General features: G+C 40.4%; 1 long non-coding RNA gene and 1 pseudogene across 1 annotated transcript; both read right to left on the bottom strand.

Moving 5' to 3' along the window:
- Positions 1-68700: 68700 nt before the first annotated feature.
- Gm13497 (predicted gene 13497) lies at positions 68701-122815 on the bottom strand. The gene is made up of 3 exons (NR_040636.1): positions 122427-122815; positions 70727-70877; positions 68701-70198 (listed from the first exon to the last, which is right to left on the bottom strand). It is a non-coding gene; the product is annotated as a predicted gene 13497 (long non-coding RNA).
- Positions 122816-131635: 8820 nt separating this feature from the next.
- Positions 131636-132715, bottom strand: Gm13500 (predicted gene 13500; annotated as a pseudogene).

The raw sequence follows: 144179 nt of genomic DNA, 5'->3' as shown, positions 1-144179 counted from the left end.
AGTCACATTGTTTTCCAAAGAAATGAAGAGCAGTTTTCCTTTTAAGCAGTCTGTGATACTGAGTGAGACACAGTGTTTCCACTTGGCTGACTTGCATGACTGGAGAGCAGAGGCAGAAGTTTAGTGGGCAAAGATGCCAGTAGCCACACCTCTGTTGTAAACCCACACATTAAGCCACTGTTACACCTGTTTTTACACATCTTGTGATTGTCTTCCTCCCATTTGGCCCATGTCTCAAGGACAGGAGGCAGCCCGTCAAGGGGTGGACTGAGAACCTTCACTTTCATGAGAGTCAGATTCGCTTGTTTATTTACGTCACACAGATTGGGAGATATTGATGAATGGATTCACAGATGGGGGAGGACTAAGAAGGGGCTTGCAGGGAGCTCAAGTCTAGTTTAGCAGACAAGGATGAGAGCGGTGAAACTGGACCTAAAATACTTGGTGCCTTGCTCCCCAGGGCCCCAGCCTGCCAACTCAAACACTTGAACCTGATTGTTTTACAGATACAGCGTGGCTGCATCATTTTTCAATTAAGCAAATGGTTTTGGAGAGCTGGGAGTGTGGTCGGATGTTAGTTCACTTGCTAACGCGTGCAAGACCCTGGATTGAAGCTTCATCAGCACAACAAACAAACAAACACTAGGATAATTTTAAATGTGAATATCTATTAACATATGGATATAAATAGACGAGTCGTTTGTATGTGCAGAGTGTATGTTTTTTGTTATGCCTGTTTGTGTTTCTTCTCTCAGGGATACATTTTGCTAAGGCAAAGCTGGATAACCGGAAGCGGAAGAAGATGCCGCAGGTGAGAAACAGCGGACCCTCTGAGGATCAGGAGGAAGCAACGGCCCCAGCTTTTCCAGTTTGACTGTGATTGCCCATTTTTGTGAACGCCGTCTCACATTAATGCTGCACTTTGTCCAGCTTTCTAAAAGCCACACATTGGCAGGAAGTATAAAACATGCTTTGGACCAAAAACTGAAAATAGTTGTCCTCCTGTAACTACAGAAATGCTGAGACCATAAGGTGACTGCAAGCAGATGTCTCTGCAGAAGTATAAAACCCACCAAAAAAAAAAAAATCCTAGTTTCCGGCTCTCACTGGAACGCTCCTTTGGCTTTCAGAGCAGAGATTTTTAGCTTTTGAAGGCAGATGTACTTGGAGAGCGAGTCGATTGCTGTATTGCTGTGTTACTTGCAGACATGTGCGAGTGAATTCTGTCTTCTCTCTCATGCAAACACGGAGGGTGAAGGGAAGTCTGGATCATCTCTCAACTGACTTTCCCACAAGTCTTCAAGCAAGCAAGCAAGTCTGTGTGTCTCTGTGTGTGTGTGTGTGTGTGTGTGTGTAGTTGCGTCAATGACAGCACTTTGAATTTATGGTTATTATTTTTAGCCCCGGGATTTTAATAAGCCATGTGGGTCATTTTCAGTTGTGGCACTGGCTTACTGTCATCTTCCTCTCTTCTTTCATTCAGTCTCTATTGAACAGGAGCAACTAACTCCCATCAGTTACAGTCACACTCTTAGGTGACTGGCCTGACGAGAAAGAATTGCAGAGAGATATTTTTGGCTAATAAAGTCAGCTGGAGCTGTTGTGTTTGAAAGGCTCAAAATCTTTGTGTACCATGCCAACACATGTCAGACTATTTGGGCTGAGATGGGGGACAGCTGGGAATGGACTTTGGGTAAATTTAATTTTTTTGAAAGATTTTGTTTTTCAGCCTTGGAGGTTAAATCCAGGACCTGTTTCAAGCCAGTAAGCACTCTACCAGTGAGCTGTAACCCTCCCTCTTTACACATTTACTTTTAGTTTTAGTTTTGGAGGCACTGTCTCACATAGGCCAGGCTGGTCTTACATCCCACATGTAGCTGAAGCTGTTCTTGAAGTCTGAGATGGCCAGCAGTGTCATGACACTCTATACCTTTTAAAAACTTTATTTAAAGCTCTGGGCAGGTAGGCTAGGGTAATCTTCTATGAGATAGCTCTGTGCTGGTTTTGAGTGTACAACTAATGGCTGAACTGACCAGGAGTAAATGAGAATGTGACCAGTAGTGTCTGGTGGTGTTTCCAGTTCTGAGGGTCTTCAGTCTTTTTTTTTGGGGGGGGGTCTTCTTGCTACTCAAATGCTACAAGATTAATATTCTCAGAAGCACAATGTCCAGTGTGACTTCCTGTGGTGTACAAAATTTGCTGAGATGGTTTGACCACACGTAGCTAATGAATCAACTGCCTTTGTATATGTAATGCTCAGGTACTGTGGTCCAGCTGGCATCATTAAGATGCTCATCAAACAGACCCCACAGGTGCTTCCTACCCAGCACTTTAGCCACCAGCCTGTGCCAGATGCCTGTGTTCCCCCTCACTGGGAACAGACACAGAAAGCCAACCCTACGTCCAGCTCAGAGTAACAAGCGGTGGTGACAGAGTCTCAGGCTGTGCCTTGAACAGTGACTGAAATGGCACAGTCCTGGGGTGCTCAGTGACACAGTGACACAACAGAAGAATTCAGCCAACACAGTGAGAAATTTGACCTCACACTGAGACACTATCTTTAGACATTACCTTTTAGGGAGGAAGAAGGTGAGTGCTAATGTGTCTAACACTTCTGAGACATGAAAATTTCTGTTTTCTTCTCTTCCTGGTGCCTCTTAAAACTTCCTCCCAGAACTGTCTTCTGGTCCATAAGGGCAGAGGGGCTCTGTGACACTCAGTATGGCATGGAGAAAGCTGTGACAGTGGTGACGGCCCACTTTTCAGGGGTAACTAGACAAACCTGGGAAGGAACAGTTTGATAATGTGATTTTGAGATTCTGAAGACAAAAACAAAAACAAAAACAAAAAACAATAACAACAAAGAAAAAAGCCAGTGGTTTAAAAAAACCAGAAAAATAAAATAAGAAACCTCTGTATAGGGGAACATACTTAATTCCAACACTCAGAGAAAGAGGCTGGCAGATCTCTGTGATTTCAAGGTCTATCATGTCTGCATAGTTAAGTTCCAGGCCTGCCAGGGTTAGGTATTGAGAACCTATGGAACACACACACACACACACACACACACACACACACACACGCCAATTGTCCCAGTGAATCCATTTTCCTAATATTTAACTACATCCTCTAATTACCAACACTCAGTGAGGTTAGAAAGCATCTCATCTTCCAGTTTTGAGGGTCATAAAAAATGTAAAATATAAAACTAGCTGTTTTTGAAAGGAGCTCAAACAGGAGTTACCCTCTCCCTTCTCCCTCCTCTTCCTCTTCATCCCCCCCCAACCCCTTAACACTTTCATATCTCATTGCGTGCCCTGACTCCTGCCTGAGGCTAGCTGGTATGAGTGGCACTGCTGAAGGCTGGAGAACACGTGGAGAGGCTTTGTGCTGCTGGTGATGCCACTGAGCTGACAAATTCATCAACTCCAGTCTCGCTCTGTCTCAAGATTGATTTCTCGGTGGGATGCTGAAAATTCCAGGTAACCCATCAACTGAGACATCATTCATTTACATTTATAAATTCTATATAACAGGCCAAACTGCAAGGGTACAATATAGAAACATTCCAAGAAGCCTGGCACTCTTTACAAAATAAAACTGCTATTCCAGAATCTATGGAGGTGAGCTATCCTTTTTAAATAAATGAGAAAAAAATTAAAAAGCCATACTTCTAGATGACAAAATACAGTATAGGCAAAAGAAAGACACGGTAAGAAAGGTGGCATCTGAGATGGAGTCCTAGCCTGAGCTCACAGTACCAAGCATTGGACACCATACCCTGGAAAGCAAAGGTTAAATGTGTTTAGCTGCAAGTTGCATAAGATCCTTGAGAGTGTGGTTTTCCAGGGCCTTGCACATCTTATAAACAGAATCCTTTGCTGTCAGTATCCGGAGCACATTCCTGTTTGATTTGGTAATTTCTTATATAGCTTAGCTGTATTAACTATGTTCAGTAACATTAATACCGAACTTGCAGGTTTTAACCTTCCATCTGTCAGGGAATCAGCCTGTTGTGGTTTGTCTCTCATTAGCTGTGAATCTGTGGTGAGACAATATGACATGGTACTGAGTGGAGTCAGAAACATAGAGGATCTGTTCTTAGGGTGGTCAGGAACGGAGAGGAAGAGACTGTTCTTAGAGCCTTCAAAGGCATGTTTCCAAAGACTTAACAGCCCACTTAAACATTGTGGCTCGTTTTGTTTTGTTCTTTGAAACAAGTTCTCATGTAGCTCAGGCTGCCATTAATCTCAATGTGCAGGAAACGGTGCTGCCAAATTGTTGTGTCTCTGGAGAGCTGGGAGCTCAGTCATATGTCTGCATGCCCAGCCCAAAGGGCAAGTCTGTGAAGATCAGTGGTCTAGGAAATGCACCAGGCATGTGAATTGCTCGGACTTTTGTTTCGTTTTGCTTTTTTTGTATGTAAATAGTTTTTAATTAAAATTAATTTTTTTCATATAATATATTCTTGTTATGACTTCCCCTTCCCATATCCTTCCTGTGTCCCCAAATCAACACCCTTCCTTCCTTCCTTCCTTCCTTCCTTCCTTCCTTCCTTCCTTCCTTCCTTCCTTCCTTCCTTCTTTCCTTCTCTCTCTCTCTCTCTCTCTCTTTCTCTCTCTCTCTCATTAGATACAAAACAGGTATCTAAGACAACAATAGCACCAGGAAAGAAAGAGAGAAAAAAAGTAGTAATAAAATGAGATAAAATAAAAACAAACAAATCTGAATAGGATAACAATAAAACAAAACCAAAGAAATAAACAAACAATAACAACAAAATTGCCAATGAACAGGAAAAAATAAGAGCAAAAGAAAACACAGGAGAAACACACACATAGAAGCCCCAGAAAGACACAAAATCAGAAACGACAATACATAAACAAGTCTTGTAGGGAGCAAAATACCCAGACAAAGAGTTATGAGGGCAAACAAAACTCCAAAAATACCATTCAGTTCATTTCGTTTGGCCATCTACTGCGGCTGGGCATGGAGCCTGCCCTTAAGTGCAGCTTAAGCCTGCCCTTAAACACAGAGCTTGTTTGTATCCCCAGTGAGATTTAAACCCACTGGCACAGGAAAAGATGTCCTGAGCGGAACATGGGTAGCACAGGCAATTTCACATGCCACTACAGAGACTCTTACTCAACCTTGGAAATAGCTGCTCTGCTCATAAAAACCAGAAACTGGAAAAAGAGCCAGAGGACTTGGATGATACCAAAGAATCAAGACTTCTGAATTCATCAGGGCTGATGCATACATGAACTCATAGAGATTGTGCCAACATGCACAGGTCTAAGCTGGAAGGCATTCCAGTGCTGAGAGAAGTGAACAGGGTCTCCCATTCCTAACCAAGAAGCTATCTCCAGTTGATGACCACGCACAAAGAGAAAATTAGTTTCCTCAGGTAATTTTTTATGCTCATCTCTTTAGACTTACTAGAAAGGCAGTAAAATGGCAGAAAAGACTCATCAGTACCCACAAATGTGCCTACATGACATAAACTAACACAACATGCTTCTGTATATTTATGTCTCATAAGTCTGGGAAGAATTTATGTCTCGTAAGTCTCAACTGACTTCAATTTTCTAATGTTTAATTTATTTTGTGAATGAAATAGAAATAAGATATTCTTAAACATTAAACGTATTCACTGATGTATTTCAATTACAATTTGGTATAATGAAAATAGTACTACTTAGCATAATGCCTGCATAATGGAAAGATGGGGGGTATCTCAGGTGAAGAACTTATAGCTAAAATGGTTTGTAGTCAAGAATTATTTTGAATAATTTGATTCTGCCAGTGTATTAATATACATCAATATCCTAGATTATAGACATTCCAGAGTCCATTAGTCTTAATCAATGATTGAAAACAAGTTCAATAGCTTTTTATTTTTTTAAAAAAGAAGATTTATTTATTTTATGTATATGAGTACATGTGTTATCTTCAGGCACACCAGAAGAGGGCAACAGATCCCATTACAGATGGTTATGAACCATCATTGGTTGCTGGGAATTGAACTCAGAAACTCTGGAAGTGCAGCCATGCTCTTAACCGCTGAGCCATCTCTCCAGCCCTCAAGAAGTTTCTTAATGATAGGACTGTACTCTGTTCTCTCACTTTAAAAATATAAATATTGAGGAGAGCCGGCCTCTAGGGTGGGCTCTGACCCTGGGACTCAGGTGAGATCGTCATCTTGAATCCCGAGTCTCTCAGAGGCCAGTCCATGAAGGAGAGTGTGTGGGCCTTGGAAGCAACAGAGCTTCTTGGACAGGGTCACTTCAGGCCTTCATCGTCAGCCAGGAGGTAGAGCTAAGCTCCAGACCCGAAAAGCAAGATTTGGATTTAAAATGATATCTCATGATTCTGGTAGAGGATTTTAAGAAGGGAATTAATAACCCGCTTAGAGAAATAAAGGAGAACACTGCTAAACAGGTAGAAGTCCTTAAAGAGGAAGCACAAAAATCCCTTAAAGAATTACAGGAAAACACTGCTAAACAGATAGAAGTCCTTAAAGAAGAAACACAAAAATCCCTTAAAGAACTACAGGAAAACACAACCAAACAGGTGATGGAATTGAACAAAACTATCCAAGATCTAAAAATGGAAGTAGAAACAATAAAGAAAACCCAAAGGGAGACAACTCTGGAGATAGAAATCCTAGGAAAGAAATCAGGAACCACAGATTCGAACCTCAATAACTGAATACAAGAGATGGAAGAGAGAATCTCAGGTGCAGAAGATTCCATAAAAAACATGGACAAACAATCAAAGAAAATGCAAAATGCAAAAAGATCCTAGCTCAAAACATCCAGGAAATCCAGGACACAATGAGAAGACTAAACCTAAGAATAATAGGCATAGATGAGAATGAAGACTGTCAACTTAAAGGGCCAGTAAATATCTTCAACAAAATTATAGAAGAAAACTTTCCTAACCTAAAGAACGAGATGCCCATGAACATACTAGAAGCCTACAGAACTCCAAATAGACTGGACCAGAAAAGAAATTCCTCCCAACACATAATAATCAGAACAACAAATGCACTAAATAAAGATAGAATATTAAAAGCAGTAAGGGAAAAGGGTCAAGTAACATGTAAAGGCAGGCCTATCAGAATTACACCAGACTTTTCACCATAGGTTATGAAAGCCAGAAGATCCTGGACAGATATGATATAGACCCTTAGAGAACACAAATGCCAGCCCAAGCTACTACACCCAGCAAAACTCTCAATTACCATAGATGTAGAAACCAAAGCATTCCACGACAAAACCAAATTCACACAATATCTTTCCACGAATCCAACCCTTCAAAGGATAATAAAGGGAAAACTCCAACACAAGGATGGAAATTATGCCTTAGAAAAAGCAAGAAAGTAATCCTTTAACAAGCCTAAAAGAAGATAGCTGCAAGAACAGAATCCCAACTCCAAAACCAAAAATAACAGGAAGCAACAATTACTTTTCCTTAATACAAAGAACTCAAGAAGCTGGACTCCAGAAAATCAAATAACCCTATTAAAAATGGGGTAGAGAGCTAAACAAAGAATTCTCAACTGAGGAATACCGAATGGCTGAGAAGCACCTGAAAAAAATGTCCAACATCCTTAATCATCAGGGAAATGCCAATCAAAACAACCCTGAGATTCCACCTCACACCAGTCAGAATGGCTAAGATCAAAAATTCAGGTGACACTAGATGCTGGTGAGGATGTGGAGAAAGAGGAACACTCCTCCACTGCTGTTGGGATTGCAAGTTGGTACAACGACTCTGGAAATCAGTCTGGTGGTTCCTCAGAAAATTGGATACAGTACTACTGGAAGATCCAGCAATACCTCTCCAGGGCATATACTCAGAAGACGTTTCAACTTGTTATAAGGACTCATACTCCATTATGTTCATAGCAGCCTTGCTTATAATAGACAGAAGCTGGAAAGAATCCAGATGTCCCTCAGCAGAGGAATGGATACAGAAAATGTGGTACATTTACACAATGGAGTACTACTCAGATATTTAAAAAAAACATGAAAAGTTTTATGAAATTCTTAGGCAAATGGATGGACCTGGAGGGCATCATCCTGAGTGAGGTAACCCAATCACAAAAGAACACACATGATATGTACTCCCTGATAAGTGGATATTAGCCCAGAAACTTAGAACACCCAAGATACAATTTGCAAAACACATGAAACTCAAGATGAAGGAAGACCAAAGTGGGGATACTTTGTTCCTTCTTAGAATGGGGACAAAATACCTATGGAAGGAGTTAGACAGTTTGGAGCTGAGATGGAAGGAAAGACCATCCAGAGACTGCCTCATCTGGGGGTCTACCTGATAAACAACCACCAAACCCAGACACTATTGCATATGCCAGCAGGATTTTGCTGAAAGTACCCTGATATAGCTATCTCTCGTGAAGCTATGCCAGTGCCTGGCAAATACAGAAGTGGATGCTCACAGTCATCCAATGGATGGAACACAGGGCCCCCAATGAAGGAGCTAGAGAAAGTACTCAAGGAGCTAAAGGGTCTGTAACCCTATAGGTGGAACAATATGAACTAACCAGTACCCCCCCACCCCCCAGAGCTTGTGTCTCTAGTTGCATATGTAGAATAGGATGGCCTAGTCAGCCATCAATGGGATGAGAGGCCCTTGGTTCTGCAAAGATTATATGCCCCAGTACAGGGGAATGCCAGGGCCAGGAAGTGGGAGTGGGTGGGTTGGGGAACAGGGAGGGGGAGCGTATAGGGGACTTTCGTAAAATCATTTGAAATGTAAGTGAAAAAATATCTAATAAACAATCTAAATATTTTATAAAATATTATTGAAAAAACAAATCTGTTTGCTCTACTACCTGAAAGGGAGATTTTCGTGGCATTGCACGTGTACCCAATGAGCGAGGACGGCAAATAGAGCAACCTACTTCCTGCCCATTTTCTCCTCTGGGCTACCTATTAATAAAGACAGCTTCTCGGTAAAAGATGTTCATGGCGTACGTAGAGGGGGAATTACAATGGAATTTGGGGAAGTCCAGGCTCAGATAAAAAGGAAAGACCAGAGTCTAACTGGCTTCAACTTAATTGGAAACAGAACTTGGGAGAACGTTGTAACATTCTGGAATGCAGTATTTTCCTCATGTTCTTATTGTTTGTTTTCTTAAGCTGGAAAGGGTTGTTTGCTTGTGTTCAAAGTCAGTGTTGAAATGGAGAGTACTGAGATTCTGGGATGGAGCTCATGGCCAACTGTGGGAAATCAGGGGCCGTGTAATAGCAAGTCTCGGATCCGTGTGGAGGAAAGAACAGAGAAAGTCTAGGCAAATAGGCTGACTCAGCCTTACAGGTTTCCAGAAGCACAGCGTGGGGTTTTTGAAGAGAAGGCCCTGAAGAGTTGAGGAGGAGAGGAGGAGGATAATAGGTGTTGTTGCAGTTTAGATATAAAATTATCCTTAGGCTCTTGTGTTTGAACATACCCCAGTTGGTGGCTCTTGTCTTGGACAAGTGTGAAACCTTTAGGAGGTAAAACCTCATCGAACGAAATAAGTCCCTGGGTGAAGAAGGCATCAGTGGTTTGTTGCCCAGCCTCAGTCCTGTTCATTCCTGCTTCCTGAGTGTGCGCAAAATGTGGCCAGCCAGCCAGCCAGCCAGCCTCATGCTCCTGGCTCCACTCCTTCATTCCCTGCAGTGTTACTGTGTCGTCCTACTATGGTGACCTGCACTCCTCTGGACTGGAAAGCCAAACCTTATTTCTCCAACTCACATCCCAAAAAACTACAGCAACCTAACAGCAACCAAGGAGAGACATGGCTGATTCTGTTGTCCATCAAATGCTGCCACTAGAGGCTGGAGAGATGGCTCAGTGATTAAGGGCACTGGCCACTCTTCCAGAGGATCTCAGTACCATTCTTACTGCCCACATGGCAGCTTACAACCATCTGCAACTCCAGATCTAGGGTCGAATGCCCTTTTCTGGCCTCCATTGGCACCTGGCACAGATGTGGTGAACAGGTAAAGAGGCACCACACCTATACACATTAAAGCATTGATGTAGGAACATTGATGACGCTGTGTTAGCAAGGAAAAGAGCGATTTTGTCCTCAGTGCCCCAAAGAAGTGATGATCTGGAGCCAAGAGTCCCACCATGTGCTTTTTTGATTAGTGGTTTAGTCCCCAGGAGCTCTTGGGTTACTGGTTAGTTCATATTGTTGTTTCTCCTTTGGGGTTGCAAACCCCTTCAGCTCCTTGGGTACTTTCTCTAGCTCCTTCATTGGGGACCCTGTGCTTCGTCCAATGGATAGCTGTGAGCATCCACTTCTGTATTTGCCAGGCACTGGCAGAGCCTCTCAGAGACAGCTATATCAGGCTCCTGTCAGCAAGCTCTTCTTGGCATCTGAAATAATGTCTGGGTTTGGTAGTTGTTTATGGGATTGATCCCCAGGTGGGGCAGTCTCTGGATGGTCATTCCTTCAGTCTCTGATCCAAACTTTGTTTCTGTAACTCCTTCCATGGGCGTTGTGTTCCCCCTTCTAAGAATGATCAAAGTATCCACACTTTTGCAAATTGTATCTTGGGTATTCTGATCTTCTGGGCTAATATCTAGGTATCAGTGAGTGTATATCATGTGTGTTCTGAAAACACATGGTAGGACTCATGGCTCTAGCTGCATATGCAGCAGAGTATGGCCTAGTCAGTCATCAGTGGGAGGAGAGGCCCTTTGTCCTGTGAAGGTTCTATGCCCCAGTAGAGGGGAATTTCAGACCCAGGAAGCAGGAGTAGGTAGGTTGGGGAGCAGGGGGAGGGGATAGGGGATTTTTGGAGGGGAAACTAGGAAAGGGGATAACATTTGGAATGTAAATAAAGAAAATATCTAATAAAGAAAAAAAGAAAGAAAAAAAGAGAAGTGATGATCTGAATGAAGCAGTGGACCCAAGCCCATCTTGGCTGCATACTTCCATTCTCCTTCTGACTAGCCCATGCCAAAGTCATTCTGCAGAGCATAGTTGCCCATTGATGGCAAGTCACAGAACTTAAACTTGCTCCTGAGTGTAATGAGTATAATACTTCATTCTAAGTCCATGATAGATTGAAAATATTTTACGAGAGTTTTATGCTTAATTTTCCAAGAAAGAAAATCCACCTGAAATTAATTTTTTAAAAAATCTAATTTTTCAGCCCCAATTTTGTCTCAGTTCAGCTAATAAGGTCTGGACATCATTCTAACCACTAAATAGCAAAATCCGAGGTTTACCTATTGCAAGAAGCTCCAGATTGGAGTCAAGACTGATTTGATAGACACAGGACCTTTTGGACGACTCTGTGAGTGTTTTGGATGTCTCTGTATAAAAGCCTAGCCACACTCAAAACCATTTCATCTATTTTGCCACTGATCCTTAACTGTGCAGTTTCTGGAAGTACATCCTTAATGGCAGGAACAAATTACAGTTCTGTTGGCCAAGAGAATTAACCGAATAGCAACAGCTCAATTCACATTGTTCCAGGAACAAACAGGGTTGAAGCCAGATGCAGGCAATTTTCAACTTAATTGAAAGAAGCATATTCTAACACTAGATCTCTATGGAGATAAACAGACCCTGATGCTGTTGTCCGTTCCAAAGTTGCATGGTTAAGCTAGTTTTCTACTTATAAAAGTATAAAGATGGAATAAAACAGAGAGGGTGATGGAATTCAGCTGAGGCACATAGGAAGTGTTTATATAGCTTGTTAAACATCAGAAACTTGAATCTGATATGCAGTTTGTGTTTACTAGGTATTTCATGTATCAATGGATGCAATTTTATAGAGATTTAGTCATTATGACATCATTAACATTCTATTGATAGACAGGCTCACAGGCACACAATAATGCAGAGCTTTGTCTGACTCCTGCAGCCTTGTTCTTATAAAAAAAAATATCCTGTGTAGCAGAATCATGTGTGAGCATCCTGTATTTTTCTCCCACAGTCCCCTGTGCTGCTTAGTTTTTTTTGTCAGCTTGACACAAACTGATGACATCTGGGCAGAGGGACTGTCAGGTGAGGACCTGCCTCCATCAGACTAATCTATAGGCAAGCCTGTGGCGGCATCGTCTTGATTCGAAATTGGTGTGGGAGGGGCCAACACACCGTGGTTGGTGTTATACCTGGGCAGGTAGTCCTGGGTTGTGTAAGAAAGCAGGGTGACCAAGCCAAGGGGAGTGAGCCAGTAAGCAGCATCTCTCCACACTCTCTTCATCAGTTCTTTCTACAAGGTTCCTGCCTTGAGTTCTGTCTTTGACTTCCATCAATGAATGTTTGTAATATGAAAGTGTAAGCCAAATAAACCCTTCCTTCCTTAAGTTGATTTTGGTCAGTGTTTTACTACGTCAGTGTAAAAACACACTAGGAGATCTCTGACAGCCTGAAAAAAAGCAAGTTTAAATCTTATATTTGATTATAGATAAAGGGACTTAAGTTAACAGGTTAATCAAATTGACCAATGAAAACATTTTGCTATTAGTAAAAGGGGCATTTGAACCAAGGCACTTTAGCTTCTGCTATCAGCATGCATTGCCTGGCTTCTATACTGAATGTCTTAGCTACTTTTTTATTGCTTGCTAAAACATCATGGCCAAAGCAATTTATAAAGGAAAGTGTTTAATTTGACTTATGATTCCAGAGGTTTAGAATCCATAATTACAGAACAAAGGCACGATGGCTGGAACTTCTGAGAGCTCACATCCTCTATTGCAAATAGGAGTCCGACAGAACAAACCTGAAATGGTTCCAGTCCTGTGAAACCTCAAAGCTCTCCACAGTGATGTGCTTCCTCCAGCAAGGCCAAATGTCTTAATCTTTTACAAACCATTCCCTGGACTAGGGACTGAGTGTTTAACCATATGAGTCTCATTCAAATCAGCACACGGAGCTAACTGAGTTACCCACTGAATTCTACTAGAGCAATGATTTTTTAGTGTAATTTTTTTTTCCTAGCAAGGAATATATAATACCTTTAAATGGACATTTTTAGAAATAAATCTGAGTTTATTCACACATTTTTAAAAAGTGTAAAATCACAACCCGTAAGTTCAAAATCATGTCTAACAGCCAGAGATGTCATCCAAATATGGCAACAATGGTACCGTGATTTGCAGCATAAAGATAGCAGTGCTGAAGTGGAAGATTCTGAGTTGCAGCTTCTAATTCCTTCTTTTCCAACAAACAAAAGAAGTGGGACTCTCAGCAAGTATAAGATTGTTAACAACTTCAAAAGAAGTAACTCATTCCAACTAGGTCCCATAGACTCATAAACATGTAGGCTATTGCTATTAATCTTAATATCGATTGGACTTGAGTCTCATTCCACAAGATGAAACCCACATCTTACTGGTATAGGGCGAAGAACCTCTGGAAAAACAGATCATAGACCCTGAGCAGCAACCTATTGCTACTATTCTCTTAAAGCAAAATAGTATTAAACTGATTCTAATGATCTATCATTATATCCATAGATCAAGTCCTTTTTCAGCCCTAATCTGAAAAGCTTTATTTGCAATAAGTAGTGACACAGAGACAGAAACACAGACACAGAAACCCACAACTAGCCAGATTGCAGAGAATAAGAAGCTGTGGCACATTCAACACTAAAGCACTAAAGGGGACATATAAGCCACACACACACACACACACACACACACACACACACACACACACACGCTTGCACACATACACACACACACATAGGCATGCTCTCACATGCGCACACACACATACACACACACACTTGCACACTTGCACACACACACACACACACATAGGCATGCTCTCACATGCACACACACATACACACACACACACACACACATACACATAGGCATGCTCACACATGCACACACACACACACCCTCCAAAGACTTAGGGATCATAGCAGAAGATGGGGCATAAAAGATGGAAGAGCCAGAGAAGGTGAACAATGAAAAGGAGCCATCTTCTAGAGATGACAGGGCAGGGGTGCATATGAACCCAAAGAAATTGTAACAGCATGCATAAAACATGTGCAAGCCCAAGCCAGAACAAATCTCAGCACAGAGGCAGAGTTAGGCACACAATACCACCCCTAGGCATGGAAAAATTAACAACTGTTAGCTAATAGAAAAAGAGGGATCAGTTTACTCTTAAAAATCATAGACCACTATAAGGCCTCACATCAAGAATATTTAGACAGCTCAAATTGATCTTGAATTGTTTCACACACTCACTCGCACACACACACAAATGCACATGCACACAGAGAAGGGGGGACAGAGAAAGAGAGACAGTAAGAGACAGAGGAAGAGAGACACAGAGACAGAAACACAGACACAGAGACAGAGACAAAGTTGAGTGGATAGGAGAGGGGTGGATCTGGGAGGAACTTGAGAAGTAAGTATAATCAAAACAGATTACATGAAACTTGAAAATGTTAAAGAATGAATAAAATGTAAAAAAAAAAACTTGTATCACAGAAGCAATTTGCTTTTTAAGCAAATAACTTTGGATAGTGACTAACAAAGTTTGGCATTTTAGGAATGATAACAAAGTGTATTTCTTTCTCTCCCCACCCCCCTTCCCCTCCCTCTCTCGTGTGTGCACTCACACATGTGTGTGTCTGTGTGTGTGCATGTAGTACGACATATGCAACTAACCAAGACATGACAGGTTACTAAATATTTCAAGGACTCTTTCTTCCACAGTTCTGAGCATGGATAGTCAAGAAAGTTGAATACCTTCCAAGATCCTCCTGGCTCTCATTTTTACAACATTTGTTACATGTTGGGAACTGCGTATGGACTCCTGGAGCCCTCTTATCCAGGGATGTGAGCCAGAAGCACTGGGTACTAACACCCTCCACAGATGTCCATAATCAGTGACTACAGATGTGGCAGTGTTACAGCATCCCCAAGTCCCTGAGTTGTGGGGATTATTCTGGCAGAACTCACAGTCTGCAGTTTCTTCAGCATCAGGCTGAGGCTACCTTCTGGAAGAGTCTACCTTCTGGAAGAGTCTACCTGAGATCACTGCTTCCTTGGCTTCTTTTCCTTCTCTGTCTTCTTCTTTATTCCACACAGCCCCCACTCCCGAGATTCCTTTGGGATAAGTTATTTAATAAATCAGTTCAATTAAAATTATTCTCTGGGATCTTTACGTGGGTAACAAACCCCAGACAGTACGTGCCTCTCGATTCTACAGGCTTTGGGTCTCAACATGGAAATTTCATGGAAATATGTGAAGTGAGAACTTATGAACAGATCTATGAAAAGATAACAGTATAGGAGTAGGAAGGAAAGGAGGAAAGAAACAGTGAACAAATACTGGCAAAAAAATATTTTTAAAAAAAGTGAGGAAGCAAGGTAAACAGTATGAGTGACTGAACTTGGTTAAATAGGACATACATCCAAGGCTCCTCCAATTTTTGAAACCAGGGCTTTGAACTTGGCTTTGTCAAACCTCTAGTTCCCCTTTTAAAAGTATCACAGTTGTAAACAATCTAGTGTGAAAAAAGTCTCAATCCTGGTTTAAATTACATTTCTTTCAAAAAATGAAAACCTTAAGAACAGGCTTCAACTAGTGTAGTGCCTGCCTGGGGAGTATGCCTGGGCACCCCTGCACATTTCTCCAAACTGTAGCTGTATTTGTGGGCTAACACTATTGATGCAGGGTTCAACGAAAGAGGAAGTATTGTATCTATTAGGCCAGGCTGCCACAGCAAAATGCCATAGACTGGCTTAAATGGCAAAGTTGTTTATTGAAGCTCTAGAAGCTGGAAGGTGGACATCAGGGTTGGGAGCTCTGTTCCTGGCTGACAGATGGGCACTTTCTTCGCTGTTCTTACATGGCCTCACATCTTCAGCATGTGATTCTGATCCCTACTAGAGATAGTTCTTTTAACTGAGGGGTAACATACATTATTTTGTCTGCGTTCCTGCAGAATACATAAATTATGGTCCAAGATAAAAATATGATCTGAGTGTTCATTTCATATGTCCTGTGAAATGAGGTTAGATTTTGGATTTTTTAAAGCCTGTAAAATACAAAATGTAAATAGGTGTGGAAAATTCTAAAATATTTATTTTCTGAAACTTAGGGAAAACAATTTCTTCTGTAAAGAAATCTTCAATGCAACATAAAAGGTTATTTTAAAACATATTTTCACACATATTTCTCCCAGATTTTTCCAAAAGAGGAGAAAAGATCTTTGGGTAGGGATCCCTTTGTATAGTTAAAACCATTTAATAGCTAATTACTAAAATATTATGATGAATTTAGGGTGGTGAGAAGGAGGTACCAAAATGTGCCACAGGAGTTGACACCAGGGAGCTTCAAACTCAGGAAGTCCTATGTATACCTCCATGATGATTCATGGTACCCCAAAAGCAATCTATGGGTTAGTATACAAAGAAATGCACCCCATGATGGCTATGTTATTAAGATCACCAAATTTACACAAAGAAATAACCATGGGCTAGTTAACCTTGATGGAGATGCCAAGACATGCTGAAACATATAAAGACCCAAGGAATTAAAAGGCCAAGGTAGAAAAGCTCACAAATTTCCATTTACACTAAGGATCAATTGCAGATAGCTGCTGATGGGACACTGTGTACACTTCAGCTCTCAGTGCAAGGATCTTGTCTGCTTTGAACCTGTGCAGGCTTTGTGAATGCTGGCCCACCTTCATATATACACCAGTCCTGTTGTGTTTAGAAGACACTGCTTCCCTAATATCTATCACCTCTGGCTCTTATAATCTTCCCATCTCCTTCTCCCATAACTTCCTGAAGAGAGGAGTTTGATGAAAACATCCCACACAGGACTGAGGGCTCCAAAGCCTCTCACTCTCTGCATATTATTCCTTTGTGAGTCTATGCATTAATTTCCATCTATTGCAAGCAGACACTTTTCTATTGAGGGCTGAGCAAGACACTGGGCATAATAATAATGTTGTCAGGAGTCATTTTATTGCTAGGTTACTTTAGTAGAATAATAATAGATTGTTCCCTAGACCTATGACCTATTTGATCTATCTGGTCTCTGGTTCTTGATCACTTCAGCAGTGTCTGATATGGGTTCCACTTCACAGAGCAGGCCTAAATTCAATCAGAAAGTGATTAGTTACTCCTATAACTTTTGTGCTACTGTTGTTCCAGTGTGTTTCACAGTCAGGTCACTGTTATAGGTCACAGCATTTGTAGCTGGGTGATATTGATCCCTTTGTCTTATGGAAGAGTAAAGAGTACCTTCTAGTACCATAAATGCTAGTCAATAGGGGTAAAGCTTCTAGTTTGGCACCGGTTCAACTTCTCCATGTCCAATGACATAAGTAAATGCTGTCTTCAGGCATTGGGCCAAAGGGTGAGGAGAATAACCAACAGACTTGGCATTAGCTCCTGATGCTTGGGATTTTCCATGGAAAACTTTGGTCAATGACTCAATGAGATGTAACCCATTCCTAGCACTTGGGGTTTGGCTTGGTGACATAGGTATCTAGTTGGGGCACTGTTACCTCTATTATTTGGTAACTCCATTTACATATATACTTTGTACATATGTATATATTTATATTATTACATATACATACTATATGCAAATAGTATATTTCTACTATATACATATATGTATTATTACCCATATGTGTAATTTAAGAAGTTTCTACAATAGTGGGTTTCCATACAGGTTTTCGAATGACCCTTAGTATTAGCTGTCCTTCCTTTATCCTTTATTACCATTCCCCTGTCCTATTAGCCTCCTATTCTAGTTACCTTTTTGTGTCTCTGTAACATCATATTCTAATTAAACTTCTTTGGGAGATTGCCCTCACTGTACCATGCTACCTCCCTGCATTCTCTTATAAGGTACCTAATCTCTGGTGACTCAGATTGTGTAGCACATGTATGGAAAGCTTTAAAGCTATTGTCCATTTACAATATTTATCTTTGGGATCTAGAATGTCCTACTCAGAGTGGTGTATTGTTCTGTTTTGTTGTCTTGCTCTATTCATTTACCTGATAATTGCATTGTTTCATTTTTCTAAACTGCTAAATAATATTCCACTGAGTAACTGTGCAATGTTTTCATTATCCATTCATCAGTTGATGGACATCTAGGCTATTTCAAATTTCTGGCTATTCTGGGTAGAGTGGCAATGAACATGGATGAGCAAATATCTCTGATATGTGATATAGAGAGCTTTGGGTACAAGCCCATGAGTGGTATAGATGTAGCTTGAGGTAGATCTATTCTTGACTTTCTAAGGAATTACCACACTGGTTTCCATAGCGGCTGTACCATTTTTCATCCCCACCTGCCGTGAATCATTGCTTTCCTTTACCTGAATCCTCACCAACATGTTTTATCATTTGTCTTACTGAATGATGATCATTCTGACTGGGGTAAGATGAAAGTTGTTTCAGTGTGGAGTTCCATGGTGGCTAAATATGTTGAATAATTTTCTAAGTGTTCTCAGTTGTTTGTGCTTCATTTTTGAGAACTTTTGGCTTAATTCTGTATCCCATTTTGGGAGTTATATGTTATATGTTGGTCAACTACTGCTGAATATGAGGTCTACTCTAGAATGGTTGGTATACCCAGTGTCACTCCACTGGAGAAAACTAACTTTCCCTCTCCCAAGATCTAAGAGACAGTTCAATTGTTAATCTTTACTGTACTACTGTTTTCTTTATTTCTTTAGATCAGTATTATTTGGTTCTACCCTAGCTTACCTCGTCCCTGGGTCTTGGTTACCTATTTGGTGGAGTGTACCCCATTTTTTAATTGAGTTGTTTTCTTGACTTTGTGCTTTTGTTGTTTTGTTTGTTTCTTATCCTATATATTAACCCCTATCAGATCTATAAAGGGAAAGACCTTTCCAATCCTATATAGCTTGCTGCTTTGCCCAAGTAAATGTGGCCTTTGCTAGACAGAAGCTTTTCAGCTTTGTGAAGTTCTGTTTATTAATTGTTGATCTTAGTGCCTGTGCTCTTGGTGGTCACTGCCAATTAGTTTAAATGTATCCCCCACTTTCTCTTCTGTAAGATTCAGACTATCTGACCTTATGTTGATATTCTTGATCCAGCTGGATTTGAGTGTTGTACAGGATGATCAGCATTGATCTGCTGTCGTTCCCCTAAATGCTTCCATGCAGTTTGACTATCATTTGTTGAAGATGTTGTCTTTTCCTCTAACGTGTATTTTTGGCTCACTTGTCAAAAATTGGATATCCATAGTTATGTAGGCTTATGTCAGTGTCTATAATTCAATCTTATTGATCAGTGTGTCTGTTTTTATGCAAATACTACACTATTTGTATTACTATAGCTCTGTAGTACTACTTAAAATCCAGGGTGATAGTTCTAAGCATTCTGTTTTTATTCAGGATTCTTTAAGCTATCCTGGGTTATTTTGTGTTTCCATATGAAGCTGAAGATCATTTTTTTTTTCAGTTTCTGTGAATAATTGTGATGGAATTTAGATAGGAGTTACATTGAATCTGTAGATGATTTTTGATAGGATAATACATTACATGGTATTAATCCAATCCAGAAGCCCAGAAAAATCTTTCCACCCTCTGATTCTTTCTTCAGTCTCTTAAATTTTGTTATTATAAAAGTCTTTTACTTGCCTAGTTAGAATTACCCCAAGAAATTTCTCTTGAGGCTATTGTGAAAGATACTATTTCTATCGTTTCTTTCTTAGTCTATTTGTCATTTGTATATAGGAAGGCTACTGATTTTTGTGTATCAATTTTATATTCGGATACTTTGCTGAATGTGTTTATCTGCTGTTGGTGTTTTCTGGTCAAGTTTCTACAGCCCTTTATGTATAAAATCATATCATCTGCAAGTAAAAATACTTTGACTTCCTCCTTTCCTCTTTGTATTCCCTTGATCTCCTTCAGTTGTCATATTGCTGTAGCTAAGCTTTCAAGTACCACATTGAATAGGTATGAGGAGTAGACATTCTTGTCTTGTTCCTGGTTTTAATGGAAATGCTTTGCATTTTTTTACATTTTGATTAATGTTGGGCTTGTTGTAAATTGCCTTTATTATTCAGAAGTGTGTCCATCGTAGCCCTGGTCTCCACAGGACGTTTTATCACAAAGAGCTGTTGGATTTTTGTCAAAGCTCTTTTCTGTGTCTATTGAGATAATCATGTGGCTTTTGTGTTTCATTTCGTTTATGTGACAGATTACATTTGTTGATTTGTGTATGGTGTACTATCCTTGTATATCTGAGATGAAGCCAATTTGATTGTGGAGAAAAAAATCTTTTCAGTGTCCTTGTAGATTTGGTTTGCAAGGATTTTACCAAGAGTTTTTGCATCTATGTTTATAAGGGATGTACTCTGTAACTTCCTGGTTTGTTGTGTAGTTTTGGTAACAGGTCAATAGTGGCATTGAGAAGAGAAATAGGAAATATTTCTTCAGTTTCTATTTTGTGGAACCACTGTAGGAGCGTTGAAGTTAATTTTCCTTTGAAGATTTGACAGAATGTTGGGCTGAATCTACTTTTTATATATATATAAAACCAATTTATATATATATAAAACCAAGATATATATATATATATATATATATATATATATATATATATATATATATATATATTCTTGGTGGATTCTTCCTTTGATGTGTATGTTGTATCCTTCCTTATCTTTTCTTATTAGTTTTGTTTTGAAATCTATTTTGTTAGATGTTAAAAGGACTATATCTGCTTCTTTCTTGGGTCATTTGCTTTGAATGCCTTTTCCCATTCTTTTTCCTTGCAGTTTATCTGTTCTGGGTGGTGTGGGTACGGCACTTGTTTTCCATCTTTGCACTGGGGCAACACTGAGCAGTGCCTACTGGTTCCTGTTATTTTGTTGTTTTGCCTTGAATTTCCTCCTCCCTTTTGACTTATTGTTCTGGAACTTTTTATTTCTTCTATCTTATGTTCCCTGGCAGAATGTTCCTGAGTATCACAGGTGACATAAAGAAATGGAAATGGACTGCCCGGAAAGGCTGAGAAAGTCAGTGGGAAAGAGCTAAAAGAGCTAAAGGGATCCTGTGTCTGCACCAAGAGACAGACTCGCCAAGGAATGGAGTTAGGTTGGGAGGAGGGACTTCTGCAAGCAGGCTGTGCTAGGATGAAAAGTAAGTTTGGAGAGATTTGAATGATAGCAGGTCCTGAGTTTTCTGTTATCATCTGTGTGTACATCTCCTTTGTCTACCACATCGTCTGCTGTATCTGACTTCTTCCTCTTTCTGCACAGACACATGGAGCCATGTGCATGAAGTCCCACTCTTTCTGCATGGACACATGGAGCCATGTGCATAAAGTACCACTCTTTCTGCATGGACACATGGAGCCATGTGCATGAAGTCCCACTCTTTCTGCACGGACACATGGAGCCATGTGCATGAAGTCCCACTCTTTCTGCACGGACACATGGAGCCATGTGCATGAAGTCCCACTCTTTCTGCATGGACACATGGAGCCATGTGCATGAAGTCCCACTCTTTCTGCATGGACACATGGAGCCATGTGCATGAAGTCCCACTCTTTCTGCACGGACACATGGAGCCGTGTGCATGAAGTCCCACTCTTTCTGCACGGACACATGGAGCCATGTGCATGAAGTCCCACTCTTTCTGCATGGACACATGGAGCCATGTGCATGAAGTCCCACTCTTTCTGCATGGACACATGGAGCCATGTGCATGAAGTCCCACTCTTTCTGCATGGACACATGGAGCCATGTGCATGAAGTCCCACTCTTTCTGCATGGACACATGGAGCCATGTGCATGAAGTCCCACTCTTTCTGCATGGACACGTGGAGCCATGTGCATGAAGTCCCACTCTTGCTGCATGGACACATGGAGCCATGTGCATGAAGTCCCAGTATTCTGTCAGAAGTGTTTCAGAGTTTCTATACAAAGTTGCTGTGGTTTATTACCACTTAAGGTAACTTGGGAGAATTTTTTCTTTTGGCCAAATGTGCATTTTTCTGAGACTGTCAGAGAGTAGAACATTACAACCACAGCCAGGCTCTGAGAAATACTATCACATCTGTGTTTCATAATGATTTTGAGCTGGATTCCAGTTATAAGGATTTTTGTTTGTTCTGCCAGGGGCATTAACATACTAACTTACTGGGGAAAAAAGCTAAAGCAAAAAGATGGAAAACTATCAGGCAAAAATAAGCAGACTGGATTCCCTTAATTTTTGACTTCCACAACCTCTTCTTTGGTACATAATCGCACACAAATGGTTGTACTGTTGTGTCCTATTAACCCACCTTTAAAAAACAAAACACAAAAGCCATAGACATCAAGAAGCAGTTCGTAGGAGAGGTGCAATTTTTGTTGGCTGTTAAGCAAATCACAGCACTTGCACTTAAGGAAAAACATCTCCACATGTGTACTCTAAACATAGACATGATACCTATGACACAGGGTTTTAAAATCAATCTTACATGGAATGCTGAGAAAATAGGTTTAATCCAAGGGGTTTGTATAATGTGAGGTATATGGGTTTTGAAATGACATAGAGCTGAGGCTGAATCTTGTATGTTTTTTCCTTTTTTCTCTTTTTATTGTTCTTTCATGAGCACTCTGATTTTTATACCCCTTAGTAAAATGAGGATAAACCTACCAAATGGGATATTTCAAAGTAAAATCATATGTAACGCACGTGTGTGTGTGTGTGTCCGTATGTGTGTGTGTCTGTCTATCTGTCTGTGTCTGTATGTGCATATATGTGTGCCTCTGTGTGTATGATTCTTTTGGCATATTGATAAAAATAATTAACCACACTCCTTGTTTCAAAAAACTCAGTGCTAAGAGTATATCAGAATTTATCCAATGGATTCAAATAAAATTTGCAGACATATACATTTCAAAGTAATGTGTGATTCTACTTTTCCATACCTACATAAATTTATCTTTTTTTTTAGCCTATGTTGTAATAGAAGACTGACAGACATTATAGCTTTTGACTCAGAGAATACTTTTGTTGTTGTTGTTGTTTTAAAGTGCATCTTAATTTCAAAGCTGGTTACATCAGAAGTCAATTTAGAGCTTTGTTGAACTTTCTCTGGCTAAATGTCCACTGAGATTAAGGTATCCCAGAATGCTGCCTATTTCCTTGTCTTTCATGTGCTGTCACTGGTGCACCATAGTGTGTATATCTTTTCTACATTGCTAAATTTCCAAAGATTCTCTTCAATGAGGTATACAGGCGTTGGAGTTAAAATGAGTTAATTTTTTGGTAACCCTGACAAGCCCTCTTTCTTTAAAATTTAATCAGACTGGTAAGTATGAAGCAGTTATGTATGTTTGGGGTCAGTATTGCTCTCATAAATGCTGGGTAGCACACTCCTCCTGAGCCCACAAGGCAGTGTATTCCTGTTGATTTAATTTGATTTTTCTCTACATATTGTTCAGCTGTAGCAATTTTTGTTTTGGGCATTCTCTTTGAACTATTTCAAACTCTGTCTGTTTATATTTTCTTTTTCTTTTTTGCTCATGAATTATTAATCTACAAGAGGACTTAAATGGATCTGAAAAATCAAAATACCAATAAGCAGGTTGAATATTACTGATTTATTGTCAGTTTCTCATGTCTTTCAAAGATGGTTATAAAAACAAAGTTGAGAGACATAGCTCTGCTGCCATTTAACATATGTTAAAGATAATAGGTCTGGTTGCCAGTGTGTATCCTTTAAGTGAGTACTTAGTTCTCATTCTACGTGCTAAAAGATCTTTGATTTTTACCTTTTAAAACTTGTCTCAGGGTCATGGAATGATCTTTTACACCATCTGCTGAAAGAAATGTACCATTTAGACTGATTTATGTTGTTGTATTAAATGCATTAAAATTGACTTGAATTTATGCCTGGTGGTTTTTAAATTCTGTCCATTATATGCTTGTGCAAATTAATACCTCATCTGACTGTAGAGGAGACAGGTCTGTGCAGTCCTTGGCAGCTGCTTGCTGCATCAGTCAGTATCTTTAAAGAGCAGTCCTCTTGCCATCAATCATCTGGTTTTCCTACAAATGATTGCTTTTCTCTTTTATTTTCCTTTGGAATTATATAAGGAAACTTGTGCATGATCTACAACCATCTTTCTCAACTGTATTCTGCATTTTTACAAAGCTTCTTAGCATCAGAAATCCTGAACCACATCAAGGTGTTTTCCTGATAAAATTTTGAGTGACAAGTACACACCTTCCGTTCTTCACTGCTCTGTTCTTCACTGATCATAGAGCATCATGGTGTGCTTTAAGTATGTACGTAGTGACTAGCTTTGAGGTATTTGATTGTTTACAAGTACAGTTTGAGACAGGGTGTCTACAAAGACCTTGATGGTAGAGCTTCAGTGAGCATCTCTATGAACACTTCCATATTTTTTTTTTTTGTGAACAACAAGAACACCCCAAGGTAACCATGATCAAACGTAGAGAGGTAGTTCAAAAGATTTTGAAAATGTGAAAAGACAATAGTCCATTTTGGACAAAGGGAAAAAAACACTAAAATCATTTTCTGATAGAACATAGGAAAGGGCAACTAATACGGCAGAATCATAAGAATAATCCCCTGACCAGGAATCATAAGAGTATTGCTACCTTGAAAACAGAGAAAGATTCCTCTGATCTAAAAGTATCTGGTATGAAATCACCATGATTAAACTGTCTGTTGTGGTTTGACTATGCTTGGCTCAGGGAGTGGTATTATTAAGAGGTGTGTCCTTTGGAGAGAGGTGTGGTCTTAATGTGTCATTGTGGGGGTGGGCTTTGAGACCCTCCTCATTGCTGCATGAGAAGTCAGTCTTCTGGTTTGCTTGAGAAGAAGATGTAGAACTCCCAACTCTGTCTCCCACAGCACCATTCCTGTCTGCACGCTGCCAGGATTTCTGCCTTGACTATAATGGACTGAACCTCTGAATCTGTAAGCCAGCCCAATTAAATGCTGTCCTTTATAAGAGTTGCCTTGGTCATGATGTCTTTTCACAACAGTAAAACCCTAACTAATACACCATCTAAGTCAAAATGACAAATGAGAAATTGCAACCAGTGTGCCTTTTCAAGAACAAAGAAAGAATTCCATAATGAATTTCCTAAATGAATCTAGCTACTTGCTCAGAGATAGAGAGGAAGATAGGCAGTCCTGAGGCATGTTTTGCATAGGTGTATCAGAGGAATGCTCCTGTTGGGAATTTTGTATAACACATTGAAATGACAGAGCAAAGAAATGTTCAGAAAATATCAGAGGATCAATATGGAAACACATCTCCTAGAGGGAGTATGTAACCATCAGAATTTGAGAGGTAATTGGGGAATTATCCTTCAATCTAGATAGAAACATATATTTTTTTAAAAATCAGTCCTAAATAGGGGACACTAACTCAGGAGGCTTGAGGAAGCATGCCATTGATGCCAAATTTTATGAGACGCTGACCAGCCCTTTAATGCATATCCTATTGAATAAGAAGCCTCTGAGGTTTTGTGTTAGGTGTCTGCAAAGGTGTGTTCACATGCTTCCTGTATATCACCTTTTGCTCTTTGGAGATATTAATAAAAATGCTCCTTAGAAATCTCCCAGTGCTAATCATCCTTCAGATAGGAACAAGCATTTGTGCACTATGCAAGCAGCCTCTCTACTTTCCTTTCCCAGCACAGTTAGCATGCTCTGTGGCAGACTCAACATAGATTCTCAGGAAAACGTAGAGAGGAAGGTACTTGCAGAAGACCTTTTAATCTTGACATTTATATGAACTTTGCTGGGATTTGTTTGTTACCATAGACATATTTATTTCATTATATTTAGCATTGCAGTATGCTATAGGCTATTTATAATCGAGTAAACTCAATGCTCTTGTGAAATCCCTATCTTTATCTCATGTTTACATATAGCTCCTAGGACATGGGGCAGTCCATAGTGTGTTGCCTGCACCAGTTTGAGAAGCTTCAGAGAAAAGGACTACTCATATCCTTTTACCAATCCTTAAAGAGGGACAATGGCGTACACTGCACTGTGAGGGAAAAGAAATATAACTGTGCACAAGACTTAGAGTTTAGAAGTCAGTTTGTATTATAAGCAAAGAAACCAAGAATCATCAAGAAGAAAAGTGGCTTCCTAAAAACACTTTCTAGAAGACAAAGCATGCATAATTGTAGCTAACCCAACTAAGGCACATTTTTAGGAAGCCTCAGAACCTCCAACGATCAATAGTAAGAATAGTATTTCTACTTTCTGGAGAATACAAAAGAGTATAAATATCCTAGAGTGTAAATATCCATCCAGGAAACTTGACTCGGAGTCGGAAGAGTTTGGAGGTTGAAGAAGCTTGTTGGAAAAAATATAATGTAGTGTTGTTTTCTATGAGAAAGGCAACTAGAAACCAACCACGGAAACGCATTCTGACCTCAAATGTCTACAGGCTATACTGTGAGAAAACAAATATCTGTTACTCAAATTACCCAGCCTGCTGCATTATTTTATAGCAGCCTGAGTTAGTACGGCACCAATTGCTAAATGGTTGACTCCGTCATTCAGGCAGATGGATTGAGTATCACCATCTCTATATCTAAAACTAGAATTAAACACAGTATGCTAGACAGTTCTTTGGTTTTGTAACAAAATACTGGTGGTAAAAAAGAAGTGTTTATCTTGGGTTACTGCTTTCAGAAACCTCGGTCCATGGGTGATTGGCTCCATTGAAGGTAGAACATCATAATACAGAGTATACAGTCAGTTAGAGTTGATTATCTCATAGTGGCTAGAAAGTAGTAGTGTGATGTCTTAGTATTCCCTTCAAGTTTATGTCCCTGTCTTTCTGCCATCTGTATCCCACCTCTAAGTTTCTGTCACATCCCCTTAACAGGATCAGCTGAGGACCAAGTCTTCAGGAAACACTTAAGATCCAAATTGTAACAAATAAAATCCTGAAATGTGTCAGACAATCACACAACTAATATGCATAGCCGGGAAGTGGTGGCGCACACCTTTAATGCCAGCACTTGGGAGGCAGAAGCAGGCAGATTTCTGAGTTCAAGGCCAACCTGGTCTACAGAGTGAGTTCCAGGACATCCAGGGTTATACAGAGAAACTCTGTCTTGAAAAATCAAAAACAAAACAAAACAAAACAAAAAGACAAAAAGCAAAATCAATAAACCCTGATATGCATAATGTACAGTATATGCACCTGAATGTTAGTATATATGGTGGAAAAAGAGAGGCAGATGCTCCAGGAAGAGAATCGGGATTTTGAGAATAAAGACAGCATGAGTTCTGTCTTCAATAGGATCTTGCTATTTTTTGTGTGGTACTATTTAAAATGAGCAGTTAAAAGTCATCTGTAACACAGATATACTTGCCTAAACATGTTCAATGCTTCTTTACTCATAAAGCAGGCAGGCAGAAATATTTTCACTGATAAAATAGCCAGAAACTGGAAAGAACCTAATGTCCCCCTGGAGATGAGTAGATAAAGAAAATATGGTGCATCTACAGATTGGAATATTACTTAGCCACTAAAAGTGAAATCATGAAATTCACAGGTAAATGGATAGAACTAGAAAAAGTCATCCTGAGTGGTGTTACCCAGACTCAGAAAGACAAATATGGTATGCATTAGCTTATATGTAGACATTAGATGGGAAGACAATGAGAACCAATCCATAGAACCACAGAAGTTAGGGTTAGAGTAACAGATGAGGTTGGGATATGGTGGGCAAATAGATCTCCCTAGGAAAGGGAAATAGAATAGATAGCTATAGATGGATGAATATGTAACTGGAATTGGTGGTTCAAGTAGGGAGGGGGAAAGAAGAGAGGATGATAGAGAACATATGTGGAGACGGATAAAGTCAAGGGCAATTTGAGAAAATCTAATACAGTAGAAAGTTCCTAAAATATATACGTATGTGGAGGAAATCTAAATGAAATCTCAAAACAATGGAGGAAACAGAGCCCAACTGGACATCTCTTGTTACTAAATGAAGCTCCCAGCAACAGAAATGCATTACATCTAGATGAGATGTTAGCCAAAGGGGTACCACAGGAATCCCTAAATACCCAGATCAAGACTATTCAGTGTTCTTCACAAACTGACAGCAAGGTTTTATTGTTGAAGACAACACACACACAACTCATCCAACTTGGAAAAGACGGTCTGGTGCCTGTGTAGAGGCTTTACCCCTTTGTGTTAGCATCTTTGGTACAGGAAGTTACTCTGTAAGCTCCCAAAGGATAAAGAGCAAGGTATTTACTAACCTTTGATCTACAATAGTCCTGCCTAAAACGTATACTGATGATGGCACAAAGCTTGTAGGGGTAAGCGACCAACTTATCTGACTTAGCATATGGCCTACTCCACAAGGTGGAACCCAGACCCCATACTCCTTGCATGACCAAGAACCTGAGACTAGATAGATCAGAGACCTAGGATAAAACCAAATACTGCTGATCTACCAAAAGAATGCAGCAACAAAGTGGCTCCTGATGGCATTCTGCTATAGTCATAGATCCGTGTGTGTCAGTCCTCATCCAACACCAAAAAAGTTTCCTCCTGCAGCAGGTGGGAACAAATACAGAGACCCATGGTCATACAATAGGCAGAGAGTGAGGCACCTTGGGACACTTAGCCTTAAATGAAAATTATACTGAAATGTTCTGGTTTTGTTTTGTTTTGTTTTGTTTTGTTTTGTTTTTACCTATTGGAGTCATTGTGCATGTTAGTGTGAATTTCTGAGTGTGACACTCCAACCAAATCTGCAAGTGATTCTCCAAACATGCAACTTGAAAAGGAGACTTCAACTCACATAGGTTCACCTGCCTATGCATCTTGCATGCTGGGATTGCAGGTGTGCACCATCACAATAGCACAAGCAGGCTGACTGTGAAGGAGAATGCCCTTTTCCAAGGAGGGGACAACTCCTCTGGAAGCAAGCAACCTGCTGCTTACAGCAGTTAATAAACTCCAGGCTTCTCATGCTCCTAATTGATTCCAGGCCCTAGGGCTCCACTCTCCACCCAAACAGAAAAGGACAGGAGATATTAAACCATTATCTTCACAGACAATATGAACAGACCATAATTTGCCATATATTAATTATGCCTACCTAATCTGTTTTTGGAAAGCAGTTATGATAAGAGGACAAAATGTACAATCAGGCTATGAAAACTAATAGAAATTAAAATTAGGTATAGGAAAAAAACATATGCTAATTATGCAGGCTAAGGCACTCTCTCAATAAATAGTACATTTATTTCTGAGTCTCCTGGAAAAGAAAAATGGATGGCTTTTGAGCCTGCCCAGTGGGTGACAGGAGGAATAATAATTCTTTTATTGTCTATATGTACCTTTGTCGTATGTGATGAACATCTTGCACCCCATCAGGTTAGTCCCACATTTAGTGGCTGACAGCTTTCTTTGCCTTTGTGATCCTATCATGTCTTCTTATTCTGTGTATCTATATCTTATTTCCCTTTTCTCTCTCTTATCTGATACTTGTGGTGACATTTGGGGTCACCTGGACATATATAACCCTTCAGACGGCTCTACTCTCAAAACCCTTCACTTAAACACATCTTTAGCACACCAAAATATGCTCTACACTTTCTGGGACTGAAAGAAGGCATATTTACAACCTTCCACTCTCTCAGAGAAAGGAGCTTTTTGTAAGATAGCGCCACAAGAATAGGTTCTGTCCACACAGTCGGTTAGCTCTTAATTGGAGGATGTAGTTTATGTTAAGTATTCTGCAGGCGTTTCCATAACAGGAAAAAAGGGGAAGGTATCTTTATTATTTCATGATGAAGATCATGCTCGTTTATACGGGAGATCTATGAAGAGTTGAGTGTTGAGGGCTAATGTATGAAAGGAAAGAAGCAGAGACAGAAGGAGACAGCCTGTTGCTATGGAGATGCAATCAGTATTTCCTTTGACTTCTCTGAGAAGCCCTGCAGCAAACCCTTCTACATACAGACATCTATCACAGTTTGAAATCCTCTTCAGTTTCCCTTGATCAAACAAGCCTTGTTCCCTGCTCAGCAGAGCCCCGCACTGATTTGTTTGTTCAGCAAAGGTCTCCCTGTTGCTCACCTTCCTCCCCAGAGTGTCAGCATGAATCCATCCATCTGTCCATGTGCACATGCGCACCCTGCTTGCCTTTGTCTATCCGTTCTTGTAACCTAGCAATTGGCGATCTTGGATGCACATCATAATTCCATAATGTTTAAATGCTTAGGTCAAGTCACCAAACCAATGATTCAGAATCTTTGGGAATGAAGGCCAGGCCCACTCATGTTGATAGACTTTCCAGGAGACTGACATGACCATAAAGAAAGCTTTGCCTATTTACATGGTGTTTTTATTGTTGTTGTTACTGTTTTTCTTGTTGAAGCAACAAATTGCTGTGTAGTCTATACCTAAGCTCCTGAAAATTCTCCTGCCTCAGCTGACCAAATTTTGGTATTAGAGTTATGCGCCAACACTCCTGGGTACCTAAAGTATGCTGATGCCTGTCATCAACATGAGGTCACTATCTTAAGCCATTGCATAATAGCCCCAACTTTCCCTCCTATGTCTTTTGAACCTGGTTTTCAACCTCCCTAATTGGTACTCCAAAATATGATCCCTAGCATTGGACTCCATTGAGGCCAAATGTTTGCTTAGAATAATATTGGCTACCAAATTGCTCTGGTAATAGCAGGAGATTACCTGGAGAGACATCCACTGGTTGGCTGGTCTGCACCTTGTAGGCTGCTGAAAACTAAGTAATGAAATTCCTTCTTTTGCCTAACAGTTCCCTTCCCCCTGATCATCTTTGAAACCTTGAGAAATATGTCTGACTTCTGATAGTTGGAGACACTGGATCCTTTGCTGACTTCCTCCTTTATGTTGCTGAACTTCCATTCCAGGGCTCAAGGGTGCATCTGCTTGATTGTATCTGTTTTGAGGTCACTGATCATTTTTATGGCTGACTTATAAAGTCCTCAAACAGAATTTTGTCTATTTCTGTAGGACCATTTCGTAATGGTAATAATGATAGTAAATTCTTCTATACTCTTATATCTTTAAATGTTATTTATGTGTCTTTCTTATATATACATAGACTCCAAAAGCCAAATTATAAATAATAGAGTATATTTGCACCATTTTTAATTGTTTTATTTTTCATGAAAAGTGTACACTTCAGTACAGGCATCGTAACTCACAGCTGTAATAACATATGGAAGGATGAAGCCACTGGATTGCTGTAGGTTGGAGGCTGGCCTTAGCTATATACTGAGATCCTGTTATGAAACAAATAGTATATAGTATAGGTGTACATTCTCTCTCTCTCTCTCTCTCTCTCTCTCTCTCTCTCTCTCTCTCTCTCTCTCTCTCTCAGGGAGTTATGAACTATTTTCGTAAATGAGGACCTATATTCAGCTGCTGCTTTGATTTTTTGAAGGCTACATTTTTATTTTTTTGGATTTAATTTATTATATACTATTTACCACATTCTCACAGGATGACACTGCTTTTTCTTGAAATTTGGAGGATTAAGCAGTGCTTCATACATGACTACGTACACATGTGAAGAGCTGTGTTACCCAAACTCCCCAGATTGTCTTGAACAGGGATCTACAGTGCGGTGCATAGTCTATCAAGCACACAATAGCTATAAGACGACATACTAAATGTGGAGTTCTAATTTTATAGTGAGAATATTTAAAACATTAATGTGTATGTGTGTATGTACACATACATATATTCGTTTGTTGTGTTTTTAAAAGGCTGCTTTTCTTCAGACATCTATACTTTCCAATACATAGCCTATGTGAATGGTGCTTCAAATCACAGTGGTCCTGATTCAGTTGCTTATTTACATACAGCTTCATGTATATGTACCTTGATCTCTCTCTCTCTCTCTTTCACACACACACACACACACACACACACACACACACACACAATCTTTTACATCACTCTCCTCCCACTCCTGAATACTTTCTTCTCAACAGATCTCCTTCCTGCTTCTGTGTCCTCTGCTGTGTGGCTCACAGCTAGGCGAGACTGCTAATGGCTTTTCCTCTCCAGCAGCTTTCATAGCAACTTGTAGAACTATAAACGCTGGCTGCCAGCAGGGATCTCTCTCAGTTACAGTGCATTTCCCTCTATCCTGAAACTGAAGTGTGTGACGCCTTCAGCAATGGAGTCTTATCATCTAATCCTTTGAGTAGCCAAGTCCAGTGGCTGTAGACTGTGCTATGTGTGGGTCTATGGCTGCCTCCCTGACCAACAACAGAAGGATGTATTCTGTATTTGGTACCCTGATTTTTGTTTCATAACCTATGGCTTTTGGGAGCAGTTTCAAATATATATAGGTTCAGTCCTTTAAATTCCTTTTTTGGAAGTTTTTTGGAAGGAGTTACAGAGACAAGTTTGGAGCTGAGATGAAAGGATGGACCATCTAGAGACTGCCATATCCGGGGATCCATCCCATAATCAGCTTCCAAACGCTGACACCATTGCATACACTAGCAAGATTTTGCTGAAAGGACCCTGATATAGCTGTCTCTTGTGAGACTATGCCAGGGCCTAGCAAACACAGAAGTGGATGCTCACAGTCAGCTATTGGATGGATCACAGGGCCCCCAGTGGAGGAGTTATAGAAAAGTACCCAAGGAGATAAAGGGATCTGCAATCCTATAGATGGAACAACAATATGAACTAACCAGTACCCCCCCTACCCCCCCGGAGCTCGTGCCTCTAGCTGAATATGAATCAGTAGATGGCCTAGTCGGCCATCAGTGGAAAGAGAGGCCCATTGGTCATGCAAACTTTATTTGTCTCAGTACAAGGGAATGCCAGGGCCAAGAAGTGGGAGTGGGTGGGTGTGTTTGTGTGTGTGTGGGGCGTGTGGGGGACTTTTGGGATAGCATTGGAAATGTAAATGAAATAAATACTAAAAAAAAAAAAATAGCTTTCAAAATAGCAGTTTTCCATGTAGCCTCTTCATATGCCCTTTGTTTTGGTTCAGCCTCTACCCTACTCCTTCATCTATCTCATCTTCCAAACACCAGTTTCACTAAAAAACTGGTTTTTTTCCTTCCATTTACTTGCAAATTACATATGTTCTGCTATCGCCCCTCCTGTATGGCCACTCTTTCACCAGAATCACCCTTTCTAGCTTCCTGGATCTACAGACACTACCAATTAACCAGATAATGTAACGATGTAAAGCAAATATCTACATATGAGAAAGAACATGTGGAATTTGTCTTTCAGCAGCTGAATTGTCTCACTTGGTATAATATTTTCCAGTTCTGGAAATTTACCTAATTTTTTAATAATTTCATTTTTCTCTACAGATGAGTAAAATATCATTGTATATAGGTACCACAGTGCTACTGTCCATTTGCCAGGTGATTGACACTTAAGCTGCCTCCTCTTCCAGCCTATTGTGACTAGTGCGCCACTGAACATGGATGCACAACTATCACTGCAGTAGGAAACAGAATCCTTTGGGTCCACAGCAAGGCGTGGTGTGGCTGGATCATAGAGTAGTTGTTGAAGTTATGCCTGGTTCTATCTTCCAGCCCCATGCTCCCAGAATTAAGACTCAGACTCAAAATATTTTCATAAATACCTTGGTCATATAGCTAGGCTCCTCTCTGACTAGAATCATAATGTAAGGAAACCCATTTATTTTAACCTCTGTTCTGCCACATGACTGGTTACCTCAGGTACCATGCATCCCTCTCATTACATCTTCCCAGTAAATCTCCCACCTGGCTCTATCCCACAATCGTTTCTCTCTGCCAGATGTCCCACCTCTATTTCCTGCTTAAGCCATAGGCCATATGCTTTTTAATTTACAGTTGATGCATGCGTACAGTACAGAAGATATTCTCTCTACAAGTGCTTGTATCTTTAGCTCTTTGAGAAACTGCCACACTGATTTCCACTTTAAGTGTCCATGACTTCTAAACACTCTATAATCATAAAGGCTTTGTAGACTACCAGGTAAAATATAACTCTAATACAACTATATTATATAAAACCATAATTAATATGTATCTGTGTACTTTGAAGTACTTTTCTAATAAGTACTCATGTTTGAAGAGTGAATACTTCATTCATTCTATTTGATTATTTTGTTTCATAATAAATTGTGGTACAAATTTCTTTATACACCGAAGACTATAAATAACAACTTGCTAATGTTGCTAACAACATTACATCAAATGTGATGGGTATATTTTTTATTTGCTCATTTTTCTATTAATCATGAAAAAGTAAATGTGATTTGAAAAAGGGCATCATAGCATGTACTATCGCAGCAGTCAGAACGTTAAGGCAGCAGAAGACCAGCCAATCAACAGAACAAGGCTCCGTTTGTGAGTATATGTGCATATTCATACGCATACATATATATGCATACATATATTGTACACTCTTTCTCACAAGGACCTTTTATAGTAGTGCTGCCTTTCTAAATAAGTCACATTCACTTTTCAATATATTTCAGCCTTAACAATCACTTAAGAAATAGGGTAAAATACTCAAATTCATTTCCTTCCACCCCCTAAGTATTTTACTATTTTTAAAGACTTCATTTGTTGAATAGCCCATCCTTTCTTACTGGCTAGAAGGAATATGCTAGGATGTGCCGCCCCTGTATACTTAAAATAGCACTTGCTTGTGACCAAGCCAAGCTGAACCAGGAGAGTAGAGCTGCACAAACTACAGTGTGCAGCAGGTGACCCACCCACCCTGATACCTATTGGTTGTCGATTTGTCTTGTTTTGGTTACTTTGAGAACAAATGGGAAGGGCTCCCATGAACAGGACATTTATGGATTTGGCTTCATCTGAAACCTAGCTTTCATAGGAATTTGGCTGGTCAGCCATATTGCACCAGATATTTTGCCATTAGTCTTGCTGTGGTTTGGTTTTTATGTCAGAGATTTTTGGTCTTGGCATTATCAGAATTTGCAAAAAATTAAATGATTTTAAGTCTAACTGACTTGGCAGAGACTTTATCTAGAATTGTGTATTTTTTATTTTATGTAAAGGAAAGTATTTGGAAAACTGGCCTTTTATGAATAAATAATTCCTGTATTTTTGTTAACAATGTGCACTTACTTGATCATAAAATGACAGAGCTGGTTTTGAAATATTGATAAATTCTATTCAACCCTTATTGAGGAGGTAGCTATTTATGGAGACTACCTAACATAAACCCCATCCCTATTGCTGAAGACATCACACACTTTGGCCAGAAGATTGAAAGATTCGAGCTGATGTGATCTAAAACCTTTCTTCCTGAGATTTCATTTTCTTACTTCCAGAAGGTGCTATGTAAGCTCCCAAGAGATGGACACAATCAACAGTCATAACCCAGTTGTGACCCCCATGAACCAAAATGACCAGCGTGGCAAGATATTCCTAAAGGTCTAATATTGGCACTCATAGCTTAGTGAGAACCGAGAGATTCTAATTGGATTTAAAACCCACTCAACATTAGAGACAAACGTGGTCCTGAAAACTGATTGCCTAGGGTTAGAGAAGTCAGAGCCCATACAGCTGCCACTTTTCTAGACCAGCACAGTTCTAACTGTGTTCTAAAACTCATCAGTACAGCATAAATGTGGCTCTGACTCCTTATCAAAGAAGCCTCTTTTTGCAGTAGTACCCTGTAGAAGACCAGAATATATTAAAATTTGGAGATCTATTGCTCATGCTTTATTTACATAGTTCCAATGAATGCATCTCCTGTGGATTGCCCTGCTGCTGTTTGTATGTCGATATTAATTCTGCTTCCTCACTAGGAGCTGCCACGACCAAGGAATGGATCACATACTTAGGTGACTCATGTGAACCTTCTCCTCATTTTAACTGGTCAAATAAAGGCCAGAGCCTATGATCGGGCAGTGGAAGGGAGAGGTGGGACTGGAGGTTTTGGGAAGGGGGAAGAGAGGAGGAGGAGACGCAGAGGAGACAAGGGAGAGAAGAAGAGGAGGTAGAAGGAAGATGGAGCAGAACCATGTGGTTGGAAGAGGCTGCAAGCAACAAGGAATCTCATAGCTGGGGAATAGAGTAATGTAGTGATAAATCTGCCCAATCCAGGCGTGCAGCTTATAAATATTGTATCTGAGTGTACTGGCTAGTTTTGTGTCAACTTGGCACACCTGGAGTTATCACAGAGAAAGGAGCTTCAATTGAGGAAATGCCTCCATGAGCTACAACTGTAAGGCATTTTCTCAATTAGTGATCAAGAGGGAAAGGCCCCTTGTGGGTGGTGCCATCTCTGGGCTGGTAGTCTTGGGTTCTATAAGAGAGCAGGCTGAGTAAGCCAGGGGAAGCAAGCCAGTAAAGAACATCTCTCCATGGCCTCTGCATCAGCTCCTGCGTTCTGACCTGCTTGAGTTCCAGTCCTGACTTCCATTGGTGATGAACAGCAGTATAAGCCGAATAAACCCTTCCATCCCCAATTTGCTTCTTGGTCATGATGTTTGTGCAGGAATAGAAACCCTGACTAAGGCACTGAGTCATGTATTTTTTGCACGGGCTTATTGGGATTGGAGATTTACTACAACATACATGTACCACATAACCATACCTAAGACTCATGTAACATCTCAGAAAAGGACAGAAGAATTATATGAGCTGTGAGATTGTATGTCCTAGAAATGAAGCTATGCCCAGGGTAGCTTAATAATATGGCTGCCTAGACAAGACACTGACAATGACACCAGCAATTCACATGCTGATAAGGAAATGAGAATTCTCATGGGAATCCACCCCTAGATAAATATTATAGGCAACTGAGGGAGAATTAGTCTTCCCCAGAAATGAGCCTCCTAACTGGTTAGCCAATACCAAATGGACATTTCTGAAATCATATATACACACACACACACACACACACACACACATACACACACACACACACACACACACAAGCAATACTAAATGGACTAGACTGGTTTTATTTATATATTTATACATCTTTCATCTTTTGTGTATAACAATAATAATCAAAGAGAAAGGGGCTGTAAGTTTGAAATGACATGACTCATCATGGGAAGGGGTGAAGGGAGGGGACATAGAGAGATTGGAGATAGGAAAGGGGAAATGGTGTACTTAAATTTTAATTAAAAGTTTAAAACATTTAAAAATCATTATTTTTCTGAATCTAAATGTTTGCTTTTTACAAATGTATTTTTTATAAGGCTAAGAGTAACACCAGCTTTAACAGAAGAAAGAACTTTGTTTTAGTCAAGAACCCGATAGATGGAAGCATTCTCTGAGGAAAACAAACAGAAGCTTGTGACGGCCTGTGATCCGTTTTCATCGTTCGCTGAGCGAGAACACCACTGGGCTGTGATTCTCCGCAGCCTCTCCAAGTTTAGCTCCCTCCTTGCTAAGCTTCTTCTGTGTTCTCCCTGCCCGTTATGAGGTACAATGTAACATACAGCCAATTTATTCCCAAACTCTAGTGAGATTAGCTCCTATCCTTTCATACTTATTAAATTCTTTTGAGAGTGCACAATACAATGGTTCTAACAGCCTCAATTCGTATGGGTGTCAGGTTATAGTTCTCCCTTCTATTCAAATTGCCCAGGCATTTAGCTTTTAAAGAGAGATTGTAGCCTCACTCAAGAGGGATCCCAATGTGTGAAACTATTTGAACTTAAGTAAATAATAGGATATGATTGGATAAGCTGTTCATAGAATGCTTATCAAATGGCCAGAAGGCTGTTCTCCTGTCAGACTCTGAGAAGGTCATGAAGAAGCTCACAATATCATTAAAGTCACTTCTTCAATAAACTTACCCAGGAAATATTTTAAACAGAAAATGACTTTGGGGATTCAGATTAGAATTATTACAAAGAAGAAGAATACTAAACGTGGCACAGACATTCTTGAGCAGCATTGGGTTTATGAAATTTTAATTTATTCTGTCTCTTCTACCTTGGACATATTTTATACATGGCCCCACAATGCTAGCTTGATACCTACCATTAACAGAAGCATGTATGAAATCCTTGACAAATAACATTAAATTATGTAGCCTGGACTCCTGACACTAGAATGCCATTAAAGGCAAGAGCAGTCCGGCAGGCAGCAGCACACTTTAAGGACTGTAATTTCAAATTTAATTTCATAATCTCAGGAAACAAGATAGTTTTTTAGGCAAACTGTCTGCAGACCTGATGGATGAAACTCTCAACTTCCAAACAATGGATTCTAAAAGTTGTGCTGGCCAAGGATTCAGAACCCTCAATTCCTTGATGAGAATCTCCATGTTTGTGGATGTATGAGGCAATTCTGAGAGATAGCATTGATCAACATGTGTATTGGATGCCTTTTTTGTTATGCCCATCAGATTTTGTCCCTTGGTGGGCTCCATCAGGACCTCAAAGGTTCTGCTACTTTAGTGCTTAACCCTACTCCATCTCGGGCTCTCAGATCTACTATTCACTTGATTGGGAAAATCTCACTAAGTCAATGCAAGGACCAGACCAATAGAACATGTGTATTAATTAAGTATGTGCAGGGTGTTTAAGCAAACCCAGTACCATCTGAGGAGTCTCAGTTTTCTCTTTCTCCACAGCTCCACTCCATTCTGCTGGAGAGGGAGATGCAAGATGACACTGGGGACGCTTTCTGTCCCTTTCAAGGAGCCATTGCTGAGAGGGGAACCTGGGCTAGCACAGACCTGGGGAGGCGGTGGGCAAAGGTTTAATTACATTTCTAAGAAGATACTCTCTAAGTAAACACAATCCCACAAGCCCACTGCCAGCTCCAGCTTTGGCCAAAGATGTAAGATTTTGAGAATTTGAAACTATGCATAAACAAGACAAAGTAGTGGTATAATGAGAGAATGAGAGGAGAGAGGGACAGAGAGACAGAGAGAGAGACAGACAAACATAGAGACAGACACACACAGAAAGAGAGATACATAGAGACAGAGAGACAGAGAGAGACAGAGACAGGTGGTGAAGGAGGGAGAGAGAAAAATGAAAAGGAAGTTGTTTGGCTTTGAGCATCTACAGTTCATCTTTATTGGTTGCTTCGGTTTGTGGGGAGATCAGACTTATTTAAAAACTATATGGCAGTGCAGAACATTGCTGTATTGTGCGTGACAATAAAAAAAAAAAACAGCTGTTTTCCCAATCATGACAATTATAGCTACACTAGGTTGCAGTTTACTGTGTGAACAACACCCTCTTGCTCACTTATTGTGGGCACACTATTTAGCCTTCACAGCAAGTCTCTGATGACGCTATTATCCGTGTCTTCATCTCACATGTGTGAAGACTAAGGCAGTGCAGGCATGTGTGAAAGCTGGGATCCACCGGAAGGTAGTCTGGTCCCTGTGTCTACACTCCTGGTCATGTGTTATACACCTCTGTCATAGTGTACGTTGCAGCTTCTTGAAACCAGTGTCATGAACCAGTTGTGGACAACTGTGATAGCTTGACAACACCAGACGTTTCTGATGTGCAATGACCAATAATTAATTAAAAACCAAATGCACAATGAAGGCAAGGTGTTCCTGGAATCACTCACCTGCCTCGCAGCCTTGGTTCTGAGCACACAAGTGCACATTTTATCATACGTGTCATCACAACACTTGATGCCAGCAAACACTCCTCTGTCAGCTTTGAACTATCATATGCAATGAATTGCAGTGACTTCACTGTGTGAGCAGAGGTTTCTGCTTTCACAAAAGCATGCTAATTTAAATATAAAAATTAGATAATTTAATGCTTTCCTTCCATCACTTATTGTAAAATTCTGAATGTTTAGAAATTGCTATTTGAACTGCCTACCAGAGTTTTAATAATAATAATAAAATAATAATAATAATAATAAATAAATTTTGGCTTGAGACTAGGGTAGAAGTTTCAAGAATTTCTGAAATAGCCCCTAATCATACTTTGGCCACTTTGTACTATGTTTTAGGCTAAGTAGCATTTCCAACACTGTCAAGTACAAAGAAATATTGGGTAATTCTGAAAATGTTGAAAATGGTTTACCTACTGAAGATTTAGTTCTTTACGTGAAAATGAACAAACCCATTCATCTGATTCTGCAAATCTCTCATCTTTACTAAATGGCAAACTTATATGTACATCAAACAATGATTCTTCAAATAAATTTTATTGTAAGTTTTAATCTGTAAATACAATAAGTCTATTTTGTATAACTATTATCTTAGTATTCTATTGCAGCAAAGAGACACCATGACCAAGGCAACTTTTATAAAGGAAAGTATTTAGTTGGGAAATTGCTTAGAATTTTAGTGGGTTAGTCTTTTACTATCATGTTGGGAGCAGCAACCAGGCAGGCATGATGCTGGAGAAGTAGATGCGAGCTGGATCCTGATCCACAGGAAGTGACCAGAGACAGAGATAGAGAGACAGAGACTGACATAGACAGAAATGGGCAGAGAAAGATAGAAAGTGAGAGAGCCACTGAGCTGAAACCTCAAAGCCCACCCTGAGTGATAATCCTCCTCCAACAGGGCCATGCCTACTCATTCTTCCCAAACATCCACCAACTTGGAAACAAGTATTCAAATATATGAGCCTATGGGAGCCATTTTTATTTAAACCACCACACATCTACAGTTAGGGTCAGATAAAAATGTCTCCAGTAGAAGGAAAGTATAGGCGAAAAAGTTCAAGAAGCCTTTATCTAAGTCATGAGAAGCAACAGACAGTTGAAGAACACTTATGATTTAAGGTTTGCGGTCAGGTATAGGTGACTGGACATATTGATACCTCCTCAACATTCTCTCTCTCTCTCTCTCTCTCTCTCTCTCTCTCTCTCTCTCACACACACACACACACACACACACACATACATACACACACACACACACACACACACACACACACACACACACACACACACACACACACGGCATCTAAGTAGCTAGGACAAGTCTGTCAGTCATCCATAAAATATTCCTTCTAGTTTGTAAGGGTTCTGAGCAGAGCAAAGGGACTTGCCTAAAAACACTTTGAAAAAAATTACCTTGTGTACCCAACTCAGGACTTTAAAACCTCAGTGGTCTATACGTACTGAACTGCTCTTTTGTTCCTCAGGAGAGCCTGTTTATGCCACATTTCTGCCCTCACCTTTCATGTGTATAGTGAGTCCCGTCCTATACAAGGGACATCCAAGATGCAGAGGTTTAAAACTGTAAAGGCATGATCTTTGCTATCATATAACTCCAGACAGACTGATTCCTTTGAAGGGTTCCCATGAACTCACTAGGAAAGAGGTAGAGATGGCTGCCTGGGAAAGGCAAGGGAGCCTTCTTACTAGAGGTAGCATTGGAGCATGTGTGTCAAACATGAACGGACATGCCTGACACACAAGTACAGAGCTGGCTGCAGGAAGAGCTGTACAAGGCAGAGAGAGGGGGCTGCTCAGAGTATGCCAAGCAGCTCAGCACTGCTGGCCCCCAAGGAGCAAGGCAGGAAGTATGAGATCAGACTTAATATTTAGCCAGTGGCCATTATCTTGAAGCCCTGTGTATACCAAGTAAGAGATCATAATTTTTTTATTTTTGGCATTTTAGAGACTTGGCCAGGACTTCATGGTTAGAGTTTCATTTGAGACTAATACTTTGGCCTCCAATATAAAAGATGTGTGTGAAGGAGCTGATAGAATACCCAGGGCTATATTATTAGGATACTCTACTCTGAGGAATTTCTTGCCAGTAGAATAGCGATAGTGTTGACCTTTATCTCATAGGTCTGGGTCAAAATTATGGGCCTGGAGAGGACAGTGCTGAGTGACTAGGAATGCACAATGAGGAAAAGGGAGTTTTATGCCTCAGTCTGAACAGTCAGGGTACAGTGGACAGGATTTGAAGTTTGAGCCAAGTGTATTTGTCATACAATAACTCTCAGCCGTGTCCACAGATGAAAACAAGAGCAAGACCATCCTCAGCACATCAGCTAGTTAGGGGGCAGACCCATTCCTAATTCAGCTATGTGTTTTTTAATTTCTTCAACTGACCCCTTTTAAGAGTGTGTCCAAGTAGAATTTATAAATAGCATCCATATCCAAGGGAATATGTTCATATCGAGGATGTCATCGTGAAATGGTGTCATTTCAAAGGATTATTGATCAGATTTGCTTAGTTTTGCAGTATCTGTGGTGTAAAGTTCCCGAGCTGAGGGAAGTTTATTCCTCTCCTTCCTTTAAAAGCCTAGTCATATCTACCTACATCTGTCTAGAAGTGCCGCAGATAGAATGTTGCTTCTGGAACTGCTTACCCTTCTAGAAAGCAAAGCCTTCTTTCTCTCAGCTTAAGATTTCTTTTATTCAGTAGGTTTTAAAATATCTTTAAGACAATGAGCTTGTCCCCAGGCTGGCTTCAGTATGACTTCATTTCTTCAATTGTTTCTTTTCTTCCTTTCTTCCTTTCTTCCTTTCTTCCTTTCTTCCTTTCTTCCTCCCTCCCTCCCTCCCTCCCTCCCTCCTTCTCTCTCTCTCTCTCTCTCTCTCTCTCTCTCTCTCTCTCTCTCTTTCTTTCTTTCTTTTTTTCTTCATCTTAAAACAGTGCTTTTTCCAGGAAAATCCAAGTCAGACCTCAAGTGAACACTGTTGACATGCCTATTTGAAAGGTACTGAGGCCCTGGGTGGGTTTTGTGCATGAGTCATTCCATCAGCATTCCAACTAAATGCAGCTAAGTCTGAACTGGCGCCCAACTTGCTGGAGACGTAGTATGGTTAATTGGAGTATGGTTAATTGGCAGGTTCCTTCCACATGGATTGCACTGTCTTGATATCTTTGAAGTGCATTCCACGTGTCTGTGTGTGTGTCCACCGGCCACAGAAGTTCTGTGATCTCCTAGACAGCACCACACACACTCTCACTCGCTCTCTCTCTGCTTGTTATGGATTCCACTCATGTTTTTCCCCTGATGATACAAGTCCATCTGAAACAAGTTGGGCAAAATGGAAAACACACAGCATGGCCAGGTGCCAGGAGAAGACACATGCACTCCACTGATCTAATGCTGCACAGACGTGTTGCCTGTGAGAATCTGTGAACCTGAGCTCAAGCCACTCTGTGCTGGTTTGTCCTGAATGTTCTACCTCATTAGGGGTCTCAGCAGCTAATCAGAATGGATGATCTTACAATGTAATCTCAGAAGACCAAGACACCTACACCAATAGAAGGCAGAAGAATTATTTCTCCCCTGTGTAATAGAAGAATCACTCTTCTGAGATCTAATATTGGATAACTGTAAGAGATTTTGGAGTTAAACCGCCTCAGAGGTTCAGGCGCCAGCTATTTAACTGTGATCTTGAGTAAATTGCTTAACCTTTCTTGAACCCTGTTGGCTCATCTGTTAGACAACAGACATGGAATGAATCTTTGTTAGTGTGAGGAACAAGTTAGAAAATGCACAGAAAATGTTACGTACATCATGCTTAATAACTATTTTATTTCTCATTGCACAGCTCTCCATGTTTGATTATAAGTGTCCCCCAGTCCATCCAGGTTTATCTAGATTGAATTAATTATCTGGATTTTCACAGATTATGCAAGTAGAGATGCTGCCTTACAGACAACGTGAAGCCCACCAAGGTGTCCCTTTCTTCACACAAGTGACTTCCAAATCCTTATCTGAAGTGATGCTACTTATTTCTTGTCAAAACTAATAAGTAACAATGAAAAGAATGCAAAAGTTTAAGACTGTGGGCCAAGTCTTTGTATGACCTCAGGGAATCGATCTGACTGGGGCTGATGAAATGACAAGCAGGTGAACACACAGGCACAGGGGAAAACTGGGTTCAGGTGGATTGAGCTCTCAGAGAAACTGCAGCACCCTTAAAATTCAGCATGTTTATTTTTATTCAGTTGGACAGAGAGGTGGAGCTGTTGCATACAGGTAAACAAGGAGGTGGAGTTACTGCATATAAATAAACAAGGAGGTGGAGTTACTGCATATAGGAAAGCAAGGAGATGGAGTTTATGGTGCACAGCTGGATCAAGGAGAAAGGTTTGGCTAAGCTCAGTAGGAGCAGTCTCTATAGAGAACAGTCCTCAGGCTGCAGTCATGGGAGTTGGGGGTGGTGGCATGTGTGGGGCAAGTGGACTGTGCCACTATTGAGAACTGGTAAGGTTGAGTGAGCTCAGAACTCCCTCAGGAGTCTCAGAAACTTGAGATTGGTGCCTGCTGAGGCATTTTCTACCCATATCTATACCTGCTCTGGAACATACAACCATGACACCACACTAACAGGACCATGGGCAGTTTGTCAGGTACGGTAAACTCCTGGAGTCCCTGCCCCATGCAAATAGAGCATCACTAACATCTCAAAATGAGCCAATAGGAAACACCTACCCTTAAATCCTACCCCACTCAGTGTTTATAAAGTCCTTGGATCTTTCACCAAGGATCATCTTAGAGTGGTTGTTTTTACTTGGGAAAGAGTTTCCTCTCTTTAAGTATTCATTGCTGGACTTTGGACCTGGCTGGCTGGCCACCAGGTTGCCAGCACCTCTGCCCCTGCCTCTGGCACTGTCCCTGCCAGTAGCAGACAAGAGACCCAGGACCTCAGTTAAGTGCCCTGTGGAACCTGTTCATCCATGTTCCACTTTATCTTCAGGCAGGCAGACAGAGGACTATAGCCATGCACTATAGACACTTTTTGCATATACTCTCAATATTTGCATGTAGACCTAAGGAAGGGTTTGCATTCCCCTGAACTTAGCCTAGGGAAGACTTGGTCATATTTCCAAGGGTCTGAGGCTTTCAGGTCTTTGACACACTGCCTGTGACAACAGTACACATACACTCAGGACTGCATGCACTCAGGGATTCTGTCCCCACAACTATGAAAACAGAAGAGAAAAGAAAGATCCAGAGCACCAGCCTCCACACAACTAAACTGTGGTTATAGAGGGTTCAGGCAGGGACTCAGGACATCCCTTGAATATGCCTTGTAAAGATACAGCTAAATGTTTTTATTTTACAAAATAATCACAGCCTATCTTTTGAAAAGGTAAGACTAAGGTAGAAAAACACTTAAGTAAGTGTTCCCAGGACAGAGTGATTTTGTTATCCCAATGGTCCAAATACCAGCAGATATTGAGAAATTTATCCATTTACTGAAAAATGTTTTAATGTGTATTGCTCTTCATTTTCAATTAGAGTGCCTTGTAAAATTTGAGTAGCTGTTCTGGAAGCTCGCTGAGACTAAAATGTAAGATGACAATGTTATCTGTTTGCCTATCTATCAATCTATATGTCATGTATGGAATATAGACATAAATGTTTTAAAAAGGAATTTTGTTATCAGAATAAGAAGCCTATATTAGGCTTCCCAGAATCCAAGTGCTATGGACACCGAGTGGAGTGTGGTGGACCTTTGCCTTTCTCACCACCCACTCTCCTGCCCAGAGCAGGGATGTCTGAGGCATGTTGATAGACCAACAAATGTGACCTGAGTATAATCAGGTACTTTTGTGAAAATTATGGAAATCAACTGAAAATTATTGTACCAGTCTGATTGGTATGAAGTTGAACAGTCCTCTGGGGGGTGGGGGGCGGGGAGCGGGGGCGGTGAGGATGATTACAGGAAAGATAGAAAAAAGATGGAAGAGACAGATGTGAGAGGGCTGCAGGTCATTACCATATTAGCTGCAATTGTATTTGTCATAGCTTTTTTTATACTACAGTATTGTGGGAAGCAAAGCCACAAGCTAACAGAAACAATCTAATGAAATATACCCATAAGACATTTGTTCTTATCCAAAACCCTCCCCATTCCTTCCACCAAAGTCAATAGTCCCTTCACCTCATGACCTTGAGCCTCAAGTGCACCTCCTGATGTATTTTATAAAAAGAGCCAAGGATATGCTTTGTAGAAGCACAGTATGGTGAGGTGGAAGGGGTACCTTGGCAGGCCCATGCTGAGGCGTCCTTTACCCCTGAGGTACCATCCATACGGCAGGTATAGTGAAGAATAGTTTATTTAGGCAGTGGGAAGAGGAATTGAGACAGGAGTAGAGAAAGAGAAAGACAGATAGAGGTAGAAGAAAGGAGAGGGGTAGAAGGAGGGAGAAGGAGAGGGAGGAAGGAGGAGAGAGAGAGAGAGAGGGAGATGGAGATGGAGAGGAGGGGATTCAGAGAGAGATTGAGAGAAAGGGAGAGGTAAGGCTGACCAGGAACACATGGAGAGATATGGGGAGGGAGAAAAGGGAGAGAGGGAGAAAGGGGTCAGGGAGAAAAGAGAGTCAGACAGAGAGAATGGACAGAAAGAACAAGAGAAGGCCAAAGAGTCCCTTTTATAGCAATAGATGCCTACCTGGCTGTTGCCAGGTAACTGCACAAATGTCTCCCAATACATTATAAGGATGAGGTGTCTAAAATTAAATGAGAAAGTGTATAGAGCAGGCCATGTGCACTTAACAATCAGTGAAGTTTGTATCTCATTCTTATGAATCCCACTTACAGTTGGACATTTTTTGTTGAAACAGAATGAAGAGTAGGTGGGTCCTTTTAATATTTATTGACATTATAGCTTTCAGAAGAGGAAAGTTATCTGATTGTTTTATCAGCCCAAAGAAATTATCGTAAAGTGACTTTGACAACAGGATTTTTGCCAGAAAAAAAATTATTATTTCATTATATATGTCTTGGTCTGTTCAAGACAATGCAACAGAAGCTTATAAACAAGTGACTGTCTACAAAATTATATTTTAAAAAATAACTTTTATTAGCCAGATGTAATTGTTGTCCTTGAAGCTTACTGCTAAAATGTTCACCATTTCTAGTTGTTTTCGGACTCTGGGTGGCTGGTTCAACTCAGCTGTTATGACTCAAAACTCCTCTCCATGCTGACTGATTCAAACTGGCGTCTCTTAGCTTCTCACTGAATTGCTCTGCTTGGGAAAATTGCCTTTGAATTTCACTGAACTTCAGACTGTACTGACTGACTGCAAGAATGTCATTGTGTTTCCTGAACTCAACAGAACTGCATCTATTAAACTGCCCTTCACTTCTGACTCCCTTTGCACTGCTCTATAGCAGCCTCTCCTTCCTGGGCTGTTCTTGTGAGAGCTGAGTGTATTCTATCTCTGACTCATTCTGTCAAATCGTCCTCTGATTCAACACTTCCTCTGAGTCTGCCCCTCAATTAGATGTCACTTTCAAACATAGCTGCTTTCTTCTACAAACTAACAGACATTGTTAGAGATTAAGGAGTATAATAATGGCATGTCTATATTACAACCAGACCATACTGTACTCCAGCTGGATCATATCTTTGGATGTGATCCCTTATCTGAGCAGCCATGTTGCTGGATTAAAATTCCTCTACAGTTATTTTTTTAGTTTTGGGGGTCAAGAAAGCCGACAATCAAGATGGTGGCAGGCTTGGTGTCTGGATAAGACCTGCTTCTGGTTTGTGGACAGCATAGTTTTGCTGTGTTTTCACAGGGTCAAAAGGGGACAGGGGTATTCCTAGGGCCATTTGTGCAAGGGACCAACCTGTAGCCATAAAGGCTGTCATTCCATAATTTAGTCACCTTCCAAAATCCCCACCTATTGAGCTAGTATCTCAGTGGCTCAAATTTTCAGTTACGAATTTGCAGGGGGACCTGAGGCATTCTCATGAGCCACAGGAGGTACAAACTGACAGGAACACAATATGCAGTGGCACTCCCCACAGCAACATTAGACCTGGCAAAGAAGAAAAAGAAACCGTGGACTAAGTAGGAGAGGTTCAGGGGGCATATATACTGAAATTATGTGAAGTCATTTAAAAGCCCATGGTGCATTTCGATTTTATTTCAATTAGCACAGAGATAAGGACAATAAGTTTAGTGGGGAAATGGCTTAGTGGTGTTGAGATGTCTTCTGTTTATGGGCACTGTTGAATAGATGGGAGCTGTCTGTCTGCTTGGGGGGTTCTGAGAGTTAAAGGACCTCCTGTCCAGTAGAGGGCGGTAGAGGGAGTAAACTCGGGAAATGCTGACTTAGGAAACAGAATGAAACGTCTTGCTTCATTCTCTGTGATTTCTAATTGTTTCCCTTTCACTCCAGTTAATCTTATTACGTGTTTGAGGCTCTGACAAACGCTGTGATGATTATTCACTAAAGAGTGCACAGACACATACGGCATTGCCTCAGATTTTTGCAGAAAGGCCGTGAAATTGAGTCTCTAATCCCAGACTCGGAAACACTGTCTCGGAAAAAGATGTCTTTAAAAATAACATCTTTTTTAAGAGGTCTGAGACTAATTTTTTTCCTATGAAAGTGCCCAAGTACTGCCTGCCTTGTAAATAGATCTCTTACATACAATCTCTCCATCCATACATGAAGGAGTATTGGGATTACAAGTTCATATACATAATTAAGTTTTCTCAAAAATATTTCAGCTGGGCATCAACAAGTAAAGAGTCCTGCAAACTATTTTGATCTGATCTCATCTGTGCCTAGCATAAGTTTGCCAGATAATGGGCAGAATACCCATCTAAGTTTGATTTCTAGATAAATATTTTTTACTTTAACTAGTCCTTTGTAATGGGAAATTCTAGAAAATATAAACTGACTGGATATATGCTCTATGCTTTAGCAGAAAATATTAAATTAATATTGAAATGTTAGACATAGCTGGGCTTTCTGAATTCTTTTATGATCTGAACTCTATCCAGCAAAGTTTGGTCAGCTCAAGCTTCATTTCCTTCTGCTCCCATCATGCCTATCGAGAATCCTGGGGCACAGGACATGGTCTTCCCATTTGCCAAGTAGGAAAAGAAGTTACCCCACTTCCAGGCACTAAGGGTTTATGATTTATCTAAGTATTTAAGAGAGTTTTAAGGGAGTAAGACTCTAACATAAACTTAAACATCAAATTAGTCTTCATTTTAAACAGTCTGTTCAAATTACAGGCTAAAATTGAAACCTTCATTTTCTTATCCCCAACGTCTGTGTTTTTAATCTCCATTTTCAATTCTAAAAGGAGAAGTACTCTGCTTTAGTTAATAAGGGCTTTCGCTAATGAGGGAGACGCCAAGCAGAAGGTGAGAGCACTGCTACACTGCTGGAATTTAGTTTGTAGAAGATGATACACATTCAGAAGGGTGAGCACCGACCCTCACATCCAAGAACTGTTCTGGGTCCTATGAGATTTGTAATATTGTGATAAATCCTCACATGTGGAATAAACTTTTTAAAATTGTTTGGGGGCTGAGGAGAAGAGATGTTAAAGCGGTGTCTGTTTAAGCACGAGGAACTGAGCCTAGATCCCCAACCCATGTAAAAATCTGACATGGAGGAGGCAAGCACTGGTGAGTCCAGCAGTGAGAGGGAAGAGGGCAGTGACACGAGGATCCCTGGAGCTCCGTGGCCAGTATATACATGCACATAAATATGTATGTGTATAGTGTTTACATTTATACTACATTTTCTAATAATGAAACTTGTGTGCAAATCAAAAGAAAGTTACATAGAAATCCCATCATTTAATATGTAGGGCCAAAAAGTACCTAGCAGTGTGCAAAGTGAGAGGCGCGGTTTCTACAGATTACTGAAATGACTAGAGAAAACCCTGAAACTGGAGAAAACTATCAGCAGGGACATGATAGTCCCAGTACCTCAAATGCAAAGATGTCCAGGTCCCAGGTATGGGGTGACAGTACTTACAGGACTTTGTCTGCCCTAGATTATTGTTGCTGTGGACAACTATTATTACCTAGCATGTCTCATGGCTTCCTGAAACATCCAGAACTGCAGCAGCAATTCTGAGTCTGCTTATTAGATAGTCACTGGCTCATGGTCCCAGCAGAACGTTAGCATCATTTCTTCTCTCCCTGCCTGGCTTTGCTCTGACATCTAGCATTCAACTTACAAAAATAAGAACTTCAGTCACTTATTAGGATGGCAGAAATTATCCATATTTCCTCTCTATTATCTTACTGTTGTTTGCTTATTCTGAACATTATTAATACTATTTCACCGTGTTAGAATATTCCATGGCTCATGCAACCTCTTGTGATAATTCCACATTTTTATGTCTATAATAATAATAGCTCTTGACTCTAGCTGCATATGTATCAAAAGATGGCCTAGTCGGCCATCACTGGAAAGAGAGGCCCATTGGACACACAAACTGTATATGCCCCAGTACAGGGGAACGCCAGGGCCAAAAAAAATGGGAATGACTGGGTAGGGAAGTGGGGGGTAGGGTATGGGGGACTTTTGGGATAGCATTGGAAATGTAATTGAGGAAAATATGTAATAAAAAATAATAATAGTTATCATCATCATTATTGTTATTTGGATACATACATGCCATAATACCTGTTGTATATGGAAATCAAAGGACAAGTTGTGGGAGTTGGTTCTCCCCTTCTACCATGTGGGTCCTGGGGATTAAACTTTGATCTATAGGTTTGGCAGTAGGCACTGTTACCTAGCAATCCATTTCCTGGACCCCAAATCAACATAACTACCCCAGTCTGTATAGAGGGAAAAATACCAGTGTCAGTTGGTTTTCTATCTAAACCACATGGAAATATCAATCATATTATCACTTATTTTTTGAAACTTTATTGTGATACAGTCAGGAGATTGTTTTAAAAATCACACACACATACATGTGTGTATTGCCTACTGAAATCATTTTGGAACGTTTATTGACAGATGCTTTTGTAAGTTATCTGATAGGAATTGACCATCTGAGCAATGTCCGTCATTCACCTGAGATTCATTATCTGCAGTGACAAGTCAGAGGAGATATATTCCAAATGCCAGGAACATTTCCTGGTGAATATTTCCTAGGGAAATCTCTGAACACATACATAGAAGCCCTTTGCAATTCTACTGTTTTTACACATCTCTTAAAGCATTGTTAAGTTAGAAAGAAAATTCCTTATTGCCTCCAGGAGTACTTTTCAAGTGCATTATATCTGGATGGAGAGCCAGAAGAGAAGCAAGTATCTCAGAGGGAAATGTGTAGGGTTACGCCTGTCCAAGGCCAGACCAGTTTTTTTTAAAGGCCAGCAGACACATATGGTGCAAATTATTATGGAGAAGAGGAGATTTTCTCTGCGCTACACAGGACACTCAATTTCATTAGTTTTCAGAGGCGAAGTGGCACAGTGATGGAGAGCCTCGTCAATTCTTGGACAGTACTCAGCACAAGCCCCAGGTGTGCTACTTCATGGGCTTTAAACATCTTATTTAATCTCTCTGAGGTTCAATTTTCTCCTCTATAAATGAGGATAATTGTAGGCCCGACATCTTATCCTTATATAAAATAACAAATTTAGTGCCGCATTTCTCTTCTTCGGCTGCTGTAGCAAAATGCCACAAACCAGGTGACTTCATAAATATTTTTTTTCTTAGCTAGAGTCTGAGAAAGATCTGGGGACTCAGTTTCTGATGAAAATTTTTGTGGCTTGTAAATGACAACATTCTAGAATTGTCATATGTGAATATTTTGGTGGGGGTGTGTATTTCAAATAGCCATTTTTGATCCAAGTGATGCCTTGAATTTAGTAGATGTGTATTGTAGCTGTGTCCACATATGACTTCTTCCTTGTGCTAATGAGAAAGATGGGAGGTCAAGGAGGTGGACAACAAATAATGTCCCTTCTTATGAGGACACTAATACTAACATATCAGGGCTCTGCCATTACGGCCTCCTTTAACCTGAACCTCCTCTTTAAGGATCCTGTTCGACACTCTCACATATTAGTGCCAGTATCCAGGCATGAAGCTATCAGCATCTTGAATTAGTGTAAGCTAACAGTAACACACATGCTCATTTTATTTCACACTACATTGCTTTTCAGAATAGTGACATTTTAATTAATTATTAATAATGAACATTCTTCCAATACTTGGCAATTTGTAAAATGTTTCCCAGCCTGTAATTGTTCTCATGAAAGATGCCATAAGCCTTGTTAAGAGAGAAGGAAAGGGAAGACTGGGGAAAGGGAGGGAACAAATAGCTACAAAAGGGCCACAATGAGATCTTGCCATCTGAGTACAGGAGGGGAAGTAAAGCAGACATATCTCTTCCAGACCAGAGAAGCAGGCAAGTGATGCAAGGAAAGGTTAAAGGCAAAGTGCTACTAGGAAGAACAACAAAGCCACTGAGGAAAGCAGGGCTGGCATGAGCCTCCAGGAACTACAGGGCCTCACAGTCAGCAAGATGCTGACTAAATGATGTTAAGCTCAGCTAACACCAGCATGCCGGTCAGTGTAATCAGCGGTTCCCAACGTCTATTAGAAGTGGGAAACGAGCCGGATAGTTGTTCTGTGTGGACAAGAAGTCCATTGTCACAAAGATCATGATGGTCTGAAGTGCTATGGCTGAGTCACATGGTCTGAAGTCTTATTGTTTTCCCAGCCGTTGTGCAAGGAGGAAGTGTATTACATAGTGGTGTCATATGATGAGCACTGTACTTACTCATAGGAAAACAGTATGTTTAAAGTGCTGATAGTGGTGATGAAAATGATGGTTCGTTTACCCCTAGGACAAGTAGATTGTAGATAGCTAGGATGCACTGGGATGGAGACCGTGACTCTTGCGGTTAGCAGTGGGGCAGAAGATGCAGTATTCCTGTAAAACACCACCTTCTGCATTCCATCGTCACTAGAAGCCCATAGGGAAATAGCACAGAGCCGGAGGCTCAAAAGAGAGTTGTTTTAGAGATTTGTGAAATTAAAAAGCTTCTTGCAGCAAAGGAACCAGCTTCCTGAATGACGAGAGAAAGCCTCCAGAATGGGAGAAACCCATCACTAAGTGTACATCTGACAAAGGAATACAAATAAGTAAAATTTACTAAACAAGAAAATAACGGCCCAGAAAGCAAAGAGGGGTCTAAGGACCTGAATGAAGAAACCCTACAACAAAGAATACAAATGGTGAATAAATATTTTTAAAGTATTTAGCATCATTAGGTATCAAAGAAATGTAAATTAAAACTAATTTGAGATTCCTTCTCACTCATCAGAATGGTATCATTGAGAAAATAAATCAAAGCCACTGGAGGAAGAAGAATCCCCATTGGAGGGAGTGAAAACCACTGTGGATCCTGTGGAAATTAATGTCAAGGATGCTCAAAAAGCTAAAAATAGAAATATCATATGATTACAATTGCACTCCTGGGCATAAACTCAAAGGACTATGTCATACTAAAGAGTTACATATAGATCCATTTTTATTGCTGCTCTATTTGAAATAGAGCCAACCTAGCTGTCTGTCACCTGAAGAATGAATAAGGAAAATGCAGCACATATATCAAATGGAATTTTATTCAGCCATAAAGAAAAATAAAATTATGTGATCTGCTGGAAAATAAAGACAACTAGAAAATTGGAAGGTACCAAAGGTTTTAGAAAGACAACATCATGTGCTCTTTCTCATATGTGGACCCTAGGTTTATATGTATGGATTTACATGATATTAAGTTTGTGTAGATGTTGCAAAACTAGAAAGAGCTCCATAGGGGGCATGGAAAGAAGTTTTAAATGAGACAGGTAGTGAACATATCAGAACACATATGAGACGAGAATGGAAGTGGGAACCCTAGGGCAGAGGATGATGGGAGATCTTGGGCAGAGAAATGGGGGAGAAGAGGAGGTGGAGGAGAGACAATGAAAATCTAGCATGTGAAAAATGTTTTTTAATATCATGAATGAGGAAGGGTGTGTGAAGATGTACTATTGATATCACTCATTCTGTCTTTGAAGCAGTGTAGACCCAGAAAGCCTCACTTGGTCTGCAGAGCACTGTGTCTACATCATAAGAGTTGGATGTGAGGGTCACTATGTCCCTTTCCACTCATTTTTTTGAAGTTTTTTTTTAAGGATTCTAAGTTAGCAGAGTGGTGAAGCACATGTGGTGTTGCTTAGCTGAAAGCCAGGTGTGTGGGCTCAAGAGCTATAGCAGCAGGGCTCTCTGACCCAATATCTCTTTCTCTCTCATCATTTCTTGCCACCCAAATATCTTTCTCCTTGCTTACTTTTCCATAGACTCCTAGAAATCCCTTTTCTAGATTGCAGAATAATGTCTGTGTGTGATCTTGTTTCCCTGGGAAAATCCGGCTATACTGCTGGTAGATTTCCCATGCTCTGGTGGGTACATACATCTGTGCATACATAGGCAGGATTAACCAGACATAGTGGTTATCACAGAAGGAAGAGGTGAAGAAGAGGAGGATGAGGGCAAGAAGTTGAAAGAAGTAGGAGGGGAGAAATGGGGGGTGGGGTATATTTCACTGTACACATGTGTTGTGATTTGAATGTGTTTAGCCCACTAAGTAGAGCTATTAGGAGGTCTGTCCTTGTTGGAGTAGGTATGGCCCTGTTAGAGGAAATGTGTCACTGTGGGGGTGGGCTTTGAGACCCTTCTTCCTGCCTAGAAGACAGTCTTCTCCTGTTTGTCTTTGGAACAAGATGTAGAACTCTCAGCTTCTTCTCCAGTACCATGCCTGCCTGTAGGCTGCCATGGTTCCTGCTTGATGATAATTTACTGAGGCTAGCCCTACCTAGGACAATGTGTATGACATTCTCAAGAATAAAATAATTACTTAAAATAACAAAGGTAGATATTTTGGCCCGAATATGAATGAAACCAAGAAGAAAGTGGATGCTGATCAATATTTAGAAAAAAAAATAACTATGATTCTCACAGCTGCTAATGTTGCTTTAAGATCTCACAGCTGTGAATGGCAGAGATGGATCATCAATAGAGATTGGCTAACTCAGAACTGCCATGTTTTTTAGCTACCATATTCAGTTTCACTTTGTTTCCTACAAAGAATGGCCACATGTGAAATGTCAGCTGAATGATGAATCCATTTCAGCAACCATCTCTTTACAGAGAAGAAAGGCTATGCGGTTGATGTTTTGTGGTGCTTTCAGGTTACTGCATATCATGACTTTATATGCGGTCAAATAATAAAATGAATGAGCCATGAGAACCTTGGCAAAGGTAAAATACTTCTGGATGTGCAACAGCTAAACGCTAGCTTAAAGGATCCAAAGCAAAACAAAACAAAACAAAAAATTATGGTATAATCTTTCTGGCAGTCTTTACCCACAATGCATTGTGTAACTTCACTAAAGCCCTGTTCTGCATACCCAAGACTTAACACTCTGCCTTCCCTGAAGTAATGTCACCTGACACCACTGCATGTGCGGTGAGACCCCTCAGCTCAGGTTCAGCACGACTTTTCTGTAATGCTTTTACTACACATATGATATTATTTTGCTCTTGTAGAAACATAATGCTTTAATTATAGAAAACGAAGACTCTTAATATTTTCTTAACACCATCCCTTCAAACATCAAATCAGTATACTTTTGGATAATATTGTATGTTTGATTTTTTTTTCTTGAAATTTATTTCTTTCACATTTTGAGATTATAATATAATTTCATCATTTTTTCCATTTCTGCCCTTCAAAACCTCCCACATTCTCTATCTTGTTCTCATTCAACATAACCTCTTTTTTTTTAACTGTTGATATATTCCTAAATATGTGAGTATGGCCTGCGTGTGCATAGTGTTACTTGTATGTATATGTTTTCATGGATGGCCGTTTGGCATTGGATAACCAGTTAATGTACACTTCTCTGGGGAAGTTTGTCAAAGATTGGTCAGGAAGATTGTAAGTGCCAGAGGAACGAAGAGTTTGCTGTGATACTAGTGTCCTAAAAATGTCAGAAGCTACACTCAGAAAATCTCACCCGTGTGAGAGTCTAAACATGAGCCAAACAAGGATCCCACCAACAGATAGACTAACAGGGACTGGGAAAAGGTTAGGAGGCTTCCACCCTACACAATAAACCAAGGATTGCTGAGAGCAGACAACATAGCCTCTCCCAGGGAGGACCAACCTCCACTTAAGATCAAGACCCATTCTCATCAACCTGCCAGACGATAGTTCTGAAAAGAGAAGATTCAAAGCTAGCATCCACGTTGTAAGGAATGGAAGAAACATTTATTTTTCTCTGTCTGCTTACCTCATTCAGAATGATTACTTCCAGATCCATCCGTTTACCTGGAAATTTATTTCCTGCAGGTTTTAGCTGGTTTGAATTTAATTTTAAAAAATGGTAAATGAATTTTGGCTTGGGAATAGGACTGAATTTCCAAGAATTTCTGAATTAACATTTCTGCCATTTTCGACTCCACATTTATGTGAAGTAGTGTTTCCAGCACTGATAAATCTTAAAATAAAATTGTTGGTCACATATGGGCAATGTTGAAGGTGGTCTATACCGCGTAGTATAATATATCCAGTTGTTTAATTCTTTTAGTAAATATAAACCCATCTCATTAGGATGCAATCTGCTTCATCTTTAATCATGGGTAAGATCTATGTGTTTCAAGTGATTTCTTTAAGATACATCTTCATGTTTTGTTACAAGTAAATGTTTGATTGGTACATCTAGTTCATATTTCATATATTTTACCTTATTTCATATGCACTTACATCTGGAGCCGAATAAAACTTTCTCAGGCAGAAAGGGGTAGTAAATGGCAAGTATTTGGAACCCCTGACTTCCAGAACTAAAGGGTTTATTTGTAAAAACAAAAACAAACAAACAAAGTAGTTATAGATTGATGAAACGTCATCTCACAAGTAAAAAATTCTTTCTTGATTATGAAAACTGGGCAGATGACTAAATGCACTTGAAAACTGACTTTGAAATCAGAAAATAAACTTAGTCTTTTCTGCCTTTGTTTCATATCTGTCTATCACATTTCTAGACATATTTTTTCCAGTTATGTATCGTGGAAACTGCAGACTGTTGCCCTCTTCCTGACTGAGATCAGCTTCTGCAAAGAACAGGGACATCTCAATTGAATGATCTCAGCTGAATCCACGTCAAGATTATTTATGTCTTCATTCTCATTCTATATTGCCCATGTCTAAAATAAGAAACATCACAAGCACCGGTCCTGTGTGAACTTTGATGATTTGTAGTTTTAATTAAGGAATTTTAAAGTATCGATGCAGAGTAGCACAGATGATTCCAAACAAAACGTAATTACAGAGGAGGGGACAAGCCACAAATCTGATGTGAGACTGCCTGACTTAGAAAACGATTACATCCTGTATCCTCCAGGAAGTTTGCTTTCCATTCAAATGGTCAAGAAGCCTGAGCATCCTTTGTTTCCCGGAGGGAAGTATATATCTGAAATCTGGCATAACCCACTGGATGTCGGTGCATCACTCATGGAAGGAGAACAATGAAGAAAAAGAAAATACATGAAAATAGACATATGAATTTGGGGAGCTTACTTGCCTTGAGGGGAAAGATCCGTGGAATAACTATTAGCACCCTTGAAAATATTGCTCCCATGCCTCATTATGCCACCTAGATTTCCATCCTGTCACATTCGATGAGGTTTGTGCAAGCCAGTGATGCTAGGCCTGTCAGCCTGATAGTCTAATTTAGAATGACTCTCATGGCACCATTTGTAAAGCTTCCTGCAAAGCAATGAAGGGAGCCTTGGCAGGTGTTCTTTCTAACTCCATTTGTTGAGGATATTTTACGATTTTGGTGTGAACAGTGCTGTGCTCATGATGTGAAGGTCCATCTAGGCATCCTTGCTGCTATTCATGATTTTAAAACAACAGCCACGGAAACATCAAAAAGCCCAAGCTGAGCACAAGAAGTTGCATCTAACTCAGCTGGTAGAAAGTCGTGTTGTTTACCATGCATTCAAGTTCATTACCTTAGTTGTGATTTGCTGCAATCAGCTAAATCCACTCTGTTAATTCTCTTACTTTTCAGTAAGATTCTAATTGCATATAGCAGGCTGTCTTTTGAGCCCTGGGTGAGCTGGCCATCTTAGTTAGAGAAAGTGTGTATTGTTCAGAGATCAAACAGCAACTACCTTGTTACATCTGCATACTTGGTTGTTTTCCAAGGAGTTCCTGGAACTCCCAGTATCTTTCTGGTACCAGAGTGTGCAGACCTTAGAAATCATCCCTAGGTTTGTTTCACCCTTGGTTTGAGGGCACAATCAGTGATAGTCAAAGAAGGAAGACACAGGCATTGAAGCTTCTAAGTGAATAAAAGACTACAGCACAGTGATGCTGTTCTAGGAGACATTATCAGGCAGTAGCAATCCTCAACTATGGGAATCCTTGCAGCCCAAGGGGACACAGAGGATAATTTCCATATAAAGGAAGCAGATGAGTCACTACCCTTCCTTCTGCCTCCAGAAAATGCCTATGTTCTTCCATAGCTCCAAGCCATTCTTTCCCAGAAAGCTTTAGGGATGGCACAGCTGAACTTCTTGTGTTTAGTGGGCTAATTTCCCCCCACTCTCGGGCAGGTGTAATGTTTATTGTCCATAGACATTGTGCATCTTTGTAGAGAGCCTGATGGGATCCCAGTAGAATGACGCGAGAGGAAGAACAAAGATAACAGAGAGCCTCGGTATAGCCTCTGGTCCTACTTCCAAATTATTTCGGGAATGATCTCTTCCTCTTCCTGTAGCTCTCAATGTGCGTCCTTGTATTCCCACTGCACACCAACATTTCAGGCTCTGTGTGTCCCCTCCCCATGCATTTCTCTCCCTAGACAGACAAGAATAATTATTTCTCTTCTCATTTTCCTCTTCCTATGGCCTCTCTGTGAGCATCATTAGGTTACACTATTACATTCCAAGAGCTATGCACTTGATTTAGGTGAATTTGCTAGAAACAGCGCTAACCCTGCTTGATTGAAGAGAAACCTCACATTTGCTCTCTTGCTTTCCCTCCCTGGATTTCTCCCTCTAGTTGAGTACAAAGAATCTGCAATCTGCTTTCAGTCAACACTGCTGACACATCAAAGAAATATGACTTTAATTTTTTTTTCTAAGAAAAAATGAATCATGTAGTGTTCCCCGTACAGACAGTACCCTCCTCTGTTAGATGGCTGTGTAATCTAAAATCCTGGGTCCCATTTTTTTATGCCAGCAATGGTCAAATGATTGAGACTGCAGTGCAGAGCGCCACCACACCAGGACATGACCTCATCTGCTCTGAGAAACGGAGTGGGGTTGAGCTGGGTCAGTGTTTGCGGGAGCATGTTTCCGGTGAGAGCTGAGAAAATCTCAGGAAGGGACAACAATTTCTCATTCTGTTCAACAGCCGTCTTTGATGAGAACACTTGAGTTGAAAATTCAAACTAATGATAAGCTTATTATTATCACAGGAAAACCACTCAGTAGAAAACAGTTCCATCTTTTTATGAATAAGCAACAAGACACAACAACTATTTTTTTAAAAAAGAAGAAGAAGGTTCATTCATAGTTCATTTTAATGTCAGGAAGTGAAAATAAGTGAATCCATTTTTTTTTCTCCCCAAATGAATAATTACTAAGGATGGGTGGTTACAAGCAGAACATTTTCAGCTTTTTTTTTTGTACTGCTCTAGTCGTCTTTTCTATGATTCATCTGTCATTTTTTTAAAGACCTTCAATAGTCTTGTGAATCATCTACATACCTGTTTCCAAAGACTACCAGAGAAATGCAGAGCACTTGCTGATCAAGGTTCACAAACCAGAGAGCCAGCCGCACTTAGGATCCAGAATATCTCACCAAACAAAGCAGCACGTTCTCCAGTCACTCAGATGAGCCAGGGCCTTTTGTCACGTTGTGCTGAGGCAGAGGAGGCAGTTTGGAAGATAAATAATGAGAAATAGCACTTAGGGCTGGATTTTGTAATTATGTTCTGCCCACTAAAGGTTCCTATAAGCATCACCAGGCCTTGACTCTTTCAGCTTCTCATGACTCATGGCTGCGATACAGCCCACTGTGAGGGAGCTGTAATCCGAAAGCCAGGAGAACAATCTCCCTTGAGTGTATGTGCAGGTGGACGAGCCAGGGGTGGGTGTCTGAGTCTGTTTCTGTGACAGCAGGACTTCTGCAGGTTTGTTTCAGCTGCCAAAGAAACGACTCTGCTGAATATGAATTAGGCTGTGCTTTACCTCTTGTCCTTGGAGGTATCTCTATCAACACCACACACACACACACACACACACACACACACACACACACACAGAGAGAGAGAGAGAGAGAGAGAGAGAGAGAGAGAGAGAGAGAGAGAGAGAGAGAGAGAGAGCCCACCCAGCTATGCTCTCAAATAAGGCAGGTAGTTGCATTTTCTGGAATCAACACTGAGCAAAGAAACATTCTAGAGCATGTATGCTGTGTGTGGAGGATAGCAGAGAAAATAAGGAACAAAGAATGTGTATTATAAACCCAAGGAAATAGATGGAATAGGTGACTTAATGAGAAAAAATAAAATAAAAAGAAAAGCAACTAATACAAGCTACTAAAATGGACAGTGAATTATACCTGTAAAAATATGAATTGAGTAAGTGACCCTGGACATTCTCATGCAAAGAAAAAGGACGTGAAAGAAGAAATAAAGTTGACAACTGGGAAAACTGCAGGTAAAATATTAGGTCCCTGGCACATCTTAGGAGAGATGCACAAAAAGCTAATATATTTCTAAACTTTCCAGATATACCTGAATTTTTTGTATGCAAGGTAAATTGGTATCTTTGGGCTGTGTCTCCCAAACTGACATTCTTCAAAACTATGCAATGTCCACTTATATTCCTATACTTTTAAGGGGTGTTCTGGTTTTAGAAACGACTCATTTATGCCCTGTCTTTGAGGTTAACAAAGAGTACTAGCACTGAAAGGACCACAGAATGCCTCTATAACACAGCTACCTGTAGGACTTGGCTCCCATTTTCTCCAAGTGTACTTGAATAAGACTTTTTTTCTTTGTTTGTGTGTCATGTTGTATTTTGTCCAAGGACCATTGGTTTAGGAGTCCTCTGTGGGTCCTAGGCAGAGAAGCCCCCCCCCAAGAGAACAAGGTTGAGCCCTGCATCCTTCCTCAATTGCTAGTAGAAATGGCATCCTGCATCTTTCCTCAATTGCTAGTGGAAATGCCTTTATCAATGCTCCAAAAGAACTTTCAGGTTTCCCCCTAATTCTTCAATCAACCATCTTCTTTTGAATCTTTTCATAATTTAACTGTTAACTGTTTTATTTTTATTATTTATTTGTTATTATTACTATTTTATTTTATTATTACTTCAAAATATTAATGTCTTGCCATTGCCAAACAGGCTCCTATAATCTTGAATACATTTTCTGTGTTCACTGGCTTATTTATCAAAGACAATATGATAAGTAAATGAAGATGTCCTGATGTCCTGTAGATACAACTTATCCTGAGCAGTGGAGGCAGGGGCACAAGGGTCGATCGGTGCTTCCAAGAACTCCTGTCATACCAATACAGCAAAGGGCTGGCTACTCTTTTGGCGTTTCAGTTAGTGACAAGTAGTTTTGGTAATCACAGTTTAACTAAAAACTTAGTGGATTCTTATTTGTTTCAGATATAGCAATATGTGCTCAGTGGTTGCTAGAGTTTGGATCTGGAAGCCCCACCCCTACCCCACAAGGCTCTGACCTTGCTTCCAGATCCATGGTACCATTAGAGATGACAGGTTCCTTAAGAGGTATGAGATAATGGAAGGGTTTCCAGTCACTAAAAGCATGGCCTTGGAAGGGTTGTAATATTTAGGACTTCCTATCAGTTGCTTACCATGTTTTTTTGTTACAGTGCTAGGCATCTCACTGACACATTTGTTTCTCAGGTTGATGTGTAAAGGGTCTTTTTTGTTGTTGTTGTTGTTGTTGTTGTTTTGGTTTTTTTGAGACAAGATTTCTCTGTGTAGCTCTGGCTGTCCTGAAACTCAATTTGTAGACCAGGCTAGCCTCGAACTCAGAAATCTGCCTGCCTCTGCCTCCCAAGTGCTGGGATTAAAGGAGTGTGCCACCAACGCCCAGCTAAGGGTCTTGATATTAATGTAATGATTAATTATTAGCTTAAATGAACAATGTAAAAGTCACAGAAGACATTTATTAATAATTTTTGTTTGCTTTAAATAAAGACTAATATGTGTCCATACCTCATTCACTTCCGTGGAGAAGAATAAACTCATACTGTTAAGTATAATCAAGCTCAGCCTTGTGAATTAAAGTCCAAGTATTTGAAGAGCTTCGAACAACACAGCCTAAAATATTTTTAGGATGCAGGTAGTATTCAATGACAACTGGGTACATGGGGAAAAAAAATCACATCACTGGTGACAATTAATTCCAAGTTCATGACATAGAGTAGTGTTATCCTCCACCTTGGCCAGAAAAGGTCTTCTCTGCAGTGCTCAGTGGTTAGTGCAGAGATCAATGACTTGTCTAATGGTAAGACTGAGTGACTATTGAATGCTTAACCTTAAATGGGACATTTATATCAACACTCCCAAGCCTTTCGAAGCAGCTTATTCTGAGGAACAGGAGCAGTGATATAAAGGGCCATGCTTCAAAAACAAGCACCTGTGACACAGCTAGACCTAAACTGTGCCAGAGCATCAATACAGAGCAGGCAGAAAGAGTATCAAGAGGTGGAGGGTAGGGAGGAGCTCTAGGAAGTGCTGCTGTCTTCTAGATGGGCTGTGGCTCTTATAGTCATGGACTCTCAGATGCTATGATCAACTGCCTATGTCCTGCTCAAGAGCAAGCCAACAAGATCAATCCACACTTTAACAGGCAGCACTAAAGGACCTCAGTGGGTAAAGAATGAGGAGTAGAGACATGAAGCATGAAGGAGGGCATCATGCTGGGATGCCAGGGTAGAGTAGGGGGTTGAGGATAGAATATAATCAAGACATGTTGCTTACATGTATGAAATTGTTAAAGAATAAATAAAGGAGGGTGGATCAGGAGAGGGATAAAATCTGGACTGTAGAAAACAGATTAAATAAAACTTAAAAAAAGAATAAATAAAGGATTTTTCCATTTTTAAAAAATGAATTTGCAAGAAACCGAATAGACAGTGTGTATGCTGTGTTTGTATGCCATGATTAGTAAGCTCAATCTCACTGCTTTAGGACAACCAACAGCTCATTATGAAGCATTTAGTGCTGGGTGGTAGATCGGTGGAGAGTGAGTTTTATATGAAACCTCGATGTCAAAATATTTATGAACAGGGGAAAGTTTGATTTAAATATGAAATGAAGATATTTGCACTGCAGAAACAGCTCACGGTGCACGTGAACAGAGAACATCAAAGCGAGCGGGTAGGTGGTGGTCCACAAAGCATTCTTACCCTGCTACAATGAGTAGCTTTGGGAGAAGAAGTAAGAAATAACAGGAAAAAGAAAATAAGGTGCAACAAAACTCAATCCCCAAATATCAGGAATTCACCAAGTAATTGTAAGTGAAATAAGCAACGGGCTACCACTTTTGCTTACCAGATTCGTATAAAGTCCATGCATTCAGAGATCAAGCAAAACTGTCAAGATTATATTCACAGACAGTGTTTTCTAATAAAGCATCTTAGAAGTTAGCTTGAAAGCGTGCAGGCATTGAAAATGACCGTGTGCTGAAATAAAATAGTAAAAATTTAAAATAATTTCAATCAATACATTATCAAATGAATTGTGTTTGGTCCATACAGCAAGGAAGATGAACACACGATTAGAAAGAATGAGGATTTTCAAATCTTTTCAAGGAGTCACGACCTAGTGTCTTAGTTAGGGTTTCTATTACTGTGATATAACACCATGACAAAAAACAAGTTGGAGAGAAAAGAGTTTATTTGTTTTATACTTCCCGTATTGCTGGTCGTTACACCTGGATCTCATGGAAACATTTCCTCAGCCGAGGCTCCTTCCTCTCTGATCACTTAGCCTATGTCAAGTTGACACAAAATCAGTCAGTAGACTCTGACTTGTTACTAAGTGTAAACACATCTCACAAATATATCTTTATATAGTATGATTGCACTCTTGGGTGAGCATGCACGTATATATGTGTGTTTGTGCATGTATGAGTGTCCTTTGGTCTCCCACGTGCCTCATGGCTATCTAAAGTCCCCAAGTGAAGTAGAAGACTGGCTATAGAGGCTGCGCCCCTTCCCCATCCTGTATTACCCAGACACTGTGCTCTGCTGAGAGCCCCTTCCCTGGAACTGCCTAAACTTTCACTCTGGACTCCTTGCTTCTTCTGTAACAAGTTGTACCAGCCTAGTCTCAACTCAGTGGGCTAAGTGGCCTGCACAGCACTTCAGTGATTTTGATATCATCACCTCTCTCCAATGGCTTCCTATTGCACTCTAAGTGAAGTTTAAATTCTTAGTCTGACCCACAGGGACCTGTGCTATCTCAGCATCCCCAGTTTCCCACGTGTCTGCTGGGGTTCACCATCCTTGCCTCACTAGGCTCTAGTCTCTTTGTCCTCGGTTACACAGGAACACAATTTGTTAATGACAAAGTTCTTGTTCATGACTTCCAGTTATTCCAGAAGAGTTCAGAAAGACTCAGCTATTCTTTCAGATTTTACAGGACATTCTCAGAGAGAATTTCCCTAGACTTCTTCGATAAGTAAACTATGATTAGTTTTTCAGCTGGGACAGTCTTCTTTATTCTGTGGACTTTCCAGAGTTGGAGGTGCTGTGTGGTTCTGTGCTCAATGCTTGCCTCTCTACCAGAGCAACAATTATGGAAGGGCCATACTTTTAAAACAAAACAAACAAACAAACAAAAATAATAATATCATTTCTTAGCATAGTGCCTGGTGGGATAGGTATTTTTTAATGAAGGAACAAATGAAGAAATACTCCTAACTTCACATGCCTGGCTTGTGCTTTTGAAAAGCTTCCTTAGCACAATGCTGTAACTCAGAATGTATTGCAAAGGAAACTGGAACGCAAGCTCATGCAGCCATGATGTAAAAGCCTTTAATTTCATGATATGAACTTGTACTATGAGGACATGGGAACATCCCTTGATGCCATGCACAAAAATAGTCTTTTTCTTTCTCATTTTCTTTCCATCCATAGGAGACAGGGTGTTTCAACCCTGCTGAGCATTTGTGCTGCTAGAATCCCAGTTACCAGGGGAACCAGCATCCCCTTTTGCTAAATGATCCTGCCTTGACTCATATTTTATATCTGGTAAATTAGCATGCATACCCTTTTACCTTTATAAATAGGACCCCAGATGATCTGTTCTTACACCCTCCAAGTTTAGAGGTTCCCTTTAGATGAAGAAGGTGGTGAGACTCAGAAATGTAGGAGAACCCTCACCAAAAATAATCTGGGAGAGAAAGAAACAGAAATCTAATCCTGTGCTCATGAGTCAAGTGCTCTTTGAATCTCACAAAAGGTTTTATTAATGTGCACGCTGACCTCCCAAGCTCCAAAGCTACATTCATCCTGACCTCATTTCTCATTTCCACTAGAAACATCTGCGTGTTCATTAGACATCAGTTCCAAAAGGTTTCATATGTCTACGTATTAATTAAATTACTTTGATCATGTACAATCAAAACTGGGTGATTACAAAAGAAAGAGAAATGCATTAGATTCTAAGATACTAAAGATTTGAAATAGGAAATCGTGAGAAAGGATGGAGAAAGCACAGACCTTTTCTTAAGAGTAATGAGATGAAAGTGTTATTTTCTAAAGGTTATAATTTTCTGTAGGTTATAATTCTTGACCGTCTTTTACTCAGGTTTCCATGTCACTGTCTCTAGTGAGTATCACCAACAAGACCCAGCCAGCTTTTTGAATGTAGTAGGCTAAGATAGGAGCCTAGCACAACTCTCTCCTGAGAGGCTTCATCAGTAGCTGATGGAAACAGATGCAGAGACCCACAGCCAGACATCATGTGGAGCTCAGAGAGTCTTGTTGAAGAGTGAGGAGAAGGATTCCACAAGAAGACCTACAGAGTTATCTAACCTGGGCCAACAATCTACCAAGAATCATTCATTCAAGGGCTGAACCTAAGGCCCCTACACATATTTGTAGCAGATATGCAACTTGATCTTCATGTGGATTCCCCTAACAATTGGAGCAGGGGCTGTCTCTGACTCTGTTACCTGACATTAGATCCCCTTTCCCTGGCTAGATGGCCTTGTTGGACCTCAATGGGAGGGGAGGTGCTTAGTCCTGTTGTGACTTGGTGCCAGCAGGCTGGGTTGGTATGCAAGGGGGGAGGGGCTTCCTCTACTCTGAGAAGGGGAGAGGTAATGAGTGGGAGTGAGAGGAGAGGAGGGAGTGGGGTCTGCAATTGGGGTGTATAATGTGAATAAATAAATTAGTGAAAAAAAGTGAAGTTTTTGGAAAATACCTTAGTGGAAGCTCTCTCATCCACATAGCCTGTGGCTATTCAAAGACTTTATTTATTGAAAGAGAAACCTAAAAGTATCAGGGGATACAAACCAACATGTTAAAATATTTGTATTCATTATTTAAAGACTTTAATTTTAGAATAAAATTCTGCAGTGACATATTCTTAACATTGTGCGAATACTGAGATAGCTATAGGAAATAGAGGCACACACATGAGCCCAGACATTTGAAGGTGGATTGTTTCCCTTAGATGAATACAGCTCATTATTTCTCTGGTTACCTGCTAAACAGAAGAAAGAACATTTTCTACTGCACACACTAACTTCATGGATTTGACTACTTTAACTCCATACACACACACACACACACACACACACACACACAGAGGGGGAGAGAGAGAGGGGGGGGGGGAGAGGGAGAGGGAGAGAGAGAGAGAAAGAGAGAGAGAGATTCTCACACCATTAAAGACAATGTCTTGATCTGAAACCAAAGGTGACCTTCCTGCCTCAGGATCCCGGGTACAGGACATAGGCACATAGCATTGTAGCTGACTTTACTGTCAATTACATTTGCCCCCTTTTCTTTGTCTCATGCCCAATTACCCTGTACACTGTGGCTCTTATGTTGCCCCATTCTCAGAGATGGACACTGGCTATTCATTCTTGTCTAGAGTCAGTTTCTTCCTGTTTTACATCATGCATGCTCTGCATGGTGACTCTCTCGAAATTAGAACTTCTGCAGTAAGTACAATGTCCTAACAAACACTTCATTTATTTTTCTACTTCATCAACTCTAGTCTCCTCCCGATGACATCAAGTCTTCGGTTTTCCATCTTTATCCAGACTTTGTTTCTTCTTTTCCTTGGTGGGCACACTCAGATCCATCACTGTGGCCTCCCTACTGTGCTCCTCTGATCATATCTGCCCACTCCTGGATTATATCTGTTTGATTACTGCTCCAGAAGCCTGTATTTATCCCCCAGACCCACCAATTAAAATTCATCTTATAACTAAACTCATCTTAAGTGTTAACTTTTTATGACATCTGCCCCAGGCCTAAACATGTATTTACTTTTGTAACCTTACAAAAACTATCCTGCTCTTTAATGTGTATATAAAATATGAGAATCTGCTATAGCACTATATAAAGGATGCACTATTCACTCAGCATTTTGAATAGTTATGTATTATATATTAAACTAATATATTAATATCATGACTGATGTTATGTAACACAAAGCAGATACAAAAAGTAAGGCAGATAAGGACAACTACTCTCATGGCCGTTAGTTATGGTGGGAAAAGACAGATTGCATCCTGGGAAAGGTGAGAAGTGTAAGAAAATGAGGTCATAGAGATACCAAACTTCAGAACTTGAAACCCAAGTGGTAGGGAAAATAACCTGATGATTACATAAGTTCCTCTCAGCCTTCTCCTCCTTCCGCACTACCAGCATAGGTGAGTGGATTTGACTGCAAGTACACTGGGCCATCTTAACCTTATAGTGCAGAAGGTTTGCAGGGACAAAGGAAAGCAGAAAAGATAGGCAGAACCTTGGGATGAAGTGATGGCATGTTGGGCCAGGGGGATAGAGATGGAGATGGAGCAATTATTTCCTGTCCTTGCACACGACTTTTCCCACTGTGTTAAAAGCATCATCTACAGATGCCCTGTTTTTACCCTTGAGCAATTCCATATGGAAAAGCACACAACAGCTATTCCACACACATCTGCCAACATGATTGGACTGACTGTTACCTCTGATTAATTTTTAAACCAGGGGTGTATGTAATGTACTAAGCTGACCATTGTTTTTGTTAAATATTTCTCCATAATCACGATGGAAACTTGAGCAATTTATTTATTTATTTTTGATTATTCCTGGCAAAGGTATTCAGTGAACATAAACCAGAGATACTAAATTGAGCCTTGCTAACATTTTTCAGTGTTTAAATGTGTCCTCAGTGTGTTACTGTGTTTAAGGACTTTTAATTAAATAAAAAAATTCATGGCAATGTAAGAAAGTAGAACATTTTTCTTCACGCAAATATATTTCCTTTTAGCCCGGCATGAGTGCTTGTTTCTATATGGATAGTACAGTAATGCTTCAGATGATTATTTATTCCCGATGTATAGTTTTTGAGTGGGATGTGCCAATGATTAAAAACCTGCTAAATCTCAAGACTGTGCTTGCGTACGTAATTCACTTGTCTTTTTATAACTTTAACTCGACTGCTTGAGAACCAAGTTTTCACAAGTAACTTTTGAAAGAAAAAAAAAAAAGAATGAAATGGTTATAAGAGACTGGCCCACAGAAATGAGCTGAACAGAGAAAGCACTGGTGTGTTCTTCTCAGGTTAATTGGGCAATGGTTGGGAAACTAGGGGTGCTCGGTTACCAGTGTAGAGCTCTTAAAAATCCATCAAGACAGAGAAAATGAAAGAATAAACATGGAAAAATAATGACCATAAGAGCAATTTTGAATGGCTACATATTTGAGTTTTTCTTTAATACATCACAATAGATTTATTTTATCATTTATTCAAAGCAATGCAAAGCTCTGTAGGGTTTTTTTGTTGCTGTTTTGTATTGTTTAGGGATATTATTTAGAATACATGACTAAAGGTCAAAATTTGTTTTCTCAGCATCAGAGTCTACCACTATGAGTGTCAATTTCCAGAAGAAGCTCTGTGTGAGGAATCTTCTGCAGCAAGATCCACTCCTGTAATACTAGTTAAAAACAATGCATTTCTAATCAAATAGATGGGTGACAAAAATAAATAAATAAACAGATAGATAAATAAATAAATAAATAAATAAATAAATAAATAAATAAATAAAAGCTATGCCTTCAATTATGGATATATCAGAATCACATCATGATCTGGCAGAATTGTTGTGGTAGAAACGGTCTAAAACCCACAAAGTTCAATTTTACAGAGAGAATTTCTATGACAAGGGAGGAAAGAACAACCCAGAAAGGACCCTGTGCCCTGTGGCTGTGATTCCCTGCTTAGCTGACCTCTTCTGAGGCAACAATAGGAGTCAGACTCAGTCTTCCCAAGGCTGAGGCTAATTCCTATTGCTTGTGTCCTGCTGGCCAGTCTAATTTTTACCATTTGCGTGGGGCTACTCCATTAACTGAGCTGTAGGAAAATCAAATACCACATTTCTAGAAATTAACTAAATTTCAGTAAGTATTCTAAGCAGGTCACAATACCCATAGTTCTATCAGGTCCACCCTGTCATGGTAAGTGGGGCACAGGGCAGTTTACTAACAAATAAGTACCACAGAGCTACGAAATATAATGCTACCAGTTCATGCAGAAATGCGAAGATGCTTTCCAAATTGCTTTGCTTGTGACTACAACTACAATGTAATGAACATAACATCGTAACAAGGTTTAAAAGCCAAATTGTGTTCTTAAAGATCAGTGGTCAATAAAATTCTGATGATCATTTCTTGTCTCTTGGAATAATAATTACTTACGTTTCAGCATTAGGTACAGTTTGCTAATTTGGAGAGGTGTGTGCTTTTGTGTGTGTGTGTGTGTGTGTGTGTGTGTGTGTGTGTGTGTGTGTGTGCGCGCGCGCACGTGCCTGCATATATGTGCACACATGTGCACAGAGGGTAGATGCTGAGAGTCATTCTCAATCTCTACCTTAGGTTTTGAGGCTGGGAGTGTCACTGAACCTGGAGTCCACTGATGGTCTGGACTGCCTGGCCAACAAGCCCAGAGACCTCCCTTCCCCAGTGCTGAGATTACAGGGGTACATGCCATGCTTAGCTTTTATACACAAGCCAGGGATCGGAGCTCCGGCCAGTACACTTGCAGGGTGAGCACGCTGTCCACTGAGCCTGGCCCCTGACCTGGAACCATACCGTGTCGTATGAAAGACTTTGCAGTTATCTTGACCTTATTTCTATTCCTAGTGTCATCAATGCAGGGCTTGTGATAGCTGACAGGAGCTTGATAATATCTGCAGAATGAAGGAAGAGTTTGTTACTTGAGATGAAATAAAGTTTGTGTCCTGGAAATGCTGAAGGCTTTTTTAGTAGGGTCATCAAGTAGGTCTGAAATATTTTCTAATGTTCCCCCCAAAGATACATTACATAAGATGAAGCATCGTGGACACTCATGAGTGGTCAGCTTCTAGATGAACTTACTGTCTGTATAGGTGTTGTAGGCACTGAATTGCAGTTTTTAAACCTGAAACCCCAGAAATACTTAATATAAGATATAAACTTTTTGTCTGGCAATAAATCAGTTTCCTACTTTTGAGTTCAGACAGGTGTAACAATCGAAGATCGATGTAATCATCAAAAGTATAAATATTTGTCAAGCAAAATATAAATAAAACTTGATTTAGCTTTCTCATATCTCAGTTATTTAGTTCTCTTCTATGGTCTAAGTGCCTTTTCAACTGAGAAATACTCAAGCTAAGGAATTTATATGTGCTGCTGATCAGTAAATTAGCAGTTTGATCCCAGCGCAAATATTAACTTACCTCCATTACTGCATTTATCGGTTTCACGGAATAGTATCGGATCCTGAGCAGCTGCACTGACTGTTCAAATCACGGGTTTCCTTACAAGCCCTTAAATGTTGATGGAGCGGTACTGATAGTCATCCATTTCTAATCTCCATTATAGAAGACCCTATTCAGAGAACCAAATTTAATAAATGTTCAAAGAGAAATATTCAGTGTTACATAATTCTTTTATTGATTATTGGCATTTTCTTCTATAATGTGAACAGTGTTTAGTTCATGTATGCAGGCAACCTGAACAAAAAAAAAAAGAAAAAAAACTTGCCCCTGCCTCCAATTCATCTCAGGTTATGTTTCAGTAATACTGCTCTAAATCAAACAATAATCTATAATTCTATCATAGTTAGCTTACACCCTCAACATGGCATACCTAGGAAGAGGGACCCGTGACCAGCAAATTAGTTTTATCAGATTGGCCTGTAGACATGTTTGGGGAGACATTTCTTCATTTATAATTAATGTAGGAAGGTTCACTTTCCTACATTAATTAAGGGTGGTGCCACCCTTGGGTAGGTGATCCTGTGGTTTAGAAGAAAGCAGACCAAGTCCTTCACCGTGGGAGTAAGTCAGTAAGCAGTGTTCCTACATGGTCTCTGCTTCAGTGACAGCTAGCTCCAGTTTCTTGCACTGAGAGTTTGCCTTGACTTTTCTTGATGAAAGAATCTAAAAGTAAACCAAATACATTCTTTTGTCTCCAAGGAGCTTTGGGGGATGGTGTTTATCACAATCCCAGAGAGCAGCCTAGGGTGACCTCACCATCTGTCTCACCGGTGCATCTTTTGCATTTCCTTTCCTCTACCAACGCTGAAAATTATGGCAGCCATGACAGAGCTGGTCTCCAAGAGCTCACGGTTATAAAACCCCGAGAAGTATGTAAATCTTCCTGATGACGTAGCACAAATCAGGATTGTTAAAATACCTACCATAGAACTTAATGATTAGTTGGAAACAGTCTTGTCTTGCTTTCCCTGGCCCGGGTATCAGGGAGAGTACTGGGACAGTACTGGGACAGTACTATGTAGTAGTGTAATCTGTATGTGTGCTTTCACAGGTTACCATTTGGAATTGGTGTGCTCCACTGAGGAAGACTGCTTCTCCCACTGCCAGCATTAGTTGTTTATTGTTCTTTGTGTAAGGTTGACTTCTTTGGGTCTTTACACCTTTCCACTTTGGCATGTCAATTGCTGTTCTTGTTCAACTCGTGTTTGTAATGGCTGCCATGTTGGTGGGACTTGATGGGTATAGCTTCTGACATTCCTAGGAAACACAATCTCACAGCAAATTCCCTGATCCTCTGGCTCCTACAACATTTTCACCCTCTCTTCCACAATGTTTCTTGAGTCTTAGGTGCAGGAGGAGTTGTGTTGTGACATAACCTTTTGGACTTGACTCCATTCCTTTGTATTTTAATTAGCTATGGCTTTCTGTAATAGTCTCAGTCTGTGGCAAAGAGAAGTTCACTTGATGAGGCACAAGGGATAGACTTAATGTCTTCTATTAGGAGAAATGTTTAGAGTATAGTTAGGGATTGTGCTGGCTTAGTAAATTAGTGGTTGAAGATAAACCTTCAGTAATGATGACTTTACTAGCACTGAGTTATTAGCTTGGATTCCAGTGCCAGGCATGTTTTACCTATTGTTGAGCTGGTCTTAAGTCCAATTAGAGAGCAATTGGTTACTGCCAAGGTATGTGTGCCACTACTGCACACTTACAGTTATTTTTCCATGTTGTTTATTGTTGTGGTTCTTAGACATAGCTGGGTAGAACTGTTGTTTGCTTCCTTTCTTTGGAAGAATGCAGGGTACCCTCTGATATCATGAAAACTGGTTCTTGGGGAGGAGACACTCAGGTTAGTTCCAGCTCAGGATCCTCTGGGCTGTGTGCATGAAGTACATGGGTTTTGCAACAATAGGAACTTACTGTCCACCTCTAGCAGTCAACCAAGGGAACTAACAATAACATGTAGTGTTTGAGGGAGTTTCTTGGATAACTCTGACCAAAACTCAAACGAGCTTCTCATGCCTGGTGTTGGGGTTTTATTAGATGGTCTTTGGCTCATGGAAGAAGCTTTGTCAGGGCAGATGAATGACAAAAATCTCATTTAAAGCATATATGTATATTAATGCACAGACTTAAACATATTATAAGGTTTTAATATTTAGATAGATAACAGTATGATTTAGTATGACTTTCTCAGATGTGTGCTCTCCATCTGTATTTATTTCCCATCTCCTCTCTAATTAGAGGCCCCTGACATTTCACCAGCTAGATCATGTGTGCTTGCTATTCCTCTCTCTATTGCTGCCCCACCCAAAAACCACAATCTGTGCCTGTCTTCTTTGCTTTCCAATAGTCCACTCTCTCTCTCTCTCTCTCTCTCTCTCCCTCCCTCCCTCCCTCCTCCCTCTCTTCCTCCCTCCCTATCCTCCCTCCCTCCCTTCCTTTCTTCCTTCTTGTTTTCTTCTCTATAAGTGGAAATAACTATGTGTTTGGTTTTTTTATTGTTTATTTATCTGGCCTGGGGAAAATGTAAGCTAAGTAGATGCTGGGGGGGCGGGGCTTTAAATTCAATGTAAATGAGTGTTGTAAGCATTGGAGGGGGTATTAAATGAGATAGCCTATCACTAGATTGTCTCAGATACTCTCGGTAGGAAAGTGGGCATGTGCAGGTTTCAGGAGGACTGTAGTAGCTGCCTTTTTGTGGATTGCAGGATTGCAAGAGCTCACAGAAGATTTCTGCTGGCCAGTTCACCAGTGTCTGGGTGTGCTCCATTAGCTCTGCTGTAAGGAATGCCACTTGCTCTCTGTGTGTGCTGTGAGGCAGAACAATAGGGCACTCTCCTCGGGAATAGCTTCCGATTCCCCCAAAGTTCACTCAAAGCCCACATTTTTTCCTCTCTGAATAATGTATGAGCTTGATTCACCCATGTGCTGCTAATCTAGCATGGAGGAAACTTCCAGCAGTTTCTGCCTTGTCTGATGTCACTGAAAAACCTCACCAGTTCAAACAGGAAGACTGTTTGGGCAGATTTTGACAGAGAGTTTGATGAAAAGGCAGGTGAGGAAGAGGCCCAGAGGGGTGTGTGTGGGCAGGGAAAGGGAATAGCGTTGAGTTTGAAAGTCTTCTTATAGCAGGGGCTCCTGATAGAGGTAAACCTGGCTCATTGGGCACCGTAGTAAGCCAGGATTTTGTTAAGGAAACCCCTCCTACATTATTCCCTTTTATAGCATAAGGCCCAAATAGGTATCAGCTCTTAAGCCCTGTATTATTAGTAATAACCTGTATGCTACTCCTGAGGCCACAGTAAGAATCATATTCTCTCACATTTCTGAAAGTAAACCCTAAAATAAAAGGCACAACACCCATTGTGCCTGCTTGAGATGCTGGAGGCTGGACTCTACGTCAGTCTTCATCATCTACGTCAGTCTTTATGTCCTTCTTTTAATGTCATCACTCCTTGGATTCATGGCCCACTTGAATCCTGAATGACCTCATCTTAACTAATTAGACTTATTTCTAAATAAGGTCACCTTCTGAGACTCCGGGATGACTTGAATTTGGAGAAATGTTATTCAATCCAGTACAACCTAAAAGAGTAGAACATGACCCTTGCTTTATAGATGTCTAGGCAGGCTTCTGGACCTGAGAAGTAGGCTTCGTGCCTATTGCTCATGAGAAGGACAAAATGGAAGCCTCAGAGGAACACCTTCCACTCACTCAGGTGAGGGATGAGGTTACCATGGCTACACAATTGCAGGCATGCTACGGAGGATGGCATCCCTCCAGATCATCCTTCAAAACACTCTTCAACACTCTTCGCTTAACTTTTCCCCCAGAGATGCATTGTTCAGAGGAGAAACCCTGTCATTCAACATAGATTTTTTTTTTATGGATTTGGTCCATCTTCAAACTCTGTAAGGTCACTGTCTCAGGATCTGTAGGTCAGGAAACAGAATCAGACATTGGAGAATCATTAAAATCTCAGGTATTAGAACGAAATTCAGGGGCAAATTAGGCACTGCAGTTTGAAAATAGTATTTTCAGTTTAGTGCTTAGCTTCACTACTCCATAGGTAAGAATGTCTAAGAACAAAACCCTGAATATTTGCCTAGTGGACTTCAGCAAGCTAGAAAAGGATGCAACAGTTGGTAAAAGTGCTTTCTGCTCTCCTGTGGGATTAGGAAATCCAACACCCTCTCCTGCCTGTGTGGGTATGGTCTCTCTCTTTCCCTCCACCCCCAACCACACACACACACACACACACACACACACACGGGTTCGGGGGGGGGGGCAGGCACATGTAAATAAAAATGAGATGAATGTTTATGAAGGACATTATTGGAGAAGCTTCAAACAAGTCTCACTCACTGTAGTTTCCTTATACAGTTCTAACAGAATACAAATTCAGTGATTTGGATGCAATAGAAGTTTATTTACGGCCTGTGAAGCCCACGATTTAGGGCATATGTCTGATGAGTCTTCTTGTTGAACATGAACATGGTAAAAAGCAACTCATGAGAAAGAAAGGCAGATAGTTCATCCTTTTTATGGTAGAAGAATTCAGACTCAGTTCCTTATACATCCTAGACAACCACTGACCTATACCTCAACAGGAACCTTTCACTGGGCAATCATTTCTGAGGTAACTCACTAACACTGTCTAGTGATATTGTAACTAATCCATTCTCTAGGCTTAGACTCTCTGTTTTCAATGATTACATCTCAGGCTTGATTCACTGGGGAGAATGAATTTCCAACACATGAACTTTTGGAGTACCTTCAAACCACAGCACCCCCATGATAATTTTGTCTCAAGCTCTCCATGAAGCTCAAGGTGACCTCTTTTCACAACCTCAACATCTCATGTAGCATCTTGGCTCTGTGTTGTCCTTTGCTTGCTTTCGCCCTGCTTGGGTTTGATAAGCCATCTGAGGGTGGAAGAATGTGAGGGGGTGTGAAGTGACAGCACTATCTTCTGCTGTTCCAAAGAACACAGCGGCCCTCTCACATCCAGCAGTGTCCAGAGGAAAACAGTGACCACATCCTTTATGTGACTCACCACAGATTTGCATGTAAGAGCAAAACTCCTCCAGCTTTCTCCCTTTGTCTGGAACCTTCATGGACTTAGCATCGGTATGCTATCCCCTGTTAGTTGGAATGTTTTCTGTTGTGACTAGTAAAACACACAGGACAAAGTGCACAGGTTCAGTACAGTCCAACAATTAGATTGTAAGACTCTGTAAAAGTCTTGAGATTCTCAATAATTTTCTGATAAATGTGTGCTTTGTAAGTAAAGTTCAAAAGGATAAAGAAGTTTGAGCCAACAGCATGTAGCCTCAACTCACAGGCACTCCTGCCTAGCCTCCCCTCAAACACAGGTTCTGAACCAGCTCCTTCGCCAGAATACCATGTGACTGACATCAACTTTTTCTTCTTGCAGGGGTAAGGACATAGAGATGTGGGGAAGGGTCAGAGTTAAAGCTGAGTGTATTCTACATTCACAGTTACAGCTTCCAGAATGCTGTGAATGTGTCCAGCACCCAACTAGAAACAAGAACTACCATGGCAAGTTGAGAAGATATTGCCAGAAAGGAAAAGACTCTTGCTCTACCTTTGGGATAAGGTTCTTTCCATTTCCATTTTAGGTTTTCCCTTGGATATACAAGTTGCTTACTGACGCAGTGCAGAATTCTTGCAGAGGGAATGGACTTCGCAGTATTGCCACACTGATTTTGCACACACATATATAAGAACAAGGGCTGGGGAAAAAATCCTCAGAAAGGATCTAACCTGAAGCTTGTCATGTTTTCTTGGCTTTGCAAACTCCAGATGGAAGGAAGACACAGTAAGCCTCAATATGATAAGGCATTAGGAAACAAAGGGCCAAACAATAGTATTGTTTGAGATGTAGTAAATCAATCCACCAGTATCTCTAAATAAATGTTTATGAAACCACTTCAGTAGTATCTATGAAAGTGCCATGCCCTGAAAATCTTTCAGTCCGAATTCTATTCCTCCTGAGACCTCCAGAACATTCTCAAAATTGACTACGGTCAGAGCAGCTTACTGCATTTTCTAAAACAAAAGCAATGTTGCTCTGTTTGGAAGTATAAAATAAAACAAATTGATTGGAAAAGATGTTATAACAATTATTGTTTGTTATATATTAATTCTTGTTTTTAATCTAAGATTTAGTACCTCACTAAGCTACCCAGTGTTCAGTTCTTATACATTACTTCTGAAATATCATAATTACATTCAAAACTCAAGCTTGGGGGATTAAATGACTTCATCAGCTACCAGGATGTTCCTAGACAAGAAACCAGGTAGAAGTTGGTGTTGTTTTCTTCCTATGTCATTGTTTCAGAAGAATATCATGGCAACCACTGCACAGCCGCCCAGGTAGACTCCCACAGAAGAGCAAGCACAACCAGCTGAGAATGTGGGGGAGGAAATCCAAGCCAGACCGTGCACTTGGGCTTTGGAGAAAACAGTTGCCAAGTCGAAAAGCCTTTAACAGACTGCATACCAACTGCTTCTTATACCATCCAGCACTTAAGCCTGCTACACACTCATGCCCCACAGCTTCATTTCCAAACACACTATCATCCAGAAAATTGTGTTCACATACTCACTATACAAAGTGTAGGGGATCCGTTCTGTTCTGAAGGTCTGCAAATGAAGACCAGAGTCTGCGGTTCTACCATGAGGACTTTACCAGGATTGACAGGGCTGCCTGGTAAAGAAAGGATCTCAAACATATAAGACACACGGTGGTACTCTAACTGAGCATCGCAAGGGGGAGAGGAGGATGCACCTGACATAAAGTATCTTCTGCCTGGCCAGGAGGAGTCTTCACAGTCCAGCTGTAATTCCGAGGCTTGTGACATTTATTTTTAATGATTTTTATTTTATGTGCATGGTGTTTTGCCTGCACGTATGTCTGTGTGAGTCAGACTCCTGGAATCTTACTTAAAGACAGTTGTGAGCTGCCATGCGGGTGCTGGGAATTGAACCCCATCCTCTGAAAGAGCAACCATGCTCTTAGCCACTGAGACCCTAGTGTGTGATATTTTGATAACTTTCTGGAGCTCTTTGCTTTCCTCAGTATGAGAACAACTACTTGAGTAGCCACGATTGGCCACACAGAAAGAACATACACAGAGAGGGAGCAAGTGATAGGCATAAGTCAGTACTGGAAAGCAAGAAAACCAAACCTCAGAATACACTGGCTTGAGTAAAATCTTTATTATAAACAGAACAAAACAAAACATGGAAACACTTGCAAGTTTCAAGGTCCTTCCAATCTTTGAATGCCAGTGGAACTCATCTAAAACCATGAACTAACAGGGTAGATTAGTGCTATTTGTAAAAAAGTGCTTTACAAACTAGGGCATTGGTTTTCTTGTCATTAGATCAAACTCCTCATTAGTAGAGTCTAACTAAAGCCCCAAAAGTTAAGTGAGTTTCAACAAGTTGTGTCACTTTCAGAGACTGTCAGTCAAGTCCAACAAATACCACACACACACACACACAAACACACACAAACATACACACACACTCACCTACAACGGATCTTCTTAGGCAAATTCAATTAATTAGTTACATGGCTGTAGAGGTGTGGGTTCGTTTCTGGCCTCTCTAATTTAGTCTAGTGCCAGTACCATACTATATTTGTTACTATAGATCTGTAGTATAATCTGAAGTCAGGTATAGTGACAGCCCCAGAATTATTCTTTTAAGCAAGGAATAATGAACTACCAAGAGACTAATTTATTAAGGCCACTTATTAAAGTTTGCAAAGTTAAAAATTAACATAGATACACTCTGCCTGTGGGTTTGCTGGTCACATGGTACATGCCTGGTACTAATTGAATATGAATGCATTTTTTGACTGGCTATTTCTCAGAAATAATGTATAACTCAGTCAGTCTTCCAGGACACAAAATTGTATTATTCATAATTGGCACGTATTTTTGGCAATGGGCCATATGGTAAATATTTGGAGGTTTGGGACCATATGGTCTCTGTCAGCACTTTTAAGTGTTCCCCACTGCAGTGGGGAAGCAGCCATAGACAATGTGTAAAGTAGGCACCAGTGGATTCCAATAAACCCTTGCTTACAAAATGCTTAAGCTGGCTGGGCTTGGCCTGTGAAGACAGAGTTTGCTGCCCTCCAATATCTGGGCCTGGAGGGTGAGAGGTTTAGTATCTGTGAGTTCTGGGAAGTATTTAGTGTCAAAATGAGCTAGCCACACAAGGGTCAAAGAAGAAAGAAGTCTTCACTATCTATAAATTCAGAATATTTTAGGTACCTCAGTATTCTACCAAGGCTCCTTTGGAAAGCTTCTCAGATCGCTGTGTGTGAGAGACCTTTCCAAACTCATCCTGCTACTATCTTTATACTTTCTTCATTTAAGATAATGGTACCATTGAACATAGTGTCATTTCTTGCATCCTTGCCACCACCATCTTGAAAAACAAAACAAGCAAACAAACAAACAAACAAACAACCCTGAACCTCATTTGATCTGGTGATATAAATGGCAAAGAATGTGCATTTTCAGTTTAGCCTCATTGTGACATTAAATACAATAAATATTGTCCAGTGCAATACATCTTGAGTCATAGGGACATATGGCTTGGGCTCAGGAGTGTGTGTGTGTGTGTGTGTGTGTGTGTGTGTGTGTGTGTGTGTGTGTGTGTGTTTAAAACAGAAAACAATGCCATCTGTCTAAACAGTAGGCATGGTGCCAGATGCCAATCTGACTAAGCTATACAAGTGAATAGGAATGAACTTCAGCCTCCACTTCCTCCTCCCCCAAGAATCTATTAAAAGACTGAAAGAGCTGTTTAGCAGCAAGGACTGGGACACGATGCTAAAGTGCATTTTCTTGAACAACAGGAGCAGCAGCTGCCAGAGCCAAGCCAGTAACAGTTGTCCACTATGGCTTTGCCCCGGCTCATCCCAGGGCTCAGCAAAGGAACCTCTCCGGACTTCCAGGATGTGGATGTTGGGACAGGAAGTGAAACAAAGCATACATTATAGAAGCATGGGTGACAGCTGTGGGGATGTGGAAACCGCCTTTGTCAGTCTAACGGCAGAGAGAGACTGAGATAAGAGAACATAAGCCCACAAAAAGTAATCTCTTCTCCATGATACCTGTTATGTAAAATTTAGGGAAATGAATGACGACATGGGAGCATTAGCATTTGATGTATGTTGCAGAAGATGAAAAACTCCTGGGGACTCAGGTTTCCTGAGATACCAAAAATAATGTGATACCAGTTTTGTAAAAACTGGGAAACTACATATTAACTTTACTGTGCCTATATTACTTATTATATTAGTCCTCTTGTTCTCCCATTCAGTAACTGGAGGAATTACCAAAGTGTGGAGCATTTTTACATTACATATTAGTAGAGTATTTTTACACCATAAGCATCTATTAGAATATCAAATACTTACGTGTCTACCAAACAAATCCATTGATTAATAACATGCCTGCCGTTTTTAGAAAAATAAAAAAAAATTAAAGAAATCAAATATGACAGGTTGGAAAGATCTCCTAATTTCCTTTACTGTGCTCCCAGAGGAAATTCAAGTAGTTTCCATTTGGCATACATTTTTAAGATCATATTTTATAATAGTACTACAGGATTTCTCTATATATGTAAACACATAGAAAAATAGAATCTCTCCATACATACAAATATATATGGATATATACTTCTTACATATATTTATTATACCTCTTGTATGTATAAGTAATATAGGCACAGTAAAGTTAATATGTAGTTTTCCAGTTTTTACAAAACTGGTGTCACATTATTTTTGGTATCTTTCATTCTACAACAGTTGATTTTAATGTACTAATTTTCCCTACGTTTTGAACCGTTTTGCTCTTAAATTTTCTTCCTATACCATGAGGGCACGTAACATTTTCCAATACAAATTACGCAGTGCTAATTTACTTCTTTCCATTTTCTGGCACTGGTTTCCTTGGCTCCGTATCGGTCAGGTTTACATTAAGCTGTGACTATCTGTCCTATCCATTTCCCCGCTGTACTAAAGAGCCAAGCCAGGATCACCAGAGCAGCTCCTTCTGAAGCACCAGCTCTTCTACTAAGAAGGACCAAGTGGCCCAGGGCACTTGCTGGGGAGGCTCCTGCTGGGCTGCGAAAGGCTGCTGTGGATCCCCCAGGAGTCTAAACACTGGAGGGAACCTTGTCTCTTCTTGGGAGGCTATGATTTGTGGTGATCAGATCTCAAGAAGAACTTTGTGAGTCAAGGTCTACTTGAGATTCTGAGAGACTTAATTATTCCAAACTCATGCTGTCATCACGTGCTCCGACCTGTGGAACAGGTCAGAGCACAGTCATGATGGGGTACACGCCTGGCAGTCCTGCACACACTAGAGCTCACTGTCACGGTCACAGACTCTAGGTTTGAGAAACAGACTGAACTGACCTGCAACAGTACGTAAGTGTATTTAGATCTGTTTCCTGAAAGCCATGAGGTAATGGCATTATAAACCTCATATATTATTAAAAGAGGTTTTTTTCCTTAAAAAAAATAACTTGGCAAAGTAATATTGAAATCAAACTAATGCAGCTTTCTGGACATTTTAAAAATGGCACAGATCCAGACTGAGATTAGGAAAAAGTAAATAACTACCCTCATAACAACAACAAATCAATTATCTTAAGAAAAAGTTCAGCCGGGCGTGGTGGCGCACACCTTTAGTCCCAGAACTTGGGAGGCAGAGGCAGGCAGCTTTCTGAGTTCGAGACCAGCCTGGTCTACAGAGTGAGTTCCAGGACAGCCAGGGCTACACAGAGAAACCCTGTCTCGGAAAAGAAAGAAAAGAACAGAAAAAGTTCACAGTCAACCCAGTGCTGAAGAGTTCTGTTAATAGAAATAGCCCAGTAATGCTAACAAATGACAAGGGAAATGGTACATCAGACACTCAGACCGGGAGCTGTACCGCCTGCTGTCTTTGCTCGTCCATTTCCCAATGTGGCTTTTTCAAGCTCTTAGAACTTCGGCTCTATATAGAGGTTTTTTTTTTTTCCCGAGATTGGTGTAAGTCAGGACTAGACATACAAAACCTCTGCAAACAGCCATATTGCTGACCCTAGCACCACCTAGATTCTTACATCCATATAATCCCTACTCAGAACTTTGTCTGCCCACCACCATGAAGTATCTCAGTTGACTGGGTGAGATCCCAGTGGATTACTGGAGGATAACATGCAACAGTACTAACAACAGAGTACCCCCACGGTTACCAGTGGCAACTCATGATCTTGTAATTCTCATGACCTTGCAAATACTGATCTTTCTGCTGACCAAGGAATGAGTGCTCTTACTGAATAATGGAAAAACAAAGTGATAAGTTGGCCTGCTACTTGAGATGAGATCCTGTTGCTAAATGTATTCAGAACTATCTGATATTAGAGTTTGGGAATTTTCCAAACTGTGGCTAGCTCACTGAGCTTCTGTCAGTGGGTGCTTCTGAGATATGATAGCTACTGTATGAAGAGGAAGAAGTGTAACAGGACACCACCTCCTGGGTCACTATGCTGCTAACAGGGCTGGTTTTACACACCATTTCATGCCCAGAGCAATTATATGTGCCTTGTATTTGATTTTCTTGCTGGAGATGCTTCCCAAAGGATCCCACTGCCAAGAGACTGCAAGCCCTAAACCACCTGTAGCCTCTGGGTCCCATGGGAGACCTGATGTCAGGTCTGTTCCACTATAGCCCTGCCTACTGTGGAAACCTCAGTCCTACCAAATCTCACCAGGGTTATTTTCTTGTCTATAACACAGGGACAATGCTCGTTTCTATCCATTTAAAGGAACTGCAGTAGGAAACAAACTGTATTATGCCATGTAAACAAAAGATATTGTTATTATGTTGCACCTGCATCCGTTTGCCTCAAAAGTTGCATGGCCTTAGACAATGCAGAGGGCGATTTGGTCTTCCACTGTGAGCTCATCAGAGCTTCTAGTAAGGCGACCAAAAGGGATCTGGTCCTCTCCTATTGAACTTCCTCAGTTGTCAATTGCTCCTGTTTTGTTTTGTTTTTTAAATTGTCAGCTGATCTCTGTGCACATTACATTCTCATATTAAACAAAATTTAAGGGACATTTCCTTCCAAGCACATCGGGATAAAATAAATGTCTTTTTCCATCTTTAGACCTAAGTGTATACAATTCCGTTAGTAAAACTACATAATATCACATACCTTATCATACTTCTGTGAAATACAGAAACATATTTAGATGGTAGTTATTGTCACCTCATTATAATCTTTTAGAGACTTTACCAAGAATTAGTAATGCCAAAATAATCTTCATTGGAGAATTCTTGAGAGTTATCCTAAAACTATGCCCCAAAGGACATTATTGTGCTAGTAATTTAGTTAAAATGAATACTCTCACAGGATTCTACTAGTATAACTTATATTACCATCAGTACATAATATCAAAGGACAAACTGAACATGGCCCTGGTTCTTAACAAATCATGACAGAAAGCCGGGCATGGTGGCACACACCTTTAATCCCAGCACTTGGGAGGCAGAGGCAAGTGGATTTCTGAGTTTGAGGCCAGCCTGGTCTACAAAGTGAGTTCCAGGACAGCCAGAGCTATATAGAGAAACCTTGTCTCGAAAAAACAAAAGAAAGAAAGAAAGAAAGAAAGAAAGAAAGAAAGAAAGAAAGAAAGAAAGGAAGGAAGGAAGGAAGGAAGGAAGGAAGGAAGGAAGGAAGGAAGGAAGGAAGGAAGGAAGGAAGGTCAAAAAAATCCTAAAATCCTTAATAAAAACTTTTTTAAAAAAACCTAAAAAAATAACCCTAAAATTCTAAAAAAAAAAAAACAAAACCTCAAGAACAAATCATGACAGAGAGATTACAGGACACTTGTACTTACTTTATATCAATTCTATACATACATATCAAGCGTAAACACACACATATGTATATATGACCAGATTTCATGTCAAAGATATGGAATATGTATCACATATGTATATATATAATTATATGTACTATATGTATATATGTATATGTGTGTGCATGTGTGTGTGTGTGTGCATGTAAATATTAGAGAAAAGCAAATACAACCTAGCTTACAACTTTGGTCAGAAGGGTATCTATGACAGTAAGTTGGTCTGCGTACTAAAGAAAATGATCACAGTTTTTCTTTGAAGGCCTGAATATATTGTACAGAATAAGGTATATGACTCTTCAGTTAGAGATTACTCTCAGCATCAACAACTCCAGATGCTATTTTGTATTTATTAACAAATAGAATATGGTTTGTTGATAGAATATACTTAATTCATATTTTATTGAATATTAATGTTTAGCTTTAAACACTGAAAGAGATTGGTCTGAAGAAATAACCAAATTGCCTTTGAAGTCATAGTTTTTCTTACAAGGGTGATTTCTAGTTAGGACTCATTAAACATAAAATTAAAAAATCCACTCTGCATTGATGACACATACTTAATAAAAACCAGGAAGATATAAATGGATGGATATGTATATAATTTTAGTGTTCTGTTTGTTGGTTTGTTTGTTTGATTGTTTTTTGTTTTATTTTTTGTTTTCATTTCCTTCCTGGCACCCTCATTTTCTAAGGCAGGTGTTTGTCTTTAAGTTTTGTTGCTTCTTGGAATTCTGAGAGGAGATAAACTGAATGTTAGTCCATGTTCTTAATACTGCGGTTGGCTATTTTCCAACGGTCTTTGCTGCAGAATTATATCTGTTATGTCTTTTGGTCTTGCATAGAGTAGTGATCAGCCTGTAAGACTCTCCTGTCTAAGTGCATCATTTCATATAAAACACAACTGGCAAAAACAAAAGGTTAGCTGGTTTCATGGCTAGGTCAAGGCATGTGTGTTGCCAATAAAGGAGCAGTCTTTAACATCTGGTGTGAGGGGCTGTTGAGAGCGTTCACTGGCTAAGAGCACAGGCTGCTCCTGCAGCGGACTCTTGTTTAGCTCTGGGCCCCCACAGGATGGCTAACAATAGTCTATAATTCTAGTTCCCAGGGATGTGATCTCTCTTCTTACATCTTTGGGCATTGCACATATGTGTGGCACAGATAAATATGCAAGCAAAGAACACATATATGTAAAATGAATAAATAAATCTTTTCAAAGAAAGACTGGAGGGAGCAAAAGCCAGCAGGAACACATTAAGTTGTACCACTAAACTAAATTAGAGATTTTGAAAATCTCCATTGGTCTTCACTCTGGTTAAAGAATGACTCATTGGTAAAGAACTTGATGAATTTAAAAAAAAACTTCACCTTGGCAGACATCCTAAATTCTCCCCTGGACTGCTATGTATACATATTTAGCCCTTGTAACTAACATCCTTTATTTGGATTTCGAGATTTCAAAACATCGTTTTTCCAGTCTACGTGCTAAGTTTTGAATTATGTTCTGACATTTGGTTTCTTGTCATTTATAACGTATTTTATGACAATCCTTGAGATTAAATTTGGAGTCTGAAAATCAGTGTGATTGGAACTTACCTGTGGATATTAGAGAGAGCTGGGTAATTTGAACTTGGCTGTGAGGGCTGAGACGAAGAGTACATGGTGGATGGGGTGAGATAGAGAGGAATCCTAACAAGTATTAGTGAGTAACCTAGGCTTTTTCCCCCAATAGAGCTATGTTTAATACAGAGACACAGTTGTCACTATTAATTTCTCTTTATGAGGCATTTCAATGATGCTGTAGTTTAAAAATAATAACCAACATTGTTATTCTCAGGTATGTGAGCAGTAAAGCTGACATTTTAGCCTTCTGGCTATTGCTCAAGACATTACCTAATACATTACCTCATAATGATGACTAGAGAAGAACATTTTCAAAAGCACAGTCATAAAGTGCTTTGATAAAGCCACCCCAGGTCTTGTGGCCAAACATAGATGCCAAAACCCCCTAAAATGAGTTAGGGGTGATAGCTGTCTCTGCCCACTCTCAGAGAGACCATTTGCCCTTTCAGGGGTCTGTTTCACGTTGGAACAGAACTGCCGGCACTTACACAATATGACATAAATTGTGACAATTTATCTTTTCCAGAGCGGGAAGGAGGGGCAGCCTATGAGTAGCCATAACATACAAGACTCTGTCTTCCTCTTCATATTTATGCTAGGGGAAAATTATAAGCCAATAAAACTTTGTCCGTCGAGTTCTTATCCCTTAGGAGGCAGAGTTGGGGTACATGAGCCCAGCATGCAGTGACTTAACAAGACACCAGTATGACACTATGCATTGCTTGCAACGCTGCCAGAATCTGATAGAACTGCCCCAGGAGGGGCTAAGTAAGTAACTGTAGCCAGCAATGGATGACTGTGGGGCTCATTTTCCATTTTTACTTAGTGAGTAAAAACTGTATCTTCCTCATTCCTAAGACATCAGCACCTCAATTGGCTTGGCTTTCTCCTTCTTATTCCATATGTTACACATCTGTCCCTGCCATTTTCGATCCAGATTTCTAGAAACATCCTCAAAGATGGTGGATCTTGACTCTATTTGCATATTAACATTAAATAAAGAGGTTTAAAAAGAATGCCAACACCTACCTCTCACAGTCTGGAACTTTCAATTCAAATAGCCAAGGCTTTCGTGAGCAAAATACTCACCAGCTAATTCTAATACTTGTGCAAGGTTAACAACACTGACATAGGAAGTTCAGCCTTTTCTGAACAAATAATACGTAGCTAGTAATGTTTCTGAGTCAGAGAGTGTTTGAGAAAGATAAAGCTGGTGACATTTTGCAGAATGCAAGGTAAAAGAACAAGGCTGCATGCATAGCTCAAGGGCTCATCCGTTCCATCCATATTCAAAGGCTGATCATTCATGGTAGCTGGAGGGTCAAGCGAGGTATAATGACTCTGTTCACAATCACAGCTTAAACCCTATTGAATATTATGTTTAAATGCCATTTTAAATTGTCTTCTATGGTAAATTGCAAAGCTCACAGGCACTGGTGGCTGAGGAGTGTCTCCAATGGGCATTTATTTACAGCCACAGTGGATTCAGACTAGCTCCCCTGAAGAATCAGAAGGCAGATAGAGGCCAACAAGCTCCTTCTTCCTTGTTGATTTTACAGATTGGAGATAGGAGAATGTAAAGAGTAATTCCCATGATTTCCATGTGACCCAAGGCTGCAAGGGGCACAAGAATCCCCACCTATTGGGGGGCTCTCATCAGAAGAGGGGGAGCTCTCATCAGAGGAGGGAAAGCTGAGGAAGTCAGAGTCCAGTGATGCATTCAGACAACAGTCTGAAACAGTCTGAAACAGAACTGCATTCACACGACAGTGTGGCTCTCTCCTGCACAGTGCAAGAAGTTAAAGAGAAAGACATGATTCCAATTTGGCAGATAAACCCAAGGAATATGTAAGAATTCATTTAATCACTAACTTGTTCTCTGAGAGGATTCTTACGAAGTTAAAATTCAGTAGCAAGATGATGTAAAGGAGGAAAGAGCGTACTCATGACATTCTGCACCCACCACTTCCTAAATCCCAAATATTCTCACCACCTGATATGCTAAGTATTTTTCCATCTACTACCCTTTTTAACTGCCCTACTGCACCAAACGCAATACAGTGCATTAAAAAGAATAAGTCCTATACAGTCTTGAGAAGCAAATATTTAGTAGGTGGCCTGATCATTTTGCTACTGACAAATCTTATGTGTGTGTGTGTGTGTGTGTGTGTGTGTGTGTGTGTGTGTGTGTGTGTGTATTTCTGGATTTGAAATGCCAACCTAAGAAAGAGCAGGCTTTTGTCTTATGGCTATCAGGTACCTGGATATGAGGCAGCCATAGAGATAGGCTGGAAGTGAGTACGGACTCTTGGTAGCAGGAACATCATAAGACAAAGGGGGAAGACTAGATGTAGCGTACCCTTGAAGTGTTGTGTGCCTCTTCCAATGCAGAATGGGTAAAAAGTTAAAAAAAAAAATCAGGCTCTCACAGAATATTGCAGAGAATGAGCGCCTCACCAAAGAATTTGGATCCTATCTGCCAAGCAATGAGCAGCTACCAGACATTTTTAAGCAACAAAGAATGTGGAAAATGAAGAATCTCATGGGTTGGCTAGGAAGGAGGAAGATTAACCCCTTATAGCTATTCTAGCAATGCAGAGTAGACTGGCATATCAGAGTACATATTAGAAAGAATGCCCAAGAAAGGCTTCCTGAAGGCAAGCTAGTGTGGCCTTAAGGGCAGTAGGGCTTTAGGCTCCTTGCACTCTGCATCTTTTGTCTAACTAGTTGCTTCCTTTTCAAGCATCACTCTGAATAACAGGCCACTGTCATTAGTACTCATCAAGCCAGCTTTGTTGGTAGATCACAGCCTGGGATTCAGAAATCATCCCCCAGTGGTAGCTCCTTGAGGGACTTCAGCAAAGTCCTAGATGCCTCCGGAGTAGGTTCTGCCTGATGTCACACTATTGGAAATAATAGTGACTTTCACTTGACAAATGGGACCTAATGAAACTCCAAAGTTTCTGCAAGGCAAAAGACACCGTCAATAAGACAAAAAGACCACCAACAGATTGGGAAAGGATCTTTACCTATCCTAAATCAGATAGGGGACTAATATCCAACATATATAAAGAACTCAAGAAGGTGGACTTCAGAAAATCAAATAACCCCATTAAAAAATGGGGCTCAGAACTGAACAAAGAATTCTCACCTGAGGAATACCGAATGGCAGAGAAGCACTTGAAAAAATGTTCAACATCCTTAATCATCAGGGAAATGCAAATCAAAACAACCCTGAGATTCCACCTCACACCAGTCAGAATGTCTAAGATGAAAAATTCAGGTGACAGCAGATGCTGGCGTGGATGTGGAGAAAGAGGAACACTCCTCCATTGTTGGTGGGAGTGCAGGCTTGTACAACCACTCTGGAAATCAGTCTGGCGGTTCCTCAGAAAACTGGACATAGTACTACCGGAGGATCCAGCAATACCTCTCCTGGGCATATATCCAGAAGATGCCCCAACTGGTAAGAAGGACACATGCTCCACTATGTTCATAGCAGCCTTATTTATAATAGCCAGAAGCTGGAAAGAACCTAGATGCCCCTCAACAGAGGAATGGATACAGAAAATGTGGTACATCTACACAATGGAGTACTACTCAGCTATTAAAAAGAATGAATTTATGAAATTCCTAGCCAAATGGATGGACCTGGAGGGCATCATCCTGAGTGAGGTAACACATTCACAAAGAAACTCACACAATATGTACTCACTGATAAGTGGATATTAGCCCCAAACCTAGGATACCCAAGATATAAGATATAATTTGCTAAACACATGAAACTCAAGAAGAATGAAGACTGAAGTGTGGACACTATGCCCCTCCTTAGATTTGGGAACAAAACACCCATGGAAGGAGTTACAGAGACAAAGTTTGGAGCTGAGATGAAAGGATGGACCATGTAGAGACTGCCATATCCAGGTATCCACCCCATAATCAGCATCCAAACGCTGACACCATTGCATACACTAGCAAGATTTTATTGAAAGGACCCAAATATAGCTGTCTCTTGTGAGACTATGCCGGGGCCTAGCAAACACAGAAGTGGATGCTCACAGTCAGCTAATGGATGGATCATAGGGCTCCCAATGGAGGAGCTAGAGAAAGTAGCCAAGGAGCTAAAGGGATCTGCAACCCTATAGGTGGAACAACATTATGAACTAACCAGTACCCCGGAGCTCTTGACTCTAGCTGCATATATATCAAAAGATGGCCTAGTCGGCCATCACTGGAAAGAGAGGCCCATTGGACTTGCAAACTTTATATGCCCCAGTACAGGGGAACACCAGGGCCAAAAAGGGGGAGTGGGTGGGCAGGGGAGTGGGGGTGGGTGGATATGGGGGACTTTTGGTATAGCATTGGAAATGTAAATGAGTTAAATACCTAATAAAAAATGGAAAAAAAAAGAAAAGTAAGAGATGAGCAAATAAATTCTTTAAAATGACCTTCAAAAAAAAATAGTGACTTTCACAATTCAGTAATAAACCACAGCCCACTATCATCTTTAACAGAAGAGCTATATACAAAGAATTCTTTACAACATAAAACACATAGATTTGCTCCACGATTCATATTATCTTCATTTGATAAAACTGACTGAGTACCTACTGTGTGTTGGTTGTTATGTCAAACTCGTCCCTGGGGGTCTCATTGTGGCGTGAACATCAAGTCAGCTGCACTATTTCCCTACCCTGCTGATGACAGGAGTGTCTCACAAGGGCTCCTATTTTTGCCCATGTGTCTCTGGAATATCCTTCCCTTCAGCCCGGTCACCAACCTTCCTAGCACTGATATGCAGTTAGTCTAAACATACTTGCTCCAGACAGAGCCTGTGTTGCTGCTACATGCCTGCCTTAAGACAACTTCTCTGTAGTTCCTATTGGGTATGGTCATTCAGGTTTAATTCTCCCCCATTTAATGTACAAAATGTATTGCATCATCTTTTCTTTTGGTAACACACCACATAGCCAACATTACCTTAGACCTTCTAGGGATGATTTACATGTATGGAGGATGTGAAAGGTCTCATATGTGTGAAAGATGAACTGTCATTTCAGCCTTCTAGATGAAGTCACAACCATTGAACAATGTCACCTGGCCACTTTTACAGCTGTTTGTCTCATGAGGCCTAGCCCTGGCAGAGTCCCCTCTCAAGAGTCCTCTTTTTCATAGATTCTCTGTGCCCTTTCAAAACAAAAATATATGCTTGGGTTGGGTAGAAGAGAGCCAACAGGAGCTTAGCTCCAGCATACAGAGTCCGGATACGCTTGGTGACAAAAGCTTAGAGCCACCACGATTCTCCTGTTCAACTTCCCACAGGATGGAAGAGGAGAGAGTGTGACAAACGTTGCTTTGCTGTGAAAGGTGGAGCCTCTCTCTCTCTCTCTCTCTCTCTCTCTCTCTCTCTCTCTGTGTGTGTGTGTGTGTTGCGTGTGTGTGGTGTGTGTGTGTGTGTGTGTGTATGTGTGTGTGTGTGTGTATGTGTGTGTGTGTGTGTGTGGTGTGTGTGTGGTGTGTGTGTGGTGTGTGTGTGTGTGTTGTGTGTGTGTGTGTTGCGTGGACTTACCAGTGCTTTTGATTGACTTTCAGTTCCTCACTAAATGACCGCTGGGTGTTTCGCTTGTGTATGACACATGCTACGATAAGTTAGAGAGGGTTGGTTTTATTAGGATTATATTCCTGTAACAGCATTTAAAAGAGCCCTTTAATACCGCTGTTTAGTTTTATTAAAGAATTTTCTCTTTGTGGCTGTAAGTAATGGAGAAGAACTTGTTGATCTTCTTCTCAGATAACAAAGGGTCTGTTGGAATCTTGGCAACTCAGTCCCAACCTTGTAGACCGAAGCAAAGTAAAATGCTCAAGAGGAAAAAAAAAAAAAAAAGCAGCTTTCTAGTCAGTTGTAAATTTGGAGGCCAGCCTGCAACAATACACAAGCTATCCCAAGGAAAACACATTTAGACTTAAGGTCATAGCTCAGTATAAAGAGTTTGCCTACAGAGGGCAAGGAAAGAAAGAGAAATAAGGGGAAAGAAGAAGAGGAAGAAAAAGTTTTTCTTTTCTTTTTATTTTTCTGTGAATTTCTTTTTCAGCATCAGAGACTAATCTAGAACTTCAGCATACTAGTCAATCTCTTTTTCTCTAACCTAGCTCCAGACATTTTGTTACTGGGAAAATGGATGTTTCCTATGAATCCTAAGTCACAATAAGAAAAGATTTTTTTTAATGGACTGAGAAGGAAGCACGGGGACAATTTTATTAGAGCCTGAGAGAAGAGGTACAAAACAGCAACCTGGAGGAGAGAGACAGAAAAGAAAAAAAGCAGTGACCTTGCGATGGAGGTCAAAAACAGCTGCGTGGCACAAAGGTGAGGAGGCCAGGGGAGTGGGACATCCCAGAGTTCCAGACAACGCAGTTTCCCAAGCCAAGGACAGAAAGAAAAGGGAAGGTGGCGCTTCTCTGAGGAACTCCAGAAGGTCAGACACTAAAGGGCCGTGTGACAGGAGCTGTGGAAATGGCTTCATTAAAGGGAGCTCCAGGGATGGATCAGCACATTATCTCATTAAAGGAACCATGAGTCCTACCTTCTGCTTGGTCAGTCTTCCAGTGAATTAGAATTTCTAGGTAGGCAGGGCAGGGCAGGGCAGGGCAGGGATGAGTGGGGGGTCGGGGAGTGGGGGCAATGACTCCTGTCCAGGTGATGGGCAGGTCCAGCTAGATTTACTGTTAAAAGAAATATCCAGTGTTTGAGGGTAGCTTAGAATGTCTCTTCCACTCAGGGCCAGAAGAAGAACTTGGGACTCTATTCTTTTGACCTGGAAGAAGAAGCTTTCCCTTCACATGTAGCAACAAAGCCCAGATAGCACCACCTTTTCAAACTGTAAGTTAAATCCTAGGGAGGGGCTCCTTTCAAAAGTTATAAAGGAAACCAGAGGTCAAGTCCAAAGTCCATGAAAGAAGAGTTCATCTTCAGTGGCCTTTAAGCCCACTAATAGCTATCTAGCCATCTAACCATTGTTTTCATTATAGTCAAGCATTACTTTGTTCTTTTAGATGATTTATCTACTTTGTTCTTGTTTGACCCTAAGTGGCGCCCCAAAATATCAGTGCTGGTAAAAATGTCCTAATCAGAAGGACTCTGACCTGACTGGATAAAGGGGAGGATTGTTATGGGGTAAATACAAGTTTAAACTCAGAATGCCTCAGGAATCTCATAGGGTGGGTTTCTGTTTGTCAGGAAAACCACTAGTTCTCTTATCTGCCCCCAAAGGTCAACTACCGAACTCAAGGACAGGTAGTTCCTGACTGACACTAACAGCCTGCCCCTTAAAACTGACCCTTTCCTGCTACTCACGGTTCTCTGTCCCCTGAGACACAGCCGGGCAGACACGGCTAAATGAACTGTCTTTCTATACTGAGTAGTCCAGTTCATTGTCTTCACTCGGCTCACCTTACTTTTGTTTTGCTGTTTTTATTTTTTATTCATTTTACACCCCGATTGAGAGCCCCAGTCCTTCCTCTTCTCCCAGTCCCGCCCTTACAAGTCCCGCCCCCATTATCCCCTCCCCCTTTCCTCAAAAAAGGGGATCGATCGCCCCCTCCACCACCCACTGAGGCCCATCCAGGAAGTCCAGTTAGGGGAAAAAGGATCTGATAGCACATAACAGAGTCAGAGACATTCTGTGCTCCAGTTGTCAGAGGACCCACATGAAGACCAAGTTGCTGCAAATGTCTTAGGGATCCAGGAATAGCCCCTGCATGTTCGTGGGTTGGTGATTCACTCTGGGAGCCCTCCACAGGTCCAAGCTAGTTGACTCTGAAGGTCTGTATGTGATGTTCCTGAAAGCGACCAGCTCACTCAATTCTATCCCCTACTCTTTCACAGGACTCCCCAAGTACCCTACACTGCCCACCCCCCATGTTTGGCTGTGGTTTTCCACATCTGTCTCCATTCACCTCTGGATGAAGCCTCTCAAGAGAGAGCTACGCTAGGCTCCTGTCTGAAAGGATGAGAAAGCCTTCAGCATCTCTGTCAGCCTTCTAGAGGGGTCTTTCTTGGCCAGGTGATTGACAGACACAGCTGGATTAACTCTCAAGGAAAGATGAAAAAATGAAATGTTGCATTCTAGTCTTTGGAGTTGATCAGTGTCATGTCTCTCTATCCAGGGCCAAAGGTAGATTCTATTTTTTTGCATATATATGCTAGAAGGAAAGGGTTTTCCCTTAATGGTCCTCAAAGAGAGCCCTGATGTCCATCCTGAGTGTCCTTCGAGACTATAGTAAGAATTCTAAATAAATATGCTCCTATAGGCTAGCAGCCTATATCTACATGCGTGTTTGTGCAAACAGTGTTTCAGCTGAAAATACATCTGAGATGACGAGCAACGGACACTTACTAATGGTATTTGTCAGCTACTAGCTGGACTACGGTTTAATGATAGCATGTTGCTCATGGCTTGTCTTTTTAAAACATTAGCATCCCTTTACTTTAGAATCACCAGTTAGGGAAAACCTTTCATAAGTCTTGAACGTTGTCATGTTAGTACATCGAACTTGACTTTTAAACGCTAACCCTTGAAGGTCCTACTGGGGAATGGCGGGTGCCTGAACTGTAGTACAGTCATGTTTAGGTTTAAATCCTGGTTGCTGCCATTTATCAGCTCTTGGGACATCATGCCTTTATTTACAAAATTGGAGCAAAACTCATTGCATGGGAATGTAGCTAAAAGACATCTGTGTTTAAAAAGTTTATGGAAAGAAAAATCACGCCAAATATGGTGGTCATTTTTAGTTTATTATTGATTTTCTTGAAAACGTTTGCTCTTTGCCCTACTCAGGTGCTCTCACACGCAAGATTAATTATTACTCTCAAATTTCATAAGGCACATTTGGCTTTCTGGAAAGATAGGTATGTCCATCTGGAAAGTAAGTTTAAGAAAATAAATATATCTCTCTGGAATGACTAATAGCCCCTTGGGAGGAGCAAAGAACCTGGCTGACTAAGGGTTTTTTCATAGGTCATAGAAATTTTGTCTAGGTCTAAAAAATCAGTGCCCGCCCCCTTCATTAAAAAAAGCCAGGAGAAATCCAAACATCCATGTAGAGACTGTTTTCAAAAATCTCCTTCTGCACTCTACCATAGTCAAGCCCACTGTGTGTTTGGTCCCCAGGTGACCAACACAGTTATGGGATGGGACAGGTAAAAGGATACTTCCATTGTCCAACCCAATCTTCAAAAGTTTGTCTAAGATATATCCTAAGTCAAATCAAAGAATTTGTGTTAATGCGAACAAACAGACATTTTCTCAGGAAACATGATTCTTTTTGTCTCCTTGACTCACAATAAAGCAAAAAAGAATACAGAAATTGGATAGAAGTGTTCCAAATTTAAATCAATTCACAGTGAAAGAAGACTTTATAGAATTTGGTACTCTTAAAAGTCAGAGGAAACACATAGTTTCATATAAGGTTTGGTCTGGTCCCAATGTAGAGAAAAGAATCGAAAATAAGAATTTCTATAAAAAATAAAACAAATTATGTGTAGTCAGTTACAATGAAAATATGTATACTTATAATAGCTCATCTTTTGGGAAATTATGCACACATATGTATATATATATATATGTGTATATATATATATACACATATATATATATGTATATTGCAGCTCACAACAAAATCCAAAGTATGCTAAAAGAAAAGTAAAAGGCACATGAAAAGGCAAGTCTAGCCTGTTTTGCCTGTAAAATAATTTTAAGTCAATCTTTTGTTTTCTTTTTTTCTTTTTCTTTTTTTTTTCTTCCTTTTTTGTTTTTTTTTTTTTAGAGACATGGTTTCTCTGTGGAGCCCTGGCTGTCCTGGACCTCACTCTGTAGACCAGGCTGGCTTTGAACTCAGAAATCCCCCTGCCTCTGCCTCCCAAGTGCTGGGATTAAAGACGTGCGCCACCACTGCCCAGATCTTTTGTTGTATTTTACCCAATAGTGTACTGTAGAGGATTATTTTATCCATCGTGATTATATTCAACATCAATCATTTGCAATGATCTCTGTCTCCTTCTCTTTCTCTTTTTCTCTTTCTCTCTCCCTTCTCTGCGCTGTAGCTCAGGCTGGCCTAGAACTTATGCTTCTCACGCCACAGCCTCCTCAGCACAGTGATGTCAGGCATGGGCCGCATGCTCAGCTTTTTTTTTTTTTCTTAATATCTTCCCTACTACTTCTAAGTACTTTCAATCGTTTCCCCAACATTTTTTAATGTCGAGACATATTTAAATTACTTGACTAATTTTAGTGTGAGCTATACCCCAGTTATCTTCAAATGACTTGTTACAAAAACGTTTCCAATGAAAGGAAGCATTCTTCCAATGAACAGAATTAGTTTTGTGTGTTCCTTGAGATGATAAGTAGATATGCACTGTTAGAACGAAGGCAAAGGAGTTGCTTAAGGGGCAGGAGGCAGCCTAAACCTGAAGCAAGGGAAAGCGCCACTCTGCACACCTCAGCAAAGCTAGCATGAGCCAGGGGTCATCAACTTTACACTCACTTCACATCTCCTCCAGAAGGTGGTGCCTCTCAGCCACTCCCAGATGTTTCTGAGAAAGCCTGGTTCCTCATTCCCCTAGATCCTGATTCTTTAAGAGTGAGTCCTCCCCCACTAAATGAAGTGCAGGAAGAAACATGTTTTTGCATATCCATAACTCCCACATGACAGTCACACAAGAGGTTTGACCTTGAAGGAATGGTTGGGGAGATACAGAGCCATGAGAACTGTAAGTGAAAGACTCACAGAACCATGAAGTATAATGAACAAGACTTTCAAGGCCATCTGTCCTAAGAGTTCTTAGGATCCCAAAAGTTAAGTAAATTGTTGTTAGGAAGACAGGAAACACTTGGAAGTTGTTGGAAATTTCATATGTGTATTTATCTATATGGAATCTAATTTATATTATTCTCTCAAACATACCATATCTCCACATAAGTATTAAACTACAGTCACCTTCTAGAGGGTGAGACACAGTCATAGCATGGTTAAGGAATATGTCACATCACTTCCCGATGCTCAACAGCAGAATTAGTGATGGAACCTTACGCTCCTGAGACATGCCGTTAACCATCCAATTCAAACAGGGTTTTTCCTATTTTTAAGAAATAGAAGAGTTTACCACGTATTGTGCTAAGTTTCTGAATCACATCAAAGTGATTGTTTGGGTAAGTACTCTAAGCTATGCGCATTATACTAATCATCTAGAAAATGCTTATTTGGCCAAATATTCCCATGTTCACTGATTATGTTGGTGTTCTCCAGACATAGCCTAAATAGCAGCACACTCCCACCCTCCAGATCCCGTAAATATTCTGGCATCTCCCCCACTGCCAATAAAACGATTCAGCACAAGTATGCAGCATAAAAGGGAGAGAAATGAGAAACATATGTGGAGTTCTCCACGTGAAATCTATAGCCATTAAGAGACTGATTTGCATCTGTGCCCTAAGCGTGCACTCAGCAGCCAGCCATAGGACTCAGCAAAGGGAGGAGAAGGAGGACAGGGAGAGAGTGATTCGATGAAGAGAAAAATCACAGTATTTCTTTCTAAACCCAAGCAACCAAAGTTAAATCACTGACAAAGCATTCAAACAGGAGGGAGGGAGGGAGGGAGGGAGGGAGGGAGGGAGGGAGGGAGGGAGGGAGGGAGGAGGAGGAGGAAGAGGAGGAGGAGGAGACGGAGGAGGAGGAGGAGACGGAGACCTGTGTTTATTGTGACATGGTATGGTTCCTAAGGAATCTGAGAAAACCAACACTTGTTACAGAGCAACTTGAATAAAGAACCATATAGCATCAAGAGCCCAGATCCAACATGAGCATGGGCATCACAGGCTAAGGAGCAGGCTATGGGAAGGGTCTCACATCCTGCCCCTACCTTTGTGTGAGTCCTTCGCTTTCCCACCAGCCATGAGAGTCGGAAGTTAGTTTCTCATATGAAAACAGTAGAACAAAACCCAAACTTCCTTATGGTGACTGACTGGGGCACGGGCTTCTAAACCGCCCAGGTTTCCTGCTGTGAGGAAGCTCCAGATGTCAGGAAAAAGACAGCTCTGTGGTAGATGATGGGTGGTTTGAGGGAGATAGATGATGTTGGAGTCAGAAGACCACAGAAACTGCCAGGAGCAAGACAGTAAGGCTTGGCAATAGCCATTTGTCAGATGTTTTCCCAACTACAACACCATTGAGGAAGAGAACAGGGCTGAAGTGATCATGGTACCATGAAAAGCTTATGCTAGCAAAATGGAGAAAGCAAAAACAACAACAACAACAACAACAACAACAATACACACACACACACACACAAACACAGACACCACCCAGTGTCTTCAAAGCACATCTGGTAGCATGTTTCCAAATTTGCATTCCATGTGATAGGTACATCATTTAGCATAAAAGGAGGTGTTCTATGTGGTAAGAAACATCATATGGAAGGTGATAAGGGCTGAAACTGGAAGAAGAGGACAACCAAGAAGATGGAGCCTGATAGATAAGCCCCCAAAGGTCCCTTTTTTTTAGTGGTTGGTAATATGAAGAAGGTACTTTAGTGATTCTTTCCATCTTTGCAGTGACTTGTGTGTATATTAGCTAGCCTGATAAACAATTTACCTTATTCTTTATTTATGAAGGTATGAGATCCTCAGTTGGTGAGTGTCACAACCATAAAGCACCAGTCTCTATCCTATCTCATAAGGACAATGTGCACAAACTGTTCACTGTCTCTCGGGACCCTAATGGCCTTGCTTTGGTGGCCTACTTGCTAGAGAAGACTTTGCATCAGAAGCTACCACATCAAACTGTCACGTTAGCTCTATGGAAACAGCTCAACTGGGATGCCTTTATAATGGAGTTAATGTCTTGGCTTGTTCAATAAAAGGGGTCTTCAGCTTTCTGTGGCCTGTGTTCAAAAAATTATACTTCCTGTGACACATTTATACTAATTGTTGGGTGGGATTTTATTGGTTGCCACTTTAACATTGTTCTACCTGGTGCTACTGAACGCTGGACAGTAGATATCATTGGTTCTGCAGTAGCAGAATAGATTAGCTTACCTTCCACCCAGGTTTGCTTATTTGGGAAGATGCTATCTTGATCAGTATTCTAGTGTTTTTGCCAAATCATAAAACCATTTCACTGCCTGAGAATTGAATTAACAAGTACATTTCAGGCTCATCAGATATCATAAAGTTTCTAGGATGGTATCCTAATGTAGGACATTTTTTAAAAAGAAAATGGTTGTTTGTTCTTACTTTATGTATATGGGTATTTTGCCTACATGTATGCCTTTGTATACACACACACACACACACACACACACACACACACACACGCGCGCGCACACACACAAATACATAAATACCAGAATAGGCAAGAAAAGAGAGTTGTTGTTCTTCTGTAACTGGAGTTACAGACATTTGTGAACCACACTGTGGGCACTAATGGGCACTACAAATTGAACCTGGGTCCTTTGGAAAAGCAACCAGTCCTCTAATGTGCTGACGGCATTTCTCCTGCCCCGGCCTTGAACTTTTTTCCTTTTAAATATCCTGATATAAAGAATTTGTCTGGAGTAATAGCATTTCAGACTGTAACCAACTAGCCCAGTGCTATATCCCTCAGTAACCCCAAGTTTCAATTATTAGAAAATGGTCTCCTTCCTTTAAAACTATGTCACCGGTCTTAGTTTCTTTTCTAATGCTGTAATAAAACATCACCACTAAGGCAACTTACAAAAGAAAGCATTTAATTGTGCTAATGATTTCAGCGCATTAGAGTCCATGATGGCCGGCCAAAGGCCTGGTGGAAGAACAGCTCACAACTCAGATTTGGTTGGCAAGTAGAAGACAGACAGGGAATGCCTGGCATCTTTTGAGACCTTAAAGTTTGCTCTCAGTGACACCCGTCCTTCCCAAACAGTTATACTTAATGAGGACCAAGCATTTAAGCACGAGTCTTGTGGGGACGTTCTTATTCAAACCACCATAACCTTCCAGTATTTCCTTGAAATGCTTTTGAGTCTGAAGGGCAAACCTTAGTCATTTCCACCTGTACAGTCTTTGCTCAGCCTCATAGATTCCAAAAAGACTCTAACAGCTTCTTTCCCTAAAGTTTCTATATTTAGGGAACTGCTTTGACATGCATAAATAAGACTGGGCCAGGTTCTTGTGTTTAGTTACTCAGCTTAGGGACCATACTTTTGGCCCATATCATTTTGTCAGGAAGGAAATTTGATCTCTGCATCTTCTGTTGCTTTTGCCAGACATTAGGCATTCTTGAAGATGCTCCTGACAGGCTACAGTAGCTTTGAAAATTGAGTAGAAATTTGTACACATCAGCAGTTGTTTTCTATCTTCAAAAAAAAAAAAAAAAAAACAACAAAAACTAAAACCCTTCCACTAGATACTGCCCTAACATCAGTCCTGAAGAGGGGCAAGTTCTGACCATTAGAGACAGAAAGTGCTGACTGTGACACCATGCTATACCGAGGTCCTCATGGTAGGGACTTGGTAGGAGTGATGAATTTCTTTAGACACTGAAAGCAATAAAAGGAATAATAATCTTATGAAGTTGGTGATTAGCCTCAATTGGGTAATGATGGAAGGACTTTAGGGCAGTATTTGTCACACCATGCATACAGAGTAAAGGATACCTCTCAGGGGTATCAGTTTTCACCCCTGATAAATGCCTGCTATTCGTGTAAGGTGTGGTCCATTCAGTCTCATGCAGGGAGTAGATTCATCTGCCCTGGGCCTCTTGAGCAAGAGACTCTTGACCACAATTGGCAGGTGAGGTCCTCTCATCCTAGATATCTATCTATAATAATGACTCGCATGCTCCTTAAATGAGGACCTTGTGAAGATAACAGGCTATTAGGTGAAAATGGCAGAGCCCACCCAATGGAATGAAAATTACTTAGAGGTCACTACACAGTTAACTCAAACACTTTATATACAAGCATATGCAGATTGCTCTTGTCTCTTCTCAGTAGAGAACCTGCAGCTCGTTCTCCTTTTCCTATGCCTTTACATCTTATCTTCCTTTTCTTTACGTTTTTAATTATTTCACAGTTTTTCACATTATATGACAAAATCTCATTAAGAAAATTAACAAGGCATTGAGAGGGCTCAGTGGGGAAAAGCACTTGTTGCCAAGGAACAAGAGGAAGACCCCTGGGTCCCCTTTAGCAGGTGTAAGAGAGAACTGATTTCAGAAGGATGTCTTCTGACCTGTACATATAAATCAGGACATAATTTACAAAAGAAAATCAGCAAATCCATAATTATTCCCAAACAACTAAAAGCTAAATTTTAAGCCAAAAGTATAAATTTTTTTAAAAAGAAAAAATTGGTTTCCAACTAGGCTGTTTTCATTACTCATTACTGTCTCTCTTCTGAGACACATTGTAATTAGCTTGGTGTACGAGTTTACATATTTTCTATCCATGTTCATGTATGTATGTATGTATGTATATATGTATGTATTTATATATATACATATTATTTTTATTTGAAAGCTTACATATAAAATAATAAAATAAAATAAAAATAATCTCATGCTGTAATGCCGTCTGTGGTTTCTTTTTATTTTCATTTATTTACTGTTTTTGGTTAAGGAGAAGGTTTTTATTGCAGATATGAGAGACCATCCAGAGGCATCAGGAAGAGTATAAAACAGAGAACAAAAGAAGCAGACTGGCCAGGGCCAGGGCTATCCCTCAGCAGTGGAGAAGCAGTCGGAACAAGAAAAGTGGTGGAGATGGGTACTGGGAGCCTCGCCATTTATTTATTTAATTATCTGTATGTCTAATTTTCTCTACCTTATTTTTTTTTTCTCAGAGCACTGCTTACATGTCTACGTAATTAGTGTTTATTTTATTTGCTACATTAAGAAACTTTTAGAAAGTAATACCATATATCTAAAACACTTTATCATTATTTGATATTTATATTAATTTCTATTATCATATGTAAACACATGCTACACCAGATCCCCACACTGGGGAATATACCAAAGCCAATATTTAATGACTTGACATTTCATGCTATTTTAGATAATGACAAAATCTGTGAATGTCTAGAGATAATTGAAGTAAACCATTAACATTACTAGTTTAAGGTTATTATACACAATCTCCAACTTGTCAAATAAATAATTATTAGAAAAAACTTTAAGACTATTAACATTAACATCTGTTGGGACAATTTGATAAAAACCTCAACTCCAGATGATTCTTTATCCATATGCCGTTAATTTTATTACTTTTTTTTCATTATTGCTCAAATAGGAGAATGTTAACTCTGCTATGGTTTTAATATGAGAGTAATTACAGGAGTGCTTCAATTCATGAACCTATGCTAGGTACCTTGTGCTAGCTGTATCCATCAAAACAGGCTCTTTGCTTATGGATAGTTTCACACAGATCTACATGATGTGATCTGTGTGAAATCTGCTTAAGGAATCATATACTGACATGCACACATGCTGCCATGTGGATCATCATTAGAGATGGCTTCAGGGCTGAAAAAGAAACTCACTTGACAGAGTGCCTACCCAGCATGAGACCTTGGCTGTGATTCCCAGAACTGTTAAACTGGGCATGGTAGCACTCCACTAAGTCCCGTATTCAAAATATAGAGACAGGAAAAGAAAGAGTTTAAGAGTGCCCTTACTAAGTGAGTTCAAAGCCAAACTGGACTCCATAGGATTCTGTCTCAAAAACAAAATGCTCTATATTACAAGATTATTTTAATAGCATAACCTCTTTGTCTCTGTTGGTGTGCTTCTAAGACATTATTTATCTCATAATGGGAATATTTCTCCCATTAAATACAAGGCACATAAGAAAGAAAAATAATTTGTTCCTTTCTCTTCTGTTCCTCTACAGGCCAATGAGGCCACTGCCTTGTACAGAGGATTTTCAGAAGGTGATTGTGATATGGATAATCCTTTGGGGGGTTCTTAGTGCTCTCCCCACCTTAGCCTTTGTCAAGAAGATGATAGAGCAGAATTCTGGTAAGTTCAGCCTGCCAACTTGTGCATCTGAAGATTTAAGAATACTGCAAATAACATCTTGGGCTCAGATAGGTTGGTTCACCGCAACTCTGCTCATATGGTACTGGCCTCATACAATAGACTAGTACAATGTGGGTCTTCAGTCTTTATTAGCTGTGTAAAGGAGGGACATAGATCCCATAGATCCAAGAGAAGTTCTTCTGGAGTACCAATAAACAAAATCAAGAACATGGTTCAATCTAGCCCTGTTGTTGTGTGCTCACTTGTAAAATGATCTGGACCCTCTTCTTGTGCTATTGGGAGGTGACTATAAGATGCCATATTGCTTGGAAGGGACACCAAGAATCTGCCTTAATGAAGCTATGAGAAGAACTAGGTCCATGTCATTTACAGACTCCTGTGCCTGCTTCCTACTGTATACTTGGTGCATTCTATGCTTATATTTTTACTTATCCTATTTGTCTGTTTTGGTGCCCTCTCTTCCTGCCTTGGGGGTAGGGGAGAATTAGCTGAGCTGCCTAGAGAAGGCTTAGACCAGAGTTACTTGCAGGCTGTCCAGAGTGCAACAGGTTTCCCAGCTTTGTGAGGTCTCACCCCTTCTCAGGTAGTCCTTGCTGATGTAGCTGTCTTTGAGTCATCTCTGCTTCTGTTAAGTAAACCTGCACCCATATTTCTGTAAGTGACTCCTATAAGTCTCATGGGCTCACCATGTTGGGCTTTGGTAGTACCTGAACTTTGATATAGTCTTGGGTTCCCAGTCTGGGTTGAGTAGACCTGTTTGTTGCATCTTCCCAGGAATAGTTTTATCACATAGCAGCTGGCCAGGGAGGTCTAGGCACAGCACATGAGGTCAGTGTATAGGAGATGTTCAGTGTCTGCTGGTGATAACCAGCATTTCGCTGATTTTCTCAGCTTTGGTAGTGAAGGGTACATGTATCTTCAGACAACAGTGTTCTATACCTTAGAAGTCTTGATCTTGGCCAGCCAGTATTAGCCAGTATTAACATTTGCTCTTTATCCAGACATTTTAGAGTATTTCTTTTGTCAAGTAACAGTTTATTCAAGTTGCTATAGTTTCAGCGAGGATATCAGGAAAGTTCCATACATGGAAGGGTTAACAGTTCCACGTGTAACCTGACATTTGCCTAAAGAAGCATGAGCAAAGGTTTTGTGAGTGAGTCTCAATCTCTCTCTCTCTCTCTCTCTCTCTCTCTCTCTCTCTCTCTCTCTCTCTCTCTCTCTCTGAGTGTGTGTATGTGTGTGTGCATGTATACTTAATGCCTCTCATTAAACTATTCTTTTCTATGTTCCCTTTTCAACCTACAATGAGTTGATTTCAAAATAGGGTTGATCTGTTGATCTTTCTTACACTTTTGTTGTTGTTGTTTGTTTGTTTGTTTGTTTGTTTTCCAAGAGTGTTTCTCTGTATAGCCCTGGCTGTCCTGGAACTCACTTTGTAGGCCAGGCTGGCCTCGAACTCAGAAATCTGCCTGCCTCTGCCTCCCCAGTGCTGGGATTAAAGGCGTGCCCCACCACACCCGGCTTCTTTCTTACACTTTTGTTCATTTTATTAAATTAAATAAAAAGTTAAATATTTTGAGTCAAATACTTTGCCATCATAGGCTATTTGGGAGATATACTGAAGGATGTGGATCTATTATGAAGAATTAATAACACAGTTGTGGATCTCCTTGTCTGCCTTAGTGAAATGACATTGTTTTGTTTTGCTCTGCTTTTGTTTCCCAGTGGTTCTGTGCCTAGCTTCCAGGGAAGAATTTTAATTAGTCTTTGCCACATAGGGTGATCTTTTTCCAGGGAAGGATATATGCTTTAGTTTAAGCCAGTGAAAAGGGATAGAGGTTTGTGTCATGCATTAGGGGAGAATTTTCATTCCTGATAACCAGAGAGAGCTTTATGAAGGCAGGCCTATATGTTCTCTTCCTTTCAGTCTGTAACACTAGCCCAAGAGAATGTGGTATGTCAAGCCTGGTAATAGGAGTGACAGGCTGACTATAATTAGAAATGTTGAAATGAGTCTTAGTTATGAAGGTACTCAGTGATACCAAATAGTGCTAGGAGGGAGTGAGCCTTCCAGGACTGAGGACAAGACTGTGAGTAGGACCACCACTGCTGCTCAGAAGAACATGCCCAGAACCCTAAAGACACAGGAAATGTGGGGCTGCCTAGGACAGGAGTCTTCTGGTCTCCTTCTGCATCCAGAGCTAATCCTGTGCCACATAAATACCACCAGGAGAGAGCTGATCTCCCAGGAGTGCCTACACACCTGACAGCACAGGTAAGACTAGCATTTCTCTTTAAATTCCTAGCCCAAAGGGACCCTGACAAAGCCATCAGGACACAAGAACCAAGGATCAGCTGGGGACAGGATCCTTCTGGTTTCTGTCTGCATCCCAGAGATGACCCTGTACCACAGCTCTCTACCCCCAAATTCCTCCCAGAAAGAACTGGTCTCCCAGGAGTACTGACACAGAGGCTTGCAGGAAGGACAAGCTCAAGTCAGAGACAGCAAGACTAGCTAAGACCAGAGATAAACAGATGGCTAAAGACAAGCACAAGAACATAAGCAACAGAAACCAAGACTAGTTGGAATCTTCAGAACCCATCTCTCCCACCATATTGAACCCTGGTAGCCTAATACACCAGAAAAGCAAGACTCTCATTTAAAAATCACATCTCACCAGGTGTTGTGGCACACATCTTTAATCCCAGCACAAAGGAGGCAGAGGCAGGCAGATTTCTGAGTTCGAGGCCATCCTGGTCTACAAAGTGAGTTCCAGGACAGCCAGGGCTATAAGAGAAACCCTATCTCAAAATAAATAAATAAATAAATAAATAAATAAATAAATAAATAAATAAATAAATAAACAAATCTCCCTTAAAGAAATACAAGAGAACACAGGTAAACAGGTAAAAGACCTTAAAGAAGAAACACAAAAATCCATTGAAGAGTTACAGGAAAATAAAACCAGATGGGTGAAGGAACTGAAAAAAAAACATCAAAGATCTAAAAATGGAAATAGAAGCACTGGAGATGGGAAACCTAGGAAAGAGAGCAGGAGTCATAGATGCAAAGTCATCACAAAGAGAATACAAGAGATAGAAGAGAGAAACTCAGGTGAGGTGCAGAAGATAACATAGAAAACATTGATACAACAGTCAAAGAAAATGCAAAAGTCTTGATTTGCATTTCCCTGATGATTAAGGATGTTGAACATTTTTCAAGTGCTTCTCAGGCCTTTGGTATTCCTCAGTTGAGAATTCTTTTTTTAGCTCTGTAGCACATTTTTTAATGGTGTAATTTGAATTTCTGGAGTTCAGCTTCTTGAGCTTTTTTTTTATATATTGAATATTAGTCCCCTATCTGATTTAGGATTGGTAAAAATTCTTTCCCAATCTGTTGTTGGCCTTTTTGTCTTATTGACAGTGTCTTTTGCTCTACAGAGGGTTGCAATTTTATGAGGTCCCATTTGTCAATTCATGATCTTACAGCACAGGCCATTGCTGTTCTGTTTAGGGATTTTCCCCCTGTGCCCATATCTTCAAGGGTTTTCCCCACTTTCTCCTCTATAAATTTCAGTGTCTCTGGTTTTATGTGGAGTTCTTTGATCCACTTAAGACTTGAGCTTTGTACAAGGAGATAAGAATGGATCAATTCGCATTCTTCTGCATGATAACCGCCAGTTGTGCCAGCACCATTTGTTGAAAATGCTGGGGTTTTTTCCCCACTGGATGGTTTTAGCTTCCTTGTCAAAGATCAAGTGATTCCACCTCACACCAGTCAGAATGGCTAGGATCAAAAATTCAGGTGACAGCAGATGCTGGTGAGGATATGGAGAAAGAGAAACACTCCTCCATTGCTGGTGGGATTGCAAGCTGGTACAACCACTCTGGAAATCAGTCTGGCAGTTACTCAGAAAACTGGACATAGTACTACCAGTAGATCCAGCAATACCTCTCCTGGGCATATACCCAGAAGATGTTCCAACTGGTAATAAGGACACATACTCCACTATGTTCATAGCAGCCTTATTTATAATAGCCAGAAGCTGGAAAGAACCCAGATGTCCCTCAACAGAGGAATGGATACAGAAAATGTGGTACATTTACACAATGGAGTACTACTCAGATATTAAAAACAATGAATTTATGAAATTCTTGGGCAAATGGATGTATCTGGAAGATATCAACCTGAGTGAGGTAACCCAATCACAAAAGAAGTAACTTGATATGCACTCACTGATAAGTGGATTTTAGCCCAGAAACCTAAAATAGCCAAGATACAACTTCCAAAACAGAAGAAAATCAAGAAGGAAGACCAATACTTGGATACTTCATTCCTCCCTAGAATATGGAATAAAATATCCATGGAAGGAGTTGCAGAGACAAAGTTTGGAGCTAAGATGAAAGGATGGACCATCCAGAGACTGTCCCACCTGGGGGTCCATCCCATAATCAGCCATCAAACACAGACACTATTGCATACACCAGCAAGATTTTGCTGAAGGGACCTTGATATAGATGTATCCTGTGAGGCTTTGCCAGTGCCTGGCAAATACAGATGTGGATGCTCACAGCCACCTATAGGATGGAACACAGGGCCCCTAATATAGGAGCTAGAAAAAGTGCCCAAGAGCTGACGGGGTTTGCAACCCTATAGGTTGAACAACAATATGAACTAATCAATACCCCCCAGAGCTTGTGTCTCTAGCTGCATATGTATCAGAAGATGGCCTAGTTGGCCATCATTGGGAAGAGAGGCCCCTTGGTATTGCAAACTTTATATACCCCAGTACAGGGGAATGCCAGGGCCAAGAAGTGGGAGTGAGTGGGTAGGGGAGCAGGGCGGGAGGAGGGTATAGGGAACTTTTGGGATAGCATTTGAAATGTAAGCGAAGAAAATACCTAATTAAAAAAAAAGAAAGAAAGAAAGAAAGAGAGAGAGAGGGGGGGGGTAGGTGAGAGAGAGAGAGAGAGAGAGAGGAAGGAAGGAAGGAAGGAAGGAAGGAAGGAAGGAAGGAAGGAAGGAAGGAAGGAAGGAAGGAAGGAAGGCAGGCAGGCAGGCAGGCAGGCAGGCAGGCAGGCAGGAAGGAAGGAAGGAAGGAAGGAAGGAAGGAAGGAAGGAAGGAAGAAAGAAAATGCAAAAGTCAAAAGCGCTTAACCCAAAACATCCAGGAAATCCAGGACACAATGAGAAGACCAAACCTAAGGGTAATAGGTATAGAAGAGAATGAAGATTTTTCAACTTAAAGGGCCAGCAAATATCTTCAACAAATTATAGGGGAAAACTTCCCTAACCTAAAGAAAGAGATGATCATGAGCACTCAAGAAGACTACAGAACTCCAAATAGATTGGACAATAAAAGAAATTCCTCCGATCACACAAAAATCAAAACATGAAACACACTAAACAAAGAAAGAATATTAAAAGCAGTAAGGGGAAAAGGTCAAGCAACATATAAAGGCAGACCTATCAGAATTACACCAGACTTCTCAACAGAGACTATGAAAGATAGAAGATCCTGGGTGGATCTCATACAGACCCTAAGAGAACACAACTGTCAACCCAGACTACTATACCTAACAAAACTCTCAATTATCATAGATGGAGAAACCAAGATATTCCATGACAAAACCAAATTTAAACAATATCTTTTGACAAATACAGCCCTACAAAGGGTAATAGGGAAAATGCCAAAACAAGGAGGGAAACTAGACCCTAGAAAAAGCAAGAATGTAACCGTCTTTCAACAAACCCAAAAGAAGATAACCACAAAAATATAAAAATAACATCATTAATAACAGGGAGCAACAATCACTATTCCTTAATATCTCTTAACTTCAATGGACTCAATTCCCCAATAAAAAGATATAGACTGGATACATAAACAGGACCCAGCATTTTGCTGCATACAGGAAACACACCTTAGTATAAAAGACAGACGCTACCACAGAGCAAATGGTCCCAAGAAACAAGCAGGAGTAGCCATTCTAATATCGGGTAAAATTGGCTTTCAACCAAAAGTCATCAACAAAGATAAGGAAGGACACTTCATACACATCAATCTTCAGGGAAATGCAAATCAAAACAACCCTGAGATTCCACCTCACACCAGTCAGAATGACACAGATGAAAAACTCAGGTGACAGCAGATGTTTGTGAGGATGTGGATAAAGAGAAACATTCCTCTATTGTTAGTGAGATTTCAACCTGTTACAACCACTCTGGAAACCGCTCCTTAGCATATACCCAGAAGATGTTCCAACTTATAACAAGGACACATGCTCCACTACATTCATAGCAGCCTTATTTATAATATCCAGAAGCTGAAAAGAATCCAGATGTCCCTCAACAGAGGAATGGATACAGACAATGTGGTACATTTACACAATGGAATACTACTCAGCTATTAAAAGCAATGGATTTATAAAATTCTTAGGAAAATGGATGGAACTAGAAAATATCATTCTGACTGTGGTAACCCAATCATAAAAAAACACACGTGTTATACACTCACTGACAAGTGGATTTTAGTCCAGAAGCTCAGAATACCAAAGATACAATCCACAGACCACATGAAGCTCAAGCAGGAAGACCAAAGTATGGATATTTCGGTTCTCCTTAGAAGGTGAAATAAAATACCCATGGGAGGAATTACAGAGGCAAAGTGTGGAGCAGAGACGGAAGGAAAGGCCATGCAGACTGCCTCACCTGGAGACCCATCCCATAAACAGTCACCAAACCCAGACACTATTGTAGATGCCAAGAAGTGCTTGCTGACCAGAGCCTGAAATACAGAGGTGGATCCTCATAGCCAACCATTGGACTGAGCACAGGGTCCCCAAAGAAGAAATTAGAGAAAGAACTGAAGGAGCTGAAGGGGTTTGCAGCCCCATAGGAGGAACAACAATATGAATAAACCAGTACACCCAGAGCTCCCAGGGACTAAACCACCAACCAACGAGTACACATGGAGGGACCTATGGCTCTATCTGCATATGTAGCAGAGGATGGCCTTGTCTGTCATCAATGGGAGGAGAGATTCTTGGTCCTGTGAAGGCTGTATGCCCCAGTGTAGGGGAATGCTAGGGCCAGGAAGTGGGAATGGGTGGGTTGGTGAGCAATGGGAAGGGGGAGAGGATAGGGGGTTTCAGAGGGGAAACCAGGAAAGGAGATAACATTGGAAATGTAAATAAAAAGAATATCTAATAAAAAATAAACATTTAAAAACTAAAACAATAAAATTATTATTTCATTTCCTTTCAGACATTTCACTATGTGTACTAGCAATTGTATCTAATGTGTTTCATTAGACTTAGCGCACACTGAAAAAAACTTTTATATTCTGCTTTATGTGGACCTTCAGAGTGTAACTTAGAATGTCACTGAATAATCTCGAAAAGCATGAGTTATGAAAGTATAAATATGCTGGGATTCATTTGCTTAAGAGTAGACAGAAATTCTTTTTGCTGATTCAATTTTTTTTTGCTGAGACAATTTTTTTTCATGCCTTGAAGCTGGTCTACCACTTTCAGAGCAAAGAATAAATAAAAATTGTTAAGAGGGAGACTGTCTAAGGGGGCTGAGAATCTATGTTTTCTTCATAAGACTAATGAAGCCATGGGATGTGAGAGAGCACACACTTGGGAGTGGGGTATGAATAACTTTATGGAAAAGGAAGTAAGCACTAAATTTTGAGTCTAGACAATGTTTCAAAACGTATTTCCTCAGAAGGGTGATCAGTGCAGACACCACACTCTCCTTACCCACCTCACCCCCATTTCAAGTCATCTTTGATGTGTTTACAAAGGACAAAATGCTGCTTGGTACCAGGGGTCCTGTGGATACACTGAGTTTGTTAGCTTTTCTGTGATTTTTACCTAGTCAGCAGCATTTGAAACTTCTTTAAAACAAAGGATAGTCCTCTGCTGTGTTTCCCTTTCTACACAGCAGTGGGGGAAAAGTCGGAAAGGAAAGCCCTCGTTTTCCTGGGAGGTGCATGGTCAGGCTTCCTAAGTTTGGCCAATCTGGTTTGTTTGTATGTATGTTTGTTTGTTTGTTTGTTTTTGACTATGGTGTCAGTGGTTACCCATTAAAGTGGGTATCTGGTAAAAATGTGTCTTGTATGCATATTCATTCATGCATGCAGAGAGATGTAATTGTGCGGCTGGTTTCTTCTACTTGGATCAACTTTGCTGACCTATTAATGCACCCAATACTTCTATGGAAGCACATCATCTATAATCCACATTTTATACATGAAGAAATGGAGGCACAGCTGGCAAGAAATGAACACAGTTTTCTAATTCTTTAAATCACTCTCCTGACCATCAGAGATTCTGAAACTTTCTTAGTTTTGTACAGTCTTGGTGTTTCAGAAATATTTTTTCACATTTTTTAAGACCAAAGGCTTTTATGTATTAAGCCTTTAAAACAAGACAGTATAGATACATGATAGAACAATTATCCATTTAGAAAATAATATACTATATTAAGCAGAGTTTTCCAGAGGAACAGAACCAACATGTTTTTTCATCACCTATATGTGTATGAACACAGACACATGCACACACACAGACACACAGACACACAGACACACAGACACACACACACACACACACACACACACACACACTCATAGACTTTCTTACACAGTGCAGCCTGGGAGTCCAACAATAGTTGACTACATGCAGGGGGAGCTGAGGACCTGGCTTGACAACTTCCCAGAAATCCCAATACTGTGCTGGAAGCCTAGAGCTCCCTAGGAAGTCCCTGGTACAATTGAAAGGCAAAGAATCTGGCGTGCTCTCTCTAAAGAGTATGGCCCCAGCAGTGAATGCTTGCTTACAGGTCGGAAACAAAGGCAGACACTCACGTGCTGCTTTTATCAGTGATTTAATGACAACTTAACATCTGGGAAGCATCACCCACATTGAGTCCCTCCAGAGTTCATTATGTGTGGAAATACCTTCAGATATAAGTCCAGAGTCCTTAAGGTCACTTAAATTATCCCAAATCTAGTGAGTTGATAGCTAAGACTCACTATCTCAGTACACTGAAGAAAGGTGCTATAATTTGCAATGAGAAGATTGGATCTCATCTGAAATGTCCACACAATGCCTATATATTAATGTCTTGGTCACTGGCTGGACTTATCTCTGTTAGAGTTAAAACATAAATCTACATTACATCATGTTAGAGTTAACATAAATCTGCATTAGGACCACCAATGGGCTGGGATGTGATAATAGCTGTAGAAATTTTTAAGGAAAAATGTTTTTAAGGATTCTTGATTTACAATATATACTCACTCCCACTCCACAATTCTGCTTCTTCGCACTCATTTTAATACTGGATAGATTACAAAGCACTGATTGTTCTGCATGCCTTCAATCCAGCTTTGTCAGCTTATTTTCTATTTGAGATAATGAAGGCCAACCCATTTTAAAATCTTTTAAATGTGTGTATGTAGACAATGTATTGTTTGGCAATCTCATATATGACTACTGTAGTAGGATTGGCAGGGTGCGACTATGTAAGCACTGGGGGCCACACAACCACAAAAGTATCTCCTGCAGGAGGACCTAATTGAGAACTGCCTGAGAGACCCAGGTTTGCTAGTGCAAACAATGCCAGCCAATCAAAAACTTCTGTTCAGAAGAGATGCTCTCTTGGGATCAATGGGGTTGTAGGTGTCGGGTATTAAAGGAGCTTGCAGCAGTGTTCAGAGCTTGCAGTAGCGTTTCTCACCTGCTCCCAGATTCTGTGTTGTTGACTGCACCACCTCACCTCCAACAGGCAGGTAGTCCAGGGCACAGGCAACAGACTACACTTTATTTTAACCTGATTCACTCCCTACTCCCTCCATTCTAACTGTTCCAGTACCTGTCCATTACTTTTCCTTCCCACCTTCAAGTATCCTTTTTTAAACCACTAAGTCCATTGATTTTTGTCAGTATGTGCATGGGTATAGGACCACTCACTGGAACGTGGACAACTTTCCAGATGCCACCTCAGATGAAAACTAATTCTCCCTCTGCTAGCAGCCATCAATTGACAGTGGTTTCAGTTAGGTCTGAGACTTCATGAGCCTCTCCCATACACACTAGGATGTGGGATGGCTTGATCTTGTCCTGTTCTTGTGCATGCTGTTACAGGTGTTGTGAGTTCTTTTCTGTGACTGTCTATGTTATGTCTGGAAAACATTTTCCAGCAGTACCCTGCTGCCTCTGGCTCTTTCAGTCTTTCCTTCCCTTTGTTGCAGTGCTCTCAGAGCCTTCTAGGGAGCAGGGTGCAATACAGACATCCCCTTCAGGGATGAACACACCATCGTCTCTTATTCTCAGCACACCGACCAGTTGTGAGTCCCTGTTACTCACTATCTGCTACACAAGGAAGTGTCTCTGATGAGGGCTGAGCGATAAACTAATCTCTAGGAATTTAAGTACTTAAGGGGTGATTTAACACTATCTGCATTTAGAGCATATTTTTAAAGATAAGCAGAAACATATCAGAGTATTACAAACTCACCATCATAGCTCATAAAAGTCCACGCACACTAAAAGCTATCCACTTAAATCCTAAAAATGAAAAAGATGATTTTGTTTGTAGTGTAAAAATTTCCTTCAGTCAAATTTGTACAAGTCACAGAGTAACTGCTTATGCTTTCGGGAAAGCCTTTTCATCAGGTTCAATGAGTTATTGAAAAGAGAGTTGAAGATGTCATTCACGGTGTCACGGTCTTCCTCTTTAACAACATTTTCCTTTTGGGTACTAAAAAATACTTTCCCCAGGTAAAGTGCTTCTTTTTTAAACTGTTTCTCCCTTTGTCTTTGGTATTTTGTGTAAAGACCAACTGGTTTCCATTTTATATGCTAATTAGCCCTTCCTTGTTATTTTTCCCCTTTCCCTTTCTCCAAGATTTACTTAATTTTGAAAATTTTGTTCATTATTTTTAAAGTCACCAAATCATGAGGAAATAAAGATTATTGGTCATGAAGAAACCATTCAAAAGAATGGCAGACACAGCTTGAATGACACATCTTAAGAAACATATTTAAGGAGATTTATAATAAAAAAAATTATGACGTCCTGAATAGGGTTTAAGGAGTGCCAGTGTGAGATACAATGCCAAGGGGCGGCGATGGCAGCAGGCTCTCCCCCCACCTCCCAGCTTATAGGCCCTACAGGACAGGAGCCTTGACTGTGATCCAGAAAGAGCAGTTATGTATAAAGGACCATCTGGCAGCAGCTGGGGCTTTCAGCTGCGGCTCTTCCAATGCACAGAGACCTCCCAGGGAGGAAAACAGATGTAACCAACACCCCAATTCTGTTTTTTTTTCCCTGCCTTCTGATCTCTTGCCCGATGGCAAACCCAACAAGAAGACAAAGAGCAAGCAATACAATGCGTCAGAGTGGCCACTACCTAGGGCACAGACTCAGGTGGTGAAGGGTGCCTCCGGATATGCAAAGAAGACTCTCCAACGTATTCAACAATGGTTAGAACTACAGGTTTGCTGACAAGGGTCCTCCAAAGACCCAAATGTCAAAGGTTCGATCCTCAGGGTGGTTGTTGTTATGAGATCATAGAACTAAGAGGTGAGACACCAGAAGAAGGTGGTAGACCATTGGGAAAATGCCCTTGGAGTTTTGTGGGGAGGGATTGGGATGGGGCACGGGGTTCCTGCTTCCTGTTCCTCTCTTTTACTCACTCAGCCTGTTGAGAGTGGATTTGCCTTGCTCCATACTGCTCCATATGTGTGTGTATATATATATATATATATATATATATATATACATATATATATATACATATATATATATACATATATGTGTGTGTGTGTGTGTGTGTGTGTGTGTGTGTGTGTGTTTGATATTTGTGAGGGAAAGTAGACTAACATGATCAGTTCAGTATAGGGAATAGATGATCCACAAAACAAAATAGTCCAGGGGAATACAACGTGGCACTTAACTTACTGTCCCTATAAATCTACTTAAAAAAGAATATTCAAGAATATTACAATCATCTAACAAAAGAAACTCTGATATATAAAAATATAACTCTGAGTAGATATAAAATCACACTATAAAATTAAATTTGCACTATATTTTTATCATTATACACAGTCTAAATGGAATATTGACATATTTTGTCCCTTTCCTACTGTGCACAAATTAAGTTAAAATTATGAGGTTAAATACAACTTGGATATCTGCACCAAATTTTCTACTTAAGTTATGTGCACTTTCAGGGGATATTTTTTTTTCACTTGTAGGGCAAACAAACCAGAGGGGAATTTTAATAAGGAAGTGTTGATCAAGGGGTTGAAGAAAGATAGGAATAGAAAGCATTCTATATGGTCATAAATGATTTTGTCTTTCTTTGAAGGCCATTCCTGTGTAACGTGACTTTAAAAAACACTTAACTTTATGGTCTAAATGGTTTTCCAATTTTTTTAAATGAGTCTCCTATGTTGTACCTGATGAGTCTCTCTAATCCCAATGTGTTTTATCTGGGTCTCTGAGTTTCTGTAATCAATGTGCTGGCATTTTGCATGACGGCGACAGAGATACACAGAGTTTTTGTGGCATCATTCCCAATCTATAGACAGGAATTATTTACAGGATTGGTCTACCCTAAGTGCACACTCAAGGAGAAAGAAAGTAAAGGGAAGGGAAGTTCAAAGGGAAAGGATGCTTCTTAATTGGCTGGATCTAAGTGATCAATTAACATGGACAGGCTGGATTAAGCATGGTAGCCTCTCATGACACTGGAATATTTACTAGCCTCAATAGTTGCAGAGGGTCTCTGTGCATTATAAATGGATCTTTGCCACTTTGACCTGTGTTCTCTGGCTTATTTAGATTTAAAGATTTATCAGTAAGTTAAATAATATACTTTGCTCTGTTTGGAAAAATAAGTACTGTTGTTCTTTCATTCAATCAGTTTGCAAATTAAATCAGATTTTGAATGCTATTTAATGGCAACTAAGTCTACTGGGCATTGACTTTAATTAATTTTCTTTCTCTGACTCTGCAAAGCAATCAACAACTAAACGAAATTCGGCTGCCTTTGGGATGTAGGCTGATGGAAATACAGTTTCTTTCATGGCAGATCTCAAAATTTGGTTAATATAATGGTGTAAGCTTATTACTTCTTCTTAAAGTGATGAATCTGTGTAGACGTCCTTTGTGACCATCAAGATTTTCATCATCAGTGCATCAAGTGGCTGAAACTCTTGACCTTCAGCCCAGGCACTTGAGAAACTCGTCATTCCTATCTTCTAACTAAACAATGCTTTTAATTTTCTAATAGGCTCCAACTCATTCCTAAGAAGCTTCAGTCTCTGAGACAAGCTTTCACATCTTCCTGATAAAATGACAGCTTTGTTGGACATGCCACTGGATACTTGCACATTAACCTTCAACCAGATTGTTTTACATCCCCGAAGAAGTGTGTATGGAAATAAAGAAAGGGAGGTGACTCTAGGGGTCATGGGAATTATTTGGGCAAAAAAAAAGCAATGTGAGATATGCCTAAGGAAAATATTTAGTTCCGTAATTTGGGACCAGGATGTCATTTAGCACTTTGGGAACACTTGTTTCAAGCATTAAGTGGAGTTGGCAAACAGTCCTGCCTGATGGGTCTGGGCTTTCTGTCTCTTCTTTATTGGCTTTGTTGGCCATTAGGCACAGAGGAAATAAGTGAACCCAGCACAACTGAACACAATGTCTATTTCCACACTGTGGCATTAGCAAGTATTCTACATCTACAGCTTTTGTTTCTTCAATAATGTGATAATGATAAACAAAAGTAAATTGCTATGGACAGTCCATGAATTTGTGTGGTACAAAAAGAGCATCAACTGTGACTACTGTTTGTTTTTGAATAATCTGTGACAAAAGGACCTTCCTTGACCAGTGCCTGATATATCATGACACACACACACACACACACATGTCTGATATCATGACAGATCTCTGGTTCCTGGACTCTATAAATGCTGGTGGGTGCGGATGGATGGACAAATGGCAAGAGAGAAAAGCCACCAGTTCGTATTATATCCTGACCCTGGGTTTGTTTCAACCATCAGGCTGAGCCTTGGCTTTGAGGTCTTTGCCTATGGCTCTCTCAGGTTCCCTTCACTTCTACCCTGCTGAAAATTCGCATGAACACATATACATTCCTTCCCAGAGCTAATGCTAGTGAGTTACCTGGCAGGCCATATAGCCACACATAATTTTGTTCCAATTTTTCCTCTTCATTCTTCCTTTCACCTTTTGCAGTGTTAGAAAGAATACTATTATTAAAGAACATTTTCTGTGATAGCAGTTCACTGTATCTATCAGATTGCTCACATATTGTGACTGAGTTATGAGCTTTTTAACCAACAGACACTGTACACGGTTTATTAATGGACCAGAATAGAAAAAGAAAATTGGGAAGAATGCAAATTGTTCTGTGCCCTGGCTCTCTCATTGGGTGGAGAATATCACTCTCTGGGAAAGATGGAGTTAACCATGTTTTAAAATCTAGCTCATAACTGCACTATGGCTGTTGCTCAAAGTGGCTGTCCTTGTGCTTCTAGGAGAAATTAAGTACACAAACAAATAAAGCAAATTGAACCTGGTGCCATTTCATACTGTCTAGGGCTTCATGCCACTTCACACTTAGTGTACTGGTCTTTTAACCAGCAAAGTAAGTCTCCTTTCTCAAGGTTATGCCTTTTTTAATTACATGTGGTGTGTGTATGTGCATGAGTGTGTGAATGTGTGTGTGTGTGCATGCACACACAAACATGTATATTGAAGATTAATTAGAAATGGAATTTCCTTTTAGTGAGCTCAATCATTTTCAGTAATTTGAGATATCAAAATATGTTGCTAGTCAAGTTCTACTGACTGATCTAAACGGTATTAATCAACATTTGCACCACAAAGATGACTATCCCCAGAAGCTGAAACATAACGCTTGCTAAATAACAAGGAAGATTTACTTGAAAGAAGAATTGGAAGGAGAACATTTAGAATTCCCTAAAATGACTCGCAAAATACTGAGTCCTGTACCTAATTCCCAAAGCCCCTCAAAAAAGTCTGCTGTATAGCCTGGGCATGTGGAATCATGAAAGCATTCTGGCTGATTCTATAAAGGAAGTTTGAAGTGTAGATTCCCAAGTTGTCAAGATAGCAGGAATGTCTTTCGTTAGATGACAGCATTATAGAAAACCAGAAAAGATTGAGGGTAAAGATTAGAAGTGTCCTTAGAGTATCCCAAATAACAGTGAAGGAGCTAGAATTCTTCCATACACTGTTCTTATGTAGAACATCTAGAGGTGTGTAGACCCATGGCTATGTGGAGGCTTTTCTGACCACAGGGACCCTCTCTTTCCTTTGGTTTTGTTTTCTGACCATCATTAATAATGTACTTTCTCCTGATAGTACAAGGCAACTAACTGTTGAAGTTTTAGTCATCACAGTAGAAACGCAGAGCATACTAGTTTGAAGCAGAACAGTTTGCTTCCGTGACATCTCTTTAACTAAGTGAATCGCAATGGGGGGGGGGCATTCTTGCCTCATCAATATTTGTCAGTATCTCCAAATATTTCCCTTGGGAACAATTCCTTGCGATGAAGTGTGGGATAGTGGAGCTCTAGAGCAGAGGCCAGGGCTGTTGCTCAATATGTCAACGTGCACATGGTAGCCCCTTGACTGAAGACCAATGCCAAGAGGCGTGAAGCTGAGGAGCCCTGCAAAGCTTAGGGACAAGATGCTCATGTGGTCAAAATGTTCAAAACAAAGGTGGGAAAAGCCTGTAATCTGAGAGGCCAGGCACCCAATTGAAAATTAAGATCTTATTATGAAAAAAAAATGTAGAATGGACCTATGGGAATTCAATTCATTGTACCATAGTGTTCTATACATTCTAATCTTAAGCTCTGTCCTAAGAGGTTTGAAACAACTTTGTTTTCTCATCCTTGGTCTATTGTTTTATAACCATGATGTAAATCATATACCCAGTACCAACTGCCCAGTTCTGTTTTGCTTCTTAAAGCAAAATCACCTATTTTCATAAACACAAACATAATTAGTTTTGTCAGGGCTGGGCCATAGGATGCTAAACAAGCACTCTGACTACCACTGAGATATTTCCCAGATCTTGGTATTTTGTTATTCTACTGCAGATTCCTCTAAGTGCCTGGATTATCATGCACCACCACAGCAGATTCGAAACAGAATTTTCATGGATTTCTTCTATGTATGTTCCTAGGGAATGGTGATTCCATTTTAATGACTTGATCACTAACACATTGTCTTAGTTAGGGTTTCCATTGCTGAGAAGAGACACTATGACCAAGGCAGCTCTTATAAGGGCCATTTAATTGGGGCTGGCTTATAAGTTCAGAGGTTCAGTCCATTATCATCATGTCAGGAAACATGACGGTGTCTAGGCAGACATAGTGCTGTAGAAGGAGCCAAGAGTTAATTCTACATCTTGATTTGAAGGCAGTCAGGAAAAGACTTCATCCTGGGCAGAGATCAACTATAGGACCTCGAAGCCTATCCCCACAGTAACACACTTCCTCTGACAAGGCCACACCTATTCTAACAAGGACATATCTCCTAATAGTGTCACTCCCTCTGGGCCAAGCATTGAAACACGTGAGTCTATGGGTGGGGGGTGTCAAACTTAGTCAAACCACAACATATATGTTTAGGAAGAAACTGTTAGACACTGTCTACTCCATAATGGAGTACAAATGGAGTCTTCAATTTGCACCCCACATTCCTACATATCAATGACATCATAGGTATCCACCCAGGGTTTTTCAGTGCTTAATGTCTATGTTGAAGACAACATAGCAGAATACTATAGTCTAGGAGCTGTCAATACAACTTTATTTAATGAGTAAGAAAAGAATGTTCCAGAAACTGAGCTTCAGGTCCAAGAACTTTTTCAAAAGTGAATATGCACCTGAACAAGCTTTTTGCCATCTCTCAGCTGCTATTCATGTCTAAAAGAAGGAATCGGAAAAGGTGATGCCATAAGTCATCAAATGATTCATGTCATGAGGCTAACCTAAGAGTTGTACATAGAAATACAAAAGAAGCAGAATGTAGCTAAACCTAGAAGCTTCTGATTTCTAGCCCACATGTGAACATTATTCTTTTTTCGTTTGTCCTTAAATTTTCTCTAGTTACCAATGAGCACGGTGGGCATACAAATGTCCTAATAGGGCAAGTGTTCTTAGAGACAGAGATCTGCTAAGGAATGTTAAAAATGGAATATTCACAGTCCTTTTCAGCTCTGTTTCAACTAAATCTAATTTTAATTCTAAGAGAGTGACAGTTCATGGATAATGAATGACATTGTCTGAACTCTGGAGGAAAAATCGATCCAGTTCTATCTGTGGAGCAATTCCTCTTAATGTTCATGTCTTTTATAATGACATTATGTATAATTCACATAAAGTTTTTCTATTTTTTAATATCAAGACAAAATGTAATATCTATCTTGGGTTTATTATCAGGTTGAAAGAATAAAAGATGGCTGAAGATAGCATGTAGGAGCTTACTGTGGAAATTTTCATGCTGGGGACTTCATCTTTTCTTTACTCTTCCATCTGACCAGAATCTGCTCATCTACTTCCCACAGGGCATTCTCACAAAGCGCTCCTCACCAGAATCCATATTGGGACAACAACAACATTCTACATCTACATGTCTCTCTATAGTATCCTTTCAAACTGAAATAGACAACCCTACAATGGAGGCTGCTACTCAGATGTGACAGACTGAAGTGTTCCCCTTGATCTGTACCTGTCCTCATTTTCTGTGTTTTCTGAAAGTAACAAGGAAAAAGGAAAAGACTCTACTGGGTCAACACTTAATCTCCTTTATAATTAGAACTGCCTAGAACCACTTAATATATAATTTGTCAGTAGATAGATATCAGGCATCATTCAGATGTAGAGTTGAACAGAAAGCTGGACTCTCTGGATCACTATCACAGCACATGTGGAATACTTTTAAATTTTTCATGTTTTACTTCCCAAAGTCATAACCTACTTGTTTTTTTTTAAATACACATATATTTTCATTAATTCTTTGAGAATTTCATGCAGTGCATTTGGATCATATTCACTGCCTCCCACACCTTCTTACTCCTATCCTCCAACTTCATGTTCTCTCTTTTACATAACTCACCAATCCCAAATTGCATTACCCATGTACTCATAGCTGTGGGAGCCATCCAGTGGAGTATGGTCAGCCTACCAGGGGCCACACACCTTAAGAAAATAGACCTTCCCCTCCCCCAGAAGCCATCAACTGCTCTTAGCTATAAGTGTGGGAGCTCATGAACCTTTCCCTATCTATGCTGGAATGCTGACCAGCTTGATCTTGTTCAGGTCATGTACAGGCAAGCACAGTTGATGAGTGCAATTGACTATCATGTAGTGATGTTTCATTCCAATCTTTCCCAAACTCTGGCGCTTACAATCTTTTAACAACTCCTCTAATCCAAGGTCCTTGAGCTTGGGTGGGGAGAGAATAAATGCATATAAATTTTTATATAAGCAGCAATTATCACCATTATCAAGAAGAGAATTTCATTGAGGCAATCAAAAATCACCACCTATGCAGATATCTGCAGAATATCTATCTATCTATCTATCTATCTATCTATCTATCTATCTATCTATCTATCTATCATATACTGTACTGGATGGTTTTGTGTCAACTTGACATAAGCTGGAGTTATCACAGAGAGTTAAGGAAATGCCTCCATGAGATCCAGCTGTAAGGAATTTTCTCAAATAGTGATCAAGGGAGGAGGGCCCATTGTGGGTGGTGCCATCCCTGGGCTGGTAGTCTTGAATTCTATAAGAAAACAAGCTGAAAAGGCAAGGGGAGCAACATCCCAAGTAAGTAACATCCCTCAATGGCCTCTGCATCAGCTTCTACTTCCTGACCTGCTTGAGTTCCAGTCCCGATTTCCTTTGATTATGAACAGCAATGTAGAAGTGTAAGCTGAATAAATCCTTTCCTCCCTAACTTGCTTCTTGATCATGATGTCTGTGCAGGAATAGAAACATATATACATATAGGTATGTATATGTTTTATTTATCAAACATACATAGATATTTATGTTAATATATGTATATATGTATGTCTATAATATATATTTGCATACATATATAGAATATATAAAATACCAGATATAAATATATTATATATTTATATTAGCAATATATTATATCAACAATATAAATATTAATATAATGATATATTAATATATAACACATTAATATTATATATAAATGTATATGTTATATGTAAATATAGTATGTGTATATACATTTCTTGCAGATACTCTGCATAGATATATATAATATATATGTATTACATATGTGTGTACATATACATATGTATATATATATACTCCATCTCATTTATGGCTTATACATATTTGCTCCCTTTGTGGCTGAACACTCAGTTGACACTTAATCTCTGTGCTCCGACTAGTGAGTTTCCATGTTAACTACTATCCACTGTACAAAGAAACTTCTTTGGTGATGACCTACTTGTTTCATTATCTCCTAAGATTTCCCTTCTAAAGCTAGATGGCAAGGATTACAATAAACAGAAATAATTTTATAAGTATGCAAAAATTGACCCACTTAAATTAGAGAATTTGTGAAAGTTGGTCAATTCCCACAACCCTAGCACCATATCCAAATATTTGAAAGAGGAATTTCTTCTAAGTTGCCATAGCAGCAAGTACTTGTGACTAGAAATATCGTTGGATTATATTTATATTGGTTTCAAAATCACTTATTGGAGGAAATGTCACAGATTTTCATTCCAACATTACTTGGTAGCAGTCATGACAGGTGAGAAACATTTAAAGAACACAGTGAGGCACTGAGACAAGGCAGCTGGTGCCAAAACGTCCTCCTTTAGCTTCCCTTTCCTGTCCAGTTTATAAAGAATGAAGTGCATTACCTGGGGCAGACTTCTTTCAATCAGAGGAACTGTTCTTCCACGAGGATGCTACTCAGCACACATTAATAACCAGGTGTAGACATCTGCCAGAGATGCAGATTCTCCTTATGTAATAGGTCCAATTTTGTAGGCTAGTTTTGTAAACAGAAGATGATTTCTCCTTCAACAGAGATCAAATGAAATCAAATAGCAGAGACGTTAGCTGTTACCTCTACAGCGACAGGCAGGGAGTCCCCCTTCAGGGTTGATTAACTTTACATAGGAATCTAAAATAATTATGACTACACATGCTGGAGAGTGAAATGTTCTCATCAGGCAGTGATTATCGCCAGGATCAAGACGAGACTTTCAGTGAGGCAATCAGAAATCACCAATTATGCAGAGTATCTTCAAGAAATGATGTTGGTGCAAAAAATGAATAGCTGGGAAAGATTTTAAGGGAAGCAGATGGGCCCGTGTGGGCTCCTGACAGTCAACTCACGTCAACTATATGCATACATTCAAACAGATTTTGACCCAAGGTAACAGCCAACTTGTAAAGTCACATCCTTCTCTACTGCTCCTGCATATTGATGAGAATGTAGCTATATCCTTCAGTCACAGCTACTGAAAAGAAAGCAGCAGCGCAATCCCCATTGAAGCTGTCTATTCCTCCAGTAACTTGGCTGCCCCAAGCTTTAGTTTATAATTTGCATATCAATTAGGTGTAAGACAAATACTTTGCTTACCTGCTTTGGAGCTGTATTTATAAGTCTATGACAGTTTTGTTAGGCAATACATTGGCTATAGATTCAACCCACATATTTCCTGTAAGGATTAAACAAATGAGATAGACCCTTCATCAGAGACCCTCTCTCAAAGTAGGGGCTCCTTGTAGCAGCATCTCCAAGAGAAAGAGGTCTGTGGAGAAATTTGTTGCTTTCGGTTTTCTGCCTTCATACTTTGCTAGCTAGTGCATCTATTCAGATGCAGCCATTATTCTTTCAACTCTTTAGCTGGACCCAGCTTCCCAAACCTTCCAATGTGGATTAATAGTTATGAAGGAATCCTCCAGTTCCTCGTTCTAGATTGCAGTTTGTGAGGCATTTATCCTCCTGGGCTGAGCAGCTATCAGATTCTCAGTGTCTCTGGCATGCAGATAGCCATTGTTAGCCTCCTCAGCCCACATCATGGAAGCAAATCTAATAGGTCTCCTTTGTAATCTATATGCATTCTATCTGTTCTATTCCTGTAAACCACCCTAAATTGGGGTTTCTCTTCAGGACTGACCTTACCGGTCAGCCATTCGGAAACTGCATAGCCAGTTCACAAGTAGATTCAAGCCAAGAGAAGTTCCTCCACAAAGGTACTTTTGTTTGTGGATAATTCATGTCTCCTCATCTCAAAGGAGAGATACAGTAGACAGAATTAAACATCTCCTCTACATACCACAACTATTAAGTTTCAGCACAGGGGTTTCCATAATCTACTGCTGACAGATAAAGCCCGGCCAAACTTCTGGACTCCAGGTGACACTGATTTGTCTAATGATTGCACAAGTAGCCCTGGAAGATTTGTTGTGGACCTTACGATGCTTTTCATGCATGTCAATATCAACTGGTCCAGAAGGCACAAGATAGCTTCAGTAGAGCATTGTATTGGGCAGGTAGGTTCTCTTCTAAGTGGTCTCTCTTTGTTAAGAAGGCTGGACCCACATCCTTTTATGAACATCTTCTCCAGTGTTCCAAAATGACACCATCGAAAGTTTCAAGTGTCTTTAACCTGAACCCAGAATTGGTGCTATTGCTCCAGGCTCAGTCTGTTGGACCAACTGATTGCACAGACTGACTGTGCACTGTGGCTCTGTCTTGTCTGTGGTTTTATCTTCTATGGTTTTGGTTGTCTGCAGGCATCCAAGTCCTAAGAACAGTAAGCATAAAATGACAGAACAAGCCATCTGAGTTTTAACTTGTAGTCTGCTTGGAGGAGTGTGAAGAAAGCTGACTTTACCCTGCTCTGTCCTGCCAAGGAATGTGATTCCTCTTTCAGGGTCTCCATGTAGCATGCTGTCTACTCGCTACTCTTCAATTAGCTGTCTTGGCTTTCAGACCACATGTTGCAATGTTGAGTTCAAGTGAATCTCATTTCATACTGACCTCCAAAACTCCAAGCAGAGCAATAAGGGCCATGTGAATGCTACCTATAAGTGGAACAGTGAAAACTCTCAACCTACTAAGAAAGAAAGAATCACATGTTGAGATTGTATGGTTTATAGTAGGAACTGTGACATCATCGAGAACAAAAACGGAAATCCAGGCTAGTTTTCCTACCTTTAGCTCATACTACAATGTTAGAGGGGAAGGTAGTACAAACTCTGCGAATACAGAAAAGGCATTATATCTGTGGAGAAGACTTTCCCACAGAAGGCAATACATGAGAAATTTAGCAAGAGATCACCCAAAACAACTAGCTCCAACACATTTACATTATATAAGGAAAAATTACATTATATAAGGAAAATTACATTATATAAGGGAAAAGTGGAAGGTGGGGCCAGCACGGGGGCTCCAGCTGCTTTCCTGATGGGCTCTCCGTCAAAGTCTCTTATAAGGAACATGACTCTGTGCAAGTGGCTATAAGGTCTTTGAATAAATATTTCATTATAATTATATATCACATTGCTAAGCTAACTCTGTTTTTCAACTGTAATCCATCACTTGAGCAAGTTGCTTACTTTCGTTGAGCCTCAGTTTCCCCAATCTGTAATGGAGGGATTAAAAGTAGCATCAGTCAACAATTTTTTTAAAGTTTTAATTAGATGAAATGTACCATGGGTATATGTACACTTTTAAAAGCATTGTTTACATAAGGTTCAGTCTATAGGTGCACCCTTGCTGAAATGGACTTTGCTTCTGAAGGAACAGCCATGCAACACAGCACGTTTGTTATGGGCAACGTTCTACCTCATCATCCCTACATTTTATCAGGCCAGGGCAGCTTTAGACATAAGCCCAGCCCCTCACCATTTGCAGCAAATGGCTTCATCCACACCTTCTGCGAACACTTGGCCAATGCACAGCCTACAAGCAAGCACCCTGATCCTGCCTGTTCAGCTTTATCATCAGTAAAAACTTAGAGCTCATCCAGGAAAATTACTAGGTACTCTAAAAATTAACTTGATTTGTAACCTAATAAATTTCACGAAGCAATAAAACCTCAAGGAAGCCTCTTTCTTTTTTTTTTTTTTCCTTTTTTTTTTTTCCTCCTATGAAGAATCTGCAGAGTTTGATGTGTTTCCAATTGAAAGCTGTTAAGTTGAGCAAAAGCCGGTGCTCAGAGTTTACGAGGGTGCCATTTGGTAACCTGAAGGTGGCAGATGTGAAGGCCAAAAGTAGACGGTGGGGGTGGGGCCAGCGCCGGGTCTCCAGCTGCTTTCCTGATGGGCTCTCCGTCAAAGTCTCTTATAAGGAACGTGACTCAGTGCAAGTGGCTATAAGGTCTTTGAATAAATATTTCATTAGTCATGATGGTTCTGAAAACTTAAAGCTGCGAAGGACACATTGGAATCTCTGTGATTTATGATAATGCTCTGAAGGAAACTTGATCATTTCAGCCCTGCCATATGTAGCCGGGTGGAATGTGCAAATGAATTGAACTGGCAAACCCCACAGATTTTGTTTCTTGATTAAAAAAAAAAAGTCTTAAGTCAGATCAGCTAACAGGCGATTTGAAACGGGGATTTAGCAGGGCAGCTGTTTCAGATGAAGTCCCTTCCAGACACCTCCCTCCCCCTCCCCTTCCCCCTCCCCCTCCCCCTTCCGTATTTTCTTTAATAAGGATTCAGAGTAGTTTCTCTTCCAAATGTTTCACGATGCTGCACATCAGTGATTAAAAACGCAGCATCGTCTGGTGTGTGTCTGTGTTACTTCTCCATCCTCTTGCTCCTGTAAAATAGGTCGTGTGTCTTAGCCATCCTGGGATGCCCATACCACATTATGCTGTATATGGTAATTTTTGTATGTATAAAAAATTAGCCCAGAAGCTCTTTATAATGCACAAGTATAAATTTTAGTATACCATTAGATTGTTAATATATATATGTGTGTGTGTGTATATATATATACATATATATACATATATATATACATATATATATAAAGAGAGAGATTCAGAGATGCCTAATGCTTTTCTAAAGTGCATGCAATCAGCTCGAATCCACATCTCTAGACTTACAGCTTAATGTTAGCATAGCAAGTACACAATGAATATTTATTGAAGGAGTGGATGGCTGGTTGTGGTTGTTGTCTGCATCAGTGGACATTTCGGATGAATGAACAGAGCAGCTAGAGATTTCAGAATCTGAAATTCACATGGGCCCGTCTCTTCCTGAAACCACGATTTCCTCAGCCCTGAGTGAAACAAACTGTCCCAAAGAGAAGTGAGTTATTTGTAAGCCAGTTCATCCCCACTTTCCCACAGTGAAGGGATCTGGGATGGGTGGGATCCACCTCCATTTGATCAACGTTCTCTTTCTGTGGCCTAGATCCACAGTCCCTTATCCAAAACACGGGCAAAAGTCCAAACTATTTTCAAAGTTGCGAGGGAAATATAGCATCTGATCTGAGTACTGTACGTGTGTCGGACCACGGCAGCGATCACATAGCAGTGATTACTGCAGCCAAGCGAACATTCTTTCTTAGCAGACTCAGCCTGTGGGCCGCCCTACTTCTGATTATAGCAGGCCCTATTACCCAGTGAGCTTTAGAGACAAACTTAACAAAAGGATTTGCAGTTTCAGAATGTTCAGTTTTAGACCTGGGGTAACAGATTATGAACTTGGATCCCAGTGAGAGGCCAAACGTATAGTTCTGAATGACTTTTTTTTTCTTTATTTTTTATTGGTTATTTGATTTATTTACATTCCAAATGCTATCCCCTTTCCAGGTTTCCCCTCTGCAAACCTCCTATCCCATCCTCCTTCTCCCTGCTTCTATGACCCACCCACCCACCCACTCCCACCTCTCCACCCTAGCATTCCCTTATGCTGGGGCATCAAGTCTTCACAGGACTAAGGGCCTCCCCTGTCATTGATGCCCGACAAGGCCATCCTTTGCTACATATACAGCTGGAACTATGGGTCCCTCCATGTGTACTCTTTGGTTGGTGGACTTTCAACCTTTTGAAAAGCAAACAAACACATGCCACTTTGCCTCAAGGAAACGGAGCTGAGAGCTGATCCCTCTTCTCTAGATAGAGGAAGCTTCTCTCCAGGAGTGCATCTCTCCACTAATGTCACAATGACAAATCTTACCGTTGTTCAGGAAAGCTGCCTTATCCTAAGCCCATTTGACTGGACTCTGTAGGTAACAAGTATTCCAGGGAAATCTACTTCTTCTTTTGATTGCACAACACTTATCAACGTCACATAACCTTTGCTTTACCAAGTGGTTACGTAAACAAAGATTCAACTAACGTATACATTTTTGTTGTTCCTGCCCTTTTGTCCCAGTGATAGTCCCCCTGCCCCCCCCCAAAAAAAAAGAGTTGCAATGCACAAGAGGATTTGTGTGAAACGTTGTCTGTCTTGGGACATCTTACAGCTCAGGGTTGCAGAGGCAGCAGAGCGGGGTGGGAGAGATACGTGACTGGAATGATTCAAGGAAACCACATCGCCCATTCTTACTCTCTTGAAATCACAATCCACAGTTGCTCCATGTCATCATCAAATGCTTTTTCTGAAATTCTATTTTATTTCTCCAGGGCACCTGCTGGTTTGATCTTACCTGTAAATAGCAACCATTTTGGATGGAACATTACCCGAGCTCTTCTAGAGAAAATGCAGAGAGAACTGGACATCCCACCGATAGAGCGCTACACCTCTCTCGCTGAGCCAAAAATGCCAGAAAATTATATTCCCTTGATATGATGATCTCCAGCAACCAAAATGTCGCTAACTAAAGCACACACTCAAAGAACTCCCTTCAGATGTTCAGCTTCAGGTAAAAGAAAGTGTCAGGTTTGTTTGTTTGTTTGTTTTGTTTTGTTTGGGTCTTTTTTGTTTGTTTGCGAGGATTGAGGCTGTGCTGGCAAAGTGTGTACAATAGCGATGTCCTAAGAAAGCATCTACAGAAGACCAAAGCACTATGGAGTGATCCAGGCAAACGGGAGAAGTTCGGTGTGGAAGGAAGAAAAAGTACACGGGCAACCCCACATCTTCAGCTTAGATGCCTGACTTTTCAGCTTCCACCCTCTCAGTCACCAGCAGCCACAGGTTGTCTCATGGCTCGTCCTCCTGTTTTAGGCTCCTGAGTACTGGCATAGCAGACAAGTATCGCGTGCCTGTTATATGCAGTGTACTGTACCTGCCATCTAGACTTCTATCAAATGTTTCCCCTGGTCACACGGACTATGTGAAATCTCTGTTTTTCTTTGAAAAGCCTACTTTTGCTTTTCATCATATTTTTTATATGATTGTTAAAGCCCTAACACCTTTGAGCTCATGTTAGGCTGGAATTCACAGCCTGCTTATCCCTAACTCCTTCGCTTTTCCAATACCCACTTGATAGACCTCCTGGAACACATAAGTAGTCAATGACTATTTTTATAAATGGGGCCAATGTGGCCTTTGTCATTTCTCTCTTTGCTTATTGCAGAGTTGTGCACTCATGGAGTGAGTCTCTCACCTTCTACCTCCTGATTCTACCCTGTTTCCCTCAGGAGTGGAAAGATCACGGAGCCAATCTCTCTGAGCTATTGAAGTGAGATGGAAACAAGGGGAGTCATGATGTCATGCATGTGTTCAACCAGTTCTATGTCTGCCAATTTATTTCAGCATTTGTCACAGTTCTTTATAAGATATATTTTAAAGGATTGGCTCCCTCACCCCTGATATCATCAAAGGTAACATAATGAAAATGCTGGCTGCTTAACATTTCCTGGTAACTTAGCTGTTTAGTAACTTAGTTAATGCCATGCTCCCCCACCCACCTCTAATCTACACTAAGCTATACAGAGGGGAAAGGCATGTAGGTTTCCAAATATACCTCCAAATTACTAAGAGTCTTTAATAGCTAATAGAAAGACCTAGAATTTAACCCAGCTTCTAAAAACAGAAGATAATGTTAACCTGAAGTTCCTGAATCTAAAATTAGAGTTTCTCATGTGAAGTGGGAAACACTTCCATGAGAATAATTCTATAGGTGAAGCCATCTACGTCATGGCACTGTGTCCCTCATTAGCTGACCACTCAGAGCAAGGCAGCCCCAACTGACAAGGGCAGACAAAGATACCAAAGCACGGTGGAGGGCAGTCAAATTGGAAATCAAGATTCAACAAAACTCTTCCAGTAAGAGAATCCATTACTGTAAAAGGAGTGGAAGAAGGGAGCTGGAAACAATAAATTTTTTGTTGGTGAAATACTCTGTAATTATCTTGGAGTCAGGGGAGGCTGGGAGACAAGGAATTTCTGATAGAACATTTTCTTCACTGCCTACTCAATCAACCATGACATCTCCCTCTCCCTCTCCTTCTCCCTCCCTTACCTCCCCCCCACCTCGTGTGTATGTGTGTATGTGTGTGTGCACAAGTATGCTTTCAGAGAAGTGGAATGGTACTTCAAACAAATAATCTTGCAGCCACCAACAGCTGTTCCTGGTTTCTTTTAATAATCCGTGACCAAAATATTGAGTGTACTGTAATGCAAACAGCCAAACAATGAAATGAAAACGGGCAGAGGCAATCACTTTCTCTAACTCACTCCACTGTTTGCACATACAGCGTGGGTTAAGATGTGGTGCCGAGGCTTTGTGTCATGAAAATTTTTTAATCCATTCTTGAGCTCAAGAACTGGAGGTTAACTGAGTTGTGAAGATCTTTCTGCCTTATGAATTCATTCATATTTCTTTTTTCTTTGTGTCATTCTCTGACTCTTTCAAAATTATTCTGGCTACACTTTGAGACCCCATTAGATGAAGGCTCCGTAGAAAAAGTGAACTATAATTTATCATAGGAGGCAGCAAACTTTGTCCTGGGTTGGGCACAGTCCTAGATGGGAAGAAAGGGTCTGGTACCTTCTCAATGCTGCCCACCATTGCTTGCATAGATTCTTTCTTGCCTCAGGCTTTTACACATGCACTTAGATTTCAATAGGGCAAGACCATGAGGGTAGGAGACAGGGAGGGAAGTGCAAGCCATAGCACGTGTGCTTGAAATTGAGAGACCTGTCTCCTTAAGAGACACACACTTCATTCTCTGCGTGTTAAATTCCTGGGTCTCTTCAACAAATAGACAGAGTTATAGGAGGGTACACTACAAATATACTTTCTTGCAGTTCTGGATGTCAGGGGTCTGAATTGGTGCTGCCAGACTGATCATGACTTTTTCTGAAAGCTCTAGGGAGAAGGTAGTTTTCGCCCTTTCCAGCAGCTGGTTGTTGTGGCTACATCTCTCCAGTCTGTGCCTCTGGGTAGCAATGGCTGCTTCTGCTGGTCCTCTTCTTTTCTAAGGGTACTGGCCAGAAGACAGAGGTTCACCATTACAGCAGGGGTAACACATGCTTGTCTAGAATAATGTTAGTGCCCCAAATCTCAGTTTTTCTCAAATTTGTTTGCAAATGGTTTATTTTGGTATTCTTTCTAGTTATTCTTCCATTGTATTTTGGATATATATATATATATATATATATATATATATATATATATATTTGGTATATATATTTGGTATATATATTTGGTATATATATTGGATATATATGGATATATACCCATATATATAATATTTTATGTGTATGTTTACTTATTGTGTATCCAGAAGGTGTTAGATCCCCTATAGCTAGAGTTATAGGTGGTTTTGAGCCTCCTGTCACAGGTGCTGGGAACTAAACCCAGAATCTCTACAAGAGCAGAAGGCCTCTTAGCTGTAGAACTTTTTCTTTAGCCCCTGCTCATGTAATTTTTGCTTTTTTCATAATTAGCCAAATTAAAGAAATGAATGTTATAGACTTTTCAAAGAAATAACCACTGAATGAATTTACCCTACACTAAGTGAATTTAACAAGTTTACTTGTTTCTAGTTTATTAGATTTGCTGAAGAATTTTTTATTTTTGTATAAGTTTCAGTAAAATAGTTTTATTTCCTAATACAGTAAACGTATACATCCAATAGGTGTCCACTTTGCACATCTACGTCCGAATGACTTCCATATCCCCACGACTTTGAGAGCTAACATTTAGTAAAAGCTGTCTTGGTTGAGATGTGAGGTGTCTGGAGGGCTAACCTTCTGAATATATTGGATCAGTTACAGCAGAATCTGTTTCATTACATGAGCTACAGAAACTTAGAGCTTTGAAAAGCTATTAGGCTTTTGTGTCCAATGCTTCCAGGTGAACAGGATGTAGCCGAATCAGCTCCTGTTCCAGAGGAATCTCATCATTTTATCTGCATCTGTCTGTCGGTAGTGAGCAGATTCACATGGTGGTGGCAAAGAATCCATAATGGCTTTGGCAGCATCAGGACCACACTTAAAGGGCTCTCCGACATTGTGGTGCAACCGATTCCTTTCCCATCTGTTTTCTTAGCCACTCATTCTTTCCAAGAATCATGAGTGTTTCTAATAGTGTCAACTGCAAACTCCTCGTCTTTAAACTCTACATTGAATGCAAACTCATTTTCTGGTTTTCCATCAGGAACCTTATACCTTCTAAACCAATCAACAGTAGCTTCTAAGTAGCTGGGTTTCAGTCGTTCAACATCAGAAATATCATTTATTTGGAAGCGTCTGGTTCATTCACATTAATGGCAATGACCTTCCAGTCGGTCTCACCCTCGTCGATCACAGCCAGTATGCCCTGATAATCTCAACTCTGGCACACACCTTGCTTCCAATTTTACAAACATCAGTTGGGTTGTTGTCACCACACAGCCAGTGTGTTTGTCACTGTGTCCGAGGTCTTCCTGTGTCTAGGGGATGGCACTGTAGTTCCAGATACACCCGTTATAAGGGAACAGATTTGCAACATAGCTGAGCTTTCCCTCTTTCAATTATCTTGCTTAATTGGCTTTAAAGGGTCCTTTATAGCAATCTCCATTTTTGTATTTGACCGGCGCGGAACCTCAAACACCATGTGGAGCACATCCTTGTCTGCATAAATTGGAACATCATGAAATGGAGAAATATATTGTCCTTTCTCATTTTTGAGGAAGACTTTGGTACTCAAAGGTGAAGGGAACGGTGCACTCCTCACTGCTGTAGCAGCTCCAGGTGTCCTAGATGCTTTGCCGCAGCTGCCACCACACAGATACACAACGACACAAAATTTAGTCCATCATTTATTTTTTGTACCTTAAGAATTTAGTGTTGTATTAATTTCTTCAAGCATCTCTTTATCTAGTTTCATACTTCGAAAATTTGTTTTTTGTTTTTTGTTTTTCTAAGACAGACTTTTCTGACTCTGAGGTAGCATGAATTGTTTGTTTCCCACTTTATATATTAACTTTAGGACTAATAAATATATAGCTATCAAAGAGTGTTTCCTCTATCATTAGTATGTTATTAATTCATCATATTTTTTCTCTGGCCACTTTTAATGACTATCCCATGGGTCTGTGAAAAATAATCTCTTTTCAGATTTCAAATCAAATAAAACTAGATTTTGTGTTGATAATTATGTTATTTAAGTCTTGTTTGTCCTTAATTATTTTTAAACTAGGCCAAGTTTAAAATAATCGCATATATATACATACATATATACATATACCTTTCATTTTCCATACTGGTTTTAATGCTGAAGTAATTGCTGTGACAATCATAGCTGGTAACTGTAATGTTTGTCCTCTCCCCATCAAAGTTGCTTTTAATTCTGTCACTGTCCTGTTCTCTCAACCCATGAAAGCCAAAGCTTAATTATGACCCCTGTTACTTCTGTTGTTTGAGAATAATGTGTTTTGATCTAATCCAACCCATAATCCCACCCTTCTCCTGCCCTCCCCAACTTCATGGACTTTCTACCTGCAGCTTGTATGGACAAGGGTGTAGGATCATCCACTGCTATTTCAGAAGCCTCTCAGAGACCACATCCATGAAGAAACCTGACCCTCCCTCCCGCCAGCGACCAGCCATTGCTGAAGCTCTTCAGGCAGGGGTAGGCTCCCTGGGCTTCTCCATCAGGTGTGCAGGGCTTCAGACTGGCTTGATCTTGTAAAGATAAGATTCGGGTTTCTATGTGTTTGTATTTTTCTCATGTGTATTTTTGTATTTTGATTTTCAACTTCTCTGAGTGGTTTCATGTCAGGTATTCATTGTCTAGTAAACCCATAAAATTATGTTTACATTTATAATTCTAAAACATATCTTTTTCTTTTTAACAGACAAATGTCATCCATTTATTAACATGTAGACATCTGCCCTTAGATGAATGCAACATTTGATACCATCATCTCTGACTTTTTTTTTTTCTGGATTGACTTTCTATAAAACTTTCTTTCTTTTTGCATGTCTTGGTTCTTATAAATGGAAATATTTTGACGTCTGTTCTGTAGAATTGTCAGTCATGCTGCCCTTATTTCTCTTTATTTTGAAAAACTGTTTTAATTTCCTCTCAACCATGGCACACTGAGTCTTGGTCGGATTCCTCCCCTTTTTCCTGGCACCACTGATGTTTTGTAGGATCATTTATGTTTGTCTTTATATATTGTTTTACCTTGATCTTTTGTGGCTTACTTGGCTACTTAAATGGCCATCTGCACTGAAGCCTCACTGGGAGGGAGGGGAAGCTGCTTCCAGAGCCTGGCTCTCACTGTGAACCTCCTTTGCCTTCTTCTGAGCTGAGGAGGCTTCCTTGATTTGAAGGAATCCATGAGGCAGAAGAGCCCACAACCACCAGCACAGCCTGCACAAGTAGGTCCATGAATGTAACACAAGAGGCAAAGGCATGAGTGCCTTCATGGGTCTTCATTGATTCTTCTACTGACCTTTCTCTCCTGCCAAAGCCTTGGGATGGGGCACCTCTATGATAACAGTAAGTGTGGAAAAATCTGTGACAATCGTCCATTGGTTCACGTAGCCTCTCTTTCAATCTTATCTACCTTGTCTACTTGGCAGTAGCCATCTTGCTGCAGACTTGTTTCTCATGAGAACAAGCAAGACCATGTGACTTGTGCAGGTGCACGCTTGTATAGCTGGCCAGATTTCCCAAGGGCATAGCCCCCAAACTAGATCTAATCAACAAAAGTGCAGATCAAAATAGGGAATTTTGCTTATCAGTTTAGCTGGTCAACAATAATGCCATGATCTGAAAACTATCACAAACCATCGCATAGATATATAAAATTGTTTTTGAAAATTTAAAAACATCCACCCCACCTTCCCAATCTTGCCTTCATCCAAAGTGATGGTGCAATTGATCATGGGAAGGTGAATGACACAATGTGACAGCTTCAGTTGCTTTGTGGCAGTGAGATTCATCTTCCTTCTTCAAGTGCTTTTGAACCTTCCTGTCCATGTAATTGTGTAAATGTTCTTTTTCACATTGTCATTACTACTCTTACTGAATTGTTTTACTTGTGTTTATCTGGATTCACAATGGGTGATGGGGCTCTTCTTGTTGATAACAGTTTTGTAAACCTTGAGTTACTTACAATAATATACAATCACACCTAACAGACTATATATCCTATAAAAACAAGTATACCATCCCCCACCACCTATTGATCCAAGCTATAGTTTTTCTAGGTAAACAGTATAAACATAGCATAAATCTTTGTTCTGTGGACAGGTCAAGGAGTGAATTAGCTACCCAATCAACACAGCTAAGTTAGCTCCCTTCATAAGCTAGGTCTGGAAGTTTAGTGTGAATTTTGAATTCACCCACACATTTCAGAGGTGTGCTCTTTTGCTCTTTTTTTTTTCTTTTTTCTTTCTTTTTTTTTTTTTTGGTAATCATTGGTGAAACTTTTAAAGCTGTACTGACTTTTTTTCCAGTGGAAAATATAATTTATACTGACAGCTCAGCCTAACTCATCACTTTCCCAGTCTTGACACATCCATTGTTTTAAGGTATTTGGGCAAATAATGTTTTTTGTAATTAAGTTATCCACATTGTGTGATTAGTTAAGGAAAAAAAAAAGGATATCACCCATGTCTCTAATCCCTACAGTCTCATATCAACTCAGAAAAGAGTTATCAGTATCTCTCATGCGTGGATAAAAATGGGCTAATTTTGAATTCTCCGATATAGATAATCACTGTCTCTTGGCAGTCTGTCATGCTTTTTTAAACAGTGCACTCCTAAAGTTGGAATTAGGCCTCAAACCTAACAGAGAAACACTGATACAAACATTGTTGATTTTCAAGCTATTTGAGGTGAATCAGAAACACAGGCTTTGGGTTGAGGTGAGTCTAGATGAGATGAAATTGTCATTTCAAGTACATGGAGACAGGCTTCCCACTGATACACGAAGGGTATAACACTCGTGGCGTGTCTGATGGGAAACTGTGAAGAGGGCACCAGTGAAAGGGAACTAGCATTTAGTGTGCCCCAGTCTGCGAAGCACAACATCTCATTTAATCCTCATAACTATCCCTTGAATCCTGTAATTACACCTCTTTCAGGTGGGAGGCAAAGGAGCTTCAGGGTCTCTTTCAGAAGAAAAGGCTGATGCTTGAGCATGCCTCACCGCTGACAGCATCGACTCACCCGGGCTTCAATTACACAGCTTTGGCTTCTTCCCTCTACTTGCTATCCGGAATGTCTGACCTCACCTCACAGGGAGTCCTTTCTCTCTTGTGTCCCTGCATTTTTTGCCCTTCCTGCCTCCAGATGCAAGTCTCCTATCAACCTTCTGTTCTCCTGAGGCTACCACATCTTTGTCCCAACCTAGAGAAAGCAATTTTGAGACATTATTAGTGACTTGTTTGGGCATTAGGCTTTCATGGGTATGTGGGCTTCATTTTATGAAATGTAGTCTCTCTTCTTGGTCATCTTGTTCCTGAGTTTTCCTCCCAGTTGTGTTTTTTTTTTAATTTTATGTATATGAGTATTTTACCGGTGTATGTCTATGTAACAGGCACAGGATGTCACATCCCATGGATATGGAGTGTCAGAAAACTGTAAATCACCATGTGGGTGCTGGGAATTGAACCCCAGTCCTCTGCCAAAGCAGCCAGTGCTTCTAGCCACTTTGAGGAGTTCCCCATCATTTCTGTTTAGGTGAATCATGTCTGTTTCTGAGCTGTATGTTGAGCTCAGGAATTTATTTCCAACATTCCATTGGGAAGCCAATAAACGTTTGCTTGATTCTAACTATGCCAATTTGGAGATGTGTGTTAATACCCATCTAGGAACTGTCAAGTCATCTCAGTGTTGCTCATTCATTTCTCTGCTGAACTAAGGCTTTAAAACAACAAGCCCAGGCGGGTCTTTGTTTTCTAGTCTGGTGACTGTTACCACTTAGTCACCCAGGCTTAAAGTCTGATGTTCTATTTGCCCTTCCCTTGTCCATGAGCACTGTTCTAGTTAGGGTTGCTATTTTCAAGATGAAAGATCATGACCAAAAGAGACTTGAGGAGGAGAGGGTTTATTTGGTTTAGTTTTCTTACACTACTGTTCATCACTGAAGAAAGTCAAGGCAGGAACCTGAAGGCAGGGGTTGATGCAGAGGCCATGGAGGAGTGCTGCTTACTGGTGTGCTTCATTTGGTTTGCTCAGTCTGTTTTCTTACAAATCTGAGGACCACCAGCCCACCCACAATGGGCTAGGCTCCCCCTGATCAATCTATAATTAAGAAAATGCCCAGTGGGCTTGCCTATAGCCTGATATTATAGAGACATTTTCTCAATTGAGAAAATGATGATGACTCTGGCTTGTCAAACTGACCTATAATCCAGCTGACACAACACCCATGCCTGTCAGCTCAGCCAAGCTCATAGTTTCTTTTTATCCAACTCTCTCTTTTTTTTTTACTTGTTCTGATCCTAGTTCATGTCAACTCCTTTTGTTTGACCCTTTTCCTAGACCCCCAAATCTTTCTTCATCCGGCTATGTGTTTGTCTTCAAGTTCATGGCTACTATGATATCATGTTTGTTTTACTAAATCACTGGTCTTGTTTTGTGTTTACACCAAACCTCTAACTTCACACCACTGCTTCCAGAGTACAATCCCTCCATGAGCATGTTAAGATCATCTGAGAATAAGTTCCGTCTATATTTTTCTCCAGACTCGGTCAACAGTCCCCTATCCCTGAGCCACCTCACTCTAATATAAACTTCCCAGGGCTTCTTCTTGTTGTTGCCTCTGCACTGCGCCCATAGTGTGCTTCCTTGCTTGACCCATTACTCTCCTTGCTCCACCACACCCATTCCCAGACAACTTTATGTTTCAATGCCTCCAAACATCCTCTCTCTTTCCTGCACGTATTTTCTTATTACTCAATTAAAATCATCATGTTATTTACATTTTGGCTGCTGTAATAACATGCTACAGTAAAGAAGGAAGTGTTTATTTGGACTTATGGTTTCAGAAGAAGCATTCAGACTTCTGGGAGATATGCAAACAAGAAGCAAGCATAGCAACCAAAGGGGAAAGCTGCAAGATCACATTTTTTAACTCTAAACATGATGCAGAGAGGATAGACTGTAAGTATTGTAAAGATATAATCTCTCAATGCCCACCTGCAGTGATGAGCTCACTCCAGAAAGGCTGTGCCTTCTCATACTCTCCCCAGGCAGCACAATCAACTGTGGACCAAGTATTCAAGTTCATGGGCCTATGGGAGCCATTCTCATTCAAACTATTACATTTCTTTACTCCCTAGCCCTACCTATACTTATAGGTATATCATGAGGCAAAATGTAGTGCGTCCAACTTCAGAAGTCCCCATTAGTTTTAAACATTTTAAATACTTGTTTACAAGTTCAAATCTAAAGCCTCTTTTGAGACTCAAAGTCATGTCTTAACTGTGGCCCTCAACAAATCAAAACACAAATTAGGAACTTCTAAACACAGAGTGCCACAGAAGGTACACAACTATTCCCAAAGGGAAGAACTGGGACACAGTGAAGAAATACTGGGCCAAAGCAAGACTGACACCCAGCAGTGCAAACACCAAATTCTATAGCTCCATGTTTATTGTCTGAGACCTTAGCTTCAAAAGGCTTAAATGGCTCAGTCCTACAGCTTTGTTGTCTGTAATGTACATCTCTCTCTCTTGGACTGGTTCCACTCCTTGTATGCAGTTCTCCATGCCTCTCTAATATCATGGGGTCTCCACTGAAACCCAGAATTACTTAATTCATTTCCAGAAGGAGACATAAGCCATGTCTACTCCTTCTAAGGTCCTAATGAGAAACTAACGAATGATTCTGCAAAATTTCACTCTGGGAAACCAATGGGCTTATTGAGCTGCTTATAGAGCATGGGGACGGGGCTACTTACAGAGGTGTGTGCTCCTTTCACAACAACCTGCACTTGAAAAGCCTTACCTAGCAGGAATGAGGGCTTCCTTGTATCTTTGTAGATGGTGCTTCTTCCCTACTCTTTCAGAGCCTACTTACTCTAGCCCCTCCCTGAAGCTATGTGCATTTAGGCAGAATTGGGTACACCAGGTGGTAGAAAACAGCTTGATTCTCAGGTGAGGGTCTTGGGACCCTCTCCACCCCTCTGTTTGCTTTATGCAAGGCTGTCTTTCAGGCTCACACTAGTATGACCCTTTAAGCTTCCCTCACAGCATTCAATCATTTTTCTAGTCCAAAGTTTCAAAGTTTTCCACATTCCTCAAACCAAGGATAATAAATAAATAAATGAATCAACAAATAAATAAATATATGCTCAAATTCTTCATAGCCACTGCTCACTCTCTGACTTTAACTTATGAATTAGTTATTCTTTGGGTTTCTGTGGCTCTGACTAAGACAACTCATAGGAAGAACTGTTTATTTGGTCTTATAGTTTCAGAGGGATGGTCCATAATGGCTTGGAGGCATGGCAACAAGGCAGTCATGGTGGCTAGAGCAGAAAGCTAAAAGATCCCATCTTCAATTACAAGCATCAAGCAGAGAGGGCAAACTGGCAGACTAGAAGTAAGGCAAGGCTGTGAAATCTCCATGCCCCCCTGCAGTGATGTGCTTCCCTAGGCAGCATCTTCCTATAGCCTCTCCAAACAGAATGACTAGCTGGGTACCAAATGCTCAAATCCACAGAACTCTGGAGAGACATGTCCTATTCAAACAACAACAACCATACAAAAGTTCACCTTTCTATTGTCTTTCAAGATTTTGCTCAGAAATTTTATCATAATTATTTTTATAATTGTGCTACTCAAAACAACTCTACACAAATTTCAAGTAGCTTATTTCTTGGCTTCAAAAGTCTATCACTTATACTTAAGGATATAATAGTGAAGTCACATGTCATTTACATTTTTAGGGGTTAAGAAACATTAGTGCCATTTTATAGGAAAACAAACAAACAAGGTAGCAGAGGTAGCCTTGAGAGATGACTGAGCAGTAAGGAGCACACATTGCTCTTGAAGAGAACCTGAGTTTTGTGCCCAGCACCGGTGTCAGTCACTCACAATGTCCTATAACTCGTGCTCCAGGGTAATCTGATCTCTGAGGGTACCTGCACTCAAAAACACATGCGCACACACATACACATAAAAATAAAATAAGTCTTCTAAAAGTAGAATACAGAGTTCTTTGTATATATTGGATATCAGCCCTCTATCGGATGTAGAATTGGTAAAGATCTTTCCCTAATCTGTTGGTTACTATTTTGCCCTATTGACAATGTCCTTTGCCTAACAGAAGCTTTGCAATTTTGTGAGGTTCCATTTGTCAATTGTTGATACAATTCAAAGACCACTCAAAACTTAAGAAGAAGGATGACCAAAGTGCTGGTACTTCGGTCCTTCTTAGAAGGCAGAACAAAATACTCATGGGAGGAAATATGAACGTAAAGTGTGGAGCAGAGACCAAATGAAAGGCCACCCAAAAACTGCCCCTCCTGGGGATCAATCCCATATACAGTCACCTTACGTGGACACTATTGTGGATGTCAAGAAGTGCATGCTGATAGGAGCCTGAGAGGCTATGCCAGAGCCTGACAAATATAAAGGCAGATGCTCACAGCCAACCATTGGACTGAGCATAGGGTCCCCAATAGAGGAGTTATAGAAAGGACTGAAGGAGCTGAAGGGGGTTGCAACCCACAGGAAGAACAACAATCTCAACCAACCAGACGCCCCTCCCTGAGCTCCTAGGGACTAAACCACTAACGAAAGAGTACACATAGAGCAACCCATGGCTCCAGCTGGATATGTAGCAGAGGATGGCCATGTCGGGCATCAATGGGAGGAGAGACCCTTGGCCCTGTGGAGGCTCGATGCCCCAGTGTAGGGGAATGCCAGAACAGGGAAGTGAGGGTGGGACGGTGGGTGGGGGAACACCCTCATAGAAGAAGGGGGAGAGGAATAGGTTAGGATGTTTCTGGGGGAGAACCAGGAAAGGGGAATACTATTAGAAATGTAAATAAAGAAAATATCCAATAAAAAAGAAAATAAGATAGCATACAAAGAAACTATTTTATTGCAATCAACTAATAACATTATGGAAAAGTTTGAGGTAAAAGTCAGTACTCATCTTTACAGCTACTTCTGAGAAAACTATAACTATTTAAATAAGATCTAGTTAAAACCCGTAGGACAGTATTAGTTACTTTGATCTCATTAGAAAGATCTCAGGTATTCAATCCCACAAGTGTCCAATGGTTGCTGAAGTGATATCACTGATGAGGTACTTCCATCAGGGGGAAGTACTTCAGCAACATTTCAGTACCTTCTTTCCTGTTTCTCAGTGGCATGGTGCAGCTGATGCTGTAATCCCTGCTAAGGGTGGGCCTCTCCTCTTCTGGGCCTTTTGTTCGTTACCTCATTTGCTTGTACTCTGTCTGTTAAAGGGCCTGAGTTGTGTCAGAATAAACAAGAGGCATATGGTTTTCCAAATAACTCTTACAAACTGGCTTCCTTCCTTTCTTGCTTGCCTTTGGGATTTCTTGCAATCCTGCTTCCTAAATGAGATCATTTAAAAATTGACTCATCTATGTGTGACACTTTCCTTAAGAAACTAAACAATGCATTACATACTTTTGTGCAAATTCATGACACATCTTAATTATGAGACTATCTGCCTCTTGCTTCATTTATCCTGGCTTTGTTATCAACACAAGCCTATAAACGTCAAATTTTGACCATGAATGGGAGTAATAACAAAGAAACCCAAGGGCAATTGGTTCAGTTTGAAAGAACAGGAAGTAGAGGAAGGAAAAAGCCTTTTGGTCTACCACACTCTTTCTCTTACATAAACACCACCACCACCCCATTCTATGTCACTATTCAGATACGAGGGCATGCAGAATCTAATAAAAGCCACAGGGTACACTGACAGGAAGATGGGAAGATTTGTTATCTCCTTTACATTCTGCCAGGTAAACATTATCCTGTTTACATGTACGTCATACACACACACACACACACACACACACACACACACACACACGTGCAGATCTGAACCACTTTCAGAACAATAAGCATTCAGTACTAGCTCTACTCTCTTATATATGGTTCTCAGATTATCACATCTGCTGTGTTTGTTTGCAGTCATCCATTTATACAGAGATCTCCATGGCTACACAATGATTTCTTAATAGAGATGTGTCCACTCGTCTCTTCAGCCCCAACATCTTGCACCATGTTTGCCTCATAAAGAAGGACTGATTCCTCAAGTCTTACACTGTCCTGCTTTTCATATCTCCAGCCTTGTTCCCAGTCCATTAACACCAGCTCTCCTTACATTCCAGTGTTACAGCATAAGAAAAGTTCCTCAAGGCCTGATTAATTGTGACCTTTTTTTTTTCAGCAACAGACAGCTTTCTGTCATGCAAAACACACTTAAATATGCAAGCCATCTCCACACTGAGACCTCCATTTCAAGCCAGGTATACACAGTAAACAAATTGGTACTGAAGAGACCTCCCAGGGCTCTCTTCTTTCTGGGCCAGACAGACTCCATGGAATTATACTTTCCCAATTGCTTTGGTTTCAAGAAGAGAAGAAGGTGTTGTGGATGGATGACCAACTTTCTGTATCTAAGATGCAAACGTCACTTTTCTTGAACTGCAAAAGCCTAAGTAAGCAGGCTATGACAAAATTCTGACTTTATACAGTATTGCTCTTTTTAGTATCCTGTTCCTTATATGCACGTCTTTGGTCAAGCTGAGACTTTAAATCCACTACAGTTTTTGAAGACCCGCAGGACTTAAAAGACCCACAACACTGTTGATGATGGTGCTTAGGTGAGTTGAGTTTTTCTCCAATCACAGAAACCTCCATAGTGTTTGCAATCAGCCCCTTCACAGACAAAAGTCCTCCCTTCACATGCTGGTTTCAAACTAAGAAAAATGCTAGAGATAAAAGGAATTCATTGAACCCTGAGATCACAGTCTAAACCTGGGAAAGAATTATTTACTCAGACCCAGTCTACCCCTTTTATGATGTATAAAACAAGAAAGTCTTTTTTCCATAGAGACCATCGTTCATTAACCAAGTTTTTAATCCTGTACTAGAAAGGCTGACACATAACTAAAGTAGTAGGTTGTATATATATATATTCACACACACATACATATATGTGTGTGTGTGAGAGAGAGAGACATAGCTTTTACTCTGTTATTCAATAATTTAATAGATTAAAATAGATTTTTAGGACTGTGTTTATATTTGGTCTTTGATCAACCAAATTTCAGGTTATTACATGGGCAAACTTACCACACAAAATCGTTCATCACAAAACTGTGGAGAACTGTCAACGAAGCTCAAAGTGCTTGTGAAGCAAGAGTAGAGCCCTCTGTCAGACCCCAGCACCATTTATACCTGGTATGGTGGTGGTACATAGTGAATTTAAGACCAGACCCGTTTGGTCTTGAACAGTCTTTGAGAAGGGGGCGAGGTCCTAGGATAACCAGAACCAAGGAAAGAAGGATGGGAAAGCAGTACAAGATCGTGCTCAAAAGCTTTAGAACAGAGACCTGGTTTCCAAACGCTTCCTTTTTAAAGACTACTTGAAGGCTGGGGAAATGACTTGACTCAGTGACTTCACTGATAGCTGCAAAAGTCTAAGGACCTGCATTTAGAATACCTGTCCCGAGTAAAAAGCTTAAAACCATGCATCCCAGTGAGAGGACAACCCTGAGGACTTGCTGGTCAGCTAGTCTTCTAGCCTAGTGACTCTAGGTTTATGGAGGGGCCCTGTCTCAAAACATAAAGATAAAGAAGTGACTAAAGACACTTCAGCATCCACCACTGGCCTTCAAACTTGCCCACACTAGCAAATGTGTTTTAGCCTGCTTACATGCAAACGCACACACATATGTATGCACACACAGACAGAAAATGAAAAGAATATTGCCTCACCAGCAAATCGTATGGCCCCAACTGAACACACGCAAAGGTGGAGCCTTAGTGGCTTTCTAAAGTCTTTGTTGATTTCTCCTTAGGAGTGTCCACCAGTCCCTAATAAAAGCTGTCTGTTTCTCTCCTGATTGGGCTTTTAAATGGTTGATGAGAAATGACTGGTATTCTCCATTCTTGGACTGGTTTAAATTTTAAACCATATTACAGTGCCTACAGAGACCAGGCCAACTCTCCTTTGGCTTGGCTTTGTTCTCTGTGCTCTTCAGGTTTATGACTATGGTCCTCACCCTTTCATGCTTAGATTTTAATGTAAA

This window comes from Mus musculus, chromosome 2, assembly GCF_000001635.26.
Source record: "Mus musculus strain C57BL/6J chromosome 2, GRCm38.p6 C57BL/6J".
NCBI lineage: Eukaryota > Metazoa > Chordata > Mammalia > Rodentia > Muridae > Mus > Mus musculus.
This window is presented reverse-complemented; position numbering and strand designations above follow the sequence as displayed.